The sequence below is a fragment of the Cyprinus carpio genome, chromosome A12, assembly GCF_018340385.1.
Source record: "Cyprinus carpio isolate SPL01 chromosome A12, ASM1834038v1, whole genome shotgun sequence".
NCBI classification, from domain to species: domain Eukaryota; kingdom Metazoa; phylum Chordata; class Actinopteri; order Cypriniformes; family Cyprinidae; genus Cyprinus; species Cyprinus carpio.
This window is the reverse complement of record NC_056583.1, coordinates 15,098,060-15,214,782: the sequence shown is the minus strand read 5'-3', so window position 1 is coordinate 15,214,782 and position 116,723 is coordinate 15,098,060. Positions and strand designations below refer to the sequence as shown.

At 35.9% G+C, this 116,723-nt stretch overlaps 5 protein-coding genes across 5 annotated transcripts; 3 read left to right on the top strand and 2 right to left on the bottom strand.

Annotated features, from left to right (window-relative positions):
* Positions 1–3,521: 3,521 nt before the first annotated feature.
* Positions 3,522–65,795, top strand: LOC109099251 (unconventional myosin-Id-like). The gene is made up of 22 exons (XM_042767779.1): positions 3,522–4,040; positions 13,871–14,079; positions 15,779–15,872; positions 17,384–17,549; positions 19,178–19,231; positions 19,554–19,649; positions 20,575–20,691; positions 20,789–20,992; positions 21,620–21,765; positions 21,872–21,986; positions 22,141–22,311; positions 29,872–29,942; positions 31,352–31,426; positions 31,502–31,634; positions 32,265–32,431; positions 33,521–33,728; positions 39,496–39,719; positions 40,784–40,922; positions 41,011–41,115; positions 41,246–41,359; positions 45,458–45,612; positions 63,166–65,795. The coding sequence occupies exons 1-22, from the start codon at positions 3,946–3,948 to the stop codon at positions 63,320–63,322; spliced, it is 3,015 nt and encodes a 1,004-aa protein (XP_042623713.1). The 5' UTR covers positions 3,522–3,945; the 3' UTR covers positions 63,323–65,795.
* Positions 65,796–68,781: 2,986 nt separating this feature from the next.
* LOC109076690 (cyclin-dependent kinase 5 activator 1-like) lies at positions 68,782–72,666 on the bottom strand. Its single transcript, XM_042767780.1, has 2 exons — positions 72,377–72,666; positions 68,782–71,175 (listed from the first exon to the last, which is right to left on the bottom strand). Exon 2 carries the CDS (start codon positions 70,994–70,996, stop codon positions 70,082–70,084), a length of 915 nt encoding a protein of 304 aa, XP_042623714.1. The 5' UTR covers positions 70,997–71,175; positions 72,377–72,666; the 3' UTR covers positions 68,782–70,081.
* Positions 72,667–77,216: 4,550 nt separating this feature from the next.
* Positions 77,217–84,948, top strand: LOC109076685 (26S proteasome non-ATPase regulatory subunit 11B-like). Its single transcript, XM_019092358.2, has 13 exons — positions 77,217–77,374; positions 78,836–78,937; positions 79,026–79,222; positions 79,576–79,633; positions 79,997–80,191; positions 80,288–80,432; positions 81,070–81,130; positions 81,336–81,398; positions 81,483–81,608; positions 81,765–81,800; positions 82,881–82,932; positions 83,497–83,639; positions 83,780–84,948. Exons 1-12 carry the CDS (start codon positions 77,284–77,286, stop codon positions 83,637–83,639), a joined length of 1,269 nt encoding a protein of 422 aa, XP_018947903.2. The 5' UTR covers positions 77,217–77,283; the 3' UTR covers positions 83,780–84,948.
* Positions 84,949–86,381: 1,433 nt separating this feature from the next.
* On the top strand, positions 86,382–104,801 carry uts2r2 (urotensin-2 receptor 2). Its single transcript, XM_019092359.2, has 9 exons — positions 86,382–86,550; positions 86,803–87,014; positions 89,442–89,517; positions 90,402–90,444; positions 92,845–92,909; positions 93,421–93,477; positions 94,097–94,250; positions 96,300–96,423; positions 103,902–104,801. The coding sequence occupies exons 1-9, from the start codon at positions 86,483–86,485 to the stop codon at positions 104,066–104,068; spliced, it is 966 nt and encodes a 321-aa protein (XP_018947904.2). The 5' UTR covers positions 86,382–86,482; the 3' UTR covers positions 104,069–104,801.
* Positions 104,802–109,220: 4,419 nt separating this feature from the next.
* LOC109061866 (urotensin-2 receptor-like) lies at positions 109,221–110,464 on the bottom strand. Its single transcript, XM_019078945.2, has one exon. The coding sequence runs from the start codon at positions 110,333–110,335 to the stop codon at positions 109,253–109,255; it is 1,083 nt and encodes a 360-aa protein (XP_018934490.1). The 5' UTR covers positions 110,336–110,464; the 3' UTR covers positions 109,221–109,252.
* Positions 110,465–116,723: the final 6,259 nt, after the last annotated feature.

Here is a 116,723-nt window from a genome sequence, read left to right as displayed (position 1 = left end):
ATTTAAATATTGTATAGTAATGATAGCAATAATATATAATACTAAATAATACACTATTTTTAATTATATTTAAATATAAACATTTTTTATTTTTAAAAAATATTGTGTGTAAATAATTTTTTAAACAAAAATAGCTTTCTTTTACACTATTATTATTGTAGTAGATAACTACTATGATAAACTATTATGTAACTTTCAGGAATAGTATTATCCCAGTCTCCTAGAGACACATGTGGGGGCAGCAGAGTCATCCTATTGTATTTAATCAAGGAGGATGTCACTTGGCCACTGATAACTGCACAGAGTATGGAAAGCAGTTGTAACATTTAATCTATAAGCCGTACTAGTATCTTTTTTCATGGTATTAGTACTTATTTTTTAGATACTAGTATCTTTTCCATTAAGTACTAGTACTAATTCATTAATTGTATTTTATTTTTTATTTTTTTGCATATAGCACTGGTGCTACAGACATTGAATGTTTTTACATATTAATGTTCTGTACAGGGCACACTGGTGCTGCAGACACTGAATGTTTTTACATTAATGTTCTGTACAGGGCACACTGGTGCTGCAGACACTGAATGTTTTACATCACTGAATGTTTTTACATTAATATTCTGCACAGGGCACACTGGTGCTACAGGCACTGAATGTTTTTACATTAATTTTCTGTACAGGGCACCCAAAATCCAAACCTTGTGGTTTTCAGACAAAAAAAATCCCAAAATTTAAAAAAGGCCAAAAGGTATTAATTAAAAAAAGAAAATAAAAAAAAGAAAAAAAGAAAAAGAAAACACCAGGTTTGCTGTACTTGTAGGGCTGCACAATTTGGCCAAAAATTTATATATCAATAAAACTAATAATGATTATGGTTATTGTTTCTCGCACAGAAACTCCACAAGTGAGACTTCCAAGAAATTCAGCTTTCGCTGTAGATGTAGCCTAGTAACTGAATAACATGCAGATATACATTTTACTGATGAAACATGATGAAAATAAACAATGACTGTGACAATATATGGTTTTATCCCTGCTCTTCTAGCCATCTTGCATATTTTTATAAGAATAAAGTTTAAAATGCAATCCTTATCGATATAGTCTTTATCACTGTATTGAATAATATAAAGTGGCATGATTTCTGCCTCATTCTGTTCATTGAAACCATGTCAGATTACAATAATACATTATTTCAAAGACTCAACTGATGTTGTGAAGTGAATTTGGACTTAAACATATCATTATACTGTCATATATATATGGACAACAGGTTTGTAATCTTTACTTGTGTTTTCATGGTAACCAATAAGCAATATCTAGGCTAACATACAAAGCCAGTAAGCCTTACTTAACAATCAAATTCATTCTGCGTATTGTATTACCATGTGGACTCTGATTGGACTGAGGAGAGGTACTCATGTTTATGTAATAATCTATTTAAATGAAGATATCTCCAAATACATTCTCACTAGTTCTTTATGAGGTTGAAGATACCTCCAAACGAACAGGGACTCGTAGTTATTCTGTTTTTTATATCATCTTTTAATTTCTGACTAGTAATTATTGCAATAGTAACAAGTATCTATTTAAATATTACTAGTAAGCATTCATTAGATACTAGTACTTATTTTTAGATACTGGTACTTATTCATTACATACTAGTACTTATTTAACATATATTAGTAGTTATTCATTAGGTACTAGTTATTATTTATTAGACAATATCTTTTGTAATTACTACTTGTAACTATTCTTATCTTACTAGTCAGATCTGCTTTTTTACTCGTCTTATGTTATGACTAGTCCAAATGGCTACAGTAGAGTTCAATTAAAAAATGTACTAGTAAAATAAAAATCATACTAGTAACATTTCAAATAAGTACTAGTATCTATTAAATAGGTACTAGTATCTAATGAATGAGTACTGGTTTTTAATAAATAAGCACTAGTTCCTAAAGAATAAGTACTAGTATCTAATAAATAAGTATTAGTATCTAACAATAAGTACTAGTATCTAATGAATAAGTACTAGTGTCTATTTAATAGGTACTAGTATCTAATGAATAAGTACTAGTATCTAAAAAATACATACTAGTACCCAAGAAATACTAATAGTACATAAAAATGAAGTACTAGTCACTAGTGGAATACATACTAGTCAAAACTGAATAGTTGATATCTCAATGACGGATCCCCATAGAAGTCAATAGCAAAAATTTTAAATTAGTTACTAGTAACAATATAAAAGTTACTAGTCACTATTGAATTAAGTACTAATACCTAATAAATAAGCACTAGTATCTAATAAATAAGTACTAGTATTTAATCAATAAGTACTAGTATCTAATGAATAAGTACTAGTACCTAATAAATAAGCACTAGTATCTAATGAATAAGTACTATTATCTAATGATTAAGTACTAGTATCTTATGAATAAGTACTAGTAACTTTACAAAAGTGACTAGTAGCTAAATAATAAGCACTAGTACCTAAAAAATAAGCACTAGTAGTTAATGAATAAGTACTAGTAGCTACTTAATGGAAAAGATACTAGTTTGTAAAAAATAAGTACTAGTTACGTTAAATTAGATACTATTGCAGTTTATAGATTAAATGTTACAACGGCTTGCCATACACAGAGCAACCTGAAGCCATCTTCAGTCCTCATTAATCTGAAACACCTTGTGTCTTGAAGTCGCTACAGACATGTTGACAGCATGTGCCAGGCCAAAATCATTTAAAAAAGTAAATGTGTTTTATTAACGTTAATTTCAACCATTATTGTACTTACATGTGAGCACCTGTAAATGTGGTTTTGGTTAGTTCTGTTGTCAGATTTGTTGTAATTAAGTAAAATGCTGAACAACCCTGAGACAGTTCACTCAAATGGTATTTTATCCATTTCTTTATATGGCCAGAGGACATACGGACATCCCCGGGATATTCAGAATCTCACTGATGATGACTAATAATAGTCTAAAAGCAATGCTAACTTTGCACAATTCTAATGTGACCATCCGCTTAAAATTACTTATAATTATGTTAACTTTGCAAATGATTTTAAAATGTACTCCTTTTTTAAACTATGTAATGTATGTTACAAAAACAATTCAATTTCACTTGTAAATTTACGAGATAAGCTACTAGTAGGCCTATTCATTCCTAAAGTGGAATTCAGTGGTTTGCTAGCAGTCGCTATCCAAACAGTGACATGTTATTTCCTATTGGTAAGAAACGTACATTTTCGATATTTAATTCTATGGCGATTTGATTTTCAGCGAAATTTTCACTTCTGACTAGTTATAATTTGATTGTTGCAAATTTTGGATTACGTAATAAAAATAAATAACTAGTAACACACACACACACACACACAAACACACACAAAGTTGGATAGGTTTAAGTAACAGATGTGAATACTGCTGGCCAAAATTGACTCAACACTAAATGTATCTACCTTTGTAACTTTATCATTGGTGTTTAGAGGTAAGCGCGAAAGGTTTAGCTCGTGCCCCTACAGGGGAGGGGCTTCGGCGAGCCGAGACGGTAGAATACCGAAGCTACAGTGTGTTTATGCGAGACGAGTGAGCTCGTGGAAAAAGGGATGAGAGGTGCGACGCTCGATGTAGCGGACTATCTCTGAAACACCGGGAGGCTCTAAAAGTTGTGTGAAGTTTTCAGGCGACCGAGGAGCGTGTAGCTTTAGGAATTTAAGCCTTTGGAAAGACGACAACAGCCTATAGTTAACAAACAATGCTTGTTTATATATTCCTTTACTAATAACATGAAAAGAAGCCGACGAGTTGTGCACTAGGCAAATGTAAACAAATTAATGGAGATGCGTTATACCTCCGGTTTGGTGTTGTCGAATTGACTTGTGTATTCGTGGAATATTCAATAGTTAGCTTTACAATTTGCCATTTCTATATTACTAACGCGTTAATATGGCAGAGCACGAAAGTCTGGAGTTCGGAAAGGCGGACTTTGTTCTTCTGGACAATGTGTCTTTGGAAGAATTTATGGCCAACCTCAAACTCAGGTAAGATAATTCACCTTTTGGGATCCCAGTTGCCACGTGCTTTTGTACGGGACAGGTATCGTAGTGGTACCTGTATTGTGTATTTTTGCTTTGGATTTTGAAGTCGAATCTCAATTATATATAAAAAAAAAAAAAAAAAAAAAAAAAAAAAAAAAAATTAAATAAATCAGCTCTATTCTTCACTTCTGTCTAAACCACACACCCACAGTCACATCAATATGTGATGCAGGTTAGTGTTAGGTCTACACATAGTTACATTGTGATTATATTTTTGAACTGTACTTACACTGTGAGCTAGTAACTACAGATCTGAATCATCCTACTTTCAAAATGCTTTATTAGCTAGCTACTGTGGTCAGATGAAGGTGTAATTCAAAACATCTCGCGTAACATCTTGAAGAGTGAATCATATAGTTATTAACTCATATTTTAGAGAGTACATAATACATCTGGAGTAAACTAGCCTTAAAATCTTCAAGGCAAGGGAACAATGAATTACACTTCTAATGTCAACAATAAAGGAATTACTGGCGTTGTATTTGCTGTCTGTTGTAGCTTAATACAATTTGCTGCACCTGCTGAGCCAGAGTGCTGTATGACAGCCTCAGAGGTGTGTTGGCCATGGCGACACCCCCCTCTGATCGACCTTATTGTTCAAACAAGTTTGCAGTGGATATCCTGCTATTGTGTTTTTGTTGATGTGGATCACATTTCCTAATCAGCACAGTTTCAGTAAATGACTTGCTGGCTCTTATAAGACAAAGGTGAATGCAGTTTGAGAATTCAGCACTTTTTATTAATGGTTAATATAACAGTGCCATAAAATCACAAAATCGCTTCTCTGTAATCTCTCTTAACTAGTGATAGTGACTTATATGTTGTTTTCTCACAAGGACACTAAATTACCTTATAGTTTTGGTAATATTACAGGTAGTGTTTTCCATTTAATTGAGGGATATGTTTTTGGATTACATAATAAGTTATAAATAATAATAATAATTTCAAATGTATAAATACCACTGAAATTGAAGTCAGTCATAATATTGAGGTTTGGGTCAGTAAGAATATTTAATGTTTTTAAAGTCTTATGCTACAGAAACAATACAGTAAAAAGAGTAATATTGAAAAATATGATTACTTTTGAAAATAATTTTCTATAATATATTTTAAAATATAATTTATTCCTATAATTTATGTTGTACAACAACATTTTAGTGCCATGTAAAAAAAAAAGCCTAAGATTAAGAAATTTAAGTAGACAGTAGGCTAATATATAGAGAAAAATCTAAAAACTAGGAGAATAGAGTCAAAATATGTTGAGAATAAAGGAAAAATTACGAGAATAAAGTTGAAATATTTTGAGAAAGAAGTTGAAATATTTTGAGAATAAAGTCAAAATTATGAGAATTAAGTTGTAGCAAATACGAGATTAAAGGGGTCATTTGACGTTGCTAAAAAGAACATTATTTTGTGTATTTTGGTGCTGCAATGTGTTTATAGTTTGGAGTTATAATATTTTGAGAGTACAGCCTATATATTGCGCATTCAAATGGTCTGGATTGGGAGCACCTGGAGAAATTCCGGTGGCCTGGCAACTGATTTGAATAATATATATGTGGGATTATATATGTGGGATGTGTCATATTCACTGTCTTTAATGTGGTGAGAGTAGTATTTGCAGTATTCGCCTCAGTTTTAGCGGAATTGATCATCTATTCGATTAAAATGTGTCATTTGTTTCAAAAATGTATTTTTCAAACACCATGTGGATGCAGATAAACAACTTGGCCATTAATTAGCAACAGGAGAAGCTTACTGGTTAATGCGACTCAAAAAGCAAAAGGTGCCTGTTTTTTCCCACCTCTCAGCCATGGCCTGATTTTCTCCCTGGCTGGGAGATGGCGTGTGCAGTTTGTTATTTGCAGAGGGTGTGACCCGGCCAGCTTCCTGCTTCTTCAGTCTCCACATCTGTGTCTGGGGCTTCAGCTGGAAGAGCAGCATGCTATGTGATGCCAGATCACATCCTGTGCCCTCTGGAGTGATAAAGAAGAGTGCTGTTGAACTGGAAATCACTTTTTATGTGATGCCTTTTGAAGGCCGTTTGCTTTGAATTCAGGAAGAACATATGTGATCCAAAACTCATTTGGATAATGTAGATAAATTTTATCCAGTGAAATAGGCTGTGTTTATAGTCAGCCTGGGTTACTCCGCCAAAGAATATAACAAAATTGAAATGCAGCATTTCTATGAAAAGCTTTGACAGATTGTTTAACCAAGAGATTTAAAGCAATTTTTATTTTTAGTCTGTTTAGTTGGGTTTTAGGGTTTAAGCTCTTTACAGTGAGGTGTCAGTTAAACAAGTGTTAGGACTGCTGACACATACTGTACACCGCAACATTATTTGAACTCTGCACATGACTGTTTACACAACACAATTTTCTGAACAAGCGTTTGTGTGGGCACTCTGAAATAACAGCTTAATTTGATGTGCGCTTAGGGCTTGACTTTATATGGCAGTGTTGTTTTGTCTGCCCCTAGGATCTTGGGGAGGTTTTTGGCAATCCTCTGCACTTTTCCAAAAACAATTACAAGTGCTGCCTGAGACCATGTTCCAACTTCTTCCAGACACTGGCTCTGATACTGCAGATGAAATAGTTGATAATCAGCATGCCGTGGCAGAGCCTTCCAGCTTTCATGTGTCATTCAGACGAAAGTCGAGTTTAGAAAAGTCTTCAGCAAACTTGTAATTTTCATAGTTTGAACTTGTGGTACTGTATACTTTATGTAGTGTATAGATGAATCTTTCCTTGATAGTCTTGGCATTTTCCCTTTACTTAGATGATGAGTTTGACCTTTGACTCTTTTGTAGTTGCACTGAGTGGCTAGAAGTGACAGGAAGAATGGGTTCAGGAAAAGAGTATTGGCAACTTATGATACCTAACTGCTCTTCCTATTGACGTTTTCCTGTACTAGAGAGTAAACTTTGACCCTCACAGTTCTTTAAGGCACTAGCAGCTAGTGTAATGGGTTTGATTGTTCCAAAGTCTTTGTGTTTTGGTCGTTCTGAAAGTGAGAAACTGAAAAAAATGACCAATTGATTGAATGTTTATTATTGTATATTGCAGTGGTTCTTAACTTGTGTGTCATGCTTGTCACAGACTGCAGAGAAAAAACAATTCTGAATGTAAATAAAGAAGCAGCTAACCATATAATCATGCATATTTCAAAAGGTAGAATGTATTAGGCTTATACCTTTGACAGAAAGGAGAACACACCCATGTTTTCAATAATACAGTATATAATACTAGTTAAATTGTGAAATTATTATTACAACTTAAAATAACTATTTTCTTGTTTAATTAATTTTGAAATGTAATTTATTCCTGTTTTCAGCAGTCATTACTCCAGTCTTCAGGGTCACACGATCCTTTAGAAATCATTCTAATTTGGTGCTCAAGTAAAAAATCTTATTATTATCAATGTTGAATACAGTTTTGCTGCTTAATATTTTTGTGAAAACCTCAATAGTTTTTTTTTTCTCAATTGGTAAAATTACAATATCTGGGTATTTGTTTCTTCATATGGCCCCACTTAAAACAACACACATCTTGGTAAACCAATATCTTACTAATTTTACATGTTGTGGCGTTAATATTTAATTTTAAGGACTTTGTTAACTTTTGCCAACTTTTTGTTACTAGATGTAAAAAGGAAAAATCTGCATCTTGAAGCAAAGTTGAAAACCACAGTTGTAATATATCTTGCTAGTCATCTGTTTTTCAGGTTTATAGTCACAGGGGTCTATTTCTTCCACTTTTCTAAGAATAATTACACATCCAGTGCAGATGATTGCTTAAAAATTGATGTGCTGTGTTGTGTGGTCATGGAGTGGAATGAGGGAGACTTTTAAAGCAGAAGGCTGTAAATCTGTGCAGTTTCCTCACAGCTTTCTATCAGGGTCTTTGTTGAGTAAAATCAGCCGGATGATGACCATAAATAGTGGTCTAAGGCTAGGTTTAAAGAATGCTACAGGAAATGGTGAAAATTGAGCCCATATCCTTGTTTCTGTTCCATATTTACAGTATGGTGCCACTGGACAAATACAAACTGGAGACAAATATAAACTCAAGCAAGCGAATGAATTCCAGCCTCTGTGTCTTTGAATGAAATTAACCTTTAATAAGTCCTCATGGGGAAGATCACAAAGACACCATTTATAATAGTGGTGTTTAAATTTGATCTTCCTGTCATAGTTATATCTTGAGGATTTCAGTTCTACGAAGCTGCTGGCTGAATAAACCTAAGCCTCTCCCATATCAACAGTATAAAAGCTCACTTGTTGCTTTAACAGCAGGGCCACGTGGAGTCCAGCTGCCACACATGGCAACCCGATTCCCATCCTGCACAGCGAACTGCGCAGGGATCAAAGTCCTCTCAGAGCTCAGGTGCACTGCACAGGGCCAGAAACGAACTCAAAGGTTTTATATCCCTAAGATATGATTTGGCCTGTAAGTAAGGAAGAATGATACATTTACAGATCTTTTTATGGTCAGTGCTTTATGTGTATATTTAGGTACTTTGACCAGCACTGCTTATTTTTAAAGGTCCCCAGTGTGAGAGATGAAGAGGTGATGAAAGAATTGCACTGGAAAAATACTTTCTATATAAATTTTACAAGCCCAAAGGATTTGTTCTATGATACTATAATAGATCCTGACTAAATGAATAGTACGTCTTGTCCTGCTTTGAGTTCCATGCTTACTTGCAGCTATGGATTCTTTTGTGGTCAGGTTTTTTTTTCTATCAATAAAAACATGGACAGCATTTTTCTACAACTTCATTTTATTGAAAACACAGAATTATTTTATTTTAATTTATTTACTACATGGTTCAGATCCCTGTTGTTTTGGAAGATTGTTTCCTATTTTTTTTTTTTAAATAACATCTCAGATCTTATCATTTCCATGCTTAACCTTGCTGTTAAGAAAAATTAAAATATGCTGAAAATTCACCCCCTGGCTCAACCTGCATTTCTTCATTGGAAAAGATTGGGAGAAGTTTAGCCTAACATCACTTGCTCACCAGTGGATCTTCTGCAGTGAATGGGTGTCGTCAGAATGAGAGTCCAACAGCTGATAAAAACATCATAATAATCCACAAGTAATCTGCACAACTCCATTCCATCAAAGCTAAGTGTTTGTAATGAACTTAAAATCATTGCTTTCAGCTAAAATATTCTTCTTTTAACATAATATTGCTTTCTGCAGTGAAAAAGCCATCTTGAATAAGGAAAGAAATATGCACAGATCAAGCACCCTTGTATGCCATACAGTTCAAAACAGATCTAAACAAATATGTTGGTGGATTTTGATGTAAGAGGACAATAGGGGATGGACTTTTTCACTGGAGGAATAATTATTGTGTATTTTGTCCAAAAGCATATGTCTGTCAAAAGCTTCATAGTTGGATGGTTTCAAAAAACAGCCTAATTTTCTCTCACTTTTCAGAGAAGAAAAGGGCCTGTCTACCCTCAAGAATTTCCATACAACCCCCTGTAATCTGAAACATATCACCGGCCTTACATAAACAAGGCTGTTGCTTTTTTGGCCTTTTTTTCCCCCCAGAATAAGCTTAAAGCTCCACAGACGTCTCATTTGTGGACTGTGTGCCTTGGCTGGCGGTCACTGATACCACTAAGCATGTTAGAGGAGCTCTCTCACTCACTTTCACTGTGTTTAAGGTTTATAGCTTTGGTATATTTTACACTCTTGACTGACCCCTCACCCTCTTCATAACCCCTCGTGTTTAAGACAGGCTACATTCATAGCCCCAATTTCATTAGACTATCTTTCCTTACACACATAAGTGACTCCTAAACAATTCCTAAATTGTGTATTCACCACTGCTGGAAACCCATTTACTCTTTCCAACCAATGATGTGGTTTGATTACATTACATAGACACATTAATGAGATTATATATAATCTGTTTTATCTTATAACATTTAGATGGGACACTATGATGGATGTGTCATGTATTTTTATGCACTATATCTCTAGTAGTTCTACCCATTTTCAAGCAGGTCTGTGTCCTGCTGTGTCGGTGGAACAGTGTTACAGCCAGGTGTCAGTAGCATTCATGCTAATTTCCACTTTGCTTCTTCCTTTCCTTTAGTTTTCAGCCAATTACCTCATTACTTTCTTTCTCATCTTATGTCTGTTTTAGTACTTTCCATCCATGCCCTCTTTTTACCCTGATGGAGATCGCTTCTTGAAATAGCTTGCTGAGTAATGTCTGACTCCGTTTGGCAAGTCTTGTCGTTTTGTCTGCTTTTTTCTTCTCAAGTTGGCCGTCATCTCATCCGCTACTGCTCAGTGACATCATATTGGGATCAGAGTCATGTGCTAAAAGCTCAGATGAGTTAGAGATTGACTCAAGCCCATGTCTAGTCACTTTGCCGTTGCCCTTTGAAACATAATCGTCAAAACAAGCCTCCGTTTTCCCTCATTTTCTTTCCCTCATCCTGACGTGAGAACAAAAAGTACCTGTGATCTCAGGGAGACAATGAAGGGAGTGGGCCAAAATAACAAAAATCTCAGCTTGCTGGCGCGCTCTGACATTTACACCTGGCTCTCAGTAGTGAAATTTGAAATGAAGTGAAGTGAAGGTGAATAAATGAAGACAGAATTTAAATTTTTGAGTGAAATATCGCTTAAATTAATATAATTTATTCCTCTGAACAAAAACGATGCTAGGTACACCAGCAGATTCAGTGTTTTCCCACACACACCCCACGACATGCTGGGATCTTGTTACATGCACAATAGATTTCTGTGGGCAGCTGTCCTCTGGGACTAGGGCAAACTTAAAGGGTTAAGAGTTAGTCATGTCTTTAGATGAGTGTGATGAAGTGAAATGTGTGAAAAATCGCATTTGTGACTGGCCGAGATGTGATGAGAGGACAGATGGGGGATTCAGTGGTTTGTGCCGTGTGCTGTGACATTAATGAAAGTGATCACACAGCAATATGTTTTGGCTATGATTTTGTTTAATGACAGGCTGTGATGTCACATTTCTTGTTTCCTCAAATTACAATACATACCAGTGTTTATACTGAAATGCCACTTTTGTGAGGGCAAATATTGACTAGTGAATGAGGATAGGACCAAATGGTGGTATCAAAGGACAAAAGCATAGGCTACCATCAGTGTGCCTTTACTAGAGTTTGATTTGGCTCAGAAATTAGCCGCTGTGTTTACAAATACAGTAAAATGCACACTATCATTCAAAAGTTTTGGGCTCAGTAAGATGTTTTTAATTTTGAAAGTGACAGTAGAGACTTTTACATTCTTACAAAAATGTCTATTTCAAAATAAATGCTGTTCTTTGGAATTTTCTATACATCAAAAATGAAAATCTGTGATCACTGTTTCCACGCAAAAATTTAAGCAGCACAACAGTTTCCAATAAAATTTTTATTAAATAATTGACAGACGGGACTGAGTGATATCTCTTAAAATAGACTTATGTATATATTTGTTTTTGCATCAGTTTTATACATGACCACATGCCTTTGATAACCCATATAATGTGGAAAGTGTTTGTTTGATCTTTACAGATAAAAAAAAGATGGAAAATGCTTATGAAAAGCTAAATTATGTCTGTTTTGGTACAATATTTTATATGGGCCTTAGGTTATTAAAATTAATTATATTAAAAATATTTTTATTTTACAAATAATACAGTTATTTATCAAAATGATCCCTCTGTCATTATCATTAGTTGACGTTGTGCTCCCTGAGGGGCTGATGTGGGTGAGTAGAGCCAGCCTGCTGTGTTGGGGTGTGGAGGCCTGGCCTGTGCCCCTTACACACAGACCTCACATTGACAGAAGAACAATGGTGCGGGTACACCGCAGTATTCTACTCTGCAGGCTGGCACAAAAGAGCCTTTTCATGCAGGCTACTCCAGGGCTGGCCTAACAGGCTGCTGCCACTACCAAAGGCACAAGCATTACTACCATACCACCCTGCTTGCCATTCAGCCCTTGACATCACATCTGATATATAGCAGCACACATACTATGCTGAATCTGTTTGACTGAGATAAAACATCTTTTACATTTAATTAATTGGACAGTTTACCCACAAATCAAATTCTTTGTCTTGTTCCAAACTCATATTACTGTCTTTTTCACAAAAGGAGAAAATTCTTTTGCATATAATAAAGCTTGATGTTGACCATGGGCTGCAAAAAGGGGGAAAAAAAGAAAATCACTATAAAAGTAGTCAGCTTACCTTGTGAACTGTATTTTAAGTTTTTAAAACCCATATGCTTTAAATTAGGAACATACTGATGTTTAAGTTGTTTGTATTGTTTAAGTTGTTTTGCTGTGTGGAAAAGAGTATGTTCAACAAAACTGCATTTGTTTAATCCAAAAATGCAGTAAAAACAGTACTATTGTGACATATTATTACTATTTAATTCGATTTTAAAATTTAAAATTGAATTTACTCCTGTGATAGCAAAGCTCAATTTTCAGCAGCCATTACTCCAGTCTTCAGTTTTGCGTGATCCTTCAGAATTCATTCTGATATGCTGATTTGGTGCTCAAGAAACATTTCTTCAATGTTGAAAACAGTTGTACTGCTTAATATTTTTTTGCGTAAAACATACATATTTTATCAGGATTTTCTGATGATTAGAAAGTTCAAAAGAATCACATTTATTTGAAATAGAAGTCTTTTGTAACATTATAAATGTTACAACTAAAGGTTGACTTAATGTTGACAAAATGTACATTTTTGGTTGATTTAAACTGGCTGAGTTCAAAGTATGCACACTAAGTGCATACCTGGATTTGACTGAGTCCATTTTAAATGCACTTCAGAATGTGTCTATTGTGATTAATTCTGGTTTAAAGGATCACTGTTAATTCTATGAATACGTGCTGTATTTGTGAGAAGACCTGAGGGAATTGAGGCCTGTTTTTGTGACTTGTTTGTGTGAATGTAGTTGTATGGTACATTTCTGCTCTGTAGGGCATAAATAAGATACTCCCCGGGGATTGCAGCTGTTTTTAATACTACTGAGTCTAACTGTTTTACATGTACCTGGATGTTTGAACCTAATTAAGTAGAGTTGGAATCCTGAAAATGAAAAGACCAAGATCTATTCAGAGCTTCAGTACTATTTCTATAATATATTTCAGTATGAAACTATGAGGTCATGCCTCAAACTTCTAAGCACACTGACTGGAGCAGGATGGAGCTGAGGGAGGCTTGGCAAACCCACAGGTTGAGAAGAAAGGATGCCTTATTCTAGGCATGACCCATGTCTGCTTGGAAGAACAAGGAAGTGAGGTTCCCCTGAGGATTGAGCTCATAACAGCCAGCTTTTTCAAAGCAGGGTGAATGTCAACTTCTGGCTGTATGTCATCAAGGAGTTTAGAGTGGGTATGGAGATATAATAGTCATTGGGTTTTCTGAATGACTAGTCAACACCATTGCTGTGCTGGTTCAGTACTAACAAGCAATTCACCTTTGTATTTTCAGCAGGATTTATTATTGTGCAAGCAGATTATGCAGCTCATGAAACATGACCTTGACAATCCTTTGCTTTTTATTTGCTTTTGATTCCTGACAGAGATAATCCATTAAGCTGCCCTTTCTTTACATAAAGCTCTAAAATATGATTATACAAACCACACTGACCACAATCCAAACAGATCTGTTAAATAAATAAAAAACAGACATGGTTAAATAAATATTCCATAATATGCATGAATGTGAATACAGCAAAACAATGATGTGCTCGTCTTTCTCCTGCAGATTTGAAAAGGGTCGTATCTACACTTACATCGGAGAAGTGGTAGTGTCAGTTAACCCTTACCGTGCCATGAACATTTACGGGCGGGACACCATCGAGCAGTACAAAGGCAGAGAATTGTACGAGCGCCCGCCACATCTTTTCGCCATCGCCGATGCTGCATATAAAGCCATGAAGAGGAGGAACAAAGATACTTGCATTGTTATCTCAGGTAGACTTTATCTGAATTTGTTGTGACTCACCATCTAGCGCATGGTTGAATCTGTGGAGCAGCCACTGAAGTAATATTACATTTTAAGGAGAAAAATGCATTACTTCATCCTCAAATAATATTAAAAACAGCTTACTTTGTTGTTGTCTTACTTTTATTTGATTAAATAACAGCCCTTACTGGAACGCAGGCTTTTGGGGTCTTCTTATGGGGCCACAGTATGACTGGGAATGATGTGATTAGATCTGTGGTCAGATGAAAATAGCTGGGCACTGACGTGGTGTGTGGTTTCCCAGTCACAGAAAAAGCTCACAATAGAGTTCAGTGCTTGAGGAAATTGCTTTCTCAAGACATGCCCATTGTGTGAAAAAGATTAACGACAATATGGTTGTTTCACAATTTCTACAAAAATGTCTCTTTGGGACAGTCTTTGCTTTCCTTCTGGGACACTGTAGAACTATTTTGAGGTGGGGCACATAGCTCAGGGGAAATAATCTGGTCCACTCAGATTTTGCTGCTAGAAGTAAACATCGATTTTTATTCAGTGAGTGACCACAGGTGGTGACTACATTGCACAAATATTTGGTATATGTGGTGCCATCTTGTGGCAAGCAGAGGTACATGTTTATTTATTAAGAGCAAGGTGTACTAGAGTGAGAGCATCATTTTATATCTTTGTTTTACCAATAAATTCTATGAGTGCTTTTGTGTGGTTGTATAATATCTGATAAGATAAATAGGTTAAGGGCCATACTTAACAACTCAGAGTAGTGAAGCTTTGGATTATTTTGTTTGCACCCTTTTCCCAGCCGCCGTGTAAAATATATATTTGATACTTTTAATAATTAATATTTCATGTTATGGTTATAGCTGTTATGTAATTGCACAACTGTTCAAAAGTTTGAGGTCAGTAAGATTTTTTTGTTGTTGTTGTTGTTGTTTTTGAAAGAAGTCTATTATGCTGACCAAGGCTGCATTTCTTTGAAATACAGTAAAAACAGTAATATTGCTACAATCGTTACTATTATTACAATTTAAAATAGCTGTTTCTAGTTCAATATATTTTAATTAAAATCATTATAAATAATTATTTCTTCTATTTTTTATTTTATGTTGTTTATTTATTATATAGTATTATATTTTAATTTATTTCTGTGCAATATCAGAATTTTCATCAGCTGTTATTCCAGTCTTCAGTTTCTCATGATCCTTCAGAAATCATTCTAATGTACTGATTTGGTGCTCTGAAAACATTTCTTATTATTATCAATGTTGAGAACAGTTGTGCTGCTCATTATATTTTTTTTTGTGGAAACTGTTGTACATATTCTCTGATTAATAGAAAGTTCAGAAGAAAAACATTTATTTGTGACACTTGTAACATTACAGATAATTTCTCCCACTTTTGATCAGTTTAATCAATGTAATGCATCTCTGCTAAATAGAAGTATTAATTTCTTTAAAAAAATCTTACTGATCCTAAAATATTGAACAGTGTACAGAGCGGGTAAAAAAATAAAAATGCTAACAAACAAAAAAAAATTGTTAAACATATGCAAAATAGAAGCATTTTTACTAGTGGTCTCAGATTTTTAAATTCCATTGTGGATTGTAATGACTATAATTACTTACTTCAGTTTATTAAATGATATTACTAATATACTATACAAGTATTAGTCATTGTTTGTTTACTTTGCAGGGGAGAGCGGAGCTGGAAAAACGGAGGCTAGTAAATATATTATGCAATATATTGCTGCTATCACCAATCCCAGCCAAAGAGCAGAGGTGGAGAGGTACGTACAACCAAAGCCTTTTTATTCCTTTCTTTTTTCTGCTGCAGCGATGAGTTACATTAAGACCATGCTGTATAGGATGCCTTTACAATATAATAATCAACAACCACTGAGTATTTCTGTATTTTATATTCTTAATGTAGTTGCTGTTCATTATCATATGAATCGCTGCTTAGTTGCGACTAATGGAAAGCACAATTTTCAAAGTGAAATTTCTCATGATAGTGAGTATATAAATAATACATATCCTCATGGGGAGAGATAGAAGTGAAATGTAGGGCAGAGATTAAAATAGAACTAGGTCACGCTAATTGAAATATGACGGATCCAAGTCAAACTTGATAAATAAATGATAAGAAACTCTGCTATGCTTTTTGCTTTATCTCTGTTTTAATTGTGGAGCATGAGAAGTATACCACCTAGTGCAGGAATATGCAGGGCATGTTATACTTAATCATAAAGATCTTTATATATCGCTCTTGAGCAACATGTAGCATAGAACTTTATTTTTTTTTTGTTTTAACTATGCAGTAATAGTAATAATAATAAAAAAAAGATAAAAGTTTTGCAACTGTTATCCACTGTCAGATAAATAGTGGTTTATGCTATCAGCTTATCTCATATCAGTGTTATTGCACCCAGAAGATATGGTTTATTTTCTCTGCTTACTAAAGGTTAAAGCTCTATGGAAACTGGGCATTGATCAGTGGAAAATATTTTCCAGGAAGTACATCTAAAGTTATGCCAAAACACAGGGGCACCATCACTGATTGGAGTTTTTGTAGTCTATAGTGATTTCCAACCAGGATAAGATATACTTAAGGGGGCACTTAAGCAGGTTTTAGAAAGAAATAAAACTTTCATTTTTCAAACCTAAAAAAAAAAAACAATAATTATAAAATAAAAAAAAAAAAACCATAAAAAACAAAAAAAAAAAATAAAAATAATTATCTTTGATGTGGCTGTTGGGATACCTAAAGCAAAAAAAAGTTGAGCAGCACTGTGCTGAAGGTCCAAAGCAAAAGCAAAGTGGAATTTTACAGGATGCTGTAGGTATTTGGGTTACAAAATGGAGAGAAGTATCCCGCTTAATGCCTGACAGGCTTGTAACAGTAGGGTTAGGACCTTTTCAGCTTGTCAGGCACTAAGTGGGGCACATTCCTTCAATGTGCAGTGTAGGTCATGCATGGTTTTTCGGCAGGAGAACCAATGCTGAGCATTTTGTGGTCTGACCCATGCAGCAGGCCTCATCAATCATCCACTAAAACACTGCCATGCTGGGATACCACATGGTGATACTATATACACTAAAATAGCCAGATATAATCATGTATACTTGCTTGTAAAAGCTTCATACAGACAGATTTGTGTATTTACTCTAATACTAAGTGTCAGGAGCAATCAGATCCATTAACCTCATATTGAAACTGACAATCGTTTAGCTGTAGTGGTGATTTGATGCACAAGTGGCTGATAAATGCAGTAGAAATGAAAAGTGTGTGTTTATACAGGGTAAAAAACATGCTGCTGAAGTCCAACTGCGTCCTGGAGGCTTTTGGGAATGCCAAGACCAACCGCAATGATAACTCCAGTCGTTTCGGCAAGTACATGGATATCAACTTCGATTTTAAGGGAGACCCTATTGGCGGCCATATCAACAACTACCTGCTTGAGAAGGTAGGGGGGGCTAATAAAGCTAAACTCTAATGAATAAAAAAATTTATAGAAAATACAATAATTTTTTTTTCAATTGCTAACAAGTGTTTACCAATACTTAAAGTACTTTTTCTAAACTCTTAACACAGCAACACACCTACATCACACAATTACCCAAATAGTTAATTTTCTGGCCAAAAACACATTTTGTTAAATAAATACAAACTCTACATTTCAAAATGCCGAATACCTTTTTCTACATATACTAACTCTATCAAAACACAGCAAGCCCAATTCAAAATCGAGTCATTCGGACAAAACATTAGCACTACCTTTCTATCCAATAGGAACATATAGTCAATCATAGCACAGTCAAAATACTAACAGTTGATGGCTTTACAAAACTGCATTACTTTCTTGTACATGTTTGACATACATGTTTCAGTTCTACTTGCACAGACAATATAAAAATCCATAGTTTTTTGTAATTTAGTTACCTTCAACTGAAACCCATTTTACATTTTTTTAAGTGTTGAATGTGTTCATTCTTGGCAACATACTGTCTAAAACTGAATGAGTCATTACTTTATAGAATGTACAATAGAAAAAATAGGGTCCTCTATGCAGAAATTCAATTGGAACCTTGATTGAAGTTGCTCTCCAGTGGGTGGAGGTTGGATGTGGATGGTGCCCCATGGTAGCTGATGCCAGGGATCAACAAAAATTACAACATACATGGCCTTTGGTTACTATGCAAGCTCGTTTGGTAACAGGATAAAAAAGTAAAAACAGTAATTGTGAACTTTTTGTCTCACAGTTTGGACTTCTTGGAATTGCGAGTTTACATCTTGCAATTCAGACTTTATCAGAATTGTGAGATAAACTCACAATTGCAAGAAATAAAAGTCAGAACTGTGAGATGAAACAATTACAATAAGTCACAATTACCCTTTACCCTTTATATTCCATGGCAGAAATAATCTTTCATAGGTTCCACAAACAAACAAACAAATATAAAAATGTACAGTCCAGCACACATTCTTACCCCCTCCCTTACCTCTTCTGTTCCCTTACCTTTCTTCTTCTGATCCAACTACTCCTCTCCCTCCTCCAACTATTCCTCTCCCTCTCCCAGGCATTATTTTTTCTCTCTCAGATTATTTGTGTTGCTCTGCATCCACAAAACCAATTTAAAGAGGTCTTTTTTACTTTATGTTGATGTAATAAAAAGGGCATCAACACCTGACTATTCCTCCAACTGAGACTGGAATCAGCTATTTCTAAATATTTTAGTGATCTATTACTTAAAATGCTTATCAGTTGTTACAATATTTTATATAGAGATTTTTTTTCAATACTTTTGAGTTGCTGTTGTTGCAGAAGTAGAGGCATTACAATATATTTAAAGTTTGGAACATTAGGTCTTAATTTCTGTCATGCTGTTTCTGTTCTGTCAAATGTTTAAGCATTTGTAAAAAAGATAAGAAAGATCTATGATTTTGGTATGGGGTAAGCTTATGTGAAAATAAAATGTAAGCATTTTAGAATATTTAGTTAATATAATGTGTGCTGGAGAGGCTGTGACATGTTTGCATATTATAAATTTATATTATCTTTATCTAACACCTTTTTTTTTATTTCTCCCATAGTCCCGAGTCATTTTTCAGCAGGAAGGAGAGAGGAGTTTCCACTCTTTCTACCAGGTGAGTGAAGGACTCACCACAGACATGAAAAAGCTGTTTTTGTTTTGCTAGCCATTCCAGACACCAGACAAATCCTACCAAACCTGTTTATGAGTCCTTTGTCAGAGCCTTTAAAGCCCAATCATCTTTCACGTTTATTGCTCCCACAAAATAATGTCCTGTTGCTCTAAAACATGTGCAAAATATAAGAAAAATTTCATCTGATTGTTAATGCTCTGCCATCCATTATTATCAAAACTATAATTTACATGCTTCTCCATATCAACACAGGAGAAATGATCCTGTGGGGAAAGTCAAAGGTGTTTTTAAATGTATTTTTCAGCTGGTGAAAGGAGCTCCAGATGCTCAGCTGCGGTCCCTGCACATTCAAAGAGACCCCACAGCATACACCTACATCAAAGTTGGAGGCCAGATAAAGGTATTGTATCATGTACAAATGAAAAGAGACTATTATGGGTGCTAAGGTTTGTGCAATATTATATGAAAAATTTTGTTGGGTTTTTACAAACGTCCTGAAGGATCTCAAGACCTTTGGCATCTCTGGAAAATAAAACCATTGGGGAGCAATCACACATCATGTGCAGGGAATTTGATTATAGTTGTTTATGGGTACAGTAGACACTGGTGCATATTAAAACCTATTTGCAATTACCTCATATCTTTAGCCTGTTGAGTCAAGAGGTGAGATGACTGAGCACTGTTCCATTGCTTCTGCAGTGAGTTTAATCTGCAGGCACAAAAACAAATTGAGAGCAACAAACAAGGTGTCGTCATGGAACAGCTTGGATTGTTGAGCTCACAGAGGTCTGAAACAAACAGCCTGGAGTGCTTTGAACATTTCATGCCAGTTCCTAAGTCTTTTATTGGTGTACATGCTGGCTAACTTCACACTCTTTCCAGCAAGACTGTGGCTGCAAAAGGTTCCTGCTGTATGAAATCAATGTTTCTCTGCAGGAGCTTTTAGCCATAAGCATGACAGAATAATTAGTGTTTTGAGTGTTGCACTCCTGTTTTAGGAAGTCTGGGGATTGAGTTGCTGTGTCAGCAGTTTTTAGTTTTTAATTGCTTAGCTATAAATTAGATGTGAATGTAATAGTAGGTTTAATGACCTCCCATTTCAAAAGCACTGATATAGCTTTACTAAATTAAGAGCTTTTAGCCAGTCTACATTTAGGTAAAGACCAACCAGGCTGTTATCCCTATAGCTGAATTAATAGCATATGTCAGGAATTAGAAGCAATGTCAGGAAAAGGATGTTTAAACTTTATTTAATGTATCAGGATCTGTCAGCTTTTGTTTTTGACTGTAACTCACAAACTTAGATTGTCTTTTCAATCTTGCAGTCGTCTATAAATGACAGTGCTGATTTTAAAGCTGTCACTGATGCCATGAAGGTCATTGGATTCACTACAGAAGAGATTCAGACGGTCTACAAGATCCTGGCTACCATCTTGCATCTGGTTTAGTATTTCCTAAGCTTGTTTAAAAAGTATTATTATCTGCAGCTAGTTTTTGTACCCCAAACTCATTGATCGATAAATTATTTGATCTTTCCAGGGGAATCTAAAGTTTGGAAGTGATGGAGATGTGACTCTCATTGAGAACTCTAAGCTAGTGTCGGTTCTGGGGGATTTGCTGTCCACCAAAGATGAAAATGTAGAAAAAGCTCTGCTCTATCGCACTGTGGCCACCGGCCGTGATGTCATTGACAAACAGCACACTCATCAAGAGGCCAGTTATGGCCGTGATGCTTTGGCCAAGGTATGAATTGGGACTCATTACCAAAACTGTGGTAACACAGCTGTAAATAAAACCGTTGGACCAAAAAATCGCACATGAACTACATGCCAATGTCTGAATTAAAACTTCTAAAGGCCCTAAATAATTTGTATTATTTGTTGAACTCTTGTATATTTAACTAATTATAAATTGTAATGAAAAAGTTAAGACATTTATAATGTTACAAAAAATGCAGTTTCAAATAAATGGTATTCTTTTAAACTTTTCATCAAATATTCTTGCAAAAATTATCATGCTTTACACAAAATAAGCAAATATTTGAATTAAATTTTATTTAAATTGTAATACCATTTCACAAATTACTGTTTTTAATGATGATAAATACAGCCTTAGTGAGTCTTCTTTCAACATGATTTTTTTTTTACCCAACCTCAAACATTTGAAAGGTAGTGTATATATTTATATGCTTGCAAATGTATGTTTTTTTTTTTTTTTTACTTTTTGTTTTTCTCAATTGCTATGAAAACAATCTCTTTGTAGCTGTACAATTCTGATAAAAAGCTTGACCAAGACAAACTTAATTGACCAACTAAACTGCTCGCATCTACGTTTCTTCATGGACCATTTATCTTTATTTGCTTCTCACAGGCCATTTATGAGCGGCTCTTCTGTTGGATTGTGGGAAGAATCAATGACATCATTGAGGTGAAAAACTATGATGCCAGGGTTCATGGGAAGAACACAGTCATTGGAGTCCTGGACATCTATGGGTTTGAGATCTTTCAGAATAACAGGTGAGTGCATGTGCTTTACCATACAGATATGGGGATCTTAGTCGGATATATTATTCTGCTCCGTTTAGAATAATAATGCTCTCCAATTTCTTCCTTTTTTATCCAGCTTTGAGCAATTCTGTATAAACTACTGTAATGAGAAACTACAGCAGCTCTTCATTCAGCTGGTGTTGAAACAAGAGCAAGAAGAATATGAAAGAGAGGGCATCCCCTGGAAACATGTGGGTTTCATTTTATTGTTTCTTCTGAAACTTTTCACGTCTTTACTGTTTATATTATACAAAAAGAAACTCAATTTGCATGAATCTCTCTGACTTTACTGCAATAACTAAATAAGCTTTGTTGTGATTTGTGTTTATGTGTTCATGGAAACAGATTGACTACTTCAACAATCAGATCATCGTGGATCTGGTGGAACAACAGCATAAGGGAATTTTTGCAGTCCTGGATGAGGCATGCATGAATGTGGGGAAGGTGACGGATGAGATGTTCCTGCAGGCTCTTAATGGAAAACTGGCGAAACATGCCCACTACACCAGCCGCAAGGTATTGAAAATAACACATGCCAATTAATTACCTAATGATGCATTTATTTTATCAAAAATACTGTACAGTTAAATGTGAAATACTATTACAATACAGGACAACTGTTTTGTTTTAATATATTTTTTTAAAATGATGTTTATTTCTGTGATGGCAAAGCTGAATTTTCGGCAGCCATGACTCCATTCTTCAGCAAGTGCATTTACATGGAGCATTGTATTCCAATTACAATTGGTTTAAAAGTCCAATCTGAATTAAAATGCTCTGAAATTTTGCAGAATAAAAATGCCCAAACCGATTGAAATTTGGTGTGGGATAAACCTTTTTTAATCCGTTCGATAGGATATGTCAAAACACTTGATTGAATTGAAAACCAAAAATGGAAAGTTTTGCGCACATGCAATGACGTAGAAATGGCAAAATGATGCATAATGCACAGAACGAGCTGATGTTGTTGTTGTTGAATATAATGAATGACTGTTGAGTCAATCAAAAATTCTCTTTCCACTCATCATCTGCAAAGTGCTGCAGGATAACATCATGCCACAAGTGCTTGCTTCAAACTCTCATCTGCAGATGTCTTGTTTTGGGAGTGGGAATGGGTGTTTTTACTGCTTGATTAATATAAGCATCATTGAACAAAGCTTCATGTGCTTGTCGTCTCCTGATTAGGACCTGAGATAGATAAATATGAAGTCTGCTTTTTAAAACAAAGAACAGGAGGATGGTTAGTATGCAAAAACAAAGGGAAACTGTATATTTGTGGAGTGTGTGCATGTCAAAAGATTATATCTGACTTGATGCTTGTGACATATAAATGAACTTCAACACAAATTCAACCCCCCTATTGCAGTATGACATAGAGGAGAATAACAGAAATAGAGGAGGAGATGGGGAGGTGGAGGGATGCCAGAAGAATTATCACTGGGACGGCGCAATGACCACTGCTTATATAGGCTCGTAATGATGATTGGTAGGACTGAATGTTTAGGCTCCTCCCAAGCCTACATTTGGAACTTCTTTTAGCGTTCAAGTAAACACTGTGTTTAGATTCATTAGTCAGAATGATTTCATTCCATTTGAAACAAAAAGTGTCCATGTAAACATGGCTATTGTCACGTGATCCTTCAGAATGCTGTTTATTATCAATGTTAAAAACAATTGTGCTGGTTAATATTTTGGTGGAAACTGTGATGCTTGTAAAGGATTCTTCATGAATAGAAAGTTTAAAAGAACAGCATTTATTTGAAATATAAATAAAATGTTATCAATTTAATTTTGATCAATTTATTGCATTCTTGCATTATAAAAGTGATTACTTTAGAAAAAAGATCTTACTGACACCCAATTTTTAAACGGTATTCTACAGTACCTAGTGGAGTAGAATTACCCAGTTTCTTTGTTGAATAATGCACATTTTGCAAATCTAGTAGGTCATTCAGGTGTTTTTTATTTATTTTTCACAGTGAACATACTATAGAATTAGAAAAAGTACTATGATAGTATGCTATTCTGAACATAGCTTTTAATTGATTTGAATGTATGCATTACCCTGAACCAACACAGGGAGGCAGTAATGGTCAGTGAAAAAATGTCTTCCAGTATTTCTCAGTGCTGAGCCTTTGGTGATGTCACTGTCAGCCAATGGAAGCTAGTAAGACTGATGTCTCACTGTCTTGGCAAAGTCTCAGAAAGTGAGAGGGAGTGGGAGAGTTATGGATGGAGACAGGCCGAGATAAAGATAGACCAAAAGGCAGTGAATGAAAGAAAATGTAAACATAACCCACCTTGCAGAGCTCTAGACAGAGAGGATCTCTGGACACTAACTGGCCCTTCGTTTAGTGCCCTGGGAACAGACCCAGCTGAGGGTGAATTTAGCTATGACTTTATCAAAATCTGCTCAGAATCTGTCACACATGCTGCATTTACATCGACAGGGGGAGGAGAAGTGAACAGGTATCGCCTGCCCCCATGATAATCCCCCACTTCAGGCTGTGTGAATAATTCCTGGATGCAGGAATAATAAGTGTCCTTCAGAGCTCATTTGTAATGCAGAGGATGACTCCTCACTGTGGAGGAATCTCAGGCCTGTAGCTAGATAGATGATGTGTTTTTCTCCTGCTGCGCATGAGCACAAAAATCTACATATATGTATCCACTTCATAGTATATGTTTTAGATATGGCTAATCCATTTATGTAAAGGTCACTCTCGTTACATTTAACATGTGAAATGAGCATATGAAAGAGAAAGTGATGGGTCAGTAGGGGGAGATGAATAAGGAAAGCTCTCTAATATATTCAAGTGTGTGTTCACACATATTAGATCTAGGCTGTGACACTTTCCTCTTTCACAGCCACCTTTGAGATGTTTTAAAGTGTGTTTGTGGTGATAGACATCCTCTCTGGAAGACACAAAATATGCAGGCCGCTTTAACAGCATAATTTATGGTTGCTTGTTAAAAATCTGTGGCTGCATCTCTTGTGAATTTTTGTGATTTTTTTTTCCTTTTCGCTTTGCTCTTTTCCTCTGCAGTCTTGGTTTAAGAGGGATATTTTTACCCTAGGTTAATTTCAAGTGTGAAATGTATACTCTATGGATTGGAGTTCTTTCTTTGTAGTTCTTTTCTCTTAACTTAGGCCTTACGGGAAACGTGAAACTTGCTCTGCCATAAGCTGCACTGGACATACAGTACATAGTAGCAGCGAGGAATAGATGAATGGTTTATTATTTCATTAATTCACTCTTTTTGGACTTTTAAATTCAAATGTTATGTATGATTTGTGGATGATATGTTTTAAAATTCTAGTGATTATAAATAGGGTATAGAACATAGATGTTTAATATTGAGTGGGGGAGAGCAATGACTTGTAACACTTTATGCACATTTATTCTGAAAACATTCTGTAAATATCTTTAACATTTTAATTTAACTTAAAATCATGGACAGGTTAGTGACATCAGACTAGTGTAGAATAGAAATACAAACATGTTATGAAAAAAATACTACACTTGCTCTCTTATGCTCACCAAGGCTGCATTCATTTGAGAAAAACTACATGAATATTGCAAAATGTCATTCAAATTTAAAGTAACTGTTTTCTGTTTTAATATATTTAAAAATTTACTTTATTCATGTTATGAAAATTCAGCATTGGTTCTCATGATGGAGATGATTTGATTCTCCTATACAAAAGAATTTCCCCTCTTTAAATGTCATAAAACAAAAACTTTAGTTGGAAAACAGTTGCTTTGATGGCAGATGCCTCACTTTAATTTCTAATAGCTTGAATAAAGAGTTTGCCTCATGTTTTATCTAAGATAAAAACATCAGATGTAATGGCAGATCTAGCCTCGAGCTGCCATATCCATCTCAATAATGTGCTTCATTTACAGCCACTTTCGCCTTGTGTGCTTTATCGGCTTGTTTACGTCTTCCTTCATGTGCCTCGCAGGCTCTTGGTGTTCTCCGTGTTTCCCACATTTTCATCGCACCCTTAAAATGCCTTTGATCTTTCCAGATGTGTGTTATAAAAATGCTTCTTTTCCCATCAGCTTTTAATTACTGTAATTTGCTGACACAAGCGGCTGTCTGGTGGTAAGCATCGGGGGCTTTGTTCCTTTCTCCTGTTTTTCTCTTTGATCCCAATTCCCCCACCCTTTGTTTTCCCTCTCTTCATCACGTGCCGATTACAGGTGTGGCTGTGTGAGCTGATGCTGCCATGGGAGTGCATGGATGCCTGGTTGTGTGAAGGCGAGGGCAGGCTCATTATCCGATCAGGCTTGTGTTAGCCGAAGGAACCAGCCAATTAGCCTGTTGGTTTCTGTTCCTGGAGAAGAGCTCCGGTAGCCTCTGTGACCTGCTCTTCTGCAGAACTGTTCATTAGGACGAGATCATGACTTGTTTGTATCTTAGTGGAAGTAACTGCATTGTTTTTGTGGTGACGTGTGAAGCACAGACAGTGAATTCCCAGTGCGATGTGCATTGACATGTCAATGGACCAGGATTTTGGACTCAGCTTTTTAAGTTTAACATTAGCTAGGTTGTTTTTCTTGAGGTTCTTTCCACATGACCTATGTTAGCATTGACCAGTACATTGAACTCTGCTTCAGCTTTACCCCACAGTGCTGGTCAAGCACAAAGTGATTTCAACTTTGACCTTGCTTGCTGCTGACCTTTCGAAGTGCATCTATCTTTCCAACCTGTATCCATGATTTATGCCTTGTGTATTTTGGAGTGCAGTTAAACAAGAAAAGTTTAATAACATTCAAAATATATAAAGAGATCTCGAATTCCTTAGTTTCTTCTTTTTTTTCAGAGTTCTTTTCAGTCATTGTTCCTCAGTTCTTGAACTTATTTAAATTCAACAATAAGGTTTTGTGAACCACATTTGATGAGTCCTGTTTTTCTTTGGGCTTTGTATTTAAGCAGTTGCAAGGATTTTTAAAATTTTTTTATAAACTCAAATAAATGTTTTCACAGTTTACTGTTATGTTGGCCTATGTGTTTGATCTAGATGTCTAGAGTCCACTGTGGTTTGGATACCTGGCTACTATTGGCTTTGTTGGCAGGTGCCATTGCCATTGCTTTGTTTGTTTGGTTGGCTTAAACAATGCTCTGTATTGAGAAGCACAGGTGTTAGACAGGATGGTGTCGTCCTGGGGGGTGATAGGTAGGAGGGCTGGGAGGCATCTGTGCAACCAGCAGGATCCGGGATTAAATCTGTCTGTACAGTAAAACACTTTTCTTTTCTTTTTTTTTTAACTCTGCAAATTCTGGTAGAATTGGAGTGCTTGTAATTTGTAACTGTGGCCTAGAGGTTAGCACAGGTGAATCCAAATGTTTTAGATGATGTGAGTTTGAATCCAGATTGTACAAATAAAAGTTGTAAACATGCCAAAAAATGCTTTAGGGCAGCAGTATTGGTGGCTAAATCTGATCTGTTTTATTATTTTTGTTGAAGTTAAAGCTTGAGGCTGTTAATTGGAATGTCATTGGTTCAATCCTACTTAAAGGGGTGCTATTATGCTTTTTCACTTTTTTTAACTTTAGTTAGTCTGTAATGTTGCTGTTCGAGCATAAAAAGATCTGCAAAGTTGCAAAGCTCAAAGTCCAATTCTAAAGGACATATTTTATTTAGCAGAAATCACTTTTCAAAAACTACAACGAATGACTTGTTTGGACTACAACGCATATTTTCTGGGATTTGTGATATGACGAAGATCGACGAATGGGACAAGACCTGGTTGAGCTGCACTAGAGAAGGCAACGAGTGTTATCACTATGTCGGAGACACGCTAGCTTTCCCAAGGCAGACGAGCTTAGAGTAGTTACAATCATCCGGGTTTAAATCATGCTCAAATTGATTTGATTTTGACGCAATATTTAAACTGAAGCTCACAGCAGGCAGATATGGTAAGGGCATGACATTTCCCGACCAGCGCTGAGTGCTGTCAATCACAACAAACACTGGCCCAGCTAACCAATCACAGTACATTTCGTATTTCAGAAGGCAGGCCTTCATTTAATATAGGAACTATTCCAGCCGTTCATGCCAGACTGAGAGAGAGGTGTTGTAATAAATGTAAAATATGTGAAAAATAATGTGTTTTTCGAACAACCTAGTATGAGAGACTGTTTTAGTACACACCCAAAACAAAATAAAGACTTGGTAAAAGATCATAATAGGACCCCTTTAAGCAGGTTCCAGCATGTACTGGGGAAGATAGGGAATTTGCTTTGTTAAACCTATTGAACATCATTTTCATCTTAATAAGGATGCAAGTAGATTAAAATAATGCATCACAATTATTTTGCGTTATAACTTCTTTTTAGTTCAGCAAAAAAAAAAAAAAAAAAGTGTATGTTTTTTTTTTTTTTATCAGTTATGCTCACCAAGGCTTAAAAATACAGAAAAAAGAGTAATATAGTTAACATTTGTTTGTCTATTTTAATATATTTAAAAATACTAGGTATTTCTTTGAATGCAAAGCTGAATTTTGAGCAGCCATTACTCCAGCCTTCAGTGTCACATGATCACACTTCAGATGAAGTGTTCAGAGTTTGTCCTCTCTGGTAGAGATAGTAACTTCTCATCCATTCCCTTAGAGAGCCATTTTATCTGTATTGCAGTTAAAATGAGCTGAGTGAGTCACCACCTAGATAAACCAAACAGAGACCCATAAACTGGCAACCGACACAGAATAGAGATGCTGGCGCCTACTCTAAAATAAAACTTAACAAAAATAAATCCTTTAATTTATCTGGCGTGTGGGCATATGATGGCTTGTGGCTAGAACAAAACATAGCTTTATTCTATAATTATACATAATATTCATCAGAAACATTCATCCCTAATCCGCTTATAAGAAACAGGCATTCCTATTCATGCAGTGGATCAACAGAATTCTGCATCTTAATGAGAGCTGAGGCTGCTTGCCTTTGATGTCACTGCTGTATTTTATGAATGACAGTGAGTCTTATATAACTGCACTAGCTGCCCTCACACGGCAGGCACAGGCTTCTCAAGGAGGACAGTGATCTGGCACTGATAACAGGGGCTTAGAGCAATTTTAATTTTACCACTGAGTTACAATTTTTTTAAATATATTTAAAGGCTGGTTTATGTATGCATTATCAAACATGTGGGTCTTTAAGATTACTTGAAGATAGATAACAGTATTAATAGTAGTATTAATTAACTTTGAATTATATATTTATATATAAATTAAAAAATTAAAAAAGTTTTAAAATTCTTTTTATCATAAAAAAATGAAAAAATAAAAAATTTTTTAAATTTTATATAACAAAAAATGAAACGATAAAATTGTTTTAAAATTGTATTTATCATAGAGGGGAATTTTAAAAGTTTGGGTAGAAGAAGCCCAAACGTTTTCTGTAAAATTGGACATTTCTTACTCTCAAAAATTTAGGAAGAAATAGCATGACTGGCAACAGCAATTAGACAAAAGACACTACTGTTCAGTAAATAGTTGCTTTTTATTAATATTATTAATAATATTGCTTTTATTAATCAAGTTAAGTGGAATTAACAATTATCCAAGAAGGTAAAATATTAATAAAACTGTAAGTATAGGCTGTTGGTTGCATAGCAATTGCATAGCATTGATACATCAATGCAAACCATGTGGCCACAGATGTACATTTTACTGCTTCAAATGCAGCTCAAGAAATCAGAATTTAGAGTCAGAAATATCCTTTTTATAACTATAATTAAAGTAGGCGCACATGCCACTAAATTTTGTCGTTTAAAGGGCACATCTCTTTCACAGTCTTTCACTGAACTTCTTTCAGCACAGCTTTTTAAGCTTCACCGTCTTATGATGGATAGAAATTCGCAGCTCATCTATCTTTCATAATCGCAGAGTTACTTAGATGCTCCCTCCCAGTCTTTGAGCTGCCTCGCTCTTTCTCTGACACTACTGCACTTTTGCAGGCTTGCTTACTGGAAAAATTTGCAGTTGCTTTCGAAGCGTTATTTCAAAAGTCTGCTTTCTGTTTAAAAAAACAAAAAACTCTAATTTCCCATCTTTATCTCCACAGCTTTCCCCCACGGACAAAAACCTGGAGTTTGACAGAGATTTCCGCATCCGCCATTATGCTGGAAATGTGGCGTAAGTGCACTCTCTGCTGTTTTGCACCATAAGCCCTAAATGCTGTAATTAAAAAAAATCACTGTTAGTAACCCACAGAAGGATTAACTAAGTGGAAAGAGATTTAGTTCTTCCCTTGGGCACAGATTGGGTTTGAAAAGGTTTGGTAAATAAACATTTGAATGACGCAAGCATATTAATCACTCCGAATGATGTAAATGCCGGTTACCAAAACAAGTTGATTCCGAATGTGAATGCGGTTTTATTTTCTCACTTCAGCGGTTTGCCAGATTGCAGGCTGTCAGTTAGTTCCTAAAGTTCTGTGGGTGTAGGTGTGATGTGACACCACACTGAAACGCCTTGTTGATGTTCAGACTCCTTTGTGTGTGTGTGAGAAAGAAAGAGAGAAATGGGTAGGGCAAGGATATCTAAAATTATATATTCTCAAAAAATTAACTTGCCAAGTCTGACACCTATAATAGTGAATATAAAACCATATAATATTTTAGAAAAAAAAGAAAAAAACAGCACAAATAATGTTCACCTTTTATTTGTATTTAGCCTTCATACAAACAAGAAATGTGTAATCACTGTCAAATAATCGTCTCAGACTCACCTAATTAATATTAATATCTTTAACACCAAACTATAGACTAACATACACTACCAGTCAAAAGTTTTTGAACAGTAAGGTTTTTAATGTTTTTAAAGAATTCCCTTCTGTTCACCAAGCCTGCATTTATTTGATCCAAAATACAGCAAAAACTAAAAATTATAACAGAGTAAAAATATTTTTTCTATATAAAATAACTGTTTTCTATTTGAAAATATTTTAAAATGCAATTTATTCCTGTGATTTCAAAACTCTATTTTTTTAGCATCATTACTCCAGTCACATGATCCTTCAGAAATCATTCTAATATTCTTTTACTGCTCAAAAATCATTCATTAATATGTTGAAAACAGCCGAGCAGATTTTTTTCAGGTTTCTTTGATGAAAAGAGAGTTCAGAAAAACAGTATTTATCTAAAATAGAAAACCAACGAAACAAAAAAAACAAAAAAAAATCAATTTCTATCAAACACAAGCAACCTATCTAAATAAAAGTATTAATTTCCATAATAAAAAAAAAAAAAAAAAAGAAAAGAAAGAAAAAAAATTTAAATCACATCATATGACCATTTTAAAATCAATTCCACTGTGGAAAGAAAGCAATTGCATTTTTACTTCTGGAACTCAAATGTTGGACTTGCAGATGGAAGGAGTGTTCAACAAAACCTGTTTAAAAACAATTATTATTTTTCAAATTCTTTGTGTTTTGATATAGGCAAAGAAATTGAAAAATTCACCTTTAAGTCCGAAATTTGCCATGTGTAGACTGTCTGTGTATATTTGTGTAATTCAGTCGGTGTGGTTGTGTTTTGTTTCAGTTATTCTGTTGTAGGCTTTATTGACAAGAACAAGGACACCTTGTTTCAGGACTTCAAGAGATTACTTTACAACAGGTCAGTATTACCAAAAAGTATATCCCTTTGATCTTCCGTGACTTATATCTGTCCTTCTCCTTCCATGTTTCACAGCTCAAACCCTGTGCTGAAAGCCATGTGGCCAGAGGGCAAGCTGAGTATCACAGAGGTCACCAAACGACCCCTGACTGCTGCCACGCTTTTCAAAAACTCCATGATCTCTCTTGTGGAGAACTTGGCCAGGAAGGTGGGTGTGTTTGAAGCATTTTTGTGTAGACCATGACTGATTTATATAATATATAAGTGATAAGTCAAACAGTCATTGCAATATAAAGAGTTTTTGCGATAATGACCAACAAATGCTCATTATTGTGCTTTTTACAAGGTGACTTACCAAATAAATACACATGTAGACATTAAGAATTGATTTCAGTAGACTTTTTAAAAAAAAAATTATGTGAGATGAAATAGCAAAACTGTGTTGGAAGTTGAGTAACCTGGCAAAATGCATGGTTTATCTATCATTATAAAAAAATATTTTCATGCAGAAGGCTGTGAATAACCAGTCAAGTCAAGTATTGCAGAACACCATTTATTAGAGTGCAACAGTCAAGTTCCAGAATTAAAATCCCATTTATTTTCTCCATATGAGAATTGATTTTTAACAATAGCTTATAAGCCTTTAAAGACAGAGCTACTGTGTTTGGCAATCAATGGCAATGGCTTTTTTTGAAGCCATCAGCATTATTTTAACTAATTATTTAAATAATTGTGTTCATCAGAGGGGTTCCTAGTGAGAAGGCTTTTGAAAAAGTTTAGGGGCACTGTTGCACTTTATAGATGTGCACTCACCATCGCCCTCTGTTGGTTCATATAGGAGCCATACTACGTGCGTTGCATAAAGCCGAATGATGTTAAGTCACCGCTACTGTTTGAGCATGAGCGCTGCAAGCACCAAGTGGAGTACCTGGGCCTCCTGGAGAACGTCCGGGTGCGAAGAGCTGGTTTTGCTAACCGACAACTCTACCCACGGTTCCTTCAGAGGTGAACATCCTACGTTTTTCCATTTGTATGGCCAACGTGTGTCAATTTCAAAAAATGTTTTAATCATTTAGTTTTTTATTTTATGTTTCAATAGTCTTTTTATTTGATGTTCTGCATGATTTGACATTTGTGTATGGTTTCAGCTCATGAATTGCAACTCAATGCTCTTGTGACAGCTTGTGTGAGACTGTTGCGTCTTTGGTTGCTAGTGACATCTGAAACTACAGATTGATCAATCAGATTGTGAAGATCTTATGCAACGTCTGTTGGTGTGAAAGCTGTCATCCTCTGGAGTCCCTTTTTCACCAAGTGTTATAATTGCTAAAGGGTTTTATGTAACAATGACGTGCAAGAGTCTTTTTCAAAAGCCTTGAGAGTTAATAGCGCATACATTGTACTGTGTCACTCAATAAACAATGATTCTCGATATATAGGGACCAGAATCCTTGAGCAAAAACCTGTAACGTAGTCTCCTGAAGTCTCAGTTTTCTTTAAGATGAAGTGTCCTAAGTGTGTCTGAGGCCTCTGTATACTGCTCAAAACAAATAGTCCCCTAAAAAACACACTTGCCACAAATCTGATGAGTTGATTAGATTCAACACCTGAGTTGACAAACTGTCTGTCGCTGAGCAAGAGTTAGACTGAATTTCATCTAATTGAGAATGCAGTGTTAACAGCACTCACAGGAGCGATTTGTGTGTCTGTCACGGTTGCAGATGTGCATGGAATCTAATGTTCTACTTAGAGGTGAGACTGGACAAATGAGGATTTGATCCAAAAGGTCTGGCCTCACATCACTCTTAAATAAGCACTCATTGTCTTATATAATGCTTGTTATGAAACAGATAGTTCAGACTCTGTATTCTGATTGGATAAGATATGCTTAAAGCCTATATTAATGTGTAAAATTACATTGACGAAAGAATTGTTTAGTCCGATTTTCTAACTCTTTCTTTCCTGTTTAAATTTAATAATAACAATAATAATGATACAAATGTAAAACAATTGAATAAATATAGATGTTTATAAATAACAATATGAGGTATTGCTCTATCCTTGAAACATTCTCCTTTCCTTTTCACCTTTTAGGTATAAGATGATCTCCGAGTTCACCTGGCCCAACCATGACCTGCCGTCTGATAAGGAGGCGGTGAAACGTCTGTTGCAGGGTTGTGGGTTCGAACACGACGTGGCCTACGGCAAGACCAAAGTGTTTATTCGCACCCCGCGAACCATCTTCAGCCTGGAGGAGCAGAGGGCAGAGATGGTGAAGAGGATCGTCCTCTTTCTGCAGAAGGTTCGAGCTCAACACCTCAGACATGTTATGTGTAGCTTAGGCTTGCTGTGAACTTACATAAACATATACAGTGGCTATTTGGATACATGAATGTCCTTGCATGATATAACAAATAGATCAGCCCAGTTTCATTTATTTTATTAAAAAATATATAATACTTTGAAATCAAAATATTTTACAAAAAGAGGTATTTGTATTTGGAAATCATACATCTTTTAATTGACAAAAATGCTCAAAGAGTAAAGTTAGTTCTTAAAAAGCTTTACTATCACTAATACAGTTTTGAATGATAGTGTATTTGAAATTCCAAATCACAATGGGAGAACATCAGATTTTTCAAAAGACATTCATCATATTTCATTTGGTGTTCAGCTGGATTTCAAAAATTAAATCTTATCAGGAATTTCATGAGACTTCATTACGGCACACAGTCATGTACGCACTTAATCAGCTTCAGAGACCGCAAGGTGCCATATCCGCACCACCCTGCGTTCCTGTGATTCATTGACACCATTACTTTTCAACAACAGTCCTCACACCACAGCAGACTGAACAACAAGGCAAGAGTAAAACAATATGGCACCCAAATCCCTCCGCCTCACAGCATTTTCTTATTTTATCTGTGTAAATACACAACACATATTACTTTGTGGCATTTTTGCAGGGAGTTTTCTAGCTTTATTTTTCCTCAGGAGCATGAGAATACTTTGAATGGCAGATTTATTGACTGCCAGTGTCATTTCACTGTCACACAAAATGATTGTGGGTTCTTAGTGTATATTCCCCACTCTCGCTTTGCTGTCTTCAGTGACTGACAGTTATTAGAAATCAAAGCATATATTCTGTCAGCTCCTGACTGCGCATTGAGTTTTTTTTTTTTTTTTAACCACTCCTCCATTGCAAGATCTTATTTGCTATCAGGGGGTACCCTTTATCGAGATGCTTTTAAACACAAAATGACATGGTTTTCCCCCACGTTTGCACTCAATCTCAAACTCTCAGTTCTAGGCTCAGTATATCTGTCTCATAGTCTCTGGATTTCTACATTCATGAGCAGATGCACGCATTAAAGTGTTAAATCTGTGCTCTTCCTAAATCAGAGATTGATTGTTTGATCTTATGTATGGATTCAGAGCTGGATGAAAGTGTCATCCTGACACAGGTTTATCTCGGTTTCCTTAAGGGGGGAAAAACTTATTTGGGGGAATGTTGTCAGTGTATTAATCACATTGTATACCTCCAAGCAATAACTGAGCATCCCAGCAGAGCTGATATCACTTGAGTCGATCTTCTTTGAGTGGCAGGCGCTAATGTGTAATTTTGCACAAAAACCAACTTATGGTTGTCCCTAAACACTGAAACCGTTCAGATGTGTGTCTTAAGCTCTTAAGGTTTTATCAGCATATGGCAGACTAGTTTGACTTATGCCAAGTCTGCCAGTTCCAACATTTGTGCCAAAGGCCACCAGTGAACCCAATTTAAAAATGCTACTGCTTATCTCTATGAATCTCCTTGTTTGTGGGCCTCTGAGTTCTGCTTCGCCTTATTCTTTGTCTCTCATTTCTCAGTGCATAGCTCATGGGGATGCATTTATCTTTGATCTTTTTTAAGCTCATAAACCAAAAGAACCCACAATCCCTCAATCAGTTATTTTTCACCTCCCACTTTCTCCTCACTGATTTCCTGTATGTCTCACCCCATCACTCCTTCACAGATTCCCAGCCATTTTTCTGTGCCATTGCCTCCACCCCCTCACTCCACTGTCATTTCTAAGCCGTTACGCTTTAGCGCTTCTCCCGTATGATAAAAATACCCAGGATCCTCTGCTCTGCCAGCAAGCTCCTTTGGGCAGATGCAAGATGCCGTGCTGTCTCTCGTTGTCCGACCCTCTGTTCAGTTCATCAGCAAGATGTGCCTTTGAATGGAAGCAATTTGAAGCAAATCGGATCTGTTGTACAAAACAATAACATTGAGTGACTATATTATTCATGAATTTCCTTCCTTTTAATTATTATTTAATACATTCAAGCCCCAGCATCCACATCATCTGCCATGTTAGTTGTGGTTTCTGCTGTGAGAGGAGCTCTCTGAATCACTAATTTCTGAATGATAGAACAAATAGAACAGGCAAACAAACACTCAATGCCAGACTCCCTGTATAAATCTCCTATATTTTCTCCCATAAATCCCTTATGCCTCCTCTAGGATTATTTGTTTTTGCTCAGATCTTTTCTGCAGCATCTTCTTCCTTTTGCTGTGTCAGATTGCAGTGGTAAGCAAACACTGTTTTATAGAAAAACGAAGCATCTTTTTTTACTCAGCATGGTCAGCTGGGTCTTTTTTTCCATTTTATACTTGTCATGTCATACTATAGGTTTTTTGTGAAATGTACGCCTGGTTCTGTGATGTACGATTGCAATATCCCCATCCTGAAGGCTCACAAGACAGCAGTTAATGGGGACATGCCACCACTGGCAAAATGGGAAATAGAAATTTACTGCATCTAATGAAGGTGCTTTACCAATCTGTCCTTGAAAAGAGCTATTTCAGATGTGCTCAAGGTCATTCATCTGGGCAAATAATAAAGACATATAAAACAAAACATCTTCTATATATATCTTTACAGTACTTCAGAATCACTTTAGAACTACAAAATTAGCAATATTTCGTTCCTGAGAACAGCTGTAATCGGATTAGTCAAATTTGCAAATGAATCAAGTACAATCAGCTTATTCACAAATTGCAACATTGATTTCTTCATTTTGGAATGAGTAACTATATGTTTTTATAAAATTTAGTAAAATATATATTATGCTTTAGAGTGAAGTGAAGTAAAAAGTTTCCCAGATGAAAAAAATAAAAATAAAATGCTTTGCTACTGTCCACAGTAAACAACTTTACTTAACTCTAAGTATAACTCGTATTAAGTATTGTCTTAAGCAAGTAAGCAGCCACCAAGCAGCCACCCAGAAAACCTTCATAACCACATAACAAAATGCTGCAAACACTACGAAAATTTTAGCAAATGTATAACAGCACCCTAATTTTGCACTACTCGCATTTTATTCAGAATATATAAAAATTTGATAAGTATTACAGTAGTCAAATGTGAAGCCAGTGACAGCTGCAAAAGGAGCCATACTGTTATTTGGCTGAGAAAGTGGCAGCACCCCAAGGTCTATCCCAGACACACACACACACGCACACACACACTAGTCCAACAATTTGCCAGAGGACACAGAGAAGATGGAGGCTTCCATCACCAAGTCAGTGGTTTGCCAAGCACATGATATTGATTTATGAAAATGGCTCCTTCATGCCTTCTCTTGGGGTTGTATGTGGTTAGGATCTTTTGTGAATACATTTAACTCTGTCACATACCCTGACCGTGATTCTGTCCTGCCAGTGTGTGAAATTGTGTGTGTTGAGGGATTGTGGGATTTGCCTGCCTACCTGCCTCTCTGATTAATGATAAGTCACCTCACATTCTCTCAGCCATCTGTAATTGCCTTTTGACACCTGATGGCACATCTGAATAGATTCTGCTAGAATTTCTATGTCCTGTTTTCTGCAGGGTGAGAGATTCAAACAGCCTCTTTTTATTCATTTTTACATTTCACTTCAATGAAGAAGCTGTTTGCACAGCAGTTACCGCCATTACAATACGTACTGTAGAACTTATCCTGTCACACTCATTCTATTTAATCATTTTTTTTTTTTTTTTTTTGGCAACACTGAAAAGAAAATTAAAAAAGACAAAGTGCTAAACAATAGGGTTTGATTGAAAGATTTATGCTTTAACTATTTATTACATAAGACTTCTTTGTCTTAGCTTTTTCCAGTTTGGCTTTGATGAGTGCGGTATTGTGCTGGGGTTGTTAAACGTTGATCAGACAAGCTGGCTGGGGGGCGGGGGTTAGTTGAGATCCTGTTATTGGCCTGATTTACCCACTTTCCCCCGGGTGTTGTCTACTACCACTATCCTCTCTAAAAACAAACACAGACTGTCTGTCAGACCAACTGTTTAAGCATTTCCAAAGTCGTCAGGATGGACAGTGCGAATGTGCGGTCATCAACTCTCTAATAACCATAAACACAATTTGAACAGTTCATTCTGATTTCAATCAAAAATTTTGCTATATTGGTTTTTATCGAAATGAAGTAGACTTTTTAAAATTGATAAATTGCAACATTTATTGTTCATTTGACATCATGACAGTTGTCTGCTACTCTGAAATTATAAATATTATAGTTCAGTTTGTCAATAAATACATGCATACGTACATATATATGTACACACACACACACACACATACAAATAAGAATAAAAATACAATAAAAAAACATCTGTTCGGATGTTTAGCCTAACCAAAAACAATAGGTTATGCAATAAGCATTTTCTTCATTATGTAATATGTAAATACCTTTTGATATTAAAATTGCTAATTATCAACAGCTTCATTTCTACCCACTTGAACCAAAAAAAGGTAATTGTAGTTAAAGCACATTTCAAAGTGTTTTAAACCCAAAATGCAAATCTGGGAAACATGCAGCATTGTAAAGATTTGAAATTGACCCTTCAACCTCTAATCAGCAAAGCTAATTACCATTATGCACTCAATAATACATTATAATTAATGCCTAATCAATAATATCAGTAAGTTATTCTGTGAATTGTGCTATATTTCTTTCAGACTGATTGTTTGGGTTTGTGTTTAGAAATGACTAGTGTACATCATGAACGTCACATCAGTTTGGGCATGTGGGACCTCTGGGAGCAGATTTGCTGAGTATGAATGTGGAGACTTGCTGTTTCTACACTACTCTGCATTAGTCATATTGTTAAATTATGTAATGGGATCAGTCACAGTAGCACATCAACTCAAAGAAAGTTCTTCCTTGAGGTCAGTGTTAGCACACAGGCAAAGACTAGAGACCATGTAGGGGAGACTCACCCACACTACAGTACTGATATGTATTTTATTTTACACCCAATTTTAAACTGAATACAGTGTAATGCATGCTTTAGGCATCTGTAGTGACAGTTCAGGTCACCAAAAATATGCATCCTCATAATATTTAAGACAGTATTATGGAAAAGGACATTTGAATTGATGTCTTTCGACAATACTTCAAGTTCAACCACACGTTTATGATGCCTTATTTGCCAGACATAAGGCTTCTTTAACTTTTTCCCATCTGAGTCAATGTAAAGTGGATTCAACATATGGTGGGGAGAACTGAGCCACTCAAACAGCTCCCAAGAGTTCCATTATCATCTATTATTGATGTCTAAGACAGGCCTTACAACCTCGGAAGTGCACTTTGGGTGCCACAGATCAGATTATATGTATCATCAGAGAGTCTAGCTATGTTCCACATGGGAGCAGATGTGTTATATATGTCATCATGGTATACTGTATCTCTACCAGGGGTATTCTCATACATAAATAAACAACATAAAATTGCTATATTTAGACTTGAAGTAATGGAAATACTTGAAATGATATTATGCATCTGGATGCAAGAAAAAAAAGTAACTGTATTCAGTTACAGCTAAAAAAAATATTTAATCAGGTTACGGACCATTTTGTAAAACCTTTTTTTTTATTTTTTTTGGCTCGTCTAAAATTCAAATGTAGCAAATATTTTTTTCATGTCGTATATATTTATTTAAATCCATTATTTTAGTTAAATAGCATTTCAATTTAGGTTACAATATTAATTATGATCTTTCACACTCTTTTTCTCTCACTCTTTCAAACAGGTGTGGCGTGGGACATTGGCCAGAAAGCGTTACCGCCGCATGCGTGCCGCCCACATCATCATCAGGGCATACAGAAGATACAAGGTTAAGTCATACATCCGCGAGGTCAACCGGCGCTTCAAAAATGTCCGTGGCATGAAGGATCACGGCAAACATGTGAAGTGGCCCACACCACCCAAGGTCTTGCGCAAGTTTGAGGACGCATTGAGGAACATCTATAACAGGTCAGAGTTACAGAGGACAGGAAGTGGACAGGCTCACTGGTGCGCTGTGTGACTCATGGGGTAGTCATGTATGACTCCAGCTGTGCTGCATTAACGTCAGCCATGTGGTGGGGAACACAGTCTGGCCAAATGTTACCATAACAATGTAATGTCTCTGACTCACTCCAATGCTTTCAGCTCTTTATCATTGTTAGACAAGGAAATGTGTTTTTTTTTTTTTTTTTTTTTGCTATAGGCTTGTGTATCTCTGGGGTGTTTAAGTAAGGAAAGGCTCTCTTGAGTTCAACAGGGCTGCTGTTGTTTCCTGAAGCACTTATTGATCTTTGGATCAAAGTAATGTTGGAGATCTATTCACATGAGCCTTAACACAGCTCTGACCCTGAAAACAATGCAAAAAACAACCCGAAAGTCAAAATAACACTACCAGTTTTTCAATTTCAAGTCACACAGTAAATGTATGACACCTACAGCTTTACAAATTATTATTATTTTTTTAAATAAGCTTTTTCAATACAATTTATATAATCAGGATAACAACTTGAGTGTAAAATCTACCTGAAATTAACATGAATTTCATTATTTCTCAGCATTTGGTTCGCTCCCCTTTTGTTTTAATGTTAAAACAATTAATTAAATAATGAAGATGTAAAATTACAATAAATAACACATTTTAGAATAAAAACCCTAAAATACAAAAAAGCACTTAAAACACACATATTTAAACACATTAATTTATTTTATATGCATGTCATGTGACCATTTAATGAATAGTTCACCTAAAAATGAAAACGTTTGGGTGAAAACTATTCCTTTAGCATATATCAGACAACCGTGAACATGCAAATATGTGTTGTAAAGTACTTTTTTACTAATTTTTTGGGATAATGCTTCTTTGTTTACACTTTTTAAAACCAGAAAAAAGTTCTGAATCCCATATTTCCAAATTGGTTTCAGTATATTTATGTGGACTTTTTAAGCTACAATGTGCATTGTGCTGTAACAATTACAACTTATGTTGCAGGCAATGGCTTTGTGTTTAAGATATTTATTAAAATATATTTTAGATGGTGGGCCTGGACGCTTATTAAAGACCTGTCTCCAGAGCAGTTGGTGCAGATCAGGGCTAAAGTGGCCACATTAGAGTGTCTGAAGGGGCAGAGAGCAGATCTCGGACTGCAAAGAGCCTGGGAGGGCAACTACCTGGTTAGTGTTGAAAACCATCTGGTTTAAAATAAATGTAACTAATACATTTAGTCCACAATGTTTAACACAAAGTTTTTTCTGATCTTAGAAAAAGGACAGTCCTGGGACAGCGTCTTCCTTTACTCTTGTTTCCAGTGACCTGCAGAGGAAAGATAAGTTCATGAGAGTCCTCTTCTCCTGCAATGTCCGCAAAGTATGTCCTTCATTATATTCAGTTGAGTCTTCTTTGACTGACAGTTACTGTATGTGAATCATTGTTCCAGTGTTAGATACTGTATTTGCTTTGCATGTAATGTTAACCAATGCAATATTATTGTCAATAGATCAATCGCTTCAATAAAGCAGAGGACCGAGCATTGCTCATTACTGATCGCCACCTCTACAAAATGGACCCTGTCAAGCAGTACAAGCCCATGAAGAGCATCCCACTCTATAATGTAAATATCTACCTTTTTTATAACATAAGTTGCATTCACAAAGGAGCAGAATATAATTGTCAGTCATATTTGGAGTGCAAATACAGTTTGGTGATTAAAGAGAGTGACAATCACATTCTTCATTTCCATAATTCACAACTGAATTTAAAGCAGTGGTAAGAATTTATTTGGTGATTATACAGAGTGTAGTACTGTAATACAGTTATTTCAAATATATAAATAAAATATTTTCCTCTTAGTTTAATCAAACTGGATTCTGTTTATACTCTTCCAGGGTTGATAAAGTCTATTTTAATCTTAAAACCTGAAACATTTAATCTTGAGCTAAAGCTGTAGAACATCTAGTCTTTTCATTCACGGTCACTTTACATAACATAGCTTTACACTAAATTATTTTTCCATTTTGCTTGAAATGGCTCAGGTCAAGGTGGTCTTTTGAACTTTCTACTCATGTATTACTAAAATGTAAGTCTTTACTGTCACTATTGATCAATTTATTGCATCCTTGCAGCATAGAAGTATTAATGTATTTTACAAAAATTCTTACTTTAGTATGGCAGCGTTTTATTCCCACGTAAAAAAAAAAAAATCTAAGATTACAAGATTAAAGTCCTAATATTTTGAGAAAAAAGTCAAAATTAAGAGAATAAACTCTTAGCAATACGAGAATAATGTCAAAATTACAAGAATATAGAGAAAATATTTTGAGAATGAAGTTTAAATTATGAGAATTAAGTGGTAGCAATATTTATAATATTTATAAATAGTTGATAAAATAGTTTGAGAGTGTAGCCTGTATTGCACATGCAGATGTTCTGGATTGAGAGCACCTGGAGAAATTCCGGTGGCCTGGCAACTAATTTGAATATATGTGGGATTATATATGTGGGGTGTGTCATATACTCACAGGGACAGTATGCTTGGAAATAATATTTCAAGTCTTTGAATGCATTCATTATTTGTAGTGCACCAGCCACCTAATAATGACAATAAGCTTTGTTCTTATGGTACTTTTAGTATAAACAAAGTCTCAGCTTTTAAATTCTGTCAGTTTTATAGCAAATACAAACAATATGTTTTACAATAATATATTTTTCACAATATGTTTTTCATCTTTTCGATTACAATGAGACATTCATTTATACTGTTTTTTTTCATGCCTTCTGATGTTCCTTCATGTTTATATTGTGCTATAACTTGTAATAAAGAGAAAAAACACATTTATAATTTGTATTTTGTGATCAAACTGGCAGAATTTGAAAGCTGAGCTGTGTATAGCTTATTGTGATTACTGGGTGGCTTGCGCTCTACAAATAATGAATTGATTTGAAGATGTGAAATATTATTTCCAATTATTTATTATACTGTGAATAGCTTGTGAATAGTAACATTATTTATCTCAGAAAAGACAACAATATAACTTAAGTTAATGAATTGGAGCCCGCTTCAACCTTTAGAACGGTTTATTGCTGTTTTTAATTAAAAACATGTGAGAAATTAAAGGTTAGATGCCAAAGACATTTTTGCGGAGTAGGTAGTGGAATTTTCACAAAGAAAACACATAATTTAATGAAACGAATGTCTCATTGAAGAGCGTGAAAAACACATTATTGTAAGATATTGTTTGTATTTCAGTATAAAACTGACAGAATTTGAAAGCTGTGACTATATTAAAATTAATTTTTTATTATATTAAAAGTACTAAAAGCACAAAGCTAATTGCTATTATTGGGTGGCTGGTGCATTACAAATGATGAATGCATTCAAAGACGTGAAATATTATTTCCAAGCATACTTTCCCTGTAAGTATATGGCACAAGGTATAATATCTACTTTATTCTCAAAATATTTTGACTTTATTCTTGAAATTTTGACTTTAATCTCGTAACGTGGCAATAAAACACCGTTGTACTTTTATTTTTTATGTAAATAATCAAATTTAATTCTAGTAGTAGGACAATTGAGTTATGAAAGTGACACAAAATGAAATTTATTGACATGGTTCAATTATATAATAATAAAAAAAATCTTCATACAGCAGAAACATTAAAGGTTTTTATTACTTTTGCTATGTACAGTGGGTAGAATAAGAAATAGCCTATGTAAGTAAGTCTCTGATTGTTTTCTGGATGCTGGAAAAGAGCAGTTAACATCTCTTGATTTGGGAAAGGTCACAGCCCAGTTGAACTTTTCCTGCCCCTCACATTTATTTATTGCTCCTGTGTTACAGAACGCACAGGTCAGGGGAAAGGATAAAATGATTTATGTGACAGCTAATGCCTCAAAAACAAAAGGATATCAAGAACACTTATTGCATTATTAAATGGTTGGGCTGGAACCATGTCCTAGAAAAAAAACATTACTGAGATATAATCCAAAAAAAAAAAAAAACAACGGCAACTCAGCTACGCTGCTCCTCCTCCCCCCCCCCAAAAAAAACAGTCCACTCTGCAACTCAGCTACGCTGCTCCTCCTCCTTTATCCGTCTCATTCTCCACTGTTGTCATGCCAACATCCCAGGGGATGGGGTTGTCATGGTGATGGAGCGGGAGGGGAGATCAGCTGATGTCTAGTATCGTTCCGGCATGTGTACAAATTTGCCTCCTTGGTGTGTTCCTTCTGCTCGGGCTTGCGTGTGTCTTCTCACTTTTGTAGGATTTCTTTGTTTTCATCTCTTCTCTCCTGTTGAAGTCTCTGTTTGCTCGTCATAGACCTCTTTATGTTTGCTTTATTTTCCTGAATCCTGTTTGTTTGGGTCATTTATAGGCATAATAAGAAATGATAATAAATTAACCGGTATTACTATAGAAAGGGAAAAAGAAGATACGTACCTTATAGTGCACAAAATCCCACTGCATGATACTTGCATAATGAATATTTGACTAAACAGCATGAGCAATACAATTTCTACAATCACATGGAACACAGGAAATCAGTGGTAATGTGACTCATTCCCTACTGATAAGAGAGACCAGGGGTGCCTGATCCATATTTCCACAAGCATTATGTGGATATGAGGATACCACAGCTTGTTCTGGCCTGGTCATCAGTGTCATGTTTGACTGCTCACATTTGTCTTTTGTAACTGTTCTTTAAATATTTACTCATAAGTGACAAATTGCTCATATCCGGCATCTCATAGTGACTATTATCATTTGGTCCTAAATTGGTCACACCAGCTGTAGCCATCCTGCATCTTTTTTTTCCTGAGAGACCATCACCAAGATCTTAGTTGTGGTAAATGGTATTGACAATGTGGTGTAGAGTCCTTGGTTCCTTAATCTATTCAGCTAGTGATTTTTGCCTGAGCATACTGATCCACAGGGGAGTCAGTACACTCGATTCCCCCCTAGCTATTAGCTGTTTTACCCTAGCCCAGACTGTGTTCATTGGACCCTAGCCGTTATCTGGGTGAATAAGAGAGAGATGAAGGGGATGGAAGACAAAGAAATTTAAACTCAAGGAAACTGCTTCACATTTTGAGGTGTTTTGTCTTGATAAAATCAGTTGTTTATTATTTGCATAACATGCTATTGATTTGGGATCAAATAAGGATGTCTGGAAGTTTAGATTTAAAATGAGGTCTTGGAAATTGAATCTTTTTATTCATGTTGGTTTCAGATATTTTTGAAGAATGTTTATACATTCTTCAAAGTGGTGACCATGAAAATTAATGCTCATGACTGTAAACAAGCAGCCTAATATATTTTTTTTTTTTCATTTTCAAACATATTTTTCAGAGCAACTAAAAAAAACATGAATTATTGCAATAATGAATGTTTTTATTGATGTTTTCTTGTATTTTTCCATTTTGCTAAGCTGAGTTTGAGTTTTCTTAAATACAACTGGTTCTGAAGGTCATCTGCTCTGGACATACGTGTCTCACCTTGTTCGATGTAATACAGTAAAATATGATTTGTTCCCACACCTCGAAATGCCAACAGATGTGTAATGTTTCCTGTGAGTCCACTTCCAAAGCCCAGGGCCCTTGTTTGCAGGTTCGCAGTAATGACAACTAAATTATGGCAGAGCTTATTAGTGCATGCTGGCCTGCTGTGTTTCTGTATGAACTCACATCTCCCTTTCTTCCTGTCTCAGGTGACCGGAGTGAGCATTTCCCCTGGGAAAGACCAGCTGGTTGTCTTCCACACCAAAGACAACCGGGATCTAATCGTGTGCCTGCAGGGGATGGTGCCAGCAGGGGACAGCCGCATCGGAGAGCTTGTTGGGACCCTGCTCAGCCACTTCAAAAGGTGACACCAATAGGGGGCGCTCCTGAGAGCTATTTGGGAGAGATAGCAGGACTCTGGGGATGGGGCCAGGGCACATAAGGCTAACCATGCCAGCCATGATAATTCATCCACTCTCTTGTCTGCGGTGCCATTTCAGGGCATTTAAGGACAGTGCAGCAAGCTTATCCCTGTCGGACTGATACCCCCTGTGGCTTTATATGTAGCAGGAGAAAAATTTGTGTCTTCTAGAGGTACTTTAAGCTCCCTTGAATCTGCCAAACTATTGCACAAGAGCTGAGCATGGTACAGAGAGGAGATACAATATTTTCTGCTTGATGTTTGCTAAATTATGCCCTGGTGTGTCATACTGTGATGGCTGAGGGGGTACACTTCCTGAAATCGACAGGCGGTAGACACTATAACAGACCGTTTGATGATTTTGTATGGCTTATGAATCAGAAAAATTAGATGGACTCTAAAGGTTAACTGGGGGTATATAAAGTGAATGTCTGTCTGTGCGCTGAGATTAGAGGAAAGCCAAGAGATACGGGTAAGATGAAGGCAGTCTAAATGAAAGTTTCCATTTTGTGTATCTGTTTGTTTTATAACCAAATGAGCTCAGCTGACAGGGTTGATTATTCTTTAAAACACAAACACACCATAATAAAAGGCTACAGCCTTTAAAAATATGCACAGTTATCTAGTTGATGAACTTTCAATTTTATATCTATCAATTTTGTCATTATTTAGCAATTGTATATTTATTCATTTTTTAATTATATTATTTTATTTTTGTATTTATTTTTAGATTTCAACTTGACTATAGTTAATTTCCACTTATTCAAGGTGTTCAAACCAGATCATTACTCTGCTGTTCAACAGTATGATGTCGGTAAGATTTTAAAAAATGTTTTTGAAGGGAGTCTCTTAAGCTTACCAAGGCTGCATGTCTTTGCTGCATTTATCAAAATACAGTTAAAAAAACAGTAATATTATGAAATACTGTTACAAATAACTCTTTTCTATGTTAATATACACTGCTCAAAAAAAATTAAAGGAACATTTTGAAAACACATCAGATCTCAATGGGGAAAAATATCATGCAGGATATCTATACTGATATGGACTGGGTAATTTGTTAGGAATGAAAAGATGCCACATTGTTTAATGGAAATTATAATTATCAACCTACAGAGGGCTGAATTCGAAGACACAAAATTAAAGTGAAAAAAGGATGCAGCAGGCTAGTCGATTAAGCTAAAATTTCATTGCAGCAACTCAAAATGGTACTCAGTAGTTTGTATGGCCCCCACGTGCTTCTATGCATGCCTGACAACATCCCAGAGGTGTTCTATTGGATTTAGGTCAGGCGAGCATGGGGGACATTGAATGGTATCAATTCCTTCATCCTCCTGGAACTGACTGCATACTCTCGCCACATGAGGCAGGGCATTGTCGTGCACCAGGAGGAACAAGGACCCAATGCACCAGCGTAGGGTCTAACAATGGGTCCAAGGATTCCATCCCGATACCTAATAGCAGTAAGTGTGCCATTGTCTTGCCTGTAGAGGTCTCTGTGTTCCTCCATGGATATGCCTTCCCAGACCATCACTGACCCACCACCAAATCGGTCATGCTGAACAGTGTTACAGGCAGCATAACATTCTCCACTGCTTTTCCAGACCCTTTTACATCTGTCACACGTGCTCAGGGTGAACCTGCTCTCATCTGTGAAAAGCACAAAGCGCCAGAGGCGGACCTGCCAATTCTGGTGTTCAATGACAAATGCCAATCAAGCTACACAGTGCCAGGCAGTGAGCACAGAGCCCACTAGAGGACGTCAGGCCCTCAGGCCACCCTCATTAAGTCTGTTTCTGATTGTTTTCTCAGAGGCATTCACACCAGTGGCCTGCTGGAAGTCATTTTGTAGGGCTCTGGCAGTGCTCATCCTGTTCCTCCTTGCATACAAAGGAGCAGATACAGGTCCTGCTGATGGGTTAAGGACCTTCTACTGCCCTGTCCAGCTCTCCTACAGTAACTGCCTGTCTCCTGGAATCTCCTACATGCTCTTGAGACTGTGCTGGGAGACACAGCAAACCTTCTGGCAATGGCACATATTGATGCGCCATCCTGGAGGAGTGGACTGCCTGTGCAACCTTTGTAGGGTCCAGGTATCGCCTCTTGCTACCAGTAGTGACACTGACCCTAGCCAAATGCAAAACTAGTGAAAAACAATCAGAAAAGATGAATAGGGAAAAAAATGTCAGTGGCCTCCACCTGTAAAACCATTCCTGTTTTGGGGTTTTTCTAATGGTTGCCCTTCTAGTGCACCTGTTGTTCATTTTATTAACACCAAAGCAGCTGAAATGAATTAACAACCCCCTCTGCTACGTAATTGACCAGATCAATATCCCAGAAGTTTAATTTACTTGATGCTATACTCTGATTAAAAAGCATTCCTTTAATTTTTTTGAGCAGTGTATTATAAAATGATTTTTTTTTCCTGTGATAGCAAAGCTAAATTTTTAGCAGGCGTGACTCCAGTCTTCAGTGTCAGATCATTCAGAAATCATTCTAATATGCTGATTTGGTACTCAAGAAACATTTCTTTTTTATGATCAAAGTTGAAAACAGTTATGCTGCTTAATATTTTTCTGGATACTGTAATACAGTTTGTATGATACCATGATACTTGTCAGGGTTCTTTAATGAATGGAAACTTCAAAATAACAGCATTTATTTGAAACTCAAATCTCTTCTAATATTATAGAATATTTGATCAATTTAATGCAAACTTGCTGAATAGAATCAATTTCTTAAAAAAAAAAAAACACCTGACCCCATTTACATGCATATTAAAAAGTTTGTTTTTAGTCAGATCGTACAGTACAGTACTTTGTCAAACCTGTAGTCTAACAGATTAGAAATGTGACTGTTTCTCAGCTTTGTCCAGAATGTATATGCATTAGCTTTGTACCATCACCCTTATCATTGTGCAGTGGCTCCAAAATACAGAGGTGATGCTCAATGTGTGTTTAATCTTTCAAATATTCGATTACGCATTGTATCATGTGTCCTAGGCCAGACAGATGAAGACTATTACTACAAACACAACAGCGCATGTAAACATACTAAGTGAAATCGACTTGCCTTAAAAGGATGCTTCACTGCTTTTTCTGTAAATAAAGCCCCTGTATCCCCCGAGCAGAGTGTTTTTTAGAAAACACCTTGCTTACGTTTCGCTGCTAATGACCTGCAGCCGTAAGCTTTCTCTGGATCCATCCATCAGCATGATCCATTCTCCGAACAAAAGGCCAGTCTCTGAGGCTGCTGTATTCTGCTGCTTTCCTCTCCCTGTAGATGTGTACTTAACCTTTATCTCTCCTCTGCTGTCCCGCACAGCAGCCTTGAGCAATAGCCTTCGCAGAGAGACTGTTTCTTCCTCGCCCAGTTCACTTCCTATTGCGATTTCAACAGTGACACCTAGGAAAGGTCTTATATAGCTGCTTTTGAGAGTTAGTAATAAAAAATTGTAGTCTGTTTAAATCATTTTCAGTTTTACTAAACCTGTCACATCATGTTTGATGTTGTTGTTAAGTGAGTTAGGATCTCAGGGCACGTTACGCTGAGGTTTGACACTGAACTGCTTTGACTTTTCTGCCAGAGTGGCTTTATGGGAAAACTGCAGACATGTTTCTCCTGTGCTATGAATAGATCGGAAGAACATCCCAAGCATTGAAAATCAATCTGACTGGCACAGTCTGTGCCACATGCAAGTAAAATCATAACCCTCTTATCTGCATTAAGAACATTGTCAACAAAGTCCTGATAACTCTACATAATAGAGAGGATTATTTCTCAAAGTGCCCACTTTTTATCTCTTGATATTTTATTTTTCTCTTCAAGATTTGCTTTGTTTATCTTACACAATCATTCATCATGTCTCACTGTTTGTCTACATAGGCAGCATTGAACCTATTCATACAAATTGCACCCTGCACATGAAGTACACAGATGACCTGACTCATCATTAATTAGATGATTGATTTATTAAGTATGTTGCTAAGCTACCAATGCCATACTCTAATTATCATAAATATAGATGCAAATGTTGAATAAAATAGGCTTTTTTATATTACTATTTAAGTTCAATTTATTTTTATTTCAGCTTTAGTTTTAGAGCTCAGTTTTAGTTTCTATTTATTTACAGTTCCAGTGCTTCAGCTGATACTTATGTCAGTTAGTTGGCAAGGCAACATTTCTAAATTTCAGTTTAGTTTTTCAACTTTTATTTAGATTTCATTTTTATTTAAGTTTTATTTCAAATAACAAAATGTTTTAATAGTTTTAGAACTAAATTCAGTCTGCATTTCTCAATATTTGTGAATTTTCATGTATTCCTTGCAAAAGAATGAGAAAAACCTTATGGGATAAATTTTCCGCTAAAAGTATTGCAGTCACGATAAGCGTGAAACCATAATGAAAAAAAACACAAGTAAAAATATACTGCATAAAATTTTAAGATGAAAGCAAAGTCTGAAAGAAGATCTGTAAAGTTGCAAAGACTAAAGTCTCAAATCTAAAGAGATATTCTTTATGAAAGTTAAGAGTCAACCACACCCTCTTAAAACAGCTCATTCTAACACGCCCCCACATGTCTACGTAACGATGTGGGAATATTTGCATAACGCCACCCAAATGTTAACGCAAAGAAAGAAGGTGTTACTTTTATTCTTGCTGTTGCCACCGCCGCCATGTTGTGGAGACACTGTGTGTTTCATTGTGAAAGTGAAAACAATTTATTTGGCCTTCCAAAAGAAGACACAAATAGAAATCAGTGGTTAAGTTGTGTTTACAACACTGTTCCAGAACAGTTCAACCCAAATATTCAGATGTGTGCAGCCCATATTATGGAGGAAGAGGACTGTTTCCTGTGAGAGTAGAGTACAATGCCAGTGTCTGTTTCTATAAAGTGGGGCAATTCCAACTTTGCAAGGACAATCTGGCGCTTCTGACTCACAGTCTGTAAGTACGTTTTCATATTTAAAGAATTTGCCACTGATGATCCAAATGCAAGTTTTGAGCATTGCAGAGTAGTGCTTGTTGTTTGTCGTTTCTCGGATCACAAATGCAGACATGGTTTTATGTTTACGCAACGCGTAATCAGTCGAAGAGAAGAGTTGACGTCACTCCAGTGAGCCTCATAAGCTGCCAATGTTCAGTATTCACTTGTACAGGTGAAACCAGATAACCGTCAGCTGGGGTAACATCTTTCCATACAGGACACCGTTATATGTCCCTGCCTGTCACTAATGAGGTGCATTGGAGTGATGTCAACTCCTCTCTTCGACTGATTGGCAAAAGGAGGAGCTGTCAATCTAAAACTAGTGAACCAATGGTGACGCTTAAGCCTGCCCTGATGATTTTGTGTCATGATTTTGTGTGCAAGTCGAATTTTGCATTAATATTTCAGTTTTGTGCAATATGATTTTAAATGTTTAAAGTTTTGATTCATGGTTATTATTTTTTTTAATGCGCAATTAAATATTTGATTTATGCTTATTATTTTTCGATCTGTGAACAACTCCGAAAACTTAAATTTCATTTTAAAATTCTGTGCAATATATTTTTACTGTTTTTTTTTTGTTTGTTTTCACACCTATTTATTTATTTTATTTTATTTTTTTTATCTGTGACTGTAATACTTTTGGCTGAAAATTGATCCCATAAAATCCTTTTAAAAAAAGAAAAGAAAAAAGAAACGAAAACTATTAATTGAAGTAGTTGCATGGAAAATAAAGCTAATACATTGATCAAAAATACTCTGTTTGGACTCCTTAGAAAAAAAAAAAGAGAAAGTCGTGCAGATCTTGGAATTGTGACTCTGGACATTTTTACTTAATATGGATTAATCTAACAGCCTATCATATAAATAAACAAAACAACAAGCGAGTTAGTGCATGTCTCTGTGTGAATGAGTGGCAAAGTTTTATCGACCACACAAACTCAAACACACGTGATATTCATGGTGTTTCAGCATCTGCCATGAACACATTAATTTAATCTCCAGACCTGCTCTGAGAGTCACTTTACAAGCTTTTCACTATTTCATTTGAGGAAAAAAAAAATGTCAAATACAAACTCAAAACTCAAAGATCCTCACAGCAAACTGCCAAAATAAAAGTTCCATTTAAAAGAGTAGTTCACTTCCAGAATGAAAATTCTGTCATCATTTACTGCACAGAGTAAACTACCATTTAATTTAGACCACCATTACTGTAAATCAGTTTTATTTTCCCCTAATCTCAATGTTTTCCATTTATTTTTGGATTCTGTGTTATGATTTAATACAAATGTATCATCAAGAATGGTCTAATGTATATTAGATGTAGACTTGTGCCGGTATTCGGTAATGCGATATAATATGCGGTAATGAATATGCACGATATTGTTATCGTGGGCACTTCCAAATACCGATAATAAATATATATTACAAATTATTCAGAATTTGAAATGCATTTTAAGAATACTTTTCCCATCAACTGGTCAAAATGCACAACACCGTTTTATGCTGCTTTAAAGACGCATGTGAACCCTGATGTAAACGCACGAGAAAGCACATGGAGGAACACGTGAGAGATGCGCTGAATGAAAGCACATTCACTCTCTGCCAGCAGATGGCGCTAAACTGCAGAAAATGCAGCCCTTACCCTGGAAACCCCATAAATAAAAACAGCTGCTACTTTCTAAAAATTGAAATAATATAAAATAATATTTATATATTTCCATAATTTTTTTTCCATTTTAATCTGGACTACAACATGTCCTAGATATTGTTTGAAAGTGTTTTGATTCTTTATTGTTCATTAACACTTTACATTAGGGCTTCATTAGTTAACAAACTGCCAATGAAAAATTCTTCTGAACATTCATTAATCTTAGGTATTCCAATTTTTAATAACACATTGTTAAAATCGAAAGTTGCAACTTTGTTATTTAATGAGCTAACATGAGCTAAGACTTGTATTTTTTTAACAAAGATTAGTAACTTCTGTAGCAAATGTTGCTCATTGTGAATGTTAATGCATTAACTAAGGCTAACTAATGAGGTCTTATTGTAAAGTGATACCTATGGGTCTTTAAAGTTCTTTTGCACTTTAATCGGTGTAAAATTTGTAACTTTAAATATATTTTTTGTATTGCTTTATTGTATTTAACTGTTCAGTTATGTTTGTTATAAGAAAAAAGTTATTTAACCTGTTATACTGTATTATGACCACTTTTTTTAAAACTTAATTTCAATACCGTGATAATACCGCATACCGTGACAAAACATTATCAATTAATCGCAACAGGAAAATTTGATACCGGCATATCCCTAATTAGATGTCTATATATGTTTATATATATTCTGATTTTTATTTGGTTACATTTTAAAAGATGAAGTTGTTAAAGTTTTATTAATTCAGCTCATTAGACCATTCTTGATACTGCCTGTGGAGGGGAATAATGATCCTTATAAATAAATGATAATATTTTTGGCCACATAGCCCAGCCTAAGTGTTGAATGACATCAGGGTAAATTATAACAGAATTAAAAAATTTTAGTTATCCCTTTAAAATACTGCCTGTGGAGTCTCAATATTTCTTTCATCCATCCCTACTTTCTCTCTTCTTTTCCAGTGTAGAGATGTAGGAGATTAAATATTTAAGGTTGTGTGACTGCAGCTCTATTTTTAACCGGGCTCTTCTTCATTGACATGCACAGCACAAAGGAAGCACTGCACCCATTTCTCTCTACAGAGGGAATACCTCATCGCTCCAGCCATCACACCTGTCTTTAAGCATCATTCAGAGAGTTTCAAACTACAGCCCGACAGATACACACCCACACATACTCAGTCTGACATGCGCACACACTCGCACAAATCTGTCTGTATCACTGTAGCTGTCACTCATCCTGTCCCAGTTATCAAGGAGCGCTTCACTCATGCACTAAACGGAACGTGTGAAGACCTGGGTCAGGATTAGATGGACTGTTTCAAGTCTTGAGGTTCTGTTGACTACTTTGTTGCAGCAAGAAAAGTCCTCAGTCTCTATTATTGGCCAACGTAACTCTTTCAAAAGAGGGAATTCCACTGTGAGACACCAACTCTAGTGCATTTGTGTAATCTGTTTAAATTGTGCACGAAACAAAGGTGTTGGTGTCAGCTCAGCTAGTGTCTCATCTGAATAAGGACCCTTGTCTCAACTGATCACTGTGGCTTGAACTAAAAGGCTCGGTGAAATTAAATGAAAGTGTTCTCTACAGGAATTCATTAAGTCTGTCTCCTTTTAACACTTCTCTGTGGGAATGAATGGTGCCTTTTAAACTCAAATCCTGTTTCAAAGCTCCTGGGAGAGTAAGCAGGAGTTTGGATGTCTGTGTGTGTGTCGTTTCTGAACATCTGACATCATTATAGCGTTAAGGATTCGGGTTCAAAGATTTGCGCTTCAGGCAGTAGGAAAGCAAGTGGGGGGCTTTGCATCTTCCTGTTACTGTAATTATATATTGACATGCATATTGAAGGTCAGTAGGTCATTGAAAAACTTGTTGACAGCAGTCACTTACCGATATTAAATAATCCTTCAGGTTTGGTCTTCTTTTAGCTTTAGGGCTTTGCTTTGATTGCTTCCTTGTGCACTGCTAAAAATCCAGATGATCAGACTTTTGTCTCTTTTTGTACTTCCTCAACTCAGCAAAATCACTTGCTCTTTGATCACTTTCTGTGTGCTTAATACCCAGAGTGCCTCAGAATGACCTCCATGCCCTCGCTAACAAAACTGGGCCAGATTCCAATGTGCACTTCTCTGTAACATTGTTACTGTGCAGTGCTGCAAAGGAGTGGAGACGAAGAGTCTGTATATGTGTGTTTGTGTGTGTGAGAGAGAGGGGGAATTTACATCAATCCCCACAGTTGTCCAGCAATATTTCTGAGGCTGATACCTGATTGCTATAGCCTATAGGCATGATGGCATATGATCATGGTAGTTCTGGCAACTTCCTTACTTCCTTTTCCCTTTTTATGACAAGTAACAAATTAAATCAAACCCCAGTTTTGTTTCTTCTTTAACTAAACTATGCTGTATGTTAACATGCTGTAGATTTTGTAGAATGATTCCAGAAGACATAGTTAAATCACTGATAGAGATATATTCATTTAAACTGTGCTGAAAAATGACATGGTTTTGTCCTTCCCATGAACATTTGAGAGGGAAGCAAATTGGTTAATTAAATGTGAGTTGACATGCTTCATGTGTGACAGACTGACAAGGTCGTGTGCCACATTAATAAGTGTGAGGACAATGCGCTGTCCTTGAACACTAAGTTCAATTTGACAATTGCAATAAGAGCTAATCATGTTCTATTATTAAAATGCAAATAAAAATATAAAAATAAAATATTGTTTTGAAATAAATTAGTATTTTTAATATTTATATAGTAAGGATGCTTAAAGTGACTTTAAAGACATTTATAATGTTACAAAATATTTTTTATTTCAAATAAATGCTGTTATTTTGTACTTTTAATTCATCTAAAAAACAAACAAACACATGAGACACATGGTCTCTACAAAGCTTCTACAAAACATTTTAAGCAGCACAACTATTTGCAACATTAATAATAATAAAACAATTTTCTTGACCACCAAATCAACATATTCAAATGATTCCTAAAGGATAAATGAAGACTGGATGAATGGCTGCTGAAAATTTAGCTTTGTCATCAATGGAATAAATTACATTTTAAAATATATTAAAAGAGAAAACAGCTATTTTACTTTTTTGTTAATTTAATGCATCTTTGCTATATAAATATTAATAATATGAATTTATTTCAGAACTAGATTTTATTTTCAAAAAGTTTGCTGCTAAACTGCTTTTAGATCTTTGTTTCAGTTGTTTCTGTGATGTACTGAAATATAATTACAGGCACTTCATACGTTTCAAAGGCTTTTATCGACAATTACATGACATTTATGCAAAGAGTCAGTATTTGCAGTGTTGGCCCTTCTTTTTCAGGACCTCTGCAATTCGACTGGGCATGCTCTCAATCAACTTCTGGGCCAAATCCTGACTGATAGCAACCCATTCTTTCATAATAACTTCTTGGAGTTTGTCAGAATTAGTGGGTTTTTGTTTGTCCACCCGCCTCTTGAGGAATGACCACAAGTTCTCAATGGGATTAAGATCTGGGGAGTTTCCAGGCCAAGGACCCAAAATTTCAACATTCTGGTCCCCGAGCCACTTAGTTATAATTTTTGCCTTATGGCACGGTGCTCCATCGTGCTGGAAAATGCATTGTTCTTCACCAAACTGTTGTTGGGTTGTTGGAAGAAGTTGCTGTTGGAGGGTGTTTTGATACCATTCTTTATTCATGGCTGTGTTTTTGGGGCAGAATTGTGAGTGAGCCCACTCCCTTGGATGAGAAGCAACCCCACACATGAATGGTGTCAGGATGCTTTACTGTTGGCATGACACATGACTGATGGTAGCGCTCACCTTTTCTTCTCCGGACAAGCCTTTTTCCAGATGCCCCAAACAATCGGAAAGGGGCTTCATCGGAGAATATGACTTCGCCCCAGTCCTCAGCAGTCCATTCACTATACTTTCTGCAGAAGATCAATCTGTCCCTGATGTTTTTTTTGGAGAGAAGTGGATTCTTTGCTGCCCTTCTTGACACCAGGCCATCTTCCAAAAGTCTTCGCCTCACTGTGCGTGCAGATGCGCTCACACCTGCCTGCTGCCATTCCTGAGCAAGCTCTGCACTGGTGGCACTCCAATCCCGCAGCTGAATCCTCTTTAGGAGACGATCCTGGCACTTGCTGGACTTTCTTGGACGCCCTGAAGCCTTCTTTACAAGAATTGAACCTCTTTCCTTGAAGTTCTTGATGAACCTATAAATTGTTGATTTAGGTGCAATCTTAGTAGCCACAATATCCTTGCCTGTGAAGCCATTTTTATGCACCACAATGATGGCTGCACGCGTTTCATTACAGGTCACCATGGTTAACAATGGAAGAACAATGATTTCAAGCATCACCCTCCTTTTAACATGTCAAGTCTGCCATTCTAACCCAATCAGCCTGACATAATGAACTCCAGCCTTGTGCTCGTCAACATTCTCACCTGAGTTAACAAGATGATTACTGAAATGATCTCAGCAGGTCCTTTAATGACAGCAATGAAATGCAGTGGAAATGTTTTTTTGGGATTAAGTTAATTTTCATGGCAAAGAAGGACTATGCAATTCATCTGATCACTCTTCATAACATTCTGGAGTATATGCAAATTGCTATTATAAAAACTTAAGCAGCAACTTTTCCAATTTCCAATATTTATGTAATTCTCAAAACTTTTGGCCACGACTGTATATAGATAGATAGATAGCTAGATAGCTAGATAGATAGATAGATAGATAGATAGATAGATAGATAGATAGAAAACACCAAATATGGCACAACAGACCGTAATTTGTGCAGCAGCACCATTCATTCTTTATAAATCAATAATTTTGAGAGGAGAGTTTTAGAGCATGGGCATAAGTGAATTTCCTCATTGATGGGATCAGATTTCTATTTCCAAAGACGCTTGCTGGCTTAAGTGTGTGTTAAAGTGTCAGTGTAATGAGAGGCGGGCATGATACAGCATAGAGCTGCAGGAAGCTGCTCTGCTCCTAATGTGCTGGATTATAAAATGCTTTTTTAGGCCTCATTAGTCTGTTTCCCAGTGACTTTGTGTTGAAGTGCTGGCTGCAATCATTGTGTCCTTCAGCAAGGTCCTCCTTCATGCTGAATGCTTTACAGGTTCCAAGTGGTCAAGTTTAGACTCCTCTCATTTGTCGCTCTAGTTCTCTATTTTTATTTATTTTTTCTTCTTCTGTTTTGTCCTTTATTATTTCTCTCAGCCTCTACTATTTCTCTTTCTCATTCCATCTCTATCTGTTTCTCTTTTCCTCTGTATTTCTCACCTCTCTTCACTCTCGGTGCTGCAGATGCAGTTCCCATAGCAACTAGACGATCCATGTCTATCTGATATTTAGTCCATTAGTTGGCCTGCCGGTTTAGAATGCTAATGAGTGAAAGAGAGAGAGGATTCTCTAAATAGCTACATTTGCCTGCCCTTTCAAGGTAAAGGCTGCTATAAATTGCCTGTTGCAGTGATTACACTGACATTCACATGTAAATGAGTTGCTTACAGTAGCCTGCAGAGGTAAAACTCTTTTACACAGTTTGCTGGTTAAAGGAATGTGGAACCTTTTATGCTAATCTATCAATACAAAAGAAACATTTCTTATGATATTTTTGTGTATTATTTGCATGGCTGTTCAAATGCGGAGAAGATACGATTTTTAATGTTTACAAACAGAAGACTGTTCACTAAGGCTGCATTTATTTGATCAAAAATATAGTAAAAACTGTAGTATTGTGGAAATATTATAACAATTAAAAATTACATCAGTATTGAAAACAGTTGTGCTGCTTAACATTTTTGCAGGATACATAAATCAATATAAAATAAAAAACAAAACCATTATCATAAAATAGAAATCTTTTTATAATCTTTTAAAAATCATTTTATAATGTCACATTTATAATGCAAACATTTGAACAATGGTTTATGTTAACATACTGTGTACTGTATTGTAAGTTTATTTTAAACTTTTTTTTTGCATTGCTTCAAAAGTAATACCTATAGCAGTACAATAATCTTTATTGTATTATCAATTTATTAATTATTATTATTATTATTGCAGTAAAGTTGAAGCAACTGTCATTGCTTTCATATGCCCTGTCTAGCACTCCACCATCCAGTCCAATAGGTGGTGCAATTACAACTCCAAAAATAAGCAATTAAACACTAAATGCTGCCATAACATAGCAGTTAATCAGAACAATTAATTAACACAGAGATGCAGCATTACCAGCACCATGAATGAACACAGCATTCCAAAACACAACAAGCTCATGGAATAAACTTGACCACTGGGGTCACTGTTGAACAATGTGTTTCAAAATAAATTAGTGGTTTATACAGTATACATTCAGTATTCACATTTATCTCATTTTATTTTTGTACTACCAACTACTTTGTGATTAGAATTTAAACACATCAAATAAATGAATAAGTTAATTGTTTTTCAGCATTCTGTTATGAGTAGGGTGTATTTGTGTCTTTAGTCATTCTGAACTGAACTGCTGTAGAGAAAGGCTTAGCTGTAGAATAGGTTGGCTGTTGGAGTGTAGGTGGATGGGTATGATATTGTGATTGTGTGTGTTTAAATTGGAGTGGATGAATCTGACCTACTTTCTCCTGTGCTAGCTCTGCATTGCTGCGTCTCACTCTCTCACACGGCTCCACCCCCTCTGCCATTGTGTCTTACATTCTTTCTCTCTCTATGTTCTAACCAGCCAGAGATGTGATGATGGGAGGATGCTTCGCTGGCTCATGTACAACCCCCCTCCCTTCTGTCTGTGTGACTCTTGTGCACCTGCTCTGCGTCAAATGTCTCCACAGCCATTTTATCTACCGTCCTGTTTCTTTACAATCCTCTCATTTCTTCCAAGTGAACATAATCAAATGCTTATACTTTTCTACATGTTGCTGTCTTTACCACCACTACCATAATTACAGTCTTCGTAATTGCTACTATTATTGTTACTATTACTAATACAGTTACATTTACTATTTCTACTGCTGCTGTTATGACTATTTTGCAACTATATATATATATATATATATATATATATATATATATTAGGGATGCACAGATATGATACTGATACTGGCGCACCTGTTCTCGTACTCATTAACATGCTCTGATACCAAAAACAATATCAAAAAAGTGCTTTTTTTTTCAACTTTATATTTATTAAAGAATCCTTAAAAAACTTTTTAGTAGTGATTCATCATATTACTGTTTTTTTATTGTATTTTTGATCAAATAAATGCAACCTTGGTGAGTATAAAGTACTTCTTTCAAAAACATTATCTTAGCGACCCCAGATTTTTGAATGGTAGTGTATATGCTAAAAATACACTAGTTAGAGAAATAACCTTTTTTATTTTTATTTTTTATTTTTTTTAGTGAATTGCTTGGGTTTGGAGTTAGAAAAACACCTGAAATCAATCATGGCATCTTCATTCTCACTCAGCCTCTCCATTTCGCTCTCCAGTCTATCGTCTCTCTCTCTTCACATCTCTGGTCTTTCATTACTCAAACTCTTTCATTTGTTACATACACTGATCCTCCTGCAGTGATCCTCTGCTGAGGCTCTGCTCTGTGCTTTGCTGTTCAGACAGTAATGAATGACAGCAAAGAGCTTGATGGGTATATAGACATTATCTGGAGGTTTGGTAAGTCATGCTTGACTTCAGTAACAGCCTCTTGCTGTAAATGAAGTGCAAGGCTGTCCTTGCTGTACTCCTCAGAAATCTGAATTTACACTATTGATTTCCTCCTATTAGACCATCATTTAATAATGTCAACATGTCATTTTTTAAAAAGTGTCTCTCAATATCAGTCAGGATTATTATGTTTTTAAGTGACCAGAAAACTGACCCAGACTGTTTTAAAATATTGCCCCCAAAAAATAATAATTTCAGTTCCTGGTAACTTGACGGGAACACAGGGGTCTGTATTTAGTCAAGGAGCAGACCTGCAGTTGTCTCTTAACCTTGAAAACATGCAGATATTCCATAGGAAGTATGGAGCAGCTTCATGCATTGATCTGATTATGTAATATGTTCAAACCATCATGATTGATTTGACCTTTGACCATAGTATATCCAAGAGGTTTGTTTTCTTTGTTATTATTACTTATTTGAAATATAATAATATACACATTATACATTTAACTTTGTGTTTGTTATCATTATGATCATCTTAAAATATCTTTTGTCAAAAAAAATAAAAGATTGGCAATGATAATTATATTCTCAGTTTTAAAACTTTTATGATTAAACATTATTAAAAAAATTAATTATTTATTTATTTAAAATTTATGCGTCTTACAATGTTTCCTCTTTTGCACTCTCATCTTCATTTGCTTGCTCATCCCTCAGTCTTTTTCTCCTCACTCATCCTCCTCCTTTCCCTTTTCCGTATTCATGCCCGCTGTTCTCTGAGAAGAGCTCCAGCTTTGATCAATATTTCTTCTTGCTAAGCCTTTTCTTTCAGTGCTTCTAAAGAACCTATTTTGTAATCTCCTCCTTAACAGCTCTCTTTAAAATTGTGAAAAAGTATTTGGATACATAAATCATGCTTTAAACTTATGGAGTTGATTGCATTAAATAGAACTTCAGGGGATTTGTGAGTTGATGAAAAGCTAATAATTAATTAAATCATAATTAAAAATAAAAATAAATATTAAGAAAAATAGAAAAAATAAAACTATTTAACTTTAATTTTAGGGAGTTCTTCATGTCAGTGGGTTTAGATGACGAAAAAGTTTGTGAATCCCTGAAATAAAATATTAAAGCAAGTGACATCTATGAACAGATGATGCTGGATGCTCTCTCTCTCTCTCTCTCTCTCTCTCTCTCTCTCTCTCTCTCTCTCTCTCTCTCTCTCTCTCTTTCTCTCTCTCTCTCTCTCTCTCAGAACAAACTAGTTCCCAATCAGAATAACCACAGGTGTAGTACATTATTACAGTAGTATATCTATTCTTTATTCATTTTACCTAAAATGTTTGACATGTACATACAAAAACGTTTGTTTTAAATTAAATACTTTCTAAATATAACCCTTATTTTTGTGCAGTATTTTCTTGGAAAGCATGCTTGTGAATTGTTCTTTAAAATTATGCATGAAATTTTGTTGTATAATACAACGATACTCATATATTTTTATGTTAGTCTCGTTTTACAAGTATAGAAATCAGAAACTGTCTTCATAAAGGTGCAGTCTTATCCAGTTCATCCCAGAAAATTTCCCCTAAATTTATGAATGGCACAATAACGTGTGAGAATATAGAGATATATGACACAGTCGTGATGCTGTCTGACACTAGACAACTGGACTTCCGTGGTATCTACCTCTGCATCTCCTGAGTGCTCACTTCCCCTCCCCCTTTACCTTCCCTTTATACTCCTTCTATTCTGGGTAGCAGAGCAGGCCTCATAGGTGGTGAGTCAGTTGGCGTGAAGGGCACAGGCACAGGGGAGAGGAGGGCTGGAAAGAATTGATTTTCCAATGGGCCATGCAGAGCTGTCTGCTCCCCAGCACTGTGTGAGAGAGTCTTGTTCACAGAGAGACTCTCAGTATGGGAAAATCTACAGTTTTCATGCCGTTCCCTGCTGCTAAAATCAAATACACCTCAAGCAATTCATCGACTAACCTTTTATTCCTGCCTCAACATGAAGGAATTGTATACTATATGCACTGAGTAAATCTAGGGTTTTCCAACCCTTTGAAATGATTGTGAATGATGGGAGAGATTGATGCTGGTTGGAGCAGCCCTACCACATGATGGGTTCATTGGGTTGCCATAGAAACGTCTGGTGCAGCAACCTGCTGGTACAGTAACTTATGGAGCCAGAGCTTTTAATGGGGGGGGGTTATCATCTGCACACTTTCTTACAAAAGCTGCCTGGTGAAGGTCGCTCTTCTAAATCAGACTTCTGATTTAAAAAATGATTGAGTTGTCATGGTTCTACTATAATAAACACATAAAATCTTTAATAATGTTTTCAATGTTCAGTGAGCAGACAAATTAGTTTTGGGAAGATAGGATTCTTCATAAAAGGGTATAAACAATGATCTGGTTTCATTACATTAAAGTCACTCGACAGCATTTGTGACAAATTATTTTCAATTCGTACCTCATTTTCTTAAAAAATAGTTAGACACCTAGAAGTTTTTTTTTAAGAAGTTTTTTTGCCCTCATTTGAAACTCCTGATCGCACAGATTCCTTTTGAAATGACTGGATTTCATGCACAAAATTTTTGCAGAGCAACGGTAAATGTGACCGCACCTTTATTCACTTCCATTGTAAGTGCCTCATTGTAAATCAGATTTTTGCTTTTCAAAGAAATGAGACAAGTGGAAATTCATCTTTGTGGTAACTCAATGCTTTAAGTGTCAGTTGAGCCTAATGTGTACTACTGAACCCGGAATATTATAATATAATTTCATGTTCATAATGGCTTTATCAAAACAGCTTTCTGATATAATGTGAGGATATATATGCATAAATGGAGCTAATAGGTTTGCTAGGTGTAACGAGGCTTTTAGTGGTTTTATCTATTGACTTCAAATGCAGACTGTGTGTGATGCAGCTGAACTTTTACTTTTCCATTTACCCCTCTCTAAAAACACAGCCGCTCTCTCAGCCAATTACTCTTGTGCTTCATTGATCCCCTCAGCGAGACAGTCTGCCATAAAATGCCCATCCACCCAGAACCAACCAACCAGATGCGACAAGCACACAGAACTCGCAGAACAAAAACAAGAGCATATGGAATATTTCAATGACAATCTCTCTCTCTCTCTCTCTCTCTCTCTCTCTCTCTCTCTCTCTCTCTGTTTCTAGTGAGAAGAGGAAGCTACAGGTAAACACTATCAGCCCCATTCACTGCAGTATGAATGGAAGGAAGTGCACTGTCGTTGTGGAAACCAAGATCAACCAATCACAGCCAGACTTCACCAAGAGCCGATCGGGATTCATTCTCTCAGTGCCAGGCAACTAGAGGACCAGGGATCCCAGAACGACCCCTTTAAAAGGACATTGACAGCAGAGTATCTGTTTTGTTCTAGTCCAAACTTTTGAGTTGAACCATAGAAATGAAGCCATACCAAATTTGCCTGAAGACAGGCAAGGAAGAAAATTTAATTTAGAAAAAAGTTTGTCCATAAATTCCAAACTTCAGTTTAGATTTTTTTTTAAGATGACAAGGAGGTAGCGATATATACCCTCAACCAAGATTTACCAAACTCGGCGCTGTTTATTTATTAAACATTACAACCAAATGAAGGGCAATCATAAATTTAATATTTATAAGGAAGAGGAAACGCAAGATGTAAAGTATCTAAGTTGTGTTTTGAGGTTTTTCCTTTAAAGGGAATTGGTTGGTTTTTGATCATTGCTTCATATGGGATAAAGAATAGCTCTGCTTGTGTCTCGACATATTGCACAGATCATAAGCAGTCCTGCGGTTGCTGCTGAATTTAATCTGATGTTCTTGAGCAGGATGTGTTGATCATATCCTTAAACTCATTAACTGCTCAGAGAGGAGCGTTAAACTCTCTTGTAATTTAAACCATTCTATTTTTCTGCATATAGCTGGACATTTATAGCATATATTGTATACAGAAACTGTCATAATGGATAGCTTATATAAAGTACTGTATGCACTATATATATGTAGGTAGGACGAGAGTTGTCATTTATTCACATTTTTCCTGGAGTAGAATCACAGAGCAGGAGGTGATGGTGGTGATATGATATTTTCTATTTCGATTTTTTAAATAATAGACCCTGCCAACAATAGTGGTCCCTTTAGTCCTTCACTCACTATCACTGGCCTATAGCCAAAAATGATTCCAACCACTTCTGTGATGATAAAGCTATTAAAAAGAAGCTCTCTCATGTTTACAAAGACCTTGTTCAAAGGTGTCGCCATTTTACATGAGCCAAAAATGCATTTGTTCCATTAGCGTCCGTTTTTACTTCTGTCAGCTAGTTCTATCTAGTCATATTTCAATATTTTGTAAATATTAACACTGCAAACAGCAAGTGTTTATATTACAAACTTTGCGCATCTATGTGTGGAAATGTGTTCAAATAAGAGAGAAAGAGAGCGGTATTGATTCATAGAACAAAATCAACAGAGTTCTGAGTGAAACTCCCAAGATGTCTGACCCAGTTTGAAACTTTCGTAACTCATAAAAGAGTGCCAAGCTGAAAACTGACTGCTGTTCTTCATTCCTAAGGTGTTTGCATTAATCTGTTTTTCCATAATTGTTTCATTGTTTTGTTCATGGCTTCTAGCAAGAGATCTTTTTCTTATCAGTTAATTAGGATCGTTTCTGGTGGCCAAAAATATCACTAAGCTCCCATCACTGTGTGATAAAATTGAGGGAAAGTGCATTCGATAGTGAGCTGTGGGCCACGACTACTGATCCATCCAAGTCAGACAGTCAGCAGTGATCGGTGATGCAGCTCAGTCAGTGTGTTTTTAAAGAGCCTCAAGCTACATGTGAATGCTGATCACATAATCTTCTATTTGCTTCACTGATCATGTCTGCTTCAAATAGGTGCACACTCTCTCATATTCTTCCTCAGTCCCTGTACTCTCTCTTGAGTATTAGCCTGGATTGGTAAAGTGTGTCAGTAAAAGAATGCACAGGTATTCAAGAAAATAATGTCAGACGCTCTAATCCAGTTTCTGCTTAACAATTCTTAAAAGCAAGGAAGTGCAATAAATGGACTTATAGCATTTTCTAAAGATCTATTTTCTTGAATCAAACACTGATTGTCAGTTAGACTTTTTCTGGCCCTCAGTAGAAAAATACTGACAGTGTGTGAATGCGTTTATACCTTCATAAAAGGAGTTACGTGATTGTTCAGTTGCACAAAATCAATCCCATTATGTGGAGTGTTCTGGCAGAGATAGTTATATGATACATGATCATTATATACTATTATATAATATAAAATAATTTCTTTCTTTCTTTTCTTGAACCCCAGTGATTCCATTTAAGTGCCGAATAATTCCAGTTCCCAGGTAAATGTCTTTGATGTTCTTTGTTGTAATTATACCTGTTCATCTTGGTTAATATTAGAGATTTAGTCTTATCCGATCAAACGATGTGCCTACTTTTATACTTCTATTATTTAATTAATATATTTTAAAATGATGTTTTACATTTTTAAAAGATGTCACGCGTGCTTGGACCAAATCAAAAAGGGAATCCAGTTTATAGTGTGTTTCTTTAAGAAGAGCTTTTTTCATGTGTATATTAATGCAATAACCTGCATTTATGCATTTAGTAATGAAAATTATTATATGGAAACATACTACACTTTCAAATCATTATATTACATAGACACCTTTTACTGATTTGTTTTGTTTTAATAATCAAATAAACGCTTTACCAAATATCTGCTCCTGAAAATAAACAAGCCCTTGAAGTGTCTGCTCCAAGGCTTTTGCACCATCACACTGATATACTGTCATTATTTAATTGATTTGCCACATACTGTACTGCTATTAATCCAGGGTGAGCAGCTGTTTGCCGCTGGGAACTGTATGACAGCAATGTTGAAGTATCAATTTTCTCACAGTTTATTCTCGCACATGGCTGTTTCAATGTTTGCTTTAGAGTTCATCATGGATATTTAGCTTATGTATGAATGATCATACTTTATTATTGTACTGAATTAAAATGCATTAAATCACACCATGAATAAGTGCCGATGCTACAGGGCAGGGTGTCACTGGTCCACCCAATCAAAGCTACTAATGGTGGGAAATAAAACGAAACTACAGAATAAGTTAATAAGATCTGTTGTGTGTGTATATATAATTAAAGAGCATTTTTACAAAGACATAACTTAATACCTGTATTTTGTGCCTTTAAGGAATTAGGCTCACTCATAAGTAGTGCTGGTAATTCTAGTGAATTCATTTAGTAAGTCGGTTTGTGTTAAACTGTCTGTCTTCTTTGATATGTAGTTTAGGAAAGTTTGATTCGTTCTAATGAAACGGTTAGTCCTAAACAGTCCCATCTGACGTGGATCTTCAGAGAGCTGATTCATTCTGTTGAATTTGTAAATTAACATATTCCAGAAAGATTCAGCGTATCCTTACATGGCATTTCATATCTTTATTTATTTTTCTTCAACTCATTTACATAAATTAGGAAGTATACACTTTTTTTATTATTAGTTATATTTAGTATAAATATATCTTTTCTACTGGCACCCTAATTAAGATGATTATTTCTTTCAAAAACCCACATGTAATTATGTATAAAAGTCTACCCTATATCACTTAATTGGCATTGGCACTTGCCTTGAATATGTGCACAATAGTCTAGTTTGGGAAGAGTGACACTTTACTGGGTATTATTTATGGTTATATTGGCGCAGTTAAAATGGCATATTTTAATTAAGACTTGTGGCTCTATAATATTTTAAAATATTATGTTTTTACTGTAAATCATCTATTAATTTTAGTGTTGACAGGTATACTAGGGATATTTTATTGTTTAAGAACCTACTATTATCCTAAATAAACTGATCTGTGATAATGTGAGACTACATAATTGAAAAAAAAAAAAAAAAAGATTGTTATACTGGTAACCTGCCAGTTTTTGGGTTGCTAAGCTGCTTATGTAACAGCCCTGCACCCTAATGTGACTAGGTACAATTTGGACAGTCCAGTCAAGAATAATAGTGTTCTTTAGGCGTTGTCAGCTGAAACCTTCCTGAAACAACCACACAGTGGTCTATCTTTAACGATCAGTGCATCAGTTTATTTGTCATCACAGTACAAAAATAAATAAAAATAAGCAGAAACAAACTGCAAAAAGTTACAGCAACAGATTTTCGTCTTTTTTAAAAGAACAAAAGAGTAACAGATCTGTAACCCTCTGCCTGTCAAACTCTAGCCCGATTATAGAGTCCTATCCTCTAATAAGCACGGCCATGCTCTGATCCTAGAAAATCAACATACACACATCACATTCTTCTATACAAATACACTCATTCGCGTACACACACTCATGCAATCCTTTTTTTAACACTGTTTTCAGTTCTACAAAGAATTACACAAGAGATACAGAGAGAGTTTGACAGGAGTTTAATCTTTTCTTATCATTTTTTAAGAGTTTTGTTGTTGTTGTTGTTGTGGTTGTTTCAAAGGACTACTCTGTGATGCAAGTGAAAAAAAATGGCACATTGTTGTGGGCTGGGGGCAAATAATATCAGGTAAGCAGTGAAGAAGAGCTCACCTAATTCAGCCCCCACAACCTCAAACCCCTGCGGTCTCCTTGGACAAATAGCTTACAGAAAAGTGCAAGTCCTGTATCCAAACCTCTCCTGGCACGTTTCTGAGCAAATTATTGGCTTCCTCGACCTTCAGTCACATAAAGCAATGCAGCAGGGCAAGCAGTCACACAGAATCCATCCATCCCACTTTCATATCATAAGAAAAACAGGCTTTTGCATGAGTTAACAGAGACATAATAATGTTTGCTTATATGACTGTAACATTCTTTTTTTTCTTCTTCTTCTTTTTTGACTATAAAGAAAGAGATACATAACTACTGAAAGAAAGCATGCACAATTTAGCACTGTTGAGATGTTTTAAAGCGGGCAAATAGATCATATAAAACACATTTTCACTTAACAACCCAGATCCAGTTTGATTGATGTCATCAATGTGGCTGCAAATGTCAGTTTGTAATATTGTTTGGTACTTGAAAACTATTCCTCTATGTAAATTTGATAAAAAATCGCTGCCTATCTCCAGAAATACACAACATCTCATCCAGTTTAATGCCTGGAGCTTGTTATCATCTGCGTTGTCATGGGTTAATCACTCATGATTGCTTTTGCAGTGCTGATATGTAGAACATCCCAACAGTACTTCAGAGAGGAATGGGTTTCACATATTTAGCTTTGATTGAAACCGATCGTCTGTCACTATGATGAATTACCTTGGTGTTTCTCAGATCTGAAAATGGTCTTAAACCAAGCTCTTACATGAGTTATCGCCTTGAATAATTCATTCGAATGCAAATGTGCATTAACCGTAATCTTCATTTCCACCAAAAGGTAGCCATCGATCTAAATGCTGCATGTGTGTTTTTTTTTTTTTTGTACAACATTATTAAAATCTCTAAATGCAAGAAAGAAGTGTGTGAAAATAATAAATAGCAATAAATTACGATTCCGATACTTGTTATTAATGACAATCCTACTGTTCCAAAGTTTGCCGGCCTTTGGTATGTGTTTTTAGACCTACATGATTTTCATCAAAGGTATGGCACTGTTTTTGATACATTTACAGACTTTTCTGTACAGAGCCCCCTGTTGAAACTAGTCCGAGTACAAAACAAAATGACAAAACAATGGCTCTTTGAAGCAGGCATAGCAATATAAATTATTTAAAACTTTTTTTTTTTTTTTTTTTTTTCCGTATTTCATTCCCTAAACACATGTAGTCGGCTTACAAAAAACTCAAAGTAGTTTACATCATCCAGGTTGTGTGTGCATTCAGATGAATACAGTTGTTTTAAAAAATGAAAAAGCTTCAGAGACATAAACCACGGGAGAGGATCTGTTTAACTCTGTATCATGGATGAAAATAAAGTAGGTCTTTCTAACAAATGTGCTGACAACCTCTCCTTTCACCATCTATATTAACAGCCACTGTGCAACGCTGGCCTCAAAGTCATTTCCCTTTTTTCTTTGTTTGTGGCTTGCAAACATAAATACACTCAACCTAACGCTCAGACACCCCTCTTCCCTTTTTGCAATTGGCTGTAACTGAATTTGCAACAGCTAGGTGTTTAGCATTCAGCGAGTGTCCAGTTTTGTGGACACAGGAGAACAAGTGTCTGTTGATTATGAATCAGTCTTCAGTTCTGTTGACAGTGGTGGCAAGGATCTTGGTGCAAAGTGTCCAGAAGTCAGCTAGACAACAGCTGGATTCCTGTCCACATTCAAAGTTGTGTTGTTCTTTTTGTCTCATTGTGTCTTTTGAAGTCTTTTTTGTCAGTGCTTTTAAATATTCACTTCTTTAGAGCATTTGGTCCACTCAGGTCTGGCATTTCTTTGTATTCAGTTCCAAAATTGCCATTGCTAAAGGTATTGAAAGACTCACTACTCCTTTAGAACAACATTAGCATCACCTAGTGCTTCCTATAAAATTTATGAATGCGAATAATACACTAAAACATGTCTCATTATTTATTCCACCCATGTAGGAACTATTTAAAAGGATAGTTCACCCAAAAATGAAAAATGTTGTCATTACTTATTCACCCTCTTTTCTATCTTCTAAAAGAAGAAGAGACATAACAATATACTGTTTTCAATGATAAAATATATATATTCTTCCACAATGTACCATAAACAACCATGGAATCTTTCCATTCTACAAAAAGTTATTTGTAGAGGAAAAGAGTTCTTAAGATGTTTAAAATGTTCTTCACACTAATAAAAATGGTTCTTCTATGGTATCGCTGTGAAAATCCCCACTCGGAACCTTTATTTTTAAGAGTCTACAATGAGAGTTAAACAACCTGTTGGACCCCATTGTCCCTGGACTAAGAGACACTGAGACATTTTTCAAAATGTGTTCCACAGAAGAAAGAAGGGCATGCAGGTTTGGAAAAACATCAGGGTGAATAGTTTTCTTAGAATTTTCATTTTTGGGTGAACTATCCCTTAAAAAATGCTAGACGAGAGTGCCACCAAAGACATACCCATAGCCCCCTCACCGGTCCAGGCCGATGAGCAGACGACTCCTCTCCTCCTCCTTCTGGCTCTCATTTTTGAGGTCTGCAAAGACCTGGGTGAAATAGTGTGGATCCGAGTTGATCTGCAGCATCTTGGCACTCATCATGTTAATGATGGACAGGCAGCGGTCCCAGAATGTCTCCTTGGAGGTCTCCACCAGGAACGGCTTGAGAGGGTATGAGATCTCATTGCCCATGTAAGAGTAAGACAGGTAAAGGCAGGTCAACAGCACGGCCTGCAGCTCATGCTCCGTAGCCACTTCGGAAGAGACCACGTCACGGCAGAGCATGTAGACGAAAACCACATTGGCCGGAGTGATGAAGCCCTGGTCCTGCCAGCCCTGAAGCAGCAGAGAACGATCCACACTACGGAGCCACAGCACGGGGTCGGTGGGAGAAAGATGCTTGAGTCGATAGCATCTCCGGCAGAGGAACTCTCCCAAACAGCGCAGCAGCTCGCTGGTGGAGGCTTGGACTATCACCCTCTTGGGTGTCCCGGGAACAATGTTAGAGTTGGAAAGAGGTGCCTTCTTGACCGAGGAAGCTGTGTTGTTGGAGTTTTTGGAGCCTTGGTTTGATGGACTTGACTGGTCCTGTGTAAAGGAGGAGAGATTTGCACAAGACTGCGACTTCTTGAGGTTCTCATTGTTGAGGTGAGAAACATTGTTCTGGTAACCGGTATTAGGCTGCACCTTCTTAGACCCCTTTTTCTTGGTGGAGACGGCTACTATTCGTTTCCAAGGCAGTACGTTGATGAGTGGGTGCCGTTTAAGGTTCTTGTCTTTGGCGTTCTTGCTGTTCTGAACCGCCGTGTAGTGGCCCACGGTGGCCGGGCCATCCTCGAACAGGGCGGCCTTCCTGTAGCTTGGTGAAAGCGATAGCACGGTTCCCATGATGCCAGGAGTGGGTTATCAGAATCTCAAGGTTAGGGGTCAGCTAAAGAAGGTGCCAAACTGGAGCCCCACTGCTTCCTGAGACTAGTTCAATCTGTGTTAGACATCCAATCTTAGGTTGGTGCTCTGTTTAAAGCAAAATGGTGTCGGGATAGATGAGAGCTCTGTCGCGGCAAAGCCTATAAAACAAAAGAGCATATACTGTATAAATACACATAATTTGTATTTATTTTTAATCAAAATTGTGTTTTCCTGGCACATTTTTAATATATACATTTTAATATTATAATTTTAATACAGCAATAATATAAATGTGTATTTCATTTTGTTAGCATTCTAGCATCACAGACATTTGATGCTGCAGAATGCACAATGTATGCATTATAACTGTGCAAAAATATAGTCTCTCTTCAGAATAAAAGATACCTTATACTAGCACATTTTATCTTTATGACATTGATCTATTTGTTGCCTTTTTATATTTCTTGTCTTTGTTATGTTAAAATTTAAGCAATGTAACCCTTTTTTTTATCAACACAACCTGTAGTAGTGCCCTAATACTGCATGCTTGCTTTGGAATTAGGCCTTTTGTTTTCATAAAAATAATATTAAATTATTTATTCTATATCCAAGATAATTTCTCAGGTGTCATAATTATTATCTTAGGTCAAAAATGTGCATATATTACTGATATTTATGTAATCTGTGACGATAGTACCCTACTGTTTTTTGTTTTTGTTTTGTTTTTTAAGTCGAAAACAGGCGTTATAATGGTATTATGTCATAGATCCAACAAAGAGGCATGAATTCTTTATTCTTTGACACGCACTTACAATTATAATCAAATCATTATTTTTCAGCTGCACGGTTTTCTTTCGCCATTACATCGCCATGACTGCAGAATTGATTGCACTGTTTACTGCCCTCTTGTAAATACTGACTGTAAATACTGATTCCACCGTTTCACCGTAAATTTGCATTTAATATTCTCATTAGTCATTCTCATTCAATGCATGTTTGTAGATGATTTAACAAACCACAAAACACATAAAAACGTCTGTTTTGCTACTATAACGTACGTTGCTCAAAAATATCAGCCACTGTCCAAGGTTCTGAAAATGTGTGATCCTCCCTGCGATGTTTACATGAGCACGAGAGATTATTGACACTCATTTTCATCATCATGTCAACAAAATTAGAATAAAGAAAGATAAATAAATAAACAGAATAAATGTTAACCGACCCAGCTTATAATTCCTTTTTGAATACTGCAATACCTTGAAAATATGACCAACAATTAAGCCTTGAAAATATGACCAACAATTAAGCAAATCTAACATCTATGGATACAGAAGCTTCGATTAAATGCAGCTCACTTACAGGAATCTGCTCTCCTCCACGATGCTTTGGCAAAACAAGAGCCGCAGTAATGGCTGTCTGGGTTTATCCTTGATAAACTGCGCATCAAGGAGATGCAAAATCAGCCACTCCAAAGAAAAAAAAATCTATCTATATATTAAGATTGTCTGCAAGCCTAGATTCCAATGAAATAATAGGCTTTTAATCTAACAAAACAATCTTCACGTCTTCTCGGAGGTCTCTGTAGGCGCTCCAGTGGTCTGGGGATGCTGGATGTCTCCTTTGGTTGGTGATGCTGAGAGCTGTGAAGCTGTGCTATTGGTCCACACCAGCAGATACGGGATTTAGATTGATGTTTAGAGCCGCGCGCACTGCGCACTACTATCAGAAAACCTGTGCTAGAGCGCCTCTCGGTGTCTTTGTCCGTAATTCGGGATGTTGCTCCACTGCCCCGCCTTTGAGCACTTGACAATCACAACAAACATTTAGACTTGAAGGTCATTTAGGTTAAAGTGAAAAATAATTAAAAATTAACAGAATAAAGAGACAAATAATATGTAGGCTATTTATAATTATATGCATTTAAATACATCGGTAGCTATAACCAACATTGTTTTAATGTAATATTTATTTATTTAAATGTAATGTATACACTTTTTTTTTTTTTTTTTAAAACAACAACTATTAATTAAGTTTTTATATAATGCCTCTAATAACATTGTTGCTAAGGACTGAGGCTAATGTTTCAAATAATTGACACCCAGGTTTATTCACAGTATGGGCAGACTATTTGTCATTTCCTTCTGAATTTGATCACTATTTTTTATTTTTGTTTCACCTTGTAGAAAAGTCATCAGAAGAAATGTGTATAGGTCTATGTGTATACGTTCTATTAACCCATTTAATTCCAATAAATCCAAATGTATCATTGGTAACCCTTTGAAATAATCAATAATAATAATAATAACAATAATAATAATAATAATAATAATAATAATAATAATAACAATAATAATAATAATAATATATACATACCTTATTTTTATTTGTTTTTTCTTATTTTTTTTTATGGAAAAGTGTGTGAAAATGTTTATGGTTGGTTACAATTTTGATTGGTGGGATAATGTGTATACTGAATTAACATATTTCTGCAGTCATCAAAATTCTTATATATCTCAGCCCAAGTAGTAACACATTTTAAACTCTGCTTCATCACATTCTAGGATTACTATTTTACATAAAAGCCCTTGTATTCCTACAACACTGATAGGAATACTGAGATAAAAGACAAAAAAAAGCAACATATTTCAAAATTGTTAAAACATCAAAACATAAACTAAAACAATTTTAAACAATATCAAAAAATAAAAAAACATCAATATTATATTTATATTAGGCCTATATTACTTTTGTAACATTTGAACTCTTAATTTAGTGCAATATTCAGTGTAACCTTGTCATTGCAACATTTTAGAGGGACCTTCACTAACAACTGCAATTGGATGTATGTGTATACATAAATGCAGCATACTGTATTATCCCAGCGGTCACTATTGTTGCCATCAACATGTTTACTCATTCTATGACCACACTCAACAAAACTGAACAACTGTGAATTCATATATTAATACTAGACACCTTAAAGATAAAGTGTACCAAAAATCTTTGTCATATCTTTATGATAACATACTTTAGTAACCTTTTATTTTGGAGCTTTGATGCAACCATCATCTTCTCATGGTGCAAACATTAAGTAAACTGCCCTGCAATTTGCAATAACCAGTTGAGACTGCACATATTTAATTGATACCCTTTCTTGTTTCCATATTTGCAGTTAATGCATTAAAACACCAGTCAGAAACAATTTTAGAGTTTATAAATGAAAACCTTCTTTACGGTCACCAGGGGGATTAAATGGGTTAACGTTAGCCTACTAGAGGAATTCAACGAGGCAATTCGACGAGGCTATTCGCAACAGTTCACTTGCAGACCGCCCCGCTTCAGAGGCGTTGTTCAAACCTCTGTCATAGATAACAAATCTATTGTTCTCCGGCAGGAGGTGCAAACACTGCTTGCAAAAGGCAGTGTGGAAATAGTGCCCCCAGTGAACAGCGAGTTAGACTTTTTCAGCCACTATTTCCTCATCCCAAAGAAAGATGGCGGGCTCAGACCCCTTCTTAGTGAAAGTGATGTGACATGCAGCCAAGTATGGTGACCCATACTCGGAATTCGTGCTCTGCGTTTAACCCATCCAAAGTGCACACACATACTGTGAACACACACCCAGAGCAATGGGCAGCCATTTATGCTGCAGCGCCCGGGAAGCAGTTGGGGGTTCGATGCCTTGCTCAAGGGCACCTCAGTCGTGGTATTGAAGGTGGAGAGAGCGCTGTACATTCACTCCCCCCACCTACAATTCCTGCCAGCCCGAGACTCAAACTTGCAAGTCCAACACTCTGACCGTTAGGCCACGACTTCCCCATACTTCTAGATCTCAGACACCTGAACAGCTCGCTTATGCGCCGGTCGTTCAAGATGATTACGGTCAAAAAGATTCTCACGCATATTTGCCCCCAGGATTGGTTTTTGACCGTGGATTTGAAAGATGATTACTTTCACATCCACATAGACCCCTGTCACAGGCCGTTCTTGAAATTCGTGTTCAAGGGAGTGGCCTATCAGTATGCAGTCCTTCCACTAGGACTGTCCCTGGCCCCATGCACTTTCACAAAGTGCATAGACGCAGCTCTGTCCCCTCTCAGGCAGATGGGAATCCGCTTATTGAACTACCCCGACGATTGACTTGTTCTAGCCAGATAAGAACGGGAACTGACCGCTCACAAATGGCTGCTGCTCAGTCACTTAGAAAGCCTCGGGTTGGTCATCAACCCACGCAAGAGCCAGTTGCTGCCCAGACGATGAACTGTCTTTCTGGGAACGGTTGTAGACTCCGCCCTAATGCGGGCATGGATCTCGCCGGATTGATCCCTGATGATTCAGCTATTGACAGCTTCCCTCAAACTGGGGACGACACACTCCCTGAGGGTTTTTCAGAGGCTGCTCGCCTTATGGCCGCTGCCGCCTCTGTAACTCTGCTGGGCCTGCTCCACATGCGGCCCCTCCAATTTTGGCTAAAAGCCTGAGTCCTGCCCCACGCTTGGTGCTTGAAGAGATTTCTGGTCAGGGTGGACCACCACTGTATAGAAGCTGTGGCCCCCTGGAAGACCACTCACCTGTTTCAGACAGGAGTGAGGATGGGTGTGACCTCCAGAAGGAAGGTGATCACAACAGACGTGTCAAATTCCGGGTGGGGCACACTGTTGGAGGGAAATCCGCAATTCGGCTCCTGGACAGCTCAGCAGCGATGCATACATATCAACTGCCTGGAAATGTTGGCGGCCTCTTTAGCCCTGAAATCCTTCCTTCCAGCCATCAAGGGCCACCATGTCCTGGTCCATTCGGACAGCATGACAGTGGTGTCTTATAGCAATCACCAAGGCGGCCTCAGGTCTCACGCCTTATACAGATTGGTTCATCACCTCCTTCTTTGGGCACAGAAGGAACTCCTCTCGCTAAGGGCGGTTCATGTGCCAGGCAAGCTGAACCTGGGAGCGGACATGGTGTCCAGAGGCAAAGTAGCCCCGGGCGATTGGGTGCTACATCCTCAGACGGTGCAGCGAATTTGGGAGGTCTTTGGGAAGGCAGAGGTCGACCTCTTCACCTCGGAAGACAACTCTCATTGCCCAACATTTTTCTCAATACAGAGATACGTGCTCTGCATGGCAATTGGACCCGTTTTCATGTGACGTGTCCTGTGTGCTGACCTTTCTGCAAGAGTTGCTGGATAAGGGGCGTGCCCCATCCACACTCAAAGTATATGTGGCAGCCATCGCGGCGAATCATTCTCTCGAGGCCGGTCATTCAATAGGCAGAAACAACTTGGTCGTTAAATTTCTGAAGGGCGCGAGGAGACCTAATCCTCCTTGCCCTCAGACTGTGCGGTGTTGGGACTTATCCACGGTCCTAGGGGCCCTAAAAAGGCCCACATTTGAGCCGCTCAGTTTGGCTGACTTGTGGGCCTTATCACTTAAAACGGCCCTTCTTCTTGCTTTGGCGTCGGTTAAGCGTGTGGGTGACTTACAAGCGCTGTCAGTCAGCGCTTCGTGTCTTGAGTTTGGGCTCAATGACTGCAAGGTCATTTTGAAACCGAGACAGCCGAATGATCTGATGAATGGCGATACGGGCCGACTTATATAGCACTCGGCCCCGCCCCTTCTGGCGGGCTGAAGCGCCATTGGTTTGTGCAGCTACACAAACGTGAACAAATCAGGCTTCAGCAGAAAGGAAAAAAGGAGTTTTCCTATACATAACGCTCGTTCCCTTATCTCAGGGAACCGGGTTACGTTAAGTAACTGAAAGTGTTACTTGTAAACGTTCCTTGTTAGCTGGGTATGTGTTTTCATTCATTAAAAGGCAGTGGACCCATAAACAACAAAAGGTAGAATGGTCAGTCGCATAGAAGTATAATCGTACACTAAGCTGCCTTATTTATAGAGGCATTTAACAGGAGATTTAAACATCGAGCACTTTGTCACCACCTACTGACCATAACAAAAAATGTAATAAAAATAAAAATAATAAAATCTGTACAAATTCTTTAAGTAGCATGGTTACATTCTTAACAGCAACAACATCAATAATAATAATGGAAAGTTTATTTGTGTAGCAGTCGCTTTTATCCACAATGACTTGCATATGAAAATAATAATACAATGTTTTAGAAAGAAACGTTTCAGTTACTCAATCGTGCACTAGAAAAGTAAATGCGACTACAAAACCCAAACTGCTTCCGCACGCACGCACGTATGAACGCACTTCCGGTTGGGCTCGCAAGTGTTTGTGGGCAGTGAGATTTTTGAATAGGGAAGATGGCAGCTGCGGCAGTGGTGGAGTTTCAGAGAGCTCAGTCTCTCATCAGCACAGACAGAAACGCTTCTATTGACATTTTACATTCAATAGGTAAAACTGTTTTCAAATCCTTCGGTAGAACTTAACTTTTCACTCAGCATGGCTACTTTAGTGCTTCAGTATTAGGAGGAATCGGGAGCCATGAGCCGGTGCTGACTCACTGTACTGTGTGCGCGCGCGTCTCAAAACCTAGTAAGCTGCCTCCGTAGGCAACATTTTTGTACCTTATGGCCGCGTTCGAAAGTTCAAATCGACCATAGAACAAAGACAGCTTGTTGTGCTTCTTAGGCGTGCTTGAACATTTCAATCGAACGTTGGAGCGCACCTCCGATTCTCTAAAAACTGTCTAGGTAGGCAGCTCACTACGGTTTGAGACACAACCAGTGTGTATTGATAGTTAGCCTGAAAAATTAGCCACCCTTCCAGGCCAAGGCGCATTTTATCACACACAGTTGGGAATTGTTTTAATTTTGTATTAATCGTAGCTCCACCGATGACATTTTATTTTGAGATTGGCCTGTTTTGACAATCTTAACTTGATTGACGTGTTTCATACCATCCTTAAAGCAAGCTTTGACATTTCTGTTTTTGCTGTCGTGACATTGGCTGAGATTTCTTTCTTTCTCTGTTTGGCTGCTGAAATCATAATTATTTTTTTAATAAATAATTGAGCTTGCTAGTTAGGGCATAACACGCAGTCTTAGATTAACGTTAAATAGTTTGGTAGAGTTAAAGCGGTTGTTTTTGACTAATTAAAACTTGTGCTTATTTTCCATATTTTGTCTGTTCATTTTTAGTCGTCTCCAAGACCTTTTTATGTCAGCCTGATTCTTTTTTCTTATTATTATGTTTCCTTCTTATTATTTTTCCTATGAGTAACATAATGACAAGTTGGTTTCATATTAGATTAAACAAAATAATTATGCATTGGACTTGGCTTACGTTAAATTATTCTTAAAGGTGAAGTGTACTTTTTTTTTTCTTAGAATTTTAAGTACTTAATCCAGTTTAATACGCAGAGACAGGTATAAGCAAGCAATCGGTAGGTTGATTTTCCCGGAAAAGCGTAAACACTGGGACGTTATCACAGCATTTCTATTATTTTGAACACCTTGACAAGCCCAACACGGTAACAATGGCTGAGCAATGGCAGTAGTTTAGGGGCGGGATTATGTATTGTTTTTACCAATGGCTGATGGGGGGAGTGTTCAGGGAAAGCTGTTGAAAGTATTTCATGACATATCATTGAAGTCGTTTACACTCACATGAGATTAAGACAACTTTTCAGAAATTGGGTTGGGTTTTGTTTGTCTCGTTTCATGGATGTGCTACTTACAAATGTTTTTAAAGTTTACGGCCATTATACAAATGGTCATTCATCACATTTAATGTATTTATGTCTTTTTAATTTTTGTTATTTTAATATTTTTTTTATTTAATATTTAAGAATTTAAATTCTAACAGCAGCATATATTATATTAAATTATAATATATAATATCTGGCATTTTCAGTGAGACGAGATGTCCAGGATGATGATGAAGAGGCTGTTCGTGTCAAGGAGCAGAGCATCCTTGAGTTGGGCACTCTCCTGGCTAAAACGGGACAAGCTGCAGGTTGGAATCAGTGTTTTGGGTGGAGGGGGTGCTGTTCCTGCTATAGGAATGTTTTACACATCATCATTACTGTTGCATGTTACTTTAGAGCTCGGTGGCCTGCTGAAATTTGTAAGGCCTTTCCTGATCTCCATAAGCAAGGCAAAGGCAGCACGGTTGGTGCGCTCACTCCTGGATCTATTTCTGGACATGGAGGCTGCCACGGGCCAGGAGGTAGAGCTATGCCTGGAATGCATCGAATGGGCTAAAGCTGAGAAAAGAACCTTCCTCAGACAAGCCCTAGAGGTAAACAAAATTTGCATTAACAGCTTTGGACTATCATGTCAGCCAGTAATTAATCATGGGCCAGTAATTAATATAAAATCGGTAGTTCCAACTCTAAGATCTGAGTAGATGCTCTGATGAATAAAAAGTTTAAAGGAACATTTATTTGAACTTGAAGTATTAATATTGCTAATGTCACATTAAAATATATATATATATATATATATATATATATATATATATATATATATATATATATATATATATATATCTATATATATTAAATGAATAAAAATAAATAAATAATGAATTAAATTAACTAGCAGTCGACAACAGTATAATTATCATTATTATCCCTTCTCTTTTTTCACCAGGCTCGACTAATTTCACTGTACTTTGACACAAAGAGATATCAAGAAGCCCTTCAGCTGGGTAAGAGTGATGTCATGTAGTAATATATATATATATATATATAGATATATATATATATATATATATATATATATATATATATATATATATATATATATATATAGGGATTCAAACATCTGAGCCAAATAAGAAATTCGTGTTTATTCAATGTAAAAAAAAAAAAAACAATGATTTGACTTTTTGCTCAGATTATGATTTGCAATAAACTGAAATTTTAATTAGAAAATTGCAAAATATAAGCTTCCACACTAATGAATTCTGTCGTATAAGTGTAAATTTGTAGTACACTGTAGTACTTTTGATGTGCTTGAAACTTTATGATTAAGATTATTTAAGATAATGTTCTCTGTTCATTCTCTTTAGGTTCCCAGTTGCTGCAGGAGCTGAAGAAGATGGATGATAAAGCTCTGCTGGTGGAGGTTCAGCTGCTGGAGAGTAAAACTTACCACGCTCTCAGCAACCTTCCCAAAGCCAGGGCTGCCCTCACCTCAGCCAGGACCACCGCCAATGCCATTTACTGTCCCCCAAAGCTCCAGGCAGCTCTCGATATGCAGTCAGGCAAGTCTCTCTTCTCAGTTTAATGATCTTCAAGTGCATTTAAGATTGGAATTTTGTTTCTTATTGGTAGGTGACCGTTTCACCCTTTTACTCCAGGTATCATCCATGCAGCTGGGGAAAAAGATTGGAAAACTGCTTACTCTTACTTCTTTGAGGCTTTTGAGGGCTATGACTCCATCGACAACCCCAGGGCAGTCACTGCACTGAAATACATGCTTCTCTGCAAGATCATGCTCAGCTTGTAAGTGAGATAACTGTTTTCAGGTGATCCCTGTTTGTGTGTGGGAGGATAATACAACACAGAATAATATAACAGTCATTGTGTTAGTTATCTGTTAGCTAGATTATACACTACTGTTCAAAAGGTTTGGGTTGGTAAGATTTTTTTTTTTTTTTTTTTTTTTTTGAAAGAAGTATCTTATGCTCATCAAAGCTGTGTTTATTTGATTAAATATACAGTAAAAAAAAAACAAAACAAAAAACAGTAATATTGTGAAATATTATTTCAATTAAAAATAACTGTTTTCTTTGTTGGTATATTTTTAATTTTTAAGTTATTTATTCCTGTGATGGCAAAGCTGAAATTTCAGCAGCCATTACTCCAGTCTTTAGTGTTACATGATCCATTCTAATATGCTGATTTAGTGCTTAAGAAACATTTATTCTTATCAGTGTTGAAAACTTTTTTTTTTTAAGTTGCTGCTTAATATTTTTGTGGAAACAGTAATACATTTTTGTCAGCATTGTTCAATGAATATAAAGTTCAAAGAACATTTGAAAATATAAATTATTTGTAACATTATAAATGTCTTTATTGTCACTTTTGATCAATACAATGCATCCCTGATGAATAAAAGTATTAATTTCTTTTCTTCCAGGCCAGAAGAGGTACAGGCCTTGATCAGTGGCAAACTGGCTCTGCGATATGCAGGGCGACAGGTAAGCTCATTAAAATTCCAGTGTCTTTTTATAGATGAAATTACTGCTTACAAACAAATGCTCTGCAGTGGCACTTCATGGTTCTTCGTGCGCCATGCTTTTATGTTTGCTTTTAACAACCTACTACACATTAGACTTTTTTTTTTTTTTTCTCTCTGAGCAAGTGCTCATTTATAGTTGTGCCCTGTAATTTTTTCTTCAACAGACCGATGCACTGAGATGTATAGCACAAGCCAGCAAGAACAGATCATTAGCAGATTTTGAAAAGGTGAGGTTTTGACCGTCTGTAATATATTTGTAATTGAAGTCTTTGATGTCATGCTCAGCTTTCTGCTCGCTGTTTCACACATGGGCCCTGACAGAGTACACTAAAGAGCTGAGAGATGACCCCATCATCAACACACATTTGGCCAAGCTTTATGACAATTTGCTGGAACAGAACCTCATTCGGGTCATTGAGCCTTTTTCCAGAGTACAGGTATTGTGTGCATAGATATTTTCATTCTAAAGTGTGTCATTTATTTATTTATTTTTTTGTGAATGTAATTTTTTTGAAAACATAAGATTTAATTTACAAAGAACCAAAGCCTACAACCTTTTTATGCCTTCCCCCCCTCTTTTCTCTATTTTCAAGATAACACACATAGCAGGCCTCATCAAACTATCAAAGGTACGAACTGTTCTCTTCTGTTCATATACTTTTGACTCTCATACAGAGTTTCCACTTATTATACACTCACAGTGCACAATACCACCAGAAAAAAAAAAATCATGTTTTTAAAAGCTTACTCGAAAGTGTGCAATAAAAATAAACTGTGCTCATAAAAAGCTGTTAAAGGGATAGTTCGCCCATGTCATTCCAAACAACATCATTCATCTTTGTAACACAAATTAAGATAACTTTGATGAAATCCGAGAGCTTTCTTACACTGCATAAACAGCAAGGAAACTACCACGTTCACGGCCCAGAAAGGTAGTAAGGACATTGTTAAAATAGTCCATGTGTCATCAGTGATTCAACTGTAATTTTATAAAGCTACGAGATTTAGGGCTTAAAGTTCTCTGGCACCGTGCCGGATCTCCGGTGTGCAGAATTTGGCTGCGGAAAAAAATAATCCTACATTTAAAAAAAATCTTGTTGATTGATATCACTTTTGAGTCCATGAGTTCACCTGCCAATGGTATGAGAGGAGCAGCTTTCACTCTCAACCAAACTAACATTACTAGCCAATCAGAATCTTTTTCTCTTATAGACAGACGCGCATAAATGGTATCCAATTGCAGAGTCGCATCCCTGATGAATGGAGAAGTGCGACAAAAAGCTGCGTGGCGCAATGGTCAAATATATCCATCTAACGCATATTTACATAGAGGAGCTAATTATAATAAAGCTAATTATGAGCTTTGTAAATAGCTCAAGAGTAATCATATCAGAATGATATGAATAATGACAGAATTTTAATTCTTGGGTGAACTATCCCTTTAAGGTAATCTTTTCTTACTTGAAACAGAGTAGAGGATTAGACATGGAAACAGTATTATTGGATGGTCGATATGTCATGACTTAACAAGTGAATAGTTTATAGCTTTAATGTTTTAAAAACTGATATTATTTTTAATCATAATGACACTCAATGTCACTACAAAAAACAGCAACAACAAAAGCTATGAAATGAACAATGACTATATTATGATGTATACATGATCACTAAAATGGACATCTCTTTCCGTTATTTGTTGTGGCTTACAGGATGATGTTGAGAGGAAACTGTCACAAATGATTCTGGACAAGAAGTTTCATGGTTTGTCATGATTTTTCTTTTCTTTCTTTTTTTTTTATTATAAAATATTATTTAAAGGTGCAGTGTGTAATATTTAGGAGGATCTATTGACAGAAATGCAATATAATATACCTAACTATGTTTTCAGAGACCTTACTTAATGATTAATGATATGTTAATGATTTGTTTTTATTACCACAGTCAGCTGCTGAAACTTCTAAAGCAGCTGCAACCACAAACCGTTAATAACGGTGTTGGTTTTACCATATCATTTCTATCCCAAGTCAGATCCTGAAAATGCAGATTGACTTGAGCAAAACGTTTCACAGTGGAAAGTTTTTATTTTGTAAAGTCTCTCCCTCTGTCTTTGCATGTGCCTTTAAGTGGGCATTACCATAACGTATGAAGTAGACGTTTACAGAAGTAATATCTGAACTTCAGTCTTTCATTTTAGGCAGGTCTGGAGCGGTGTTCTCTGTTAGATGGAATAAATCCATATTGTGGGAGACTATGAGCTTTGTAAACTTTTGGCAAAATCCCCAAAATATCTTGAATTCATGGTCTGATGGATTTCTACTATTGCAGGCATTCTTGACCAAGGTGAAGGAGTGCTCATCATATTCGAAGAGCCCCCTGTGGACAAGACTTACGAGGCAGCTCTTGAAACCATACAGAACATGAGCAAAGTTGTGGATTCACTGTACAACAAGGCTAAGAAGTTAACATAGGTGAGGCATTTCGAAAAATAAAGTGCACACAAGTTATTTTGCTCTCTAAATATCCATGCTTTTATGAAATATGGTTAAATCTTTATCTGTAATTCATTTATCTGATTTTTGAAGCACGTCTTCATGTTTCTCTCCTGCAGAATAAACATCAGAAGCTGCGACGGTGTGAAATGGTTGTATGCGTGTGAGTGTGTCTGTGTGTATGGCCAACATGTGGAACTTTTTTTCTCACAGCAAAAAGGGACACCATTGAGCAAGATCTACTTGTTCCCCAGTTGAGAGTTTTTAATGTTTCTTCTTTCGAATGGACAATTTCATCTTTCTGATCCTCTGATTTTTTTTTTTTTTTTTTTCTCTGTATCTCAACGGCCAACACAGGCCATCAGGGAATGTTGTACAACTACAATAAATCCTAAAATGTCATATAGAACTGTATAGCTCTTCTACATTTAAAGTTTTTTAATTACAGCAACTTTGTGATACAGACTCTTGGGTTTTGGTTATCTGCGGTTCATCGGTTGTTTCAAGAAGTGCACATCTTTTTCCTCATTTTATGGATGCACATTCTAAATGATTGTTTTAGATGAGAGATTCAAAGAAACTTGGCTGTAAGGAAGAGGCTCTGTAATAAGCACAGTTGCCAATCATATTACCACACACACACTAGAAAATTATTTTCGAAGTTCGTATGATCAAGAGTATTGTTTGCCGTTTACTTTTGCAGTATGCCGTCTTTACAGTTTTGTATTTACAGTGTACTGTTTGCCAAGTAGGGGGGTTATATTAAAGGCCCAGTCCTACAAAGGTTCAGTCCTCTTTGATTAAATTAACCTTTTCTCCAACACACATTCATGTCTGCACTGAAATGTATTCTTTCATTCTTTTGTTTGTTTGTTGTGATTTTTTTTTTTCTTTTTTTCTGATCTTTTCGGATCAGTATCTCAATGCAATCTCCATTTCTAGTTTGCCAGCAATAGACCATTGTATAAGTTAAATACCATCAATGTTGTTATTTTAAAATTCAGTGTTTTGTACAATTTTTTTTTTTTTTAATCTCACTGTTTTCCTGTAAATGTAAATGCTCACACATCCTTTGCAAAAATAATTTTTCATTTATTCCATTTAGTGTGCAATTATAAATATTCAACAACAACAAAAAAAGTAATTTCTTGTGGGAGAATGATGTTTTTAAATGAAAATGTTGATTTGAGAGCTTCCTGCATGTGATTGTGATTGATTTGTAGTGATGATCTAGCATTGATCATTGACATTGAGCATTTAGTGAGACATTAAACACTTTGGAAAGTAATGTTTATTTTATTTTTAATTTTTTTTTGTGCCTAACATTGAAAAGTGGTCCACAAAAGTCCTCTATCCAGAGCTTAAGTTCTCAATGATTGAAATCTTGGTATAAGCAGATTTCAGTTCAAGGAAAATGCTTTATTTTTGTAAGAGTTGGCCTGTTCACTTATTAAAGTGTTTTGATTACATTTATTGGTTTTGAGGGAAGTTATCCTTATCCCTTGTTGGTACATGAATATAATAAGGGCAATTTCCTTAATGTGGAAGCAAGTGTGTTTTCTTGTGATGAAAAGTATTTAGGCATTTTCGCAACAAATACATTAGGATTGAGTGCTAAATCACAAGGACATTATTTCATGAGAACCAAAACCAATGTATTATTTGCTGTGGTTAAAACAATATTAAATCAGAGTAGAAAAACAGTAACCTCATTATTTATTTGAAGCTCAGACAAGTTCAGATCTTATACACTGGAATAGCTTTTTAGTAAAACAGACTAGCTCAGATGACTATATTAAATGTTAATGCATAAAGCTGGAGACTTCCAAGTTCCACTTTTCAAAGAGTTTATGTATTAGTTTGTTTCTCTAGTTATAAATATTTATAATTATGACCACAGAGGGCAGACAGAGTTGATGGGACTAAAAATAATAACAATAAATGAATAATTATAATAAAACAATTGAACAGCCTAACTAGTTGAGTGGATAAGTATCTATGTTTCTCTTCTTCCATTCCATTTTACAGTTTATTTTAAAGAGCTTCTATAATAATTTGAACAACTGGGTTTAGTAATCTCAGCAGTTTGTTGAAACGAATATATTGATTTAGACTTTAACAGAATAAATAAAAACAATCCAATTTATGCATGAATAATTGTGGGTGTAAACCTTTATTTTGAAATAAACCGTCAGGTACATTAAATCAAAGTACTTTTATTCTATTGTCTTTGATTAAATCCACATATACTCCTGAAATAATAATGATAATAAACGTTTTGAAATCTTTGGAATAGATTCAATAATACAGATCAAGTATATGAATAATTTTATGAATAACCGTTACACAGTACATCCAGTAGCATCCAGAAATGACATTTGAAAAATATTGTTCTGTATTAATATGCGAGACTTTTATTTTGACACTCTAAATGTCTAATGCTGACTCGACGTTCTTGTGGACGCTTTCACACTGGGAGTCCTAGACAAACACTGAATGAATTACAGAATTTAGGATGCAATGAATTTTCAATCTGCAATATATTAAACACAAAACAAGGATCTGGTAAAATAATAAAGATAATTTTAAAATTCATTAAGAATAGAATATAGTTATAGTTATCATAATATATCCCTAGACTCAAATCACTTCCAAAGACTTTGTCACTCCAGCACAGGAGGTGGCGGTATGCACATAAAAGCTGTTATGCGACCCGCCAATAAATCCACAGAAGGAGAAGAATAAGACGAAGAAGACCACTGAATGAAACGAAACCATACACGTGTTATGCTGATGCACGCAGACAGGTAAATTTAAGAAACATGACTGTTCAACGACGAGGAATCAGTAAAACCCCTGAAAGTAGCGCCATTGAAAAGAAAATTAAGAGGTAATGATTTTCAATTTCTGAAACTTTATAAGCCCACGTTGACTTTGCATTGCTGCAATTAATGAGTGATGCTGCTTCAGATCCTTGTTTACATGCATAATAATCCCTACATGATGTCAGAATAAATGTATATCTCACTTTTTCGTTTCGTTGTGCAATCTGGCAGTCAAATGAATGGATGAAAGCAATACACACCTGACAGTCCATCGCACCTGTGTTCTGTATTCATATGGTGTGTGTGTGTTCATTCAGGGGGAATGCGCAGAGACAGGCCTCTTCTTGGAGAGGTAACGTGATCACGCTGTTGCTGCTGACAGGAGTCACTGGATTAGTGAGCTGGATTTATTTCACATGGGCTGATGACTTTACACACACAATGGTTTCAAGAGGCGAGATCCTCACTCAGCCTAGAGTGTTCACAGTCGAGTGCTCTGAAGACTACAAGAAGTACAAATTCTTTCCAGGTATGCTGGTGGTAATTCATTAAACTCCACTCACTCAATGTACAGCAAATATTGCTATATTTATAGGAAACTACAGTATTGCATTTGGTTTTGACAAATGTAATAGGGAATTTTCTAAATTGCATGTTGATTTAAACTGATAGAAAGTGACATTACAACCATGTTTTTGTGGTATTTGCATATTGAACTGTAATTGGTCTTATCTGCATGTTATTATCAAACTCTATATTTTACAATTCGTTTGCTACCTTGCAAGTATATTTCTGGTTTTTAATAGTGGCATTTAAAATGCTTTTTCCTGTGTTGCTTGTTACTTTTATAGAAGAAGAAGAAGAAGGAAAAAAAAAAAAAAAAAAAAATATATATATATATATATATATATATATATATATATAAAGAGGGGGAAAAGTTAAATCCCTTTTTGTCTTGAACATAGATGTTATCATTTGATTTACATAGATTGAATGTATAATACCTTACAAACATGATTTTATTTGTGATATTTGCATGTTGACCTGTAAATGATGTTTTGCAAATTTATTTTTCTCTATTGCAAATTATCACTTTCTTTCTTAAGCTGTATTTTTATTACAATTATTTTGACATCTTGCAAGTATTTTATAGTTTTTAACAGTGACATTAAAATAGCATTAACTTGTATTGCTTGTTAATTTTATAGAACAAAATAATAAAAATGATATGTAATAATACATGTATTATATTATAAAATCAAATTTAAGAGGGAAATTAATTTGTGGAAGAGGGGAAAAAAGTTTAAGCGTTATAAATAAAAATAAATTCCCCGCTTGGGAACAGTTACTGCCAAAACTTTGTGAAAATATTTTACTTGGTATTGATGTAAGCTACATTCTCTCTAAGATCATGTTTTTATAAAACATTACATATCAAATGTTTCTTAACCAAAAAAAAAAAAAAAAAAAAGGTGTACTCTACTAATTTTCGTTGTACATATCGGATTTATTCAAAATAATACATTCTTTGGTCTCTTGAGACTGATCACAATATGGCTAATGGCTTTGGTGTGTGGATCTTTGATCTTTGAACATTTACTTTTATGTATTTGGCTGACAGTATCCAAAGCAACTTAAACAAGGTTTCAGTCTTTAATTTTAGTTGTATCAAATGCAAGGCCATTAAAAGTCTTAAACTGTACAAGAAAGTCTTAATTATGATTTCACGAGGTCTTAAAGGGGTCATATGATGCGATAAAATTTATGTATTAGCAGTTCGTATTATTTTATAGCACTTGCTATGCAATTCTGTATATTATTATTTTTAAGGAATTATGTAGTTGTTTAATTGTAGGCTATACACTAATTATTGTCCTAACCAACTCCTAACCCTAAACATTCCCGTTGGTAACCCTCTTGAAGTAGTTAATCTAATTTATTTAAATATTGTCTATCTGTCTGTCTATCTGTCTGTCTGTCTATTTATTAGCCACAGCACTTCACGTCTGATGTGTTAATTTTAAAAAGTATTAAATTTGAGTTTAAAAATCCTGCAGAAACCCTGTTGAAATAAGAACAATTTGTTAAATAATATAATAAAGCAATATTATAAAGCAAGCTAGAGGAGGAGGAGAAATGCAGAGAATATTTTTTTTAAACATTTTTGAGTGTGTGTAAATGCATCGGTTAAGATGCACCCAGCTATTAGTTTGCTATTTGGATCTTTGTTCCAAAAATTCTGTGTTATATAACTGGGGCAATCTTTGAACTAAAATGCGTTGTATCAGAGGAGACCAGTTTCCAAACAACTTCCAGAACCAGAAAGTTTTACTTGAACAAAGTCAGCGCCTGTGCATTCCAACGGTCTAAATCATGAAGTTAGGTTTTTGGTGGGCGGCCCAGATCTGTGATTGACAGTCTGAAGCCTCCCACATAGGACTCATTACAGAATCTCACACTAGCTTCAAAAAGCTGTAGGCACCACGAACAAAGCAAAGCGCTGGGATTAACAAGCACTCCCTTGGCTCTAGTTTATCCCACTCTCTTTACGACAGACGTAAATAAGCTTTTGGAAAAAGAATGGAAACAGGGAAATATATTGTCCTGAAGCTAACTAGCTGTTTGTGGTCTTTTTAAATTCTTCAGGGATTCCTACTAGATTTTAGCAAGTGGTATATGAATCTGTTCCAGAATGCTGTATACTGTGGAATTTGATTGGATGTACAGCTTTGTTGTCAGTTGAACACCCCACTGTGAATATTGCCTGACTTACAGCACCTCCTCTCTGAGAGGATACTGGAACGATATCCTTATGAAGTTCATTTTGCAGGGCAAGCTGCCTTGCTGAACGTGTCACTGAATATGCAGTTTGAAGAGAGAATTTGGCAGGGGTATAGAGCCAGTTACTTTAATTGTTTTCATATCAATATGAAAGGCTAATGCATTCTGTCCTCAGGTTGCACCCCAACAAAATGCGGCAGGGCCATTACAGACAGTGTTGTGACTTTGGAGGAGGCACAGAAGCTTAGAAGGTACATATGCACACTGACAAACATCTTGATATATTGTATGTATATGTAGCGACGTTTTCTCTGAGGAGGCAAGGCAGGCATGAGAAAACAACACCACTATTACAAAATATAACATTAAAAAGTGTATAAATCACTAGTTTTCCTAAAGAAACCAGGAGCGACACCAGCAGTTAAAGTTACAGCGGGAGTCCACGTCTCTCTTGCCTCCCCTGAGCCCATTGAGTTTTAACAGATCATCTAAAGCGTTTGGTGGGGGGTAATTGAGAATGAATGGGGGAAAGTACAAAGACTCTTATGCTCATGAAGCCTGCAGTTATTTTATCAAAAATACAGTGAAAACAGTAATATTGTGAACTGTGAATGTGATTTATTTCTGTGTTGACAGAAAAATTTTCAGCAGCATTACTCTAGTCATCAGTGTAACATGATCCTTTAGAAATAATTCCAATATGTTGATTGCTGCTCAAATATAATTTCTGAGTACTACACTATAAAAAAAAATTAAAATCTGTTGCAAATATAACAGATTATTGGAGTATGGTTTACAAAAAAATAATATCTTCTCCTTTCATTTTCGACATTTCATGTTTATTTCAATGTGTTACTTGCTATTTTTTGTAACTAATTGTGAATTTTACCAGCAGTCAGTGTAGCTTTGTTGCAAACAGTTGTGCTGCTTTTTTTGTTTTATTTTTTCCCAAGATTCTTTAAGTAGAAAGATCTAAATAACACCATTTATTTGAAATAGAAGTCTTTTGTTACATTATAAATGTCTTTATTGTCAATGGTGCAATATAATGGTTTCTTGTATGATAAAAGTATTATTATTATTTTAATTAATACTTTAGTGTACATGCATAAATACATGTTCTCTTATTTTACAGGTTAGCTGAGCGGGGCTTATCACTTGCTGGCTCAGATGGTGGTGTAAGTAAACACTTTTCAGTCCCAATGCTTGCATCTTTGTTTAAAAATAATGATATATGGGTCTGTCACGGAAGCAGCTGCTTAAGAGCACAAGAGGGCAGTACACACTATGGCTTTGACTTTAGCTGGAATTCAAAAACAAACTTCTTTTCCATTATGTGTCTAGATGGCACCATATTTTTTGGTATGATTGAGGTTCCACAGGAAAGCATTCTCATTAAGAGTGCATTTGAGAAAATTCACATATGACGTGTTGTAGATTCTGGAAGCAGCTTTTATGTATTTGATGGGAAGAACTTGTGACATTCTCAGTGGTTATTGAAATTGCATTTTGCATTAGTAACGGATTAAGTTCAGCTCACCAATTCATCACTTTGCTGCTTAATGGGAAAATACTGGAAAAGATCATTGTCAAAAAGTACACGTGGTGCCGAGACCTAAACCATATTGTAAAATAAAATGAACCAGATACTATTTAGACTGAATCTAAGGTCCAGTATTGCTTAAAATGTTCAGTCTTCATTTGAGATAGTTAAACAGCTAGCGTTTCCTTCACTAATTTGTAGATGATGGTACAGTGGCTTGGAGTGACCTTGAACTTGTTGAAACATTTTTTGTTGAAAAAAAAAAAAAATTAATGTGCATTACCGTTCAAAAGGTTTGGGGTTGTAGATCTTTTTAAAAAGTCTCTTATGCTCACCAAGGCTGGTAATAAAATAATTGTTTTGTGTTTTATTATTATAAAATGTAATTTATTACCGTGATGTGCAAAGCTGAACTTTCAGCTGCAGTTATTATAAGTCTTCAGTGTCACATGAACCGTCAGTAATCATTCTATATACATTTTTTCTTATTATCAGTATTAAAAACAGTTGTGCTGCTTTATTTTTGTGGAAACCAAGGATGCTTTTGTGAATAGAAATTTCAAAAGAACAACATTTATTTGAAATATAAATCCTTTGTACAATTATTTATGTCTTGACTGTCACTTTTGATTTAATTTAATTCATTCTTGCTGAATAAAAGTATTAATTTCTTAAAAAAAAAAAAAAAATCTTACTGATCCCAAAATTTTGACCTTTAGTTTGCACTTTTTGAACCTTTCACCCAAATTATATTGTTAATGCTATTTGTTATTACACATTTCATGTTACCTTACAATAATGCATGTTTGAACCATGTTTGCTTGTGGTGACTTTTAGACCCCTCTTATATAAAGACTATAAATTCTTTTTTCTGATATGTTCACTTTATTTTGACTGCACTGGATTAAATGGAGAATATCTAAGGTGATACCTGTATAATGTTACATAAAATTAATTTTTAAGGTAGAAACCTAGTCTTGAGATCTTACCTGGCAAAGAGGCCTTTTATGAAGTGTGACCAGTGAACTAAAAGAGGGCGTAACAGAGGTTCCTTCTAAATTTTTAAGAGAGATCGTCCTCATCATAATGATTTATGAAATGTGTGGTGACAGAGCAGGGAATACCAGGACTGAGAGGAGTCCATCTGTTGACCTTATGATGGAGCATGAATAACAGCCTCAGCTTTGCAGTCCAGCACTCAGGGTAGATGGCAAGCCCTCAGTGCATGTCTTTGGAGATTACTCAAACCAGAGATACTATGGAAAGTAGGGCTGCATGATTAATCGAACGCGATTAATCACGATTGTCATGCACATTTTGTCAGTAAAGCTGGTTCTGTGATTAGTAGTAAATCTCTATCACCTGCTTTCAGGTGGAGCAGCATTTACTACACAGCCGTAGTTCTCTGGTAAGCTATGCAAAATCGCATTCATAATCGCAGACGATATAATTGTAGGATTATGAAATCAACTAAGTTGTTTGCGATAATGATAGCTGTTTGCGCATCTTCTCCGTGAACTACAGCTCTGTGTAATAAATGCTGCTCCATCTGAGAGCACGTGAAAATACCACATTTAATGACATGTTTTTACTCCAAACTCACTTCATAATGTCAGTCGAGTGTTTAAAATATATCCTTCTGTGAGATGATGTGGCTTCTTAAACAGAATAATTAAGGCACACAATATTCCATTGTATTCTAAGCAGTGATAATGGCTATGTCGATTAGCATTTCATTATAGATATACTTTATTATGATGAAAATTATAATAATAAAAACCATATATTGCAAATCATGTGTTAGTCACATTGAATTAATAAAAGCAGTTAAATCTTCTGTTTATTCAGCTGCAGCAATAGGCATTTCCTGGATTTTGTCTTAGGGACAATCGCAGCTTCTGCCTAATCGCAATTTATTGCCTTTGCAATTTAATTTTGATTGATTGCACAGCCCTAAAGGAAAGCATTGCTTTTTTTGCCAAATATTGACAGTTTCCTCTTTAAAAGTGTCTTTATTCCTTTTTGTTGTCTACAGGCCTCCATCCTGGACCTTCACTCTGGGGCGTTATCGATGGGAAAGCAGTTTGTAAATATCTATAGGTGAGTATGCGGTCATCTCCAAGTCGTCTCCAACTGAACTTCAGCGACAGCTTGATTTATTCGAATCACAGCTCTATCAGACTTCTCAAGGTGTGTTTCATCTGCACATCAAAGTACACCCTTGGGCTTGAGGAGCAGAACAGAAATCAGTGGAGGCAATGATGGAATGACTTTCTAGCTTCAACCGCTAAAGATCATGTCTTCTTTTACACATGGAGTTTTTCCTCATGCCTTTATATGGGGTTTACACTTCGTTGCCCACACACAGGCTGGTACTCTGCTGGCAGTTAATGCGCACGGCTAGCATGTGTTGACACTTTGTGATAGTTTGGTCTTCTGTGTGTGTGAATCTATTGCTGCCTGTATTTTGATGTGGCAGCAGCATTTCAGTTTTTAAATGACTGCCATCCTACAAATGTTTAAGGTGGTGTGTTTTGGTATTGGTTATATTTTTTATCTCAAAATAATCCATCTTGTTTGTTTTTTTTTTTTTTTTTTTTTTTATTCCCAGATATTTTAAGAATGAGATAAGGGATGTTTTTACAGAAGATGATTTTGAACTGTACAGGTGAGTGATGTGGAAATGTATGAAGTAACTAAAAATCTACTAATTCCAAATCATTCAGTTCTCAAATAATAGTCCAACATTAGTAGTTTAGTTTTATTCATTAAGTTTAGTTTTATTTTATTTTAGTTTATTCATCAAGTTTAGTTTAATCATTAAGGTTTTTTTAAACTTTAAACTGTTGCTTCTGGCGAAAATGTGAGTTCTCTATCCACAGTAATGGTTCCTTCAGTGAAAAACATACAGGTTTTTGCGTCACATGACGTTAATTGATAGACGTGGATTATTATTATGTTTATTGTAAATATTTCAAATTATGGGTGAACTATTCCTTTAATATTTGTAGTGGTGGTGCTTTATTGTAGTAATCCCTTTAGCTGTGCCACTTTAGTTAAACACATTTATACAGCCATCTTTGGTCATTTTTGTTGTGGATCGTGATTTTTTTTGTTTTTTACACGTTTTTAACGATTAGTCAGCTGGTGCTTGTGGCAGCCCACCAACTAGTTGGTCTAATCTGTGGGTTTTATTATGGATACCTATTATGGATATTGGTGAATAAAAGTACCACAAGGAAATGTCTACTATATGAAGAAATTGTATGTGCTCTGTTTTAAACCAGGGATGTCCGTAGCCGAATTCAAAAGATAATAGCTGAGACTTTTGGTCTGGACTCCAAACAGATGTACCTCACCAAGCCCACCTTCTTCTCTCGCATCAACAGCACCTCTGCCAAAACCACTCATGATGAGTACTGGCACCCACATATCGATAAGGTAACACACATCCAAGAACACTTTAGCCTCTAGCTTTTAACTCATATCTCAGGAATGTTCAGGAACTCCTAATGTTTACTTTATGACCAGTGTTCTGAAACACACCAATCACATTGGTTCCCTCAGAACATTTGCCGAAAATATCTCCATGCACAAGGACCCAGATATTTTGAACTATCTTTAATAGGCCATATTATTGCAAAGTTGAAATTTATAAATAAATAAATAATGTTTCACGTCAAATTAGTTCAGTGACTTGAAATAAAGCAGAAATGTAAATACTTGTCTAGGGAAGCAAATCTTTAAAGCAAACGCAAAGGGATTTGGATATGAATAATGGAACTAAATGAATATTATAATTATGATGTAACCACACATCAGCTAATTATTACAGATATTAAATTAATTGGCACTCAACCTCAATAACTGGTGTATGGGAGATCCCCACAGCCCAGTGGTGCACGGCTTCATGAACCAGTTACAGTATTTAATGCTTGAATTTGATTTTAAAGTGACAAATATACTTGGTATGTACACTGACTTTTATTGATGCACAGATACGGCTTAAATGTATTTATACTGGAATCATAATCACAGGAAACGATGAATCACACGCTTGAATGTGATATATTGATATACTGATTTGCGCAGATGAATGCTGATTTATGTGACATTTTATGCCGACTTGTTACATTAACAAAATATGTCAGCACCAAATTGGCAAAATAAAAAGAATTATTTAAAAGTCAGTTATTTAACATAACTGTATGTATTAATCAAATACAAATATTCATGCATAACGAGTCCCAGGAGGGGCCAAGACTTGCAGTACACCACTGGCCCATATGGTTTAAGCATATTTGAGGCTATTCTCTAAATTTCTCATGCATTAGAGAACAGTGATGGAAATGCTCACCAATGTTTGTCTCCAAAACAATGATGTTTCATACAGCGCAGTTAGGCCCTGAACTCTTTATTTGGCCAAGTCTAAAATCGCTTTTATCGCAACAATGTTGCCTTTAAAAGACATGATTTATTTTTGAAACAAAACGTAATGTTCCTTCTTCACTTTTGAGCTGTTGAAATAAGGTCTTCAGGGGATCTATAATCAGTTCAAGTTCATTTATGTCCAGTCTTAGAAATGCAGCTTTGATCTCTGAGTTGGTTGTGCATTTATGAATGGCCATCAGGGTGATTTAATCAAAGTGATCATTTCACTTTGCAGGCAAGGTTTATATGCTTGGCTTTAACACATCAGAGGAATCAACTGTTTACATCGAATGTAAATTGCTATTGTGTTTTGGATTTCTTCATGTTGCATGAGAGGCAAAAAAATAAACAGATTATTAGGTCATTGTAGCTTGTAGCTGCACCTGTTGGTTTGTTTTTGAAATGTTTTCTGCCATTTGCTAATACAATTTTATAATTCACTTGAATCAGTCATAATGTGCAGTGCTGGTAGGGTTTGTCCAATATTTTGGCATTGGTCGAGTAATAAAAACCAATAAGCGTCTCGATTGCTGAATGTACCTCCTCGGGGTAGGTGTGTCTCTTATATACCACTGGAAATAACAGGTGACCGCCAGAAGACTGCCAGTCTTAAATTCTAGATTTGATTAAAATAGGTAAAAGTGTGATCTGACATGCTAAGCAGTGATGCCTATGTGGTTTGGGATCACTAAAGAGATTCCCCTTATAACGCAGAGCAGACTTTAAAGTCCCAGGGATGCTATTAAATTCTACCACTCTTTTTCGTTAATCCAGGAAATCTTAGGCTTTACTTGTGTTTTTTTCAACATTACAAAAATTGCAGCAATTCTAAATAAATTGGTGAATAATTAAACTGTCAATCAATTAGAAATCAGCTTGATGTGTGTTAGCTCATAAGCAGTTTGTTTACCCTGTTCCCCTCGAGTTAAACATTTAAATTCCAAGATGAATTATTAAAACCTCCTAATTAATGCTTTAGGCTCATGCTGAGATTTATTTGAGGTTTTAAGGAAAATAAATGTTTGTGTTTTTTAAAATGAGCATTTTTTTTTCTGAAAGGAGACTTATGGATCCTTTGACTACACGTCTTTGCTCTACTTGTCTGATTATGGGTTGGAGTTTGGTGGCGGACGGTTTGTCTTCATGGATCCTAGTAGCAACAGGACGGTGGAGCCACGTGCTGGTAAATACTGTACAAACAATATTACACACATCATCTGAGTTTGTAAAAAAGCATGAAAGTACTGCAATGTGTTCAAGCGTGATAAGGTTTTAATTAGGGTTGTCAGTTGAAAATGAAATCAAATGAATTGTGTGATTGATTAAATGATATGCCGATTAATCAAATCAATCAGCATATAGTAAAGTAAAATGCAGAATATTGGCAAGATTAAATTCATTAAATCGTACATTTTTTTTAAAAGAATTATTATTATATAAAAATAATGCAATAATTAAGTTGAATATAGACTGGCGATTGATGGCATCTTTTTACGGTTTTACAAAAACAAAGTATATTCAAATAATTGCTGCTTTTTAGAACTTTATATTAATCAAAGAATCCTTGAAAACAAAAATCAGTTTCAACAAAAAAATATTAAACAGCACAGCTGTTTGCAACATTGATAAGAAGCACCAAGTTAGCATGCATTTTTAAATAGAAAACAGATATTTAAAAAAAAATGTAATTTAAAACATGTGCTTTCTATTTTAATTGTAGTAATATTCACAATATTACTGTATTTTTTGAAAATGTTTAAAGCTAAAACCTGTCTTGTTGGATTTACACCTAATACCCACTGGCAGTTTTATTAATTTCTGTGCTTCCGAGTATTCAAATGACCTCTTGCAAGACATGGTGTGATGTCTATTTAAATTAATATCAGTCATGCTCTGCCTGGTAACTGTGCCTAATGCGCATAATAATGTGCAAAATAAAATGAGTGATTGATTGTTTTGTGTAACGTGTGTAAAGTTTCTGTTGTTTGAATTCTATTGGGAGGGAAAACTGAATTTTAAAGTAGCAAAAAGTGTACCTCCTGTAGAAAGACACAAAGGATAGGTACTAAAACCAGTTAATCTGTCATGAAGATACATTGCAGGTAGTGTGTATAAACTCTGAGGTTATTAATTGGCACCACTGAGCTTCTTTTGCACACCAGACTCAATTTAAATGATAATGTATGTGACTAAGTGGTTGCATTGAGGTGCGAAAGCATTAATTATAACTTTTTCATTTGTATATAACCATGCAGTAACGTGGGATTTCATTAAGACTCTCTCCTATATCACACCTATTACAGCCACACTCCAAATGCTCTTTATGACTTGTTTTACATACCTGCTGCATGGACTAATTGTTATGTTTTCTCAGCCTGGCAGTTTGATAATGTCCCTGTGATGATGTGATCCATAAATAGCTGCCTGATTATTTGGTCTGCACAGAGAAGCTGTTTTTTTTTGGCTTGTGCATGTGAATTCATTTACCTTTCAGCTCTTTATCAGGATCTGTCATTTTTGAGTGGATAATGTCTGCTATTTTCGAACTCAGTTAAGGTGCACTTGGATAAAGTGGCATCATACAATGATGATAGAAACTGTCAGGCTCCTTTATTTTAAAATCTTCACCCATGCCACGAAAGGTGTTTAGCCACATAACGTGACTTTTGATCACGTAGTGCTCTCTGTGCCCATTAAAGAGTGATGGCAGGTGTCTTCATATAAAGTATGCTTTTGCACATAGATGTACAGATATATAATTGTTTATCTGTAGATCCATATACAGGTCCTTCTCAAAAAATTAGCATATTGTGATAAAAGTTCATTATTTTCCATAATGTAATGATAAAAATTAAACTTTCATATATTTTAGATTCATTGCACACCAACTGAAATATTTCAGGTCTTTTATTTGTTTTTAATACTGATGATTTTGGCATACAGCTCATGAAAACCCAAAATTCCTATCTCAAAAAATTAGCATATCATGAAAAGGTTCTCTAAACGAGCTATTAACCTAATCATCTGAAATCAACTAATTAACTCTAAACACCTGCAAAAGATTCCTAAGGCTTTTAAAAACACCCAGCCTGGTTCATTACTCAAAACCGCAATCATGGGTAAGACTGCCGACCTGACTGCTGTCCAGAAGGCCATCATTGACACCCTCAAGCGAGAGGGTAATTTACTTAACCCCATGTCATCCAAGATGTTCACCTCTTTCTGTCTTCAGTTGCAAAGAAATTATGCTTTTTGAGGAAAACATTCCAGGATTTTTCTCCATATTATGGACTTAAATGGTGGCCAACTGGTTGAAGGTCCAAATTGCAGCTTGCAGGTCCTTCTCAAAAAATTAGCATATTGTGATAAAAGTTCATTATTTTCCGTAATGTAATGATAAAATTAAACTTTCATATATTTTAGATTCATTGCACACCAACTGAAATATTTCAGGTCTTTTATTGTTTTAAATACTGATGATTTTGGCATACAGCTCATGAAAACCCAAAAATTCCTATCTCAAAAAATTAGCAGATTTCATCCGACCAATAAAAGAAAAGTGTTTTTAATACAAAAAAAGTCAACCTTCAAATAATTATGTTCAGTTATGCACTCAATACTTGGTCAGGAATCCTTTTGCAGAAATGACTGCTTCAATGCGGCGTGGCATGGAGGCAATCAGCCTGTGGCACTGCTGAGGTGTTATGGAGGCCCAGGATGCTTCGATAGCGGCCTTAAGCTCATCCAGAGTGTTGGGTCTTGCGTCTCTCAACTTTCTCTTCTCACAATATCCCACATATTCTCTATGGGGTTCAGGTCAGGAGAGTTGGCAGGCCAATTGAGCACAGTAATACCATGGTCAGTAAAACCATTTACCAGTGGTTTTGGCACTGTGAGCAGGTGCCAGGTCGTGCTGAAAAAACGAAATCTTCATCTCCATAAAGCTTTTCAGCAGATGGAAGCATGAAGTGCTCCAAAATCTCCTGATAGCTAGCTGCATTGACCCTGCCCTTGATAAAACACAGTGGACCAACACCAGCAGCTGACATGGCACCCCAGACCATCACTGACTGTGGGTACTTGACACTGGACTTCAGGCATTTTGGCATTTCCTTCTCCCCAGTCTTCCTCCAGACTCTGGCACCTTGATTTCCGAATGACATGCAAAATTTGCTTTCATCCGAAAAAAGTACTTTGGAGCACTGAGCAACAGTCCAGTGCTGCTTCTCTGTAGCCCAGGTCAGGCGCTTCTGCCGCTGTTTCTGGTTCAAAAGCACACGCCTGTGTATGGTGGCTCTGGATGTTTCTACTCCAGACTCAGTCCACTGCTTCCGCAGGTCCCCCAAGGTCTGGAATCGGTCCTTCTCCACAATCTTCCTCAGGGTCCGGTCACCTCTTCTCGTTGTGCAGCGTTTTTTTGCCACACTTTTTCCTTCCCACAGACTTCCCACTGAGGTGCCTTGATACAGCACTCTGGGAACAGCCTATTCGTTCAGAAATTTCTTTCTGTGTCTTACCCTCTCGCTTGAGGGTGTCAATGATGGCCTTCTGGACAGCAGTCAGGTCAGCAGTCTTACCCATGATTGCGGTTTTGAGTAATGAACCAGGCTGGGAGTTTTTAAAAGCCTCAGGAATATTTTGCCTATACATCCTGTATACAGGTATCAATGCAATTATTTTACTAAATTATTGTAAGTACATCTTGCTAATCTAAACCAAAAGGAGTATTTTTCCTTTAAGGCTGGCTGTGCTACCAAACGGTCCTCACTTTGACAGTGTTAATATTTTCTACACAATTCAACATGGCTGGGAGGGATAGAGAAACTCAACAACTTCATCTGTGTACAAATAGTGATTTTATTGAGATAATTTCAGCAGTATGCGATGGACGTAGGATACATAGGCATACTGGTTATATAACAAAAAAGCAGTAAGAACATCTGCCTATTTTGACATGCCTAATAATAAAGATATATTTATATTGAGAGATGTGGACAATATATATTTAGATTTGCATTTATATTCTCAAGATTTATAAATATACATTCTGATTTTCAATTATATAGTCAGAATAATAACTATGTTCACAATATACTTTTATATATTCAAACATACAACAATATTTTGGGATTTAATTATATTCAGAATTTCAACTATATATTCAGATTAACTTCTATACACATTCATGATTTGCATTAATATATTCAGTTTTTTATTTATATATTGAGACTTGTATCTATATTCTATATATGGCAACTTTCATGTGACTATTAAGAATTATAAGTACATATGCAAAATTTACGTTTTCATATTCAGACTTAAATTATATATTCAGATTTACTTCTGTATATTCATGATTTACATTTTTATATTAAAATCTGTATTTATTCAGACTTATAACTATATATCTGGATTTACATTTTTATAGTCATATTTATAACCATATATTCTGATTTACATTTATACATTCAGATTCTATATAATTATTTACTTTTTGGCGCTTCATAATTAGCATTTTTTGTTGTTGTTGTTGTTATTTTGTTTAGCTCTTTTAGCATCAGTGTCACTTCTAGGCTTAAAATACCCATAATGCATTATTCATCAGACCCCAATATTTGCAGCTCTGTATTTTTCCCTCCTGTCGTGCCCCGTCTCCAGCTAGGGTGAAGAGTTTTGAATGTCTGTTTCCAGTTTTAAATGAATTAGGATACAGTGTGTTGGATGTAGCAGCTGGAACGTGTTCCTGTTCACTGGGTGGTAGAAGCAGTGTGCTCTGTCGGTGTGTTGATTATCCATCAGGTGTGGCTGATGAGCCCTGATCTTCGCTAAGGTAATTATTAGTCTGATGGATAACTCTGTCAGTCTAGTTATAATTACAGCATGTTCGACAATCAACCTCCCTCTTTCATGATGGAAGCGAGCTGGAGAGATATTAGTCTGTTGAGAGAGACAGCGCTAAACACAGGAGGACAACAGGGTTGAGATGAGAAAGGGGAGTGGGGTCTGGACAGACATAAGAAGAGTGTGAAAGATGATGTGGTATGTTATAAAATTAGACCGGGGAAAGCACTTTAGCTATGTTACACTGGGAAAATTGCCGTCAGGCGCTGGATGAATCCTCTGGGATCACAGCTGCATCTCCTGATTTGAGAGTCACAGAGGTGCAACGTGCTCTTAGCCAGGCAAACACCTCATACAGCTAGAACCAGCTGAGGAGTTTAAAAGAGGCAACAGGTGCATTTTTATTGTCAGGTGGAAAAACAAAGGCCTGTATTTTTAATTTCTGTGATTGCAGATGAAAGGATATGTTGCAATTCTGACATAGTAATTGATATTCACACACTGTACAAGGACACTTTTTTTAAAAGCAGAAGACCTTAAGTGGTGAAAAACAGTTGCTGTCTGTCATGTTTTGTTTTTATGTCATGCATTTAAAGGGTTTCTCAAGGTTTTTTTTTTTCTTTTCATTTAAACTTCATTTAAAAAGTGCACTTATCTAGTCAGAGTCCAAAAGAGCATAGACTAGATCATATGCAAAAAAAAAATTCTATTGATAAGGGAAATATTCCCTTGCAATTTTGTTTCCATTCTAAATATTCTTTTGCGTTTGTTTAAACTCCTCTCCATGGGAACGTAATCAAAGCATATCATTAGGAACTCTGAATTAATTGCCATTTTATTGTTTCGCAGTGAACCAAGTTACATGAAAACATGCTGGCAAATCCTGTGTGCTTTTCTGTGCCTTTCATGCTTAATTTGACTTTTTATAAAATTTCTACAGCATTGAACCTGCTGTTTTTTATTCCGTTTCTCTCTTGCATTATATCGTTCCTCTCCCAATTTCCATGCATACACTGTAATCAGGATTTAAAGTTTCCCAGCCTAACATTCAAGATGTCCTTTGGCATACTTTCATCTTGCAGGTTTTAGGACATTATACACTTTCCTCCAGCAACGAAATGCAGTGTTATTTACACATACATATTCGGGGCTCGAATTGAGGGGTGATGGCATCCCCTGGTTGAAAAAAAAATTAAAAAAGGCATGCCCTTGGTAAAACCACCATCCCCCCTTACCATCCCCTTTAGAATAATAATGTGTATTATGTAAAACTTACCATGCAAATGAAATGTTAAAATTCTTAAACCCCACCCCCACTTGTGCAGACACAATTTGCATAAATATCCTGTTTAGCAAATGTCTCCTTTTGCATCTTCAGTTGAAGTGTACAGAATTAGACTAATTAGCATGGAGGCAGCATGCAGATTTTAATAACTTCCTTTCATGTTTAACCTGCATTGGTCACTGTGAAATCTACCATTTTATGGATGAATTATATATTTTTTTTTTGCTTAAAATATCTCATTTAAAAAATATCTATTTTTAGTTTTTTTGATATATGATCTCATATCAGAAAGTAATTTACGTAATATAACAATCTAAATGGTTTGTTTCACGAATTAATAATGAGGTGGATAAACAGCATTGATTTACACAGTAAGACTGTTTTCCTATATTGACAGAACAGATATGTTGTCATACAATTTGTTATTATTATTGGTAATCATTGTCATGAATGCTTTTGATGCCACTGTTCCACTCCCACATAATTAAAAACTGCTCGTTTTTTTTTTTTTACTAAAGATTTAAAGATTCCTATTTTTTAACAGTGATTACAGGTTAATGGTTCCATTTAATGATTATTTTCACAAAATTATCAGATGTTTTCAATAACTACATTTAAAACAATTAATGCCAAAGGTATGTTTATATAGACTTTCAGATAATTTTTTGAGAATAAATGCTATTTGATTCTCTAAAAAGAATCAGATTGGCGTTTATGTTGATTCACAGGAAAGAATTGGTTCATAAATGTTGTTTGTCTATATCAAACTTTGTCAGAATGTTGTAATATTAATGTATTATTCTAAAATATTAAAATCTGCTGTGTTCCATATAAGAATCATTAAATTTTTTTATGTTAATAAAACTGGTTCCAACAAACTGGTTTGAACAAAAAAATCCCAAGCTTTCATTCAGCTTGAAGGATCTATGTTGCATTATGGATATTCTACCAACAGTGCAGTCCAACATACAGCATTTATTCATAGAATTTTACACATGCATTTCCACTTCTAAAATTCAGCTTTTCAAAGAAACATGAACATTTAATGAGATTCAGTACGACTTTTGTGATCAAGGATGGTCTTCAAAGGTCAGTACCGAGCAGACATAATGGTGGTAATTTACATAAATATCAAATTTAGCAAAGGCCTTGCTTCTTAAAATGAAATCAGCAGTCCAACTAAGTAAAATTAGGACATTTATGTAATTATCCCAGCACCAACTTGTATTTAGAGATGCTTTGGAACCACTTTCCATCAGCATTCAGATTTACTGTGTGCTGGTCACCATTAAATACAACAATTGTAAACACAAACATTTAACTTCAGATACAGCTTAAAACTATTTTAAACTGCCAGTCATGAGAAAAAATATAAATCTTTTTTTTTTTTTTTTTTTAAGTATCCGTACAGTCTGAATGTTCTTGATTGACTTGAGGCTGACGTTAGCATACTTCATATGCTTGTTTTCAGCATATCACTTCAACCTTTCTCCTGTTTCTCTCTGATATCTTCCATATTCTTTGATCTCCTGCAGGTCGGGTGTCTTTCTTCTCATCCGGTTCTGAGAACCTCCATCGTGTGGAGAAGGTCACTTGGGGTACTCGATATGCGATTACAGTGTCCTTCACATGTGACCCCGATTATGCCATTGATAACCCCTCCCTACCAGGATCCACCCGGCTCAAAGGGACGGATGAGTGACAGGAACCCTACGGCAAACACAAAGGAAAATGCTGAAACAACAGTTGTGTTCATGCCATAAAAAAACTCTTATTGTCCCGTAAGAAAAATGTTTGGGATTTTCTGTGCTCAAATGGGTTTTTAATTTAAGAGGTGTTTTGTATTTTCAGGAGATTTACTTGAAGACACGCATCTTGTGGGTTTGACTTGCATTCCGAAGGTGGTGCTTTACAATTGAATTCTCTCTTTCCTGGCTGTGCTTCATTCTTTAAAATCTTTAATATTATTATAGTTAAATCGCTGTCTAGACAGGAGACACAAGGAGGATGAGAGAACAGGTGTATGTAATGAAAACCAAAAGCTGGAAACCCAGTTGTCAAATATCTCGATTTATGTCACAACCTGAAAAATACACTTTATAGGATTGCTTTCAAAAACTACTTACAGTGTACTACTAATGAAACATCAGTGTACCAGATACCCAAAGAATATTTCATTCTTTCAGCCATGTCTTTCTACTTGTATGAAAGTTTTAAAAGAAAACCTTTTTGATATCTTTGATAAAAGAATGTTATAATATTCAAAAAGAGAAGAAAAGTTTGCTTTGTATGTCTTTTTATTCTAAGGTCTCTTTAACCTTTCAGTGCCAAGTATAACATTTTGTAATGTGTATCTGATGAGATGTTTTGGAAACACATTCACTCTTTCGACTGTGTTAGTAATAATTACACTCACATTATGTGGCAAAAGTCAAGTTTAGCCAGTCACAACACATTTGTTTTTCAAACCTTGTTTTGAGATGTAACAGCTAATTGGCATCTCTGTTTACAGACCCACATCCCAAAACTGAGTGCTGTCTCTGTTGTGTGAGTTAAAGTGAGATTCAGAACAGAAGGTTGTTACTTCTCTCATGTAAAGCATGGGTAACCATCAACATCATCTCAGTAGTTTGTTTTTAAACCTTAGGCTATGAATTAGTCAAAACCTGTGGTGACATTTAGGAAACAACACAAGGGTAAACTTGCATTTTTTTTGCCTTTTTAGACACATTCTGAATCTGCTTATACATTTAATGCTTGTTATTCAAATGCATGCATCAGTTTTATTATAATAGATAGAGAAGTTTGTTTGCTCTCTACTCGTATGTGATGATTCATGAATTTTGGCTGATGCCTAATTTGCTGTTCCTGTTGCACCACCAGTAGCTTAATTGGAAATCTCTCTTGGTCTGTAATGTTCCTTTTTTCACCTGCTAATTCATTCATGTTTAGCTGCTGTAAGGCTGAATATTAACTAGAGTGCAAAAACTCTTTCTAAATGTATCGTTTCAGGTTTATGGAAATCATGTAGGTTTTGCCAACAGCAATCAGAGTCTTGTGTCTCAGGGTAGACCACCTCAGTGACTCTTTGATTTACTGCCACTGTATACAATAGACTGAAATACAATGCGTCCATATCTTGTGGAATTGCTTATTTATCTGTGATGAGCTGCATTTGCTTGAGATGATGGGGTTGGATATGTTGCTCATGTGTCATGTGCATAAATGTGCGTGTTTGTTTTGAAAAATGGGGAGGATGTTCGCTCCTGTTCAAAAGTATGGGGTCGGTAAGATTTTATGTTTTTGAAAGCATCTCTTATGCTCATTAAGGCTGCATTTATTACTTGAAAATACCGTAAAAACAGTAATATTTTGAAATATTATAACAACATAAAATAACTCTTTCTTTTTTTTTAATAAATAATAAAATGTAATTTATTATATGATGCCAAAGCTGAATTTTCAACAGCCTTTATTCCAGTCTTCACTGTCACAGGATCCTTCCAAAATCAGATTTTGTGCTCAGGAAACATTTATTATTATTATCGATGTTGAAAACAGCTGTACTGCTGAATACTTCTGTGGAAACCTTGAATAAGAAAGTTCAACATAACTATAAAATTTAATGCATCCTTGCTGAATAAAATTATTTCCTTAAAATAAATATGTAAAATCTTATTGACAACACATTTTTGAATGGTATAAATAAACATTTTGGCTAGATACTGTAGATTTACATAAGAGTAGGAGTGTTGCAGTATGCGCTAGTTTGATGTGCATTAGTCCTATGTTGTTATCTATTTAAAGCTTTCTTAATCTCATTACATTCTTATTATCTAGTCCTAAAGATTAAAATTTGCCTGATTATTGGCAGCTTCTTTGATGTTAAGACAGCTTTTCAAACTGGAATGTAAGTGCACAGCTGGTATGTACAGCTTTTGGCAGGGAGGTTTTGCCATTGAGTGTTGTGTTTTTGAAGAACAGATGTTGCCAGTTAAATGATACACAACAAATGATGAACACGTTCAAACTTGTATTTTGACCACAAGCAATTTGTGAGAAATTCTGGATTGATGGTTACAGTAACACAAGATTCCCTCTGGCGATTCTGTTTACTCTTAAGTCATGCAATTTCCTATGACTACCCACTTGCAGAGCCCAACAATAACATGTACCATGAGATTGTGATTTATTTCATTTCTTGAAGAGAATGAAAAATATGAAAGGAAATGCGTAATGTTTGACTGGCGCCTTTAATCTGTAGTTGTGCAATTTGTTATTAAAGGGGCTCTGTTTAATATGAGTGCTTGCTCTACAGTGTAATTAAGTAAAGTGATACACTCTCTCTTGACATCAGACTCAATTGTTTCATTTTTGAGCTAATCTTTCCATGATAAATGATGCTCAGAGTGTTTTGCCAGCGTGAGGCTTGGCACTTAGATCTACTTAAGAAATCCCATAACTGCTTTGACCCTGGGCTAAGCGTCAACAACCCTCTCTTGAGTTTGATGACTGGATGAAAACGTCAGAGCACAGTTGTATGGCTTCTGTTCTTTTGTCTCCAGAGAAATGGAGACTGCAAGAATCAATTCTATCCTTCCACATCCTTGTTTCTGCCAGAGGTAGATAGAGTGAGTGAATATAAGTTTTTTTTTCCCCCTCACTCCACACAACTGAAAGACTGTTGAGTCCTTCCTGACATTGAAAACCAAAATAGAACACCGAAGGGATTTGTTCTCTTAGCTTTCCAAATGGATTATCTAAGCAACTGGCTTGTTATATATTCCATCTCAATATTACTGATCCGGGATGCCATTATGGATTTCCTTTTTATCAATAAAAAAAAAAAAAAAACACGAAGACCACATACAGTCAGTATGACCTTTGTGGCACGGTTTCTATTTTGTGCTAAGGATACTGAGCTTAAAGTATCACTGTAGTCACCTGCTACTCTTTTCTCTATTAGTGTTTCCCAGAAATATGCCAGACTCATTGACTGAGCATAATGCATTAGTGCTTGAGGAACAGAGTTCAAATGCACGAATATGCATTGGCCAGTGCCACCATATGGATTGTGAGATGGGAAAACAATAATTTTTTTTGGAATTTGCAGATGCTGAGTGTCTGGTGATGCACTAGCTCTGGTGTGTAAGCACAGCTGAATGGACTAGTAATAAGTGAGCACAGTATTAGTGCACTAATGTCTCAGGTTAGTAGACCATTTGTTGTTTTCTATTGTAGATTGGCTATGTGGAATCTCACTGTGAGCTGACATCACTGTAAATTAATGTTTCAGTGTGTATTATCACAATGATGTGGACCCCATGATGGAGGTTCATTAAATATTTTTTATTAGTATTGTACTTTTTTTCACACTAGATTTAAATCCTCATCATCCACATAATTACAACTCTGTGGAAAATAACATTTCTGTGATAAGACAGCATTTTGACATACTAGAGTCACTAGAGTGACATAAGTTACTCTTGGCACAATAAAAAACCAAAAAATATTATTCAGTTTTTTAATAATGTGTGATTTTATGCCAGTGAAGTGGGCTGGATTTATCATTGGTACAGTATTCATTATGTTGTCTTCACATGTCCAGAGATCTTACTTTCCACTTCTGCAGTTGTAATTTCAAATGTGTGGCATTCAAGTATTAGAAGTTCTGTATATTATTTATGAAAATTTCTTGGTTTATCAGTTAATCTCAGAGGTATCCAGGCCTTGATATACTGAGAGTCCTACTTGCATGTCACTCTTATGAATATGTTTCCTTCTACACTGGAAAGAAAATTGCTTTAGAAAAATTTTCGCCCAGAAATTGCTAGTAAATTTCACACAATTTTAAATAGAAAGACTGAAACAGTATTTTCTTGTAAAACACTCCAATAATCTGTTTCGTCTACACATTTCTTTATTCATAATTTTTTTTTTTTTTGTACAATCATTCAAAGTAAACTGAAGGACATGGTGCATTGTTTAAATTAGGTTTAAGTAAATCTGGAAAATATGAATGAGTGTGTTGTTTGGAAATGAAGGCAAGTGTGTGTGTTTAATCAAACATTTAAGAGCAATTTTCCACTTGGATACTTAAAAGTTACATTTCCTCTGTTACAGCATTTATCTCATGTTTTGGAATAATGATTAGGTCATGGCCTGGATCAGCCTTCAAATGGATATTAATACCATGTGTGATGGTCTGGAAATTAAATATTATGTATGATGGTAATGAGTTCAGTTTTGGTGAAAAGTTGGAGAATGTTTTGTTTACTACAGTTAGCAAAATTAGAATGCTTAAAAATAAAGAAATTATTGGATTAAAATCCATGTTTGGTAATGACATCTGTCAGAAAATAAAGTTAATAATAATATTATCTAAAATCCAAACGGTCACTGTGCTGTTCTGTCAGATATCCTTTGTCATTTCTTCTTTTCTCATTGTAGTCGTAAGGGGTTATTTGGCTATAATTGAAATGAGAAAAGTTTATTAATATATTTACTTTTAATTTATTTATGCATTTATTTTTGGTCGGGGGTGAGGTAAATTTGTTTGTATAAAACCTATTGTTGTGTAAATGCAAAGTTTGGTGTGATGGTAATGACAAGCAGTATTGAGGACAGTGATTTACTATATATATATATATATATATATATATATATATATATATATATATATATATATATATATATATATATATATATATATATATAATATATATAATTAGTAATTAAAGTGACATTAATAGCTGTTCATCTATCTTAATACATTCTTTATATCTAGAATGGCTGTTTGTGAAAGTCGCCGTTGGGCACAGTAAACTTGTACTAACTGAAGATCCATGCTTACCTTTACACGAACGGGTTAAGCTTTCCAATCTCTTCACTGCATCACCTTTAACTGCGCCATGACAAGCGTCTCAGAATTGAACTCAAACTGATTACTGGATGACGCAGACTTTCCCCAAGAGTACAAGCTCGGTGGGCGCTTTTTAAACGATGAAGTGTAGCGGTAAAAACTCTTGTGGCGGTTTTTAAGATACTCCCGATAATTCTTGGTCAGGAGCGTGTACAAAAACGGGTTGATGCAGCTGTTGCTGTAGGTCAGGCTTGCCACGAGGTAATTGATGCTCGTGTGCGTGTGTGAGGCGAGACTGAAGGGCTTGTGGTACAAGGGCACAAGTTGCCATATCCAAAAAGGCAGAAAGCACGCCCAGAACACGAGCACAATGGTGAAAATCATTATCAAAACTTTCTGTTTTGGCGAGCGTTTGCTGGCTTTATTAATAGCTGACGTTTTTTGAGACTCTAGGTACGTCCTGGCTAGTTTTGTGTACAAGAAACCAATGACAAGCCCTGGCGCCATTATGCTCGTGCAGAAAAGGACTGTCAGGTACAATTTATACGCCTGGGGTGCCCAGGTGGGCGCGCACATCCTTTTCACCCCTCCATCTGCTGTTGTTTTAGTAGTCTGGTTAACCATGACCATCATGGGGAGAGTTAGTACGAGGGACAAAATCCAAACTGCCCACGCCATGGCTTTTCGGTAGCTCTTGGAGCGTTTCACAGTATCCAGCGGTTTAGTCACTGCCAGGTAGCGCTCCATGCACATCACTGTCAGAGTAAAGATACTCGCATGCATGGTTAACAGGTCCAGACTCAACAGTATCCTGCAGCCCACATCCCCGAAGTACCAGTCCTTTAGAAAGTACGTGCACACCACGAAAGGAATCGTGGAGAGGTAAAGGAGATCCGCGAGCGCCAGGTTGATGATAGAGATGTACATAGAAGTGGCGAAGCGTATGGAATGACACATGACTACCAGCGTGTAGACGTTTCCCGAAACTCCAACGATGTAAACCACCGACAGCAGCGTCCCGAAAGTCGATGTTATCACAAGCTCGTCCACCGATCCGGAGTTGCTACGGGACGGACCGCTGACACCGCCAGACTTGTTGTAATTCATTGCGCTCGCGGTGAATGTGGAGCTCTGCACGGGAACTTTAAACCAGGTGCGCCAGACCCCATATATGCTACTGTTTGGATGTTTGACTGATGTGTCTCAGCGCACTCGCCGGTGTCCGTAGCTCCTGACGTCAAACCGATGCTCCGCATTTGCCTTTTCGCCCCTAAATGTGTTAGGAGAAGTTTAGAGAGAAAGGACTTGCATTCTATTTACAGTTTTTGTTAATGTATTTTTTACTATTACATATTTAAGGGAACAAACATCTGGTAAATATATGCAAAGCGCAGAAATGTCACAAAATAAAAATTCAAAAGTCACATTTGTCTAATCTTCACTCAATTTTAAAAATTCGCATTTTACTGTTTTACGCACAGACACGTTTTGAAAGTATTATTATTAATGATACCTTTTTTTAATTGATATTCTTGTGTGAAATATAGGCTATATTTAATATTGTGAGACATTTTAGTTTAGACTACAATGACATACTTCAGCTATATAAATTAAGACTTTTTTCTAGTTGTATTTAGCAAAAGTAAATGTGTTCCAATTTAACACTGTCACTAATGATCTTGTGTGTATCTGTGCTATTTAAAGGGGTTATGAACTGAGAAATCAAAATTCCCTCAACCTTCTGACATATAAGAGGTCATTGTGCTATAAAAACATCCTGTAAGTTTCAGAACTCGTTGCTTATATTGAAGGCAATCTGCCGAAATGAAAGGTTGTGGAATGTGCCACTTTATGAAGTATAAACACCGCCTCAGCAGACGATGATCATCACCTGCTTCAACATCACTGCCTTTTAACAGTAACATAACATTCATATATAGAGGATCACAATGTTTTCAACTATTATCAACTATTATCAATTACAGTACATTCATATAGCATCAAAGGAAAAAAGGAAAGAATGGAAAAAATACAGGGGAAAACTGACAAGAAATTTCCAGAAGAAAAGGATTCAAAAATCTCCTTTTTGCTTTTTTATTTCTTAGATCTTTTAAGGCTTCAGTCTAATACTTAAGTTCAATTTTAAATAATGTAATGTAAATGTAATTATTAGTCCATTTTTGTTTGTGCATATGGTATTTCCCAGACATAATTAGGCCTATTAAATTAATCACCAAATTTTTGTCCAAACTCTTTTTATTCAACAAAAATATATCTTTACCAGAAATTTTATGCATTTAAATATTAGTATTCGATATCAATCCAAAACATTTGGGTAAGTACACAATCATGAAATAAGTGTTTTATGGATTCTTACTCTAAGTTACAAAAGATGCATGAAGTCTCCATGTCTCTAAAAACTTTTATGACTACTTCTTTAAATCAAATAACTTTATATATAACTTTAACTTTATTGGTGAGACAGTATTTACTGGGTAAATTTCAGACCTCTTTTCATTCAATCTGATCATATGACGAATTCCAAAATGGTTTGCATTTAGGCAATAATGTGGTTCTTCATAATTTTTTGTGAATTAAAATAAGTAAATTTATTATCTATAATTTTCACACCATTAATACTTAACTGATTAGTATATAAGGGGATAGGCCCAGAAGATATATTGCCGTACAAAAGCTGAATAAGGCCACAAGGAATTGCATCTAATACTACTGAAAACTCTAGCAGTTATAGGGATCTTATAATAATTTAGAAATTCACAGTAATTAAAGAGATGTCCATTATTCTTGAATAACAGTCTCACCAAGATTGTACCATTATTGTGCCAGTTTTTTGTAAAATAAGAACATATTTTTAAACGTAGGCCTAATTTATGTGTTGTTCCACATATGTAAAAGTTATGCTTAAAAATGAGTATCTATAATAAACAAACCTGAAAAGAAGAAAGCTTTATCGGAACCTTGTTAACATAAAAATTACACCTCAAAAAAATTAAAAAATTCTAAACCCCCAACTTGTCAAAAATTAACTCGGGGATGACATTCCAAATTTTGCCTTTAGATTTCATTTAGTTCTTGATCCATTTGTTCTTAAATACACAGTTAGCAGTACTAAAGCCAAGTACATTAAAAAAACACCATCTTCAGCTCGTAGTGTAAATAACGAGAGAGGCAAACGCGAGTCTACGCAGAAACCAAAAGACATACTTTATTTTATGAACTTTATTTTTAATGACGTTCCAGACCACATCAGTAAGAACTTGGTCCTTTGTTCACTTAATTTTTCCTCGGATTCTTTTACAAACAAGGCACAACACAGGATTTTCAGAAAGATTGAAACTAAAAGACAATGCTGTGCCAACTGACGTTATATTAGATCTGACAGTAATGTAGCACCACACAAGTGCGGGTAACTGTTTTTTTTTTATTAAGTGGTCACTATTCTGTGTCTGTTATTACAAATCGTTTGATATTTAGCCTATACTGAGTATTTAAGTTTTTTAACCTAAATCATAGCACCATCCATCTATGAAAGATGTAGGCTGTCAAACGTACACAACTTTTAGCCAATCAAATCAGTGGGCATTTACTTCCAAGTCTATAATCTATTCAAACAGAGCATTCTGATGAGGGGGGTCAAAACAGGACAGAAAATAGCCTATTATTTCTAAATTATCATGTTTTTTGATGTAGAAGTCTTGATAACATTATAAGTGGACCTCAGAGAACAAAATAATAAAAAAGGCAGTTCATGACCCCTTCATAAATTCATGAGAATATATCTGCATGTCATCCACCTTAGAGTCCTCACCACTACGGATTCAGTTATGTGCTGTTGTATAAAATTCATAAGGATTAAATAATGTTTGTAACTCCAAATAACAAGTATTCATTAATAAATTTGCTTAACTGACTTTTTTAAATGTAGCTAAATTGAATGTGAGTAAATAATGTCAGTAATTTGCTTCAAACAAAGGTCAACAACGGAAATGAACAGTTTTGGATCACATGGCTGGCCAGAATTCCTATAATTAACCATACATAATCCCAGTCCTGTTTATCACTTCTTGTTGAATTTTGAGGTCTTGATGATATTGTTTAAATCTACCTAATATGAAATTACGTTTGCTTCTTGATTTACATATAAAACAAGAAGCAATCTTAAGAGTGCATTTGTTGTAAAATGCCCACCCCTTTATTTCACTACCAAGAGAAAATGTTAATTTCAGTTTATGAAATACTTAAAAGGCTGTGTGATGCACCACAGTTATTTCCCAAGTGGTTTGGAGGTGTTCTTTTTTCTTTTTTTGTTTGTTTTTGTTTTATGTTTTGGTGGTCCCCATGCATTAAATGTCATTTTGATATTGCAGTGTAGAACTTTGGTCACCTATTGTTTTTGATATGGTATATGAATAAATTTCACTTTTACTATATAAAGCAATCATATATGGCAAGATATCTCAAGAGGCTATGAAGTAAATACCAAAGGTTGGTGATTTATATTAGAGCATTCAACACATTTCTGCAATATAACCGTGCTTTATGTTGGTGAACAGAGTCGTCATTGATCCAAGTAGATCCTTGCACAAGAATGAAAGACAGCACCACATGAAGTAGAGAATGTTTATATACAGTATGTAATACACTGTGTGCATGAAGTTGAGAGCTCTTTGGGTATTTTAAACACATGACTGACAGGTCAGAACTGTAGCATAACAGTGGGAGCTGAATACTGATGACGCTTTATGAAAGCTGCTGAAGAGGAACTCAACCTCTTTACTGTTAGCAGACTCCTGGCCATCCTGTATGAGACCAATGAATGTGCTGTCACTTGTAAACTTCAGGAGTTTGACAGAGGGGTCTTTAGAGGTCAGTCATTTGTGTAGAGGGAGAAGAGCAACGGGGAGAGTAGCACCTCTGAGGAGCTCCAGTGCTGATGGTGTGGGAGTTGGATGTGAATTTTCCCAGCCTCACTAGCTGCTGTCTGTCTGTCAGGAAGCTGATGATCCACTGACAAATGGAGTTGGGTACAGAGAGCTGTGTCAGATTAATCAGGAGGGTATCTATATAAAGCAATCATATATGGCAAGATATCTCAAGAGGCTATGAAGTAAATACCAAAGGTTGGTGATTTATATTAGAGCATTCAACACATTTCTGCAATATAACCGTGCTTTATGTTGGTGAACAGAGTCGTCATTGATCCAAGTAGATCCTTGCACAAGAATGAAAGACAGCACCACATGAAGTAGAGAATGTTTATATACAGTATGTAATACACTGTGTGCATGAAGTTGAGAGCTCTTTGGGTATTTTAAACACATGACTGACAGGTCAGAACTGTAGCATAACAGTGGGAGCTGAATACTGATGACGCTTTATGAAAGCTGCTGAAGAGGAACTCGCAGACAAGTGGGCCAATTCAAGTACACAAGGCACAGGGAGTTGTTTGTGTGTAAGCACTTCCTGTAACAATTCTTGATGTTTTGATTAGTTGCATGACACTTGTTTTCTCCTGTTGGGAAAAACATTCTACTCAGGTGTGTAAATATGGAGCTGTCCATGGTCCTGTCCTGCAGGGAACAGCTTTAGTAAAGGGCTTGAAGTTGTCAAGGCAGACTGAAAGATAGATTTAGCTTTTATTGCGTTATCAGTCTCCACAAGTACAGAAGGCCTTAGAAAACTTTATTTAGTGTCTGTCTCATCTGTCAAATTCAGATGAGATTATTTTTAATGGTTATTTCGAATCTTAAAAGAACAGTTCACCTAAAAATGTGCTGAAAACTCATCTTCAGGTCATCCAAGATGTAGATGAATTTGTTTCTTCATCAGAACAGATTTTGAGAAAATTAGTGTTACTTCACTTGCACACCAATGGATTCTCTGCAGTGAATGGGTGCCATCAGAATAAGAGAATAATAACATCACAATAATCCACAAGTAATTCACACACCTCCGTCCATCAATTTTTGTTTTGACAAGTGAAAAATGTGTTTGTAAGAAAGAGATCTATCATTAAGGAATTTTAACTTTAAACAGTTGCTTCTGGACAAAATACGAGTCCATAATCCATCATAACTCTTCATCCAGTGATGCTTCCAAAGACTATCCACTGTTGTCCTCTCACATATTTGTTTAGAACTGTTTTGAACTGTTTTCGTTAGTAAACCGTGCTTGATTTCAGAATCAGAATCAGAATGAGCTTTAATCGCCCAGTGTGTGCAAACACACAAGGAATTTTTGTTTTTTAGGAGCTCTTAGTACAAACATATATTCATACATACATACAGTCAAAAATGTACAGTCAAATTTATTCAGACACCTTCAACATTTCACACAATTTCACACATATTCAGTATAGTTTAGAAAATGGTAATAAAATATGACAAGAAAAAAATCATTATGATAATGTCACTTAAGCAAACACTTAAGCAAAACATGGTCAGGTCAAATTGTCGGTAGTCCACTGTATGGAGAATATTTGGGTATAATATGTCACCCTTTACTTTATTTTGCTATCCTCACTTACATAAATGAGCTAAAGTGTCCTGCACCCACTAGTAAAAAAAATATATATATACAAATAATTTTGGTTTGACTGTATATGACATTGAGAACAGAAAGAACATTTCAAATGGGTAAAACTAAAGAAACAAAAATAATAATGTGGTATGCTTCTAGAACTGAAGATTTATGTACAGATTTGTGCATTACTTACTGTATACTGTATACAGCTGTATAAATAAAAATATGTATATGTATTTAGACCATATACTTAAGAGAGAGGCAATAATTAGTTATTAAGAAATTAATTACAGAAGACAGGTGGTCATTTCTGTGTTAGCTGTTTAAGCTGGAGATGGCATGAGGGGAAAACTGTTCTTATGCCTAGATGTTCTAGTACACAGAGATCTGTAACGTCTCCCTGTGGGGAGAAGTGCAAACAGGTTGTGGCCAGGGTGGCAGGGGTCTGTGATGATGTTACTTGCCCGTTTCTTCACTCTGGAGTTGTACAGTACAAGTCCTGAAGGTTGGGCAAGTACAGACCAATTACCCTTTCAGCTGTCCTAACTTTCCAATGCAGTCTTCTTATATCTAACTATAACTATCAATACTTTGTTGACCAATTACCAAGCAGTGCTTAATTTTGGGTATAATATGTCACCGTTTACTTTAAATTGCTATACTCACTTACATAAAAGAACTATAGTGTCCTGCACCCACTAGAAAAAAAAAAAAAAAAAAGTTAACAACTGATGTCACAATAATATCAATATTAACTTCGGATTAATTCTAGTTAAAACTACCAAGTAATTCAGTCAAGAGCAGTGAGTGATATTCTTTCTTTCATTTTCTTGGATTAACATTAAGGACAACGACAGTAGCTAGTAAATTATGCCCTGTCACTTTAAGAGACAATGCATCCAATATAAAGATACACATCCGATTTCTTTCTCCACTGTTTACTTTCACTTAA

Coding starts and splice junctions, on each gene's coding strand:
- LOC109076690 (XM_042767780.1), bottom strand. CDS start 70,996: ATGGGAACCGTGCTATCGCTTTCACCAAGCTACAGGAAGGCCGCCCTG.
- LOC109061866 (XM_019078945.2), bottom strand. CDS start 110,335: ATGAATTACAACAAGTCTGGCGGTGTCAGCGGTCCGTCCCGTAGCAAC.
- LOC109099251 (XM_042767779.1), top strand. CDS start 3,946: ATGGCAGAGCACGAAAGTCTGGAGTTCGGAAAGGCGGACTTTGTTCTT. Junction 4,041..13,870: donor ATGGCCAACCTCAAACTCAG/GTAAGATAATTC, acceptor TTTCTCCTGCAG/ATTTGAAAAGGGTCGTATCT. Junction 21,987..22,140: donor AGGGCATCCCCTGGAAACAT/GTGGGTTTCATT, acceptor TCATGGAAACAG/ATTGACTACTTCAACAATCA.
- uts2r2 (XM_019092359.2), top strand. CDS start 86,483: ATGACTGTTCAACGACGAGGAATCAGTAAAACCCCTGAAAGTAGCGCC. Junction 86,551..86,802: donor ATTGAAAAGAAAATTAAGAG/GTAATGATTTTC, acceptor GTGTTCATTCAG/GGGGAATGCGCAGAGACAGG. Junction 93,478..94,096: donor GATGATTTTGAACTGTACAG/GTGAGTGATGTG, acceptor GTTTTAAACCAG/GGATGTCCGTAGCCGAATTC.
- LOC109076685 (XM_019092358.2), top strand. CDS start 77,284: ATGGCAGCTGCGGCAGTGGTGGAGTTTCAGAGAGCTCAGTCTCTCATC. Junction 79,634..79,996: donor TCAAGAAGCCCTTCAGCTGG/GTAAGAGTGATG, acceptor CATTCTCTTTAG/GTTCCCAGTTGCTGCAGGAG. Junction 81,131..81,335: donor TGCGATATGCAGGGCGACAG/GTAAGCTCATTA, acceptor TTTCTTCAACAG/ACCGATGCACTGAGATGTAT.